The following is a 111006-nucleotide window of genomic DNA, read 5'->3' on the forward strand; positions in this document are numbered from 1 at the left end:
TTTAAATGTAAATGCGGTCATAGCTTCAGATTGATTTCCCTAATGCTTGTAATTGTTTAAATAGCAGGAGGAACAAAGAAAGCATTTTCTATTTGAGCAAAGATGTCATGTAGTATAACCTGGACTCTCATGTCTCTTCTTGCAGTGTCCTCTGTCCTATTGAAGAGCCAGCTGGTTTGCACAAATGCATTTGCACGTGCTGCCGATGCCCACTGCCCTTCAGGTGAGACACTTTGCTGGGAGAGGGGAACAGATTGGGAGGAAATTAGAACTGGGCACATGGTGGCCAGAAGGGCAAGAACAGAACTCCCTCTGTGGGTAGACGCAAAACACATTTCCACAAATCTCTGCTTGCTTTGTGTAGACATCAGTATAAAATATAAGCTCAGAGCTGGAGGCAGCTGGTTGGGTTGCTTAGCTGGATCATTAGCACGGCATGCACTTGCATCTTTACTTGCTGGTGGAAGGATAACAGTCTCACTTCTCTAGGGAGGGATTTCCAAAGTCTGGGAGCAGCCACTGAGAAGGCTCTCTCCTGTGAATTGGACCCAGAAACAGATCTGTAGCCAGTGTAGCTATTGTAACAAGGGAGTTGTATGCTCCCTCCATCCCATGGTGATTCAAACGCTCTGCTGCCTGTCTCTCTAACTTTTCTTTTCCACTCTCAGGTCACAAGGCCACCGGATGTGCCTGTGGAATGGCTTGTGGTTCCTGGGATATCCGCGGTGATACTGCCTGCCACTGCCAGTGTGTCAACATTGACTGGACTTCTGCCCGCTGCTGCAAAGTGGCCATTGTCGGCTGATGGCTCCTTGGCTGCCTGTTGGCTGCAGCTTCTATGCTCAATAAATCTGCATCTATAATTTTCTGAACAGTCTTTTCTTTGTAAGTATCTGGAGTGGCAGCTGTCTGGAGATGAGAAACTGAGTTAGACCAAGCAATCCACTGAGCTCAGAACTGTCTACACTACTTGGAAGTGGCTGCCAAAGGATTCAGGCAGAGGTCAATGCTGTTACTCCAAACTGCTTCACTCTCTACTGAGAGAAAAATGTAGGAGGTACTTGGCAGATTGGTGTTGGGCTGCAGTGCTTCCTGAGTTCCCCAGTGCTTGGGTTGCTGCCGGTTACTGGGAGGGAGGGGGTGGGGCAGTGTGCCACAGCCATGATGGAACCAATCAGGTTGCCCCCGCTGCTGCATGTGCACCATGCCTACTTCTCCAGCACCTCACCACCCCACCCCCACCCCGTTGGTAACCAACAGCGACTTGAGGGCAGGGCCCTGCCTACTGCCACTGGCAAGAGATTTGTTCCCTATCCAAAGGTCTCCGACTGCAGCACAACTTGGGACACACATGTGAAGCCTCACAGTAGTAATGAGGCAGATCTTTATACACACACATTGTATGTTGAGATGGGATGGACAAATCTGGGGTGTACTGCCTATGGAGGGTTTAAAGGGTGGCCTGGGGTTGATTCTCATATCTCAACGGCTCTTTCTAAGTGCTAAAGGAAAAGGAAAAGGAAAATGCATCCATAGCCTGTCCAGAATTATAATGAACTGCTGCTCATCTTGAGACTGGGAACACAAGAGCTGATTTATGCTTCTATCAGCCCGGATATGTGGAAGCGAGTTCTTCAGATTAGCAGACTGATCACTTCAAAAATATTTTGAGAACATGTTCTGTCCTGACAAAGACAGTATGCCGTCACCCATTTCTACACAATACTTAGAGCTTTCTTCAGACATTATGATGAATGTGCGTAAGGGGGGAGGGGAGAGGGTGGTGCCCACTTTCCTTGCTCTTCCTATCATGCCCCTTTGACATAACTTGTGAAAAAGCCTATATAGGTACAGACTACATGTGCAGTAGGAGACCCTGCCTTTCCTTTTGACCCCGATGGCATAGAGAGAGTCCATGGTGTAATCAGGACACGTATTTAAAAAAAACACCACGTTGTGAAAATGCTTTTTTAAAAAAAAGTTTTGAAAAATATATCAAATTTGCCATAGCTCACCATCACCATCTAGTATCACATTTGCACAATGCACTTTACAGCACACTTAAAACGTTTCATTTCCAGCTGTATAGCTGAGTCCCATATGTAGGAAAGTTTTATTGCGTATGTCAGATGTAGCCAACATGGTGCCTCCAGATGGACTATAACTCCCAAGACTCCCAAGTATTGACAATGGCTCACAACATCTGAAGGGCACCATGTTGGTTACCCCATGGTGGTGGGTTTTTCCTAGAAATTATGCTGAACATGCATAGGAAGACAAATGCATGCCCTTGCTTCACATTCCAGGCTGTAGCGGCTACTGGGGGGCCTCAGCACCTGAGAGTAATTGTGCTCTGAATTGAGTAACTTTTCCCCTGCAGTTGTAAAACAACTGGGTCAACAAGTTTTACAACAATACAGTTCTTATGTACTCTAAGCGCTGATGACTCCATATCCTTTTAATTTCTGAAACATCTTTTTTATGCCAGTCAAGTTTTACATTTGCATGCAAACATGTACAAAGCACTCTGCTTTGAATTATTCATCGTCACACTTGCCATGCCTTTTACATTCTCTCATTACAACACAGAATCTTAATAAGCAACAAATAACAACTCAATTAGCTTTCAAACAGCAACACAAACTGAAAGATGAAGCCTAAACCAAATGAATATTAGTGGAATTCAAGAAGGAAGACCAAATGTGTATATGTTTTGAAAAACTGCATGCTCGTTTTTCTGTTTCTACTTCTTGCAGCAGCTGATTTTGATATGCCAAATGTAGTGAGTCTTCCATAACCTTGATAGCAGATTTTGCTAGCTCAAAAATATTTTTTCCCATGTTTTTCTTCATCTTCAAGATTTGGATTATTAGTATCAAGTATCTGTTGCCGTGTGCATCTACTCAAAAGAGATAAAAGGGGGAAAGCCATAGCTCAGTGGTAGGACATCTCCTTTGCATGCAAAGCTCCCAGAGTCGGTTCCTGCCATCTCCAGGAAGGACTGGGAATGTCCCTGTCTGAAACCCTGGAGATTTCCTGTTAGTCAGTGTATATGCACCAGTGTTTTGACTCAATATAAAGCAGCCATCCTAAGTTCCTAAAAGTAAGCCCTATTGAGTTCAGTTGTGCTTACACCTAGGAACCAGGGCATAGAACTGTTAAGTGTAATTGTTTAATTGTACATTGAAATGGACAAAAATATATTTATATGCTCTGTATGTGTATTGCTAAAGTGGCATGGAAAATTCCATTGAGCTTAAACTAAAGAGCTCTCTGAGCACCCAGTGGATTGAAAATTAGGATGTATCTCTTCTAGCTCTCATGTGGTGTTTAATCTTAGATCACATGAGTAAGGTATGCAGTTGCAAATCACTATTATGAGGGAGCTTTTGTTCTCAAGCCACCAAAGACAAAGGGGGCCAAATGTGTCTCTCCTGAAAAAAGCTCAAGGCTATGGAGAGAGACAGACCTTTGATTTCAGGTCTGTTTGGAGTTATTTCATATTTGTAAGAAGCTGAACCTGTGCTTGGATAAGCACATGATTTTATGCAACTATTTGGATACCTCATTCTTTGTTTGTTTTGGAACAAGTTCTGTTGTTAAAGCTTTGAAACCGTATTTTGGGTCTGGACAGGTTTTATGCTGAGGAGTCAGTTTTTATTCAATCAATTGCTTCAAGCTGTGCAATATTAATATCTGCAATAAAGACCACAGTCTCAGTTTCACTTTAGATTTGATTTTTTTTTTACAGCAAAGATAAATATTCATTTATTTAAAATTAATGTCTAAGGCTTAAGGACTGCCAGAAAGGAGAAAACCACAACTCCTTGGAAGAAGTTAATTTCCCTATTCTGCTTTTAAGACCAATGCTCTAAATCCAGAGGTGGACATTCACACACATTGCATCAACATTCCTTGACCAACTTTGGTCATTAGCTTCCTTGGTCATTGTGGTTACAATGACAAAAGGTATGTCTGTTGTGGGCAAATAGATTCACAACTCTTACACAAAGCTCAGAAGCACAACCTATGAGCATGGACCATGTTCCTGTATATCAAAATTCTAAAGTTGAAGACTGAACTGGCAGCTAAGAGATGGCCAAAGTACCATGGCACCCACTCTGCCCTTTAACTAATGTGCAGGTGTAAGTCAATAGAGCTTCCACGAGTCAGCTTAAGTCATCAGCCATGCACATCCACCTGGGAGATCTTGGTACAAGACAGTTTTCCTTTAGATCATCTTAATTCTCTGACACTAAAAACCAGCTGTGCCCAAACAACAGAATAGCTCAGCTTAAGATGGGTGTGGTGGGAAGATATGGATGCAGCAGTCTCAACATCTAGATGGTGACTAGACATGCCTGCAATGACATTGTTTCACAATAATTATTTGGGAATGCATCAAGGTGCTGACTGCAAACAGTGCTCATGTCATTAGATTTTAACCCTGGAATTTAGGGTTCTGCCCATTTAAGGAGCCGGTCTATTCATCCACCTAGCACCACTTTTTAGTCCTAGGCCAATAATGACCTTCTCTCTTTGTTGTCCTATTCCTTTGTCCCTAGGATGCCACAGGAGATCAGCAAGAGCTGCTCTTTGCCTGTGAATAAGGCCCTGCTTTTGTCCAGTAGGGCCCGAGGGAGCCTGGGATGTGAGATCAGGCCTCACTGTGAACAAAATGGTCCCAGGAGATTCATTATCTCCCAAGCACTCAACCTTCTCTTTCCATTCACTAGCTGACATGTGCAGCAACGTAAGCCGAGAGCAGGGACATCAGTCTATCTTATTACACAATAAGACTTGGTAATTGTGTCTCTCGGCTTCCTTGAATTAGGATGAGTTATCTCTTCTCAACTCTTACCTCTTATTAGGTTGAAATTAAACAGCCTCATTTATAAGAGCCGCCTCACAGGCCTAGAGAATGTCAAAAGGATTCCACTGTCTCCACGCCTAGGCAGAAAACCCAGGAATTATTTCTAAGGCGCTGATGTTCTGTCTTGCTATGGGGCTGAAGCCAGGAAAGTGCCGAGATGCCTCAGGGAACAGTGTCTAGGGCATAGCTGTCAAGTTTCGGTTTTGAAAATAAGGGATCAGCAGTCTCACCTATCCCGGGGACAGTCACATGTCAGTGGTGGGCGGAGCCAGAAGCAAAAGTGGGCGGAGCAGCAATGTAAACTCCAAGCGGGCTCGGGCTCGGAGTGGAGCAAAGAGGAGGGCAGCCATGTGCTCCGAGCAATGGAGCCCCATTGTCTTCTTGTCTGATCCCATCAAAACAGGACAGGAAGCAGCAGCTGCTCAAAGGCAGCCAGGCTCCGCCCGCCAGCTAACCCTATTGGCCGGCTGAGGGGCTCGGTGGCAACGGATAGGGGCTGATGCAGGGGGAGGAATACACCCCCCTGTAAGCACGGGAAATGGCTGAGGCTTTTCTCTCCAAGTAGGCGAGGTCTTCCCACCCAGTCCCTGGCCAGCAGGGGAGGAGCTGCTTCCATTAAAAACGGGAAATTTAAGGGAAATAAAAAATAAGGGAGAGCAGCGGGAAACTGCTTGAAATAAGGGAGAATCCCAGGGAAAACGGGATACTTGACAGCACTGGTCTAGGGTGATTAAGGCAAGGAAGATAGCAGTATCTCCTGTGATGTTGTAGGATTGTGCCATTTTACGGGATCACCCATAAGCTATGCCATATATTGAAAAGTTGGAGGAAAACAGCAAACCTATGACAAATGAAGGATTTTGTTAAAACAATTCAAAGAGGTGTAAAGGGGGTGTTAAATAAAAGGCTTTAGTAAGTGTGACATATTTTATGGATGGTCCATTTTACATGAAGCAGAAGCAGTTAGAGTCAAGATGTGACAAGAACTAGACATAGGAGTAATCTATGGCGCCTCCAGCCGCCCTTTTATGTGTGCATTCACGATTATTTGTGCTCATGGCAGTATCAGGGCAGTTATACACAATCCCGCTTTCAATACTGTTTGTACCTGCAAAAGTTTCAGGGTGGACATACTGCTTCATTTCCAACAAATGCGTGTTTTGTAACTTCCTACTGAAATTCTGTACCTTTTAATACTACCACTGTTTTGGTTTAATTTTGCCTCACTTTTGCTGTGCAAGAGTGCCTATTTATTATTGCATTTACAGTGGTGCCCCGCTAGACGAATGCCTCGCTAGACAAAAAACTCGCTAGATGAACAGCATTTGCTAGCGGAAGGCTGCCCCGCAAGACGAAAAAGTCAATGGGGCTGCCTCGCAAGACGGAAAAAAAAGTTTCGGCGCGAAAACCTCCGCGCTGCATTGCCGCTTCGCTAGACGAAAAATTCGCTCTACGAAGACACTCGTAGAACGAATTATTTTTGTCTAGCGGGGCACCACTGTATATACATTATGCACATTCCACCAGGGAGATCAAGGTGGCTCTCCTCCCTCTCCATTTGATCCTCAGAACAATCCAGTGAGGTCGGTTAGGCTGAGAGATTGTGAGTAGCCAAAGGTCACCCAGCAAGCTTCATGGCTTAGTGGGGATTTGAACCCTGGTCTTCCAGGTCCAACACGCTAACCACTACACCACACTGGCTCTAATTTCAGAATTGGAAATCCAGAACAGCTAATAAAGTGGACTGATGATGTATGTATGGTCCAATAGAAGTCTACCAGTAATGCATTATTACTGTGTCAATGACATGTTGCAGAATACACCCACAAAAAAGAAAAAAAGAAACCCAGCCAATGACATCACTATGAAGTACCTTTATTCTCCTACATAACAATGTGAGTTTTCAGAATGGGTATGACAGATTGAACCACCACACTATGCCTCATTGTTAGAAAGCAACTTACTATCTTTTTAAAGCTGCTTTTTTGACTTAAACTTATGCCAAGAATGTCGGGATAACCCCATGAAAAGGAAATAGCTCTTTTTCAAAAACAAGTTCTACGCTTGTTTGTTGTTCTTTACAATCTCTGGAAGCCCTTCCTCCCTTTAAATAATTTTTTTTTAAAAAAAATAAGCTGTGGTGAAGTTAGGCAATCTTGGACTTCACAGTCTTATATAAGGGCCCATCTTTAGACGGCAATGTGTGTTACTTCATGTACTTCAAAATGTGTAAGTCGGTCTTGCCTAACTTGGGGGCTTCCCTTCCCAATCTGCTGAGTGAGGCCCTGCACTTCTGTCCTGATGGCACCACTGACTGTGCAGGCCAAACAGCATGTGATTCTGAGGGTTGCCTCAGCCAACCTCTGTGGAAATGCCCTCTCTTCAGTACCAGAGTCTGAAGAACTGCCCTCCAGAGAATATATTTTTATGGCAGGAATTCATGGTTCCAGCTCTTGTAGAAAAATATAGCATAGTCAGAGATAGATATCTAAGCTGGCAAGAGATTTATAACAAACAAACAAAAATATTTATCTGGCAGAGTGGTTTTCAGCCACTCCAATGATGCAGAGAGGACACAATATTTTATCTTTTGTGGGTTGCAAAGGCTCCTTGTGAGTTTATCTTCAGATGAATTTAGTCAAGCCTCTGCAGAGAGACGGTCCATGCCTGCTGGTTTTCTAATCATCCAATTTGCCAGCTTGGTAATGTGTTTATTGCTGATTAGTTCTGACTCAGATGTCTGCTGTTCTCTTTGGGGGAGAGTCTACGTTCTTGAGAATTATCCTGCTGGCTTTACATCATGATGCAAACCACTTTACAAAAAGGTCTGTGAGGGAGCTCTGCACTACACCTCTGCATCAGAGATAGGGCCAAGTCATATTGGTGTGTTCTGAATATGAGTTGAATGCATAGCATTCAGCACTCATAGCATTCAGCTGGTTGAAGCGACTGTGATCACTCATGCCTATCTTGTAACTCAACTCACATTTATCGATTGTAGCCTAAGCACATCTGGAGGACCACAGGCTTCCCAGCTTAGCCCAGGAAGACTATACTATTTCATTCTGTTCTATGCATAGACCAGATCAGAGGTTCCAGTTACAGGTAGGTGTATGCCATAGTAAAATAATAATAATAATAATAATAATAATAATAATAATAATAATAATAATAATAATAAAAAATTCCTTCCAGTAGCACCTTAAAGACCAACTAAGTTTGTTCTTGGTATGAGCTTTCGTGAAGAAGTGTGCATGCACACGAAAGCTCATACCAAGAAAAAAACTTAGTTGGTCTTTACGGTGCTACGGGAAGGTTTTTTGTTGTTGTTGTTGTTGTTGTTGTTGTTGTTGTTGTTGTTCAGATCAGAGGTGTTAATGTTCAAGCCAGCCTGGAAGACACATGCTCTCTAATTTCAGGTGCAGGAGGGCTCAAGAATATCCAGGAATGTGATCTCGCAGCAGGTACATTGGCATGCAGGTCTGGGGACTGAGCCATCATTTACAATGATCTAGATTGAGAAAAGGTGGTATCAGACAGACCCAGAGATTGAGCAATGCAATGAGGCATTGGCAGTCCAGTGTGGTGCAGTCTCTAGAGCAGGCACCCCCAAACTCAGCCCTCCAGATGTTTTGGGACTACAACTCCTATCATCCCTAGCTAACAGGACCAGTGGCCATGGATGATGGGCACTGTAGTCCCAAAACACCTGGAGGGCCGAGTTTGGGGGTGCCTGCTCTAGAGGGGTCAGACTAGGACTGGGGAGATCCAGGTTCAAGTCCTCATGACACTCAGCCACAAACCTTTTGAGGGAGCTGCTGTTTTTCAGTACAATCCAGCTCACAGGGTTGCTTTGAGATTAAAAATAATAATGGATCATGTATGCAACTTTGAGCTTCTTGGAAGGGTAACTGTGGTAGACATAGTAGTCCTTGCCAGGGATTTGCTTTGACACCTTGGTTCTAAATTAATCTGAGGGGAACTGAGGAAGAGAAGTTCCATCAAAAGCAAGCCACTAAGAAAAGGAGTAGCTGTGGTAGTCTCATCAGGTATTTGCTTAGACACCTTGGTTCTAAATTAACTTGAGGAAGGCAGAGAGAAGCTCCATCATAAGCAAGCTTTGGGGAGAGACAGAGACCAAGTGTGTGTTCACATTGCCGCCTTACAGTGCAGCACAGTTGGTTTTCCCCTGGGGTGCTTTACGGCTCTTCCCCTCCCCACCAGCTGTTCACATCAGTACAGCTTAATTAGTAAGAAGTTCATTTTTGTTTGTTTACACAAAATGAATTAGTAACAGCTTAAGGAATCCAATAGGCGTGAAGCTGGTTTGAGAAATGACAAACCAACATCAAACCTGAGGTTACGTGAAATACATTCACAAACACACACGACGTAACCGGCTGCACATAAACAATGCTCTTCATATTTATAATGGAATAACGGCCTTGTTACACCCTCCTGGGTTTTGTCATTTGTACATGTTTCTAAATAATATAAATAAATACAACATAAATACAACATTTTTATGAGAAATTATGATTTAGAACATATTATTCACAACAATCCATACAGTGAATACATTTTGTTTTATGGCTGATACACAGATGATTTTATATTTATATTTTCTGATGATATTTTTGAATCGTTTAACCAGTGGATAAATAGTTAAAGTCCATATCTGACCTTTGAAGGGACATCAAGCTCTCATTCCTTACCTTTTCTGGACCTAGAAATTTATGTGGACCAATCTAGAATTAAAGTTCATCCCTATAAGAAAAGTACAGATAGAAATTATTTGTTGCATTATAGTTCAAATCATTCCAAACATCTCTGAGATAATCTTCCTCTAGGCCAATTTCTAAGATTGAAACATAATTCATCGGACACACAGGACTTTAAAGCCCACTCAAAAATACTTTCTGCATCTTTATTAAAACGAGGCTATCCAAACTCTGTAATAACATCTGCCATCCAAAAAACACAATCAAGAGAGAGATTGACCCTCCTTACATCCGGTTCACATGCCAATACAAGATCTACGTGCATTTACGCCTCCCTAGAATACAACCAGTGGGACACAGGTGGCGCTGTGGGTTAAACCACAGAGCCTAGGGTTTGTCAATCAGAAGGTTGGCGGTTCGAATCCCCACAATGGGGTGAAGTCCCGTTGCTCGGTCCCAGCTCCTGCCCACCTAGCACTTCGAAAGCACGTCAAAGTGCAAGTAGATAAATAGGTACCGCTCCGGCAGGAAGGTAAACAGCGTTTCCGTGCGCTGCTCTGGTTTGCCAGAAGCAGCTTAGTCATGCTGGCCACATGACCTGGAAGCTGTACGCTGGCTCCCTCGGCAAATAAAGCGAGATGAGCTCCACAACCCCAGAGTCGTCCGCGACTGGACCTAATGGTCAGGGGTCCCTTTACCTTAACCTTAGAATACAACCATATGACTTTTGAAATTGAGAAGATTATTAGACAGCATTGCCTTATTCTTAAGGACATCCCTGGTTGTAACATGACCCCCCTTTTCGCCAAACATCGCACAAAGTCATTTAAAGACATACTGGTGCATACAGATTTAAAACCTACTCATACACAATGTACTTTATCTAATCCCCCGCGGGGGGGGGGAGTTAGGTGTGGTCATTGCACCTTCTGTAAATATGCACTGCAGGTAAAAGAGGTTACTAACAAAGAAGGTTTTAAGTTTGTTTTGCAGGCATTTGCTACACCATGTGTAATTTACGTGATTAGATGTCCTTGTGGATTGTTATATGTAGGTCATACTCATTAAAGTAAGAATATCAGAGCACCGACTGAGCATTAGGAACAATGTAATAGATGCTCCTCTAGTACAACATTTAATTCAAGCATCTCATTCAGATGAGGACATGACATTTTTTTGTAATTTGGGTATATCTAGGTCGTGCAGAACAGGCTAAAAAAATCCTTACGCAGAAAGAAGCTAGATTTATTTCCTACTTAATTCCTTACATCCCTCAGGTCTGAATACTGAAATTGATTATAGTTGTTTTTATGAGTTATTAATGTTTATATGTATAACACCTGTGCATGGATCGAGTTTGTTTTACATCAGTTGTACTGTATGGGCCACTTTAAGAAGGCAACTCTGGAACTGTAGATTGCCATCACCTGTAGTAAAATCAATACTGTGCCTGTCTATATAACCTGACATTGCAACAATTGTTATTTTATACAGCAACCACTATGTCATGAGATCTATAATCTTGATATACATCATATGGTATGTACACGTTTGGTGCAATTGTCCATATTGTTTGTATTTTTTGTTAAAAAGATGTTGAAATACCATATTGTATTTATTTATATTATTTAGAAACATGTACAACTGACGAAGCCCAGGAGGGAGTAACAAGGTCATTATTCCGGAAATCCTTGTCATGGAACTGTAGCAAGCTCCCATTTGGATTCTTTGGACCTTATGAATACACATAGGCATATGTGGATTAGAAACTAGCTTATATTTGGACTTTATGAACGAACTGGTTCGTTGGGACTTCTATTTACTTTGTTGATATTTACACCTTGTCGATCTTTACATGCTGATTATGTATGAGACAAATATTTGATATTGTGAGAAAAAGATTGAAGAGCATTATTTATGTGCAGCCGGTTACGCCATGTGTGTTTGTGAGTGGGTTTGAGAAATGAGGCATCAACCAGCAGTACTTGGATACATATGCCTTTTGGATCATGCTGTGTGAACACGGATTAAAAACCCAGCACTGGAGATGCAGTAAGTGTACAGCAAACAGGAGTTGAATGCGGTCGAAGAGTAGAACAGGACTGTCCACTTGGCTTCCTCCCGTTTTGTTATTTCCCCACTCTCTCCCCTTCCTCATTCAAGAACCCTTTCATCTGCCCTTATACTTCATTACCAATATGGCTCTGCCTCATTGTGTGCTTTCCCATCCTTAGTGCCTCTTTGCTTATTGAGGTCTTTATGCCAGCATGTGTCACCATGACACTGGAACTAAGAGGCCTATGAAAAGATCTTCCAAAGAAATCATAGAAGGAAATGGATGAAGAGATGAGACATTCATCTCTCGGTAAAATTGGCTTAGGATGAAAAGCAAATAAAGAAACACTTGGACATTTTTATATCAGGAAGCCAAGCCACTCATACCTTTCAGAAGCATTCAAGAGAGAAGATAAGCTTCTTCCTGAGAACGATTGCTATTCTAGGTGGTTATTCATTCATTCATTCATTCTTCATTTAGAGACACTCGAGATATTGGGGATGGAGGGACGGGGTGGGGAAAAGAAAAAAATAATGCTCTTATATTAGTTAAGAGACTGGAAAGCAGATGCCTCAGGGGTGAAGGACAAATACTCATTTGGAGGGGATGAGACTATCAAAATAAGTGGAGTGGCAAAAGTAAGAGCCAATGCATGTAAAAGGGTATGATCTTTGAAGGACCTGGCTGAGGTTGGTTGCTTAGGTCTGCCTTGTTCCCCAAACAGAGGTGGTCACTATAACAAATTCATTCCTTAATTATAAAACAGAAGATGACCCTCTCCCTGTGTACCATGGGAAGGGCTCTTCTCCAAACCTTGCTTCAAGTATCAGAAGCTTGAGAATCCCTTCGGATCAAGTGTTGGATACAAACAGTGGAGGCCTGGGTTCAATTTGTGCCAGGCCATGAAGGTGTCAACCTTTTCCAAGCTTGATTTACCCTCAGAGGCTTGTTGTGATTGGGGCAGGAGGGGCACCTAGAATCCCCCTTGTTATATAATCCCATTGACTATGTGGGGGTGGAGCAGCACAACAGGTGTTGAAGGCTGTTTAAGCCAGGGGTCAGCAATCCTTTTCAGCAGGGGGCCGGTCCACTGTCCCTCAGACCTTGTGGGAGGCCGGACTATATTTTTTGGGGGGAAATGAACAAATTCCTATGCCCCACAAATAACCCAGAGATGCATTTTAAATAAAAGCACACATTCTACTCATGTAAAAACACCAGGCAGGCCCCACAAATAACCCAGAGATGCTTTTTAAATAAAAGGACACATTCTACTCATGTAAAAACACGCTGATTCCTGGACTATCTGTGGGCCGGATTTAGAAGGTGATTGGGCCGGATCCAGCCCCAGTGCCTTAGTTTGCCTACCCATGGTTTAAGCAAATGAGAGATTCCAACTCACAGACTACCATTTCAAACAATTACTAGGGAAGGAGCCAACATTTGTCCATGTAGCTCAGTACTGTCTATCTACACCTACCTTCCCCAACCTGGTGTCCTCTAGACATTTTGGACTGCAGCTCCCATAATCCCTGTCTGCTGGCCATGCTGTCTGGAATTGATGGAACTTTGAGTTCCACAACATTGGAAGGGCCACAGGCTAGGGAAGGCTGGTCAGCAGAAATCTAGGATCTGCAGAAGTTTCCCCCCCATCATCTACTGCTGAAGTGCTTTCACTTGGAGATGCTCAGATTTGAACCTGAGTCCTTCTGAAATGCAAGCCATTTATTTAAAAAGGAGCAGGGAACTCAGCAAGGATTTATTTTTTATTTAAATGGGTTTTCTTGAGCTTTAGGTACGTGTGTGTGTGTGTGTTTTTGTTTTTGTTTTTTTGCAAATAAAATAAAGATTTTGTTCATTTTTTAATTGTGCAGGATAGTGTGCTTAACCCTAACGGAAAGTTTTCAGAAATGCTGAAAAGGAAAATCAGCCCCCCACTCACCCAATAACTCACAGTCCTATTCAAATTGTCAAAGAATTCAAATATGCAGGGAAACGGGGCAAAGCTTTTTGTATCATGGATTCATAGAATTGTAGAGTTGGAAGGGATCCCCAGAGTCAACCCGTTGCACGTCGTTAGTTCAGTTCAGTTCAGTACCTCTGCAGAAAGAAGTAAGGTTTGTGATTCCTTCCTCGATTTAAATCAGAGAGGACCACGGAAAACACCCAAGGTCATCTCAGGAAAATAGTGGCCTCTCTATGTTCTCACGGAAGAACTTTCAGGGAGACCTCTGGAGTCCTCCCCGTCCGCCAGACTCACATTTCGAACTGTCCACGTTTGATCTCCTCGCTCTCTTTTCGCCTCTGGGAGGGGTTGCAGCCGAGCCGGCGTGTGAGACAGAGGATGGTCTTCATCATTTCTGCCAGACACTTGCACGCATCGCGAGGATCCTTTCTGCTGTGCACTTGCCTGCCGCTCCCTTCGTCCCGGACTGGGCATCTTCAAGCCTCCCCCGCGCACTTGTGGACTGCATCCCTGGGAGCCAATCAGAGCCGCCTCTTCCTCCCCTCATCGGCAAGTTCAGCTTGCCTGCTGTGCCTCTCCTTGGGTGCAGAGCCCAGCGTCGGTCAGGGTAAGTCCCGGAAAGGATGCTGCGCCAAAGGAGGCGGGTGGAAAAGAAGGAGTTGGCACAGGAAGGAGCTCTGGAACCCCCAGCGTAGTGGAAAGGGCAGAGAGAAGGAGAGAGAATTGCCAGCACGCTGTGGTGCAGATGAGGGTGAAGGGGTGTGCGGGGTCTCTGTTCTGGCACAGGAGAAGGATTGCAGGAATAATGGGATCAACTCAGAGAGAACCCACCAGTGCAAAAGATGCTCTTTTGCCAACTCCACCTCTAATAATTGCTGCAACACCTCGCTACTGCCCCTGAGCCTGAAAGATTGGAGAAACCTTAGGAAGCTTCTTAATTGTTTTTTCCTTCCACCCAAAGACCTGCCTAAGCTTTGAAGTTTAACAGGTGTGTGTGTGTGTGTGTGTGTGTGTGTGTGTCCTTTCCCTACATTTGGCAGCCAACCCTATTTCTGCCAGGACTTTGCAAGCAAGTCACACACCCCTCTCTCCTGTGGGTAAGAAGAAATTTATCACCATTGGGACATCAGTAGTTGCTCCAGTCCCTGCTACATCATTATCATCATTCTCTCTCTCTCTCTCTCTCTCTCTCTCTCTCTCTCTCTCTCTCTCTCTCTCCTTTCAGAGAAATTAGTAAGACTTCCCACTCACGTTGCTTAGGAAGGAAGGTTGCCCAGGTAGGGTTGTTGTGGGTCCTCCCCTTTGCTCCAGGAATGGAGGCTGAGCTTTCGCTTTCCGAGGCCTGGTCCAGCGGGACAGCAGAACCCACCACACCCTGGTTGATGGAGCTTAGCAGTGTTGGGACCAGCACAGATGGTGCCCTTCCAGTTGGGATGCAGCTGTGGATCTTCAACAGCAGTGGAGAGGAGGACACCTCACCCCCGTTTCTGACGGACGCCTGGCTTGTGCCTGTCTTCTACGCGCTCATCATGCTGCTTGGTCTGGTGGGGAACTCACTGGTCATCTATGTCATCAGCAAGCACCGCCAGATGCGTACTGCCACCAACTTCTACATTGGTGAGTGAACCCTGCCTGCTTACTTTCCTGTGCTCTAGGCTTGCCCCATGACCACCTTGACTGCTGACAGGTGTCGGGGGGGGGGAGTGTAAAACTTCTTCTTCAACCTGCCACATATCACAGTGCCCAGACATGACTTTAGGCTCCTGTTATACCAGAGAGTGCCCATCAGTTCTAACCAGGATTGCTAATGGAATATTTTGTATCCCAAGTATGCACAGCCCTTTCCCATTGTTACCGCCAGTTCTTCCATAACATACCAGTAAACAGGACAGGAAAGGCTGTTGAAAACTAACCTCATAGTGAATTTGCCAGTCATGCCTTCTCCACTCGGTGTGGTAAATAAAGTATTACCACCGCTAATGAATTGTCTTGATTGCATTTTACTGATTTCACAGACAGTTGGTTAAAATACCCATCCATCCCAATTTTTATTTTCATTTTAAACTGATTCTCGTCCAGCTGGATGTCTCAGTTGGTTAGAACATGGTGCTAACAATGCCAATGTTGTAGGTTCAATTTCAATCCCCATATGAGGCAACTGCATATTCCTGCATTGCAGAGGGTTGGACTGGATCCCTTCCAACCGTATAATTTTAAGAGCTTCTAAGAGTACATTTATGGTCCATAGCCTCCTGCTCGCACAGTTCCTGGGATCTAACTTCTTCTGGTGTCTTCCAGTGGTGATCTACTACCAGGGGGAGATTATCTTACTCTTCTCTATGCTCTTCAGGTCTCTTCGGTACACTTGCTCTAACTTTAAAATAATTGTGGATGTAATTTATCTTCATGATGTACGTTGATTTACCAATAGAAAATACTGCAAATTGGTATATTACTTAATCTGTTTCTTCCATTATTTATCATACAAATTTGGCACCCTTGTATAACAACTCTCACAATTTCATAGCTCTCCATGTACTATCAACATATTTACCGGTAGATTGCGTGCCACAGCTATAGTGTCTACTTAGAAGTAAGTCCCACTGAGTTCAGCGTTGAATATAGTGGGACTCTGTTGTGAGAAAACATGCAAAGGAACCCTCCAGAGCTCACTTTAAGCTCCTGAATGTTTCTTTTGAACCGTGTCCTTACCTTCCTCCACATACAATTCAAGGTTGGAGCAGGCAGGCATAGTCTGAGGGAAACAGCTTCATGGGCCAAAGTGGGACCAGTAACAGGCTTAATTAGGCTTGAGGGCTGGAGGTTCAACATCTGGATATATAAGCATGTTCTTTTAAAAAGCAAGCATTTTACCCATTAAACAGATACCAGGGGAGGGGGCAGAACACACAGGTATCTCCGTGCTAGATACAAATTCTGTACATAACAGCAACAGGTACACAGTTCAAAATGCACATTATGCTTTTGGGAGCCAAGAGGATTCCCTCCCTTTTGTGCTCAGTTTCCTTAAATGTTTAAACTGCCCGAGAAATATCCACAACTCACTGGTTGGAGATTTAATTTAATTTAATTTAAATAGTTTGTTTATACATTTATATCCTACCCTTCCTCCCTAAGACAGCAAATGAGAAGTGATAAAACATCTTCAAAATATTTTGAAAAGCTAAACAGAGATGCAAATTTGCTGCCTGATGAGCCATACTACAGCTGTTCGACAAGGACAGTATGAAGGGAAGCTCCCCATGGTTTCACATTTTCAATTTCCTTGAGCTAGCCAAGGGATTCAGCCAATATAATGTGAGAAGCTGGTCAGCGTCTGCATCTAAATCAAAGCTTGGTGAGTCTAGATGAGAAATTCCCACTCGCAGTCCTTGGCACAGAAAGTGTTTTTTTGTCTGATTACCACGATCCACCACCCTGCCCTCTGCTTTTCCTTAGTGTGTGAAGACTGCCAATATTTTGTTTGTTTTCCATCTCACAATCATTGTTAGGCTTTCCATTATTTGTGTGAAGGCTTGTATCTCATCAAAAATGGTTTTGTGACTGGTCTAAGTTGTATACTATTCCTCCTCTGAGCTATTTTCCAGTCCCATTCTCCTTCATTACTGGGGTCTGTTATTCCTTCTCCTTCTCCTCCTCCTCCTCCTCCTCCTCCTCCTCCTCCTCCTCCCAAAAGCTGCAACCTGCTCTCGGTGCACTTTCACACTATCACTTTTTCAGGTGGGATTCAGACACATACAGTACTAGCAATTTCAAGTTGCACAGTTCTAGTTGATTGAGTGGTCTTTTGCGACAAATCTGCTTCCCCAAAAGACTGGACTTTTTTGCAATAAGGAAAGTGATGGGATAACACTTGCTTTGATGCAAGGTCATCTAACTGCCAAGGAGCCAGCATTGTCTAATCCCTCTGCAAACAAATCAGAGTGAATGCTCAATAAACAGGTCACCTGGAAGTGCTCAGCCCTATTTTTTGTGCATTAAATATCCCAGTATCTTTTTGAATTAGATAATTTTATTAAAACATTTATTTTAAAATTACAGTACAGCTCTGTCCACTGCCAAAATACCACAGAATGATCATTCCAATCCTCGATCCCACATCACTGTCATGTTGGCTCACCAAATATCCTCAAATATCCTGGTATATGTAGGGATACATCGGTGGAATTGCTCAATTTAAAAGTGCTATTTATAAGAAATAAAACACCACCACCACTTGCACTTGCGGCTCTGGAAGCAGATTTATACAGGAACTGTGCAAAGATACCAAAGGAGTAACTAGCAACAACAGCCCTGGTCTCAATGCTCCTTTATTCTGGAGTGTTCAAGGGGCTCCATCAGAAATGTCACTATTCCAAAATTCTGGATGCAGTGAGCATCCAGTGAGGAACATGAAGCAGAATATTATTTATTTATTTATTTCATTTTAAGTTCCACAGTTCTTACTTAAAGAGCCTGGTGCAGTAAACCACAAAGCAAAGGAATTGTGAATAACATAAGTAAAAACATTTCAAAAACAACCACATGTCTCCAGAGCAAATGATAGAAACTTTCATAGAGCTGGAAGGGACCCAAGGGTAATCTAGTCCAACCCTCTGCAATGCAGGAATCTCGGCTAAAGCATCCATGGCAGATGGCCACCCAACCTCTGCTTAAAAACCTCCAAGGAAGGAGAGTTCACCACCTCTCATGCGAGTCTGTTCCACTGCCAAACAGCTCTTACTGCCAGAAAGTTTTTCCGAATGTTTAGTTGGAATCTCCTTTCTTGTAACTTGAAGCCATTGCCTCAAGTCCTACCCTCAAGAGCTGTAGAAAACAAGCTTGCTCCATCTTCCATACCATTTTAAGGTTTCTAGGAGCAGTATCTTTCAGCCATTACATGCCTCAGTAAACAGAAATCTTTTATAAATTGCTCCTGTATGTGATGGTGATGATAAGAAACTTTTAATTATATATATGTCGCCCATTTGACTGGATTGTTATTAATAAGAGAGGCAGTAAGGGAAGACGGGAGTGCCTGGCGTGCTCTGGTCCATGGGGTCACGAAGAGTCGGACACGACTAAACGACAACAAAGATGGAGGGAGGCAGTAAGAGGGACTTCCCACTACAACCAATACTGATTGAAGCACACACTTGTGTGATCTTTATTGCGCCTATTATGCCTAGGTCCCATGCTGATGTTGACTCTGTATCCTTTGCAGCAAACCTGGCTACCACTGACATAATTTTCTTAGTGTGCTGCGTTCCCTTCACCGCCACACTCTATCCCCTCCCCAGCTGGGTGTTTGGGGACTTCATGTGCAAATTCGTCAACTATTTGCAGCAGGTGAGCTTGAATGGTGGAAAAATCTATGTGTGATATTTTAGTGGATTTATGATACTACGTGTGTTGCAGTGAGGGCGAGTGTCTGTGCACTGTATATCATACACATGTGCGCAGCTGTATGGGAACAGTGCCTGTCCCATGAAGAGGGTGGAGGTGAGTGCTGGAGTCTACAGGAACAGCTCATTTGGTCTCCCTTTGCCAGTTGTTTCTCTTCTCACCAGGTGACTGTGCAGGCTACGTGCATCACTCTAATGGCGATGAGCATGGATCGCTGCTATGCTACACTGTACCCACTGCAATCACTCCGTTATCGGACCCCCCAGGTAGCCATGGCAGTCAGCTTTGCGATCTGGATTGGTGAGTGAGGGCAGCAAAGTCTATGGACACAAATTTATGGGGAAGAAAGGGGCTGGCGCTTGCTTGATATGGAGGAGCCAGGTAAACTTAAATCCTAACCCATCCAGTTTGGTATTCCTGGCATCAGGCTTGTCACTCAGCATCTAAGCAAGTACCAGCTTCTTTATTGACTCTTTGGTGTATGTGTTTTTGCTTTGGTCAATAAAGAAGAAGTTGATACTTGCTTAGATGCTAATACCAACTTCTTTATTGACCAAAATAGCTAATTTCATGGGTTACAGTCCACTTCATCAGATGCATGACATGCAACCCTCTGTTAGCAGGTATTTTTACATGTGGGTATACTTAACCATGTGTGTAAGATAAGATAAGATAAGATAATCTTTATTGTCATTGTCCCCTTGCAGGAACAACAAAATTACTCGGTTGCTCTATCCACTCAGATAAGGCACTCCACATAAATTTAAAATAACTACAAAACACTAATTAAAACAGTACAATATGATACAATATAACAAGTAAAATAAGATGACTTCAAAGTCCAGACTTTCCATTTAAGGCCGAAATTGCTCTAGAGAAGAAACTGTTCTTGAGACGGCTCGTTCTCGCCTTCATTGTTCTGTATGGCAGGGCAGGAGCTCAAAGAAACGGTGACCAGGATGCGATGCATCTCTTGATATGTCTAGTGCTTTTCTGTGGCACCTGGTGATATAGATTTGTTCTAAGGTGGAGAGTGAGCAGCCAATAATGCTCTCTTCTGTGCAGTAACCATTAATAAATCAGTATTGATAAGAGAAACACAATGACATTGGTAAGCTAATTAACACCCTGCAGTACATTAAGAAACAAGCAGGCTATAAGCAGAATTGGTGGAGCCAGTGTCTTCACTGGCACTCATGTTCACTTCAGTTGCTGTCAAAATCTTGGTCTCACCTTTTCTCCACTCCTATTTACTAAAAAACAGGATCTGCCTTAATCACATGGTATCCGGATAAGGCCTGGTTTGTTTACTGTTGCTCATTGACGTTATTTTGATCTCTGCAGGTTTTGCTTTGATCTCTGCAGGTTACAAGATGGAGCATCGCTGCATAGGAGCCTGACATCTGTGTCTTTGACCCCCTAGGTTCCTTCATTCTCTCATTGCCCATGGCTGTGTACCATCGCACTGAGGTCGGCTACTGGTACGGCTTGCGCACCTACTGTATTGAGGCATTCACCAGCAAGAGCCAGGAGCGCATCTTCATTCTATACACTTTCCTGGCTGTCTATCTGTTGCCCCTCCTCACTATCTGCCTTTGCTACTCTATCATGCTCAAGCGCCTTGGACGCCCTGTGGTGGAACCCATGGACCATGATTACCAGGTAAGTCGGTGGACAGAAATCGAATGGTCACCCTGCTTTTTGTTGGGCTTTCACAACTCTGTCAACCTTCCTGTACATGTTACAGGCAAATTTTCAGTTTCGCTAATCTAAAGGAGGCCTATGAAATCTATACCAAACTGCTAAAAGACAGGCAAAGTACTAAACACCTAGGGTGTCAACTAACAAGCCCTGTCAACGGAGCTGGATTAACCATTACGCAAAATACACATGTGCTTAGGGCACCAAGGGAAGGGGGGAACGACAGAAATTTTCCATTGCTGGATTTACCATGGGCCATATGGTGCAGCTGAAAAAAATGGCCTCCACAATAAATGGGAAAAAATACATACCAGTATATATCTATGCAATAATAAAAAGAAAACTATATAATAATAAAGATTAATGATATATAAAAAATTAAAATCTGGTAATTGGTAAACTTCCACTTGGTCCACCAAGGCTCACGTGTTTATATTTTGAATTAGATATATATGGGGGCACCAAAATCTTTCAAGTGCTTAGGGTCTCTAAAGGTCTTAATCTGGCCCTGCATGTCAACATAAGTCCTGCACAAGGACTGATTTTTATTATATTTAATTTTTATTGTATTTTAAATATTTTGTTTGAAGCCGCACAGAGTGGCTGGGGAAACCCAGCCAGATAGGTGAGGTATGTATGTTATGTATGTATGTATGTATGTATAAATCCACTTGCATAATGGGGCCTCCCCGCCTCCCCTCCAGGCCTCCTGTTTGGTGGGTGGTGGTTAGGGGGTTGGGAGAACCCTTTGAACAAGGTGTGTGGGGAGGCGAGAGGGGGATCATTCCACCTGCTAAACTGAAATGCTTTCACTGATGGAACAAGTAGAAGAGCAGGATGTCAAATTCCTCCCCTATTCTCTTATCATGTAGCAAGTTTCCAAAAAGGGCAACTAAAATGATCAAGGGGTTGGAGCCACTCCCCTATGAGGAAAGGTTACAACATTGGGGGCTTTTTAGTTTTAAAATATGATCGGGGTGGGGGCATGATAGAAATTTATAAAATTATGCATGGCATGGAGAAAATGGATCTCCCTCTCTCATAATGCTGTGTGGGCAGAGTGCTGTTACACTCATGTCCTGCTTTCAGGCTTCCAATAGGCATCTGAGAACAGGACGCTGGGTTTAGATGGGCCTTTGGTGTGATCCACCAGGGCTCTTCCTATTCTCTTACACTGGGTGGACCACCTGTGCCTTTTCTGTTCAGTCCCAGCAGGTGCAACATATGTCTGAGCGCTCAGCTGCCATGAGGGCCAAGATTTCCAAGATGGTGGTGGTGATTGTGCTGCTGTTCACCATTTGCTGGGGTCCTATCCAGCTTTACTTGCTCTTCCAGGGCTTCTACCGCCACTTCCAGGCCAACTATGAGACCTACAAGATCAAGACGTGGGCCAATTGCATGTCATATGCCAACTCGTCTCTCAACCCCATTGTCTATGCTTTCATGGGAGACAGCTTCCGCAAATCCTTCAGGAAGGCTTTCCCCTTCCTGTTCCGGCAGCGGGTTGGGGACAACGGCGGTGTGCCCTCAGGCTGCCGCAATGCAGAAGTGAAATTTGTCATGGAGGGAACTTAACCCTTTTGCCTCACCTGGCTTCCGTCATGAACGATTCTGCCTGGTCTGCACTGCCAAAGGATGCTGGGAAGGACAAAGACGATATAGAGCAAGATGACCGGTAAGCCTTCAAGGGTCTTACAGAGAGAAAATCGTGGTTATTTCAATTCAATAACCAGAACACTAAGGATTTTAGTTCATCTATACGCAGTAATAATGACTTGGGGGAAGGTCTGATTGTGGATTGTAGTTTTAACTTAAATGATGCAGGAATCTCAACCGAAATGCTATGCCACAAGATTGGCAGAAGCAAGCCTCTCTTTTTGTGTTTGTGGAGTGGATAACATGAGTGTACTCTGCCTTCTTCAGCACACGGTTTTGTGTTTGGCGCTCCATCTTGGATTTATCCACTCCCTGGACCCTCAAATGCAAGAATAAAGCTTTTTCAAACTGCATTTCCTCTGAGGCTCAAATACATTTAAAACCTGTGTTTCCCAAGTTCTACTCATCCAGCTCTGTAGCCACTACACCACACTGCCACAGGGCCAGCAGCATAGGTTACATTGTCCATACCACTGCAGACAGACATTAGATAGTAGCAACCTCCTTTCAAGATGTTTCAGCTTTCTCCTACCGTAAAAATGGGAGAATCCAGAGGTCAAAAAGCACAAAATGTTCCTTATTGTCATTCTCATTAGAAGGTGTCGTGTAGGCAGGTTGAAGTGAGCAGTAGCTACAATAATTTCATCCGGAGTTCTGGAAAATTACATTATCAACAGCTATTGCTTCTCTTGGTGGGTTCATTCTGCATGTAGTTCTGTGTTCTCAAGGGCCACCTACTGGTCGATGTTTCAGGTTGCAGTCCTATTGCTTATATGGGAATGCAGTGCGGTTTCTGAGTAAAGATGCCTGGGATTGTGCTGTTAATACCCGATTAATCTGGAATGTACATTTTAAAAAGGTCCAATCTAAGCACATTGGTGCCAAAAGAAAAACTGCTTTTATGTAGCCATTGTCAACACTGTGTTAAGATGTAAGTAGTCGACCTTAGGTCTGCCCTGTAGGTTTTCCTTTAAAGAAGCTCAACAGTTTTGGGTGGTCCTGGTTTTTACTATTTGAAATATGGCAGCCCTAGTCGACCTTCTTACTGTGCTGCAGGTTCTATGCAGAAGGAAATGGTTTTTGCAGACTAGCAAGAATCCATGTGGGGTTTCGTGAGTGCATATATGTGCATCTGTTTCTGCCCATCAACTTCCTGTTGCCCCTTGTATAACTCAGCAGGAAGGAGGAGGAAGAGGGCAGAACTAGAATTGGTTTGCTACAGTGGTCATTGGCTCTGGCTCCACCTACTATTACTCTCTCTGCCTTCTGTCCTGCTGCCACTTCTAATGGGCACTAGCCATTACTGTTAGTTATCACAGTGGGTAAGTCAGAGATCCTATGCACACTTACTTAGATTAAGACCCATTGGATTCAGTAGGAATGACTTATAAGAAAACATGCATAGAAGTGTGGTTATGTCAGTAGTAGCACAGAAACCAGAAACCATAGGGATTACATGAACAGGAGATTGGAAACCTGTGCCTGTGGTTGTCCTGGAGCATATTCTCTGTAGCTCGCAAAGCTCCTCACTTTGCTTGGCTAATGTGCCTAACATCTTTGCAACCCACAGAGAAGGTATTCCAGAACAACTAAAGGTGCAGGCACCTGATTTCCTATTGCCAGTAAGTGGTTTATTTGCATGTTTATAAAATATTTATAGCCTATGTCTGAACTTTCATTTTCAAGGCAGTTTACACAACTCTTCTTCTTCTTCTTTAAACACATTAAAAGAAGAATCACAGAACCCAAACATAAAAGCAGAATAGCACAGTAAAAAGAATAGAATTATACAAGCAATAACTATGGAGGCCACTTTCATATCAACAAGGAAGAGGAAGTGCATCAGCTGGAAAAGAAGAAGAATGAGAGCCCAGTTTTGTAGACTTCCCAACTATGGCGAGTTATGTTGTATTTCTGTTTAAATTATAGTCATTATTTCTAAAATTGCGTGTAAAAGAGGATTTGTATAGGTGCAAATTTGGAAATAATGACTACAATTTAAACAGAAATACAGTGCATATTATCCAGATTTTATCTCCATTTGAAATGCATTTGAACACATTTTAACACTGCCAGCCACTCAAATAAAGGGGACAGTCCCTGAAAGTCATGCAAAGCCTTAAACTTTTTATATCCTTCATTGTGTGGTTTGAACTCCATTGGGGGACAGGACCTGGGAGAGGAAATTCATATGGTTAAGGTGGAATAAGATCTGGCCCACAAAACCATTTTCTTCCGTTTCAACCACCATTACAGAAAATTCAATGAAAATAATTCACAGTTGTTTTCTCATGCCTGCATGGATGGGGATCACTTTTAGAAACCAGGCAACAAGTTCCGTTGGTGTAATTTTGGAGCCACAGGGACATATTGGCACCTTTGGTGCCCCTTCCCATCAGTTCGCACTTTCTGGTCCACTGTAATAGCAGAAATTGGCACTATTATTGGTAATGCGGTACAGGCAGACCTGGCTTTGTGCCTCCTACCTACAGTAACTTCTCTGTCATGCTGAAACTCTTTATTATCTATCTGTTAATGGCTGCTCAGCTCATAGTGGCCCAGGGGTATAAGGATTGCTCAAACATCACAGCGAATAATTGGCTTAAGGAAGCTCTGCACATTGCAGTCTTGGAAAAACTCAGGCACCATCTAAGAGTCGGGGGGGGGGAGGGACCAGAGGATTTTGCAGCTATTTGGTCGATTTTTATGACTTTTACTTGCCTGTAAATGGAAACATTAATGACTCTTGTCATCATTTGATTGGGCATTATAATAACAATTTTGTCTACGTGGCTTCCACCATAACCAGCAACCTTTCCATTGACACTAAGCTGGACATGTGTGTTGGCAATGCAGCTATGGGATGGCTTGCCTCTCCAAAAGGGTATGGGAGAATGTGATGCTAAGGCCCAGTACCAAGATGAAAGTCTTCCCTGACTCTCTCTCTCTCTCTCTCTATTATAGCGATAGAACCTATTGCTCACCTGCTGGTTCTTCTGGGTATTTGTCTTTCAAGCCTACCGGTAAATTAAATGTTTCTAAATGACTACAATCCCTACATTGTGAATTGTAGATTTGGAAGGCACCCCGAGGGTCATCTTATCCAACCCCCTGTAATGCAGGAATTCTACCCACCAACCCTCTGGTTAACAGCCAGGTGCACTGACCCATTGCTTTGCACAGTCTCTGTACATGACTGAAAGGTTTGTGCTTACTCACCTTTTGTTGTATACTGTTTTCTTTATCTTGTTTCTCTTCTTTTTGTGTTGGAATAATCCAATTAAAAAGAAGAAAGAAAGACAATGCCTCTCACCCATAGTGGGGCAAACCAGGTTACCTATGTGCCTGCTCAGTCTGCTTGCAAGGTAAAAACCAGTGCATTTTTTCAGCCAGAGCATGCTGGAACAGTTCCGGCACCTCTCAGTTGGATGCCCTTGAGGGAGAGCGCTCCCCCTGCCTGCTTCTTGCCTTTACGTACCGGTACTTCTGAGAAATCAAAAACAAACATTTCCAGTCAAAACAGAAGCTGGCCAGCGTGTGCATGTCTACACTTTTTTTTGATCCACGATTCTACCCAGCTCCTAGCCATGACTGGTCAGACTACAGGGCAGGGCCAATTCATATATCCTTTTCTTAAATCTGTCTCCTGTGTAGCAGCGGGGGGATTTAAATTTTCCAGCCAAGCCTCTACTATTGCACATGTGCGCAATTACCCAAGAAGGGCTGTCTTAGCCACCCACCTGAATCTAAGGGAACAAGGGAAGAAGAAGAAGAAGAAGAAGAAGAAGAAGAAGAAGAAGAAGAAGAGGAGGAGGAGGAGGAGTTTGGATTTGATATCATGCTTTATCACTACCCAAAGGAGTCTCAAAGCATCTAACAATTTCCTTTCCCTTCCTCCCCCACAACAAACACTCTGTGAGGTGAGTGAGGCTGAGAGACTTCAGAGAAGTGTGACTAGCCCAAGGTCACCCAGCAGCTGCATGTGGAGGAGCAAGGAAGCGAACCCGGTTCACCAGATTACGAGTCCACCACTCTTAACCACTACACCACACTGGCTCTGGCACTGGCAGGGGCACATTTATTTGACCTGCACCAGAACCAGGGGTGACCCAAAAATCAGCTAGGGAGACAGCTTGCCGGTTTTTCACACTTCTGCCTGCCGTGAACGCAGCTGTTGTCAAACCAGCATCTGTTCAGGGTTGCCATGTGTCGAGCAGAGACTTACTGTAACAATTTCATGGTGAGTTCTGGCACCTGTTTTCTTGGGAAAAAGCACTGGTAATAACCATTGATGGACGACGTCTTGGCCCCTTCTGCTCTCCCTTCATAGGCCCTTTAAATAGAGACTGTCTCACAGCAGCCTCATAAACTAAAAAGATATAGAATAAAATTGGTATTAAGGAACATTTAAGCTTAGAACTGCTCCAGAGCCAGACTCAATAACATCTTTTTAAACGCCATGGGTCTATTAAAAGTAGGCATGAATAGTTGCATCTTCAGCTAATGTGTCATGTTCAATGAGGTCTCCCCACCCTAATTTAATATTGAATACAGGGTAGGATGAGACTAGACGTTGGTGTTAATCTTGGCCCTTCTCCTGAAGTCTCTTCTCCCACCCCATATAGAACCTTGAAATGGTGGACTTTCACAGTATGCCTTTAGTAAAACTGTCTACCAGTCCAACTCAGAAGGCAGATGAGCTTCCATTAGCAAATGTGACTGCTGCCTCTCATGGTTTCCAAGGCAACAAAAGGTGGTTGAGGTTCAGGAACAATGCCTATCCCTTCTAATGACAGGGAAATTAGGTCAAGGACTCCAGGGTACCAAATGGTGTTTGAGTGTAAGAGCGTGAGTGACTAAAATGGGCTGGAAATAGAAAGCACCTTTGCTGAACTCAGCCCCTACCTTTATTCCTATTATTTTAGAACAAGTGAAGGCAAGGGACATTTTGTTAAGACAGCAATTCAACTGGTGGTGTTCCTGTTCATGAAACTACTGATAATAATCCATCCTTCAGGGACCTCAGCGGTCCAGAGAAATGCCACCTGAGACATGCAGAGGGGAGGTTGTGGGCTTTGGCAAACAGATTTGGGATAGTTAGCTAGCTGGAAGAACAGGAGAAACTCTACTGAAGGAGAACAAAAAAGGACAATGGATCCAACTAGGGCATCTGTTGTAACTTTTAACCACCTCTCCTCTCACTTCCTTAAAACTTGGTAGGCAATTATGCAATATGAACTTATTTCCTTGGAAACATTTACCACCCACACTGAACGGTTTTTTCCAAGTACCTTTAAAAAATTGTCATGAGTGCATGGCACCACTTCCCTAAGTGACAAGACATCAAGGACAGTCCTACAGGGTTTAATTCCCTCTGAATGAGGCAGCAAGGAAGACTTACCATTCCTTGAACATTTGCAAAAAAAATTCTGCTGTGCAAAATGCTCCTGTTCGGTGATCCACAGAGCCATGCCCCTTCCCATCATACTCCATTCTCTTCTTCATATGGCGAGTGAGCATGCCCAGTCCTCGCTGGTCTTTTTATGAAGGGTGGTGGTGTTTCCCTTTCTTAGTCCCCCCCCTACTTTGCAAACTTAGGGTTTCCATAAGTATGCTGATACCTCCAGCTTGCTCCCCAGTGGCCCTGTTCTGGCTACAGTTTTGTTGGTATGCAACACCTGTCTGCAGCTAGAAGTGATATAAGCAGAGCCTTTTAGAAGCAAATAGACACTCCATCAGCAGGCAGATCCCCAAAGAAACTTTGGCAGCTTCCATCCCCACAGCTGAACTCCATCTACAACTCAGGTGTCTGACCTTCTCTCTTTTGGGGCACATAAATGTGCTCACTCACAGAGACTGCTGCATGTTTGCGTGTGGTTTACCCACAGATCTACAAAATTTGATATTCAGTGAATTGTGAAATACAGCTGATTCTCGAACAGCTTGGCTCCTGAACAAATCAGGTCCTGAATGCCACAAACCCGGAAGTGTTCCGGTTTGTGAACGTTTTTTGGAAGCCAAACATCCATTTCGGCTGTCGGCATTGTTTCCAGGGCCAATCAGAAGCCATGCCTTGGTTTGCAAACGTTTTGGAATCAAAAGGACTTCCAGAACGGATTGAGTTCGAGAACCAAGGTAACCACTGTACTCAGAATCCAATCATTATAGCAACTATCTTATTCATTTGAAATACTTCTCAGTTTAAGCCAGTCAAGAAGTGTTTGCATTTGTAATTTGACCTATTTTGAAGGGCGAAGGTCAAACTTTGCACAGTGAAGTGAATCTACCCAATCCAGACTTCCAGACCCAGTACACTAGCACAAGACACAACTACCCATTGAAATTTGCGCTTTTGTGATGCAGCTCTCTAACAACAGTATGTAAAATGATGCATACATTAAAAACATGTGTATTAGTGAAAATAGCATATTAGGAAATGTGCTGGCAAAAATGCATATGCTGGGTACAACTACATCCAAAATACATCAGGAGAAAAGCACACAAAAATGCAAATAAATTTTCATGAACTTTAAAAATATTTATAAACTGATGCAGAAATAAGGGTGAATTAAGATTGGAAAAATTTGAAATAGGGAGAAACCAAAACTGAGATTTGTCTATCTTTAACTCAACATTTCTCAAGCAAGTTCCATACACAACTGTGTATTACTTTAGGCTCAGCTCAGTTCCTTGAAATCAGGTAAGTATTATTTGAGCTGCTGCTTCTGCATTTTCATTTTCATTCTTTGCCTTCCCTTATTTTTACATGTTTGCACAATCATCCAGTCACATCCTGAGCTTTAGGAAAGGCCGAATCAAAGCCAGCACTGAACATTTTGCCTCTTTTTCCTTCTCCTCTTTTCATATTTTCAATATTAGTTCACATTGCCAGTTGAGCAGCGAGGCAATTTTCTCTCATTTACCTCATATTACTGAGGCACATTTCTAACATCCTTTTTTTCTGGCTGAAATCCACTTTTGGAACTGTTTTTCAGTTTGCTGTTCCCTTGTTCTCGTGACATGCTTGTGCTATTTAAAGCCATATTTAATGCTCTCTCTCGCCCTTCCCATTTCCTGTTTATTTCATTTTCTTTCTTTTTTCAGTTTTCAGAGCATGATCCATTTCTGCTCCCAGCAGTGATGAGGTAGAAGACAAGATGCAAAGTCTCTGCACAAACACACACAAGAAGGCCAACAGCTGGTCGCCGGAAGCAGACACACCTGCTCTTTAGTGTTATACCAAATTTTAAAAAGACCATTCTCAGCTGTTTGCCCACCTCAAAATTGGCCTCAAAACATGGCTGTTATAATGCTCTGGAGCATTATAACAGCCATGTGAGGCATATTCCTGTGCAACCAGCCATAGAAGTGCAAAGTCCGCCGTACATTGAAACTATGAACAGAGCACATACATAGACGAGCACATTACAGCTACATACCATTATTTTTCACAAATGACAATGTAAAGCTTACAAAGTAACATGAAAATATATTGTTTCTTATGCTTGATATTTTTCACAAATGTAATGCAAAGGATGGGTGCAAGAAATTTGTGAATGGGCAATCATATTGTTTTTCCAGAAGACAAATGTACAGTTTTCATTTTCTGTCTTCCGAGATCTATAAAGAAAGAATGACATGCTTCATTTTTACTGGGAAAGAATAACCCGATTCTACAAATGTCAGTAAAGGAACACACAAGGACACTTAGATTGCTTTCAACTGATTGGTACCCTTTAGCATTGGTGAAGCATTCATTGCCTTTCTGCAATCAGTTGGAAGCAGAATCAAAATGGTGGTCCTACATGACACTACATGACATGATAATGCTGTTTTCATTGGGCAAAGTTCCACTATATATGACTAATTCATTTTATTGGAGCATTTCCATCTGAGTTCTCCAATTCCAAAATGAAACACTCAAAGTGTCTAACATAAATACAACCAATTAACGACAATAAACTCCTCCACTCCTGTAATTTTCAGGGAACAGGAACTGAATTATGAAGGACAATTCAGGAAAGTCGTGGTCATAGTGACTGAAAAGGAATCAACTAATTAGAAGGATGTTACTAATTAAAAAGGTGCTACAGTAACTCAAAAGTCTCCATAGTACTTTGCCAGTCCACACTAGACAGACTGGTGCTGCAATTGTATTTTACAACAAAAAGAGGCCCTTATCAGGTCTGAAGAAATTGGGAAGACAGCAGAGGAGCTCACATGGGCTGCCATTACGAATGAAATTTACACATAAAAAATTAGTGAACAAAGGAGGTCAATTCCAGTGAAAATAGGGTGGAAGTGACCTTAAAGGCAGGTCCAGATGAAGGATTTCTTAGGTGTTAAACATGCTGATTCACTGCACAGGTAACAAAAAAAAACCAGTCTCTCCCCCTTTCAATCACTTTAGGAGAATCTACATCTACATCTAGAAACCCTGTACTCCATTGCCTAGGAGAGAACAACTCATGTTGAAAGCATCACATGCACAGAGGATGGACCACCACTGCTCCCCATCTGACATGAAACATCAGAAGGAGGTTGGCCCTATTCACTTACCTTGTCACATCTCACTGGATTGTTGGCAAATGCTAATGATAAAATTTCCCTTGGTAGATATGATAAACCTTAAGTGATGTGATATCAAGGAGAACTGGCCAATCCCCTTCCTAACTGATCAGCACTTCCCACCAACTGTAAAATCTCTCATTCTAATTGGGTAACAGGGTTCTCATTCTGCTATTTTAGAAATCTTCAATAAATATATATATGCTATACTTTTATGTGGTTATTTGGAAACTTGCCTTGATCTCTTTGGTCACACTGGGCTAACATGTAAGTGTTTTGTTCTGCTGGAAGCTACACACAGCAGAGAGTAGCGTTTTAGTTCTTATTTCCTGGAATCTTGCAGGAGTCTGGCATCTCCTGGGTCAGAGTTGGGGGTGGACTCTTAACAGGAGTGGTGACAGCCTATTGGTTTGGGGGTTTCAATTGACACTGAACCCCTTAACCTTTACAGGTCTGTGCTGTAAGTTCCTACAGAAACATTAGAAGGTAGAAACAATTACCTGCTGTGACAATTTACTTAGGGAAGCACGGGTAGGTTTGTCATCTCTCGAATAACATTTGGTGCCCACATAAAGGCTTGGTTCTCAGTATTTTTAATGTGCTAACTTCTCCATATATAGACTCCTCTGGAGAATTCTGATATGACAGACCATCTTTCTGAGTGCTTCGGTTAGTCAAAATTACAACTTGCGCACATCAGTAGGGTTTCTCAAGAAAACTGAGATATACCGAATGCTCATCCATACTTCTGCTTGCTCCAAATTAGAGCTAAAGAGCAGGTTTTCTGGGGGAAAGTTGCGGGGCAAAGGCAAAACCACTAGATTTATGCCTAGAATGCATGGGACAAGCGGAAAATCACTCAGAGCCATGTTTTCTAGGCACAGGACAAGAAGCAGGATGGGCTCTGAGATGGAATATTGTGTTGTACATGATGCAGCATTCCCAGGATCTCTGGGGAAAATAAACTTATGGGGAATTCATCACACAAACTAAAGGTTGTATACGCTGGCATTCATATAATTGCTCTAGCTAGCCCACACTGGTCTTTGTTCTGTCTCTCTCTCTCTTCTGGAGCTTAGTGGATACCTACAGCCCATGGTGTACCGCTGATTTCATAATGTTCTCTTTTGAAAAGTGCAGTACACATTTGCAGCTTCATGTGGTCATAAAATTCTTGTGAGCAGATAGGAATTTGGAGAAGAGGCCAACAGCAGTACAGTAAATGAAGCTTACTTACCTGCCAGTCACTTTATTCTGTTCGCCTTCAGGGTTGTCAACCCAGTATTTAGAAATATTTCCAAGGTTCAGATTGACCTCCTTGATCTAAGGAGAGATGATGGTGGTGGTGGTGATTTTATTGAATTTATATACCGCCCTATACCCAGAGGTTCCAGGGTGGTTCACAGAAAAGATAAACATAAAACCCACAATATATATATAACCAAAATAAAAACAACAACCCAATAACACATCCCCCCCAAAAAGAGCCACATTTTAAAAGGGCATAGGATCAACCAAAGGCATGGTTAAAAAGAAACATTTTTGCCTGGCGCCTAAAGGTGTATAATGAAGGTGCCAGGCAAACTTCCCTGGAGAGAGCATTCCACAGACGGCGAGCCACTGCAGAGAAGGCCGGTTCTCGTGTTGCCACCCTCCTGACCTCTCAAGGAGGAGGCACATGAAGAAGGGCCTCAGAAGATTATCTCAGGGTCCGGGTAGTTTCATATGGGAAGAGACGGTCCTTGAGGTATTGTGGTCCTGAGTTGTTTAAGGCTTTATAGATCAAAACCAGCACTTTGAATTGGGCCCGGAAACAAATTGGTAGCCAGTGTAGTCGGACCAGGATTGGTGTAATATGCTCAAACCGTCTTGCAACCTGGCTGCTGAATTCTGCACTAGCTGAAGTTTCTGAACCGTCTTTGGAAAGCAGGAAAGGTCAGATCAGTGACTGCTCTTTGCCCTCCCCCTCAATTCAGAAGAGTGTAAGCAACACTAAAAAGGAACCGCAAGTTACCCTCCAATTTAGGACCTCTGAGATAGCTCTGGACTATAGCAACTGAACCTCTAATTTAACGAACTAAATGAGATTGACTGACTGAGTGATCACTAATGGTTCCTCGTCATCCTGGAAAAAAGGGACAAGTGGGTTGCTATAGGGTTCTGTGCTGGGCCCATGGTTGTTCAACGTCTTTATAAACAACTTAGATGAAGGAATTAAAGGGATGCTCATCCAATTTGCAGATGACACCAAACTGGGAGGGGGAGCCAATGTCACAGAAGGCAGAATCAGGATTCAAGATGGGCCCAAACTAACAGATTGAAATTCAATAGGTTCAAATGTAAAGTTCTACACTTAGGCAGGAAGAATCAGCTGCACAAATATAAGATGGGGGACACCTGGCTTGCCAGTACAGTAGTACCTTGGGTTACGAACTTAATTCATTCCAGAGGTCTGTTCTTAACCCGAAACTGTTCTTTACCTGAGGTGTGCTTTCGCTAATGTGGCCTCCTGCTGCTGCCGTGCCACCAGTGCGCAATTTCTGTTCTCATCCTGGGGCAAAGTTCTCAACCTGAGGTACTACTTCCGGGTTAGCAGAATTTGTAACCCGAAGTGTTTGTAACCCGAAGCGTTTGTAACCCGGGGTACCACTGTAGTACATATGAAAAGTATCTAGGGGCCTTAGTAGACAACAGCTTAACAGTAGCAGCAGCAAAAAACCCAGCTAATGCTATTCTAGGCTGCATCAACAGAACTATATTGTCCAGATCAAGGGAAGTCATCGTCCAAGCAGAAGTGTGGATTAGCACTCAGCTTGAATTTGTTCTTATTTGTGATATAAAGTTGCTTTATATAACTAGTTCATGTTATTCTATTTTGTATAATTTTGATATTTAGATCCCATTTTTTGTGGGTGGGTTGGGACATATTTATTCTTTGTTGGGTTCAGCATCCCACAGTGGCCAATGAGTTGCCTTCAGCAAATTTGGCAGTGTTCAGGAAACAAATGGCAGGAGAAAATTGTGAAGCGAGAATCTGAATAAAATTCTGGGAAGGGGAAAGGTCGCACATGGTACATAAGAGGCTGCAATTGTATGCCACTACTGTACCTGGGAATAGAGTTAAGTAAAGAAACTGAGTAGCAGATGGATCATCACAGAAAACTATGAGGACCAAGACTGGGAAGAACAGTTTGTGTGTGCGTGTCCTGCATCACAGAAATCAAATTAATTAATCTTGTTGGAATAGGGTTGGAATATAGGTATGGTTCTCTATGCAAGGTACCCAACAATTAGTTCCAGGAAAGTCACCAATGCTCACCGCTTCAGCTGTTGCCAGGGGCGCACTTCGCCTACTGCAGTTCCTCCATGCCTCTGCCCAGGTATGTTTATGAATGGAAATGTAAAAGCACTTTGTCTGGTACTTCTGAAAGCCACCTGGACACTGAGGAATAACTGAAATACACAGAGCCTTGGGATAAGAAACCATGGTACTGAAAATATTCTATGCACTTATCATGAAAGCTCCAGATCTTAGCATAGCTTGCTAGTCATACTCATCTATCCAAAACTGGGCTCCCCATTCTATACTGTTCAGTGCTTAATGCTGTGGATATTTGCACATTTATATACCATATTACAAATGTATTCTACCCCCATGCTCTGGTCCATGGGGTCACGAAGAGTTGGACACGACTGAACCTCTGAACAACAACAATTCTACCCAGCCCAGCAGAGAGTACATGAGGTTTTGATCCATTGCCCATGGATTGTCACAACAGGCTGTGGGTTTAACCTATAATTCAGCCCTGTCCTTCCTCTATTCCTTTGGGCTGTAGAGCTCCTAACACCATCTAACAACTTGGCTACTGTTTTTCCAGTGTACATGCCGGTGCTACAGCAACTATAACTGAACTATCCTCAGAAACCCAAGGCAGCTAGCTATCCTCTCAAAGAGCCAAATCTGTATTTGGATATTTAATCAACTGGTCCTGGACAACTTCACACATACACAATAGTCCCATGAAAATCACACCAGGAAGTGACCGCATCAGCTGTCCACAGCAAAAGGCTTTGATTCTATGTATCAGAGATGGTGAACCTGTGACCCTCTAGATGCTAGTAGAGTACAACTCCTATCACCCTGACCACTTGCCATGCTGGCTGGGGCTGACAAAGGTTGGAGGCCAACAACATCAAGAGGGCCACAGACAGAGGCGAATTTAGGGGTACTCAACCGGTTTGTCCACACTGGGCGCTGAACCAAGAGGGTGCCACATTTCCTCAACTCCTCTTCGCAACACACCTCTTGCACTAACATCAATTAGTACAATGCTTCCTGAACTTCTGATAAGTGCACTTTTTTCTGGAGAGAAGCTGAAGGTACATTTCATTCTTACATCCAAAAAGGGTTCATTACATGAGCATGCTAAAAGTGAGAACTTCCTTTACCCACGCGAGAAGCCCAACTGCTGCATTTCCATCTGAGTGGCTCTGGGCCTGCTGCATTAGCAGTGACTGATCAGACCGGAGCCAATGCAGAAAGATGTGGTAACATGACTCGCCCCATTCTGGTGGGGTTGAATGGAAGAAGGCAAGAACTGTACATAATGTAGAAGCACAGTAGGCTTCCTCCTCTGGGAGTGGTACTTTAGGCTAGCAGGAATCTTATTTTTTTGGTCTGTTTCTTGTGGCACATTAACAGGTCCTCTCACAGTATAAAGTTTGAGAATGTTTGGACTAAAATGACCAGCGGCATAGGATGATGTGCCCTTCCGGGTCCTCTGTTGAACTTACATTTCAGAAAGGCCAGCACAAAGGCAGCTGATGCTATTAACAGGGAAACAAACACCAAGATGTAGAGGGTGACAATAGCTCTCCGAAAGCAGCAGTACGTATGATCAGTAAATCTGGTGGGCGTGGACACACCTGCAGATAACCAATAAGAGTGACTATTATAGCGCACACACAAAAGTAGCTGGTATCATGGAGTAAGGGGCCAGATGTGACCTGTACACATGTAAAAGGCTTGTGTAGCCTATATGAGATGACTGTTGGAGATTCATTTCCTGTGTCTAGTCATGGGATTGTTGTCTGTCACATGACGGTGTATGCATTTTCATTCCACAGTGGGAAGTGACGAAGACAGGATGTTTGTGTTACTATGTTTCCTGAAGTGGGACTATTGTCCTTTGTTCTTTCTCTTTGCTGTCTGATGCTAGAGAGAGAGGGAGCCATGTTGCAGTGCTCCATGTGTGTTTAGTGGTTAAGAGCGGTAGACTCGTAATCTGGGGAACCAGGTTCGCATCTCCGCTTCTCCACATGCTGCTGCTGGGTGACCTCGGGCTAGTCACACTTCTTTGAAGTCTCTCAGCCCTACTCACCTCACAGAGTGTTTGTTGTGGGGGAGGAAGGGAAAGGAGAATGTTAGCTGCTTTGAGACTCCTTCAGGTAGTGATAAAGCGGGATATAAAATCCAAACTCTTCTTCTCTTCTTTATGTAAATAAAGGTAGATTAGCCAAAATGCTGAGTTGCTGAGTTCTGTTACACAACTGCACAAACTCTGCAGATCCGTAAGTGTGCTAATGCTTTTTGGCATTAGTCACTGTGATGTTTGGGCTGAAGAAAGCTTTTGAAGCTCCCAAACGATCATCCAGGAAAGAGGGAACATGCCAGTTGGGCATGTGTCTCTGCCATAGTCCTACTCGTATGTAGGAAATCCTAACAATGACATGCTTAAGTGCAGCCCACTTCCTCCCCCCACTACACCTGGTGTGGATGGGAGATGGTGAGATCTGTAGTTTAAAGATGAGGTGGGGTGGTGGAGAGTGATACTTGGGGTGAATCCCCCCTAATGTATATTGACAGGCCTGTGCAGAGGGAGGGACACAGGTGGGTATACTTGCCCTGGGCCTCGGAAGCCTAAGCCAGCTGAAGGTGGGGTGGGCAGGGACTGGCTGCTTTTTGTTTATAGCTTTATTCTATCAAGACTCGTGCACCGTGCCTCAGACAAGCCCTCCATGGGCCTGTTAAGTGGTGCCTCAGACCACCAAATTCCATGTCTTCTAGGCTCAATCCTTCTGAAAGGACAGATGGGCCTAGTGTGTACAAGCAGGCAGATAAGCACCAGGCATCCTGATATATGATCTGTAATAGATGATGTTTGATCAAAGCAAGAGAATGAGGGCTTCTGGGCTGGGTCATCTGAGGGAGGTATGTTCCAGCACCATTCTGTCTAGGAAAAAAAAGCACTGCTTATATGAAAATGATATGTTTTGAATGTGCTATAAAGGTACAGTGTGCACACAGCCTTAATTTAAGGGAGGTGTATCGATCAAGGACACATCCATTCTACCTTTCTCCACGAAGCTGACCTATCAGCATCAGTGAGTCATTTAACAAAACATGCTATTGGTTAAAAATAATGAAGGCCTTGGAAAGAAGTCAACATGGTGTGGTCACTCACCTCATGATCTGCTTCAACCTACTCCCCCAGTAGGATAGTTTATTTATTTATTTATCTGGAAATTATCTAGGCGAGCAATTACTTAAACAGGTTCTAGTGGGCCCTTTGGATGGGGTGATAGGGTGAGACCTCACAGGCATTTCCACAGCGCATGCAATGGCTTCTTCCCAATCCCCAAACCAGATTGAGGCCCTAGACGTTATTGTGCTGTTAAGAATCACTTACCTGTATCCGCTTTCTGTGTTTGCTGTGCGGTTGGTTGTTGCCATCTCAGCAAATGGGGAGGTATAACATTCTCATAATCCCTTTCAGATGAGGCCAAACTTTCTATGGAATCTAGAGAAAGAAACAGTAGCTAAGGGGTGGTATTAAAATCCACACACCCTTTGAAAATCATTATTTACTGTAATCTGTTTATGCCAGGCATGTCCAGAGTTCATGTCGGGGGCCTAATCCAGCCCCTGTGGCTGTTTATTTCCTGGGGTAAAATCCTAAAAAAAACCCTCAACAACTTCAATCCTAAAAGAAACTCAACAACTCCAACCCTAAAAGAAGCTCAACAACTTCAATCCTAAAAAAAGGTCAACAAGGGAGAGCAAGGAACAAATTGGGGAGATGGTGCTCCATACATCCTATTGATTCTAGGGTAACAAACTAATCATGTAATCTAAATGGCCACTGCCTTATGTGTTACAGTGGTTTTTGTTTTGGAAGGCTGGGTAAAATGCACAGGTTTGATACAAGCACACATTTACCTTAAATATATAAAAATTCCATTTTTAAGCTGCTCTCACAGCAGTGCTACCACTTCCTTATTACATCTCTTCCTGTCTGGCATGCCTTATCAAATAATGCCACAGTTGCAGCCAGCTAAATCACTGTGCATGCAGAACAACTTCCGTAAGTGCAATGGCACTTCTCCTCCTTCTCCTCTTCTCACCGTGCCTCCTGCACTGCCCCAAATTTGTTTTCCGAGGTTGAGTGTGGGAACTATGGGCCAAGCAAGGGGAAGTGAAACTGAAGCCCTCATGTGGAATGAGAAGCTGGATACAACCCACAGTTTAAATAAAATCCAGGTAGAGATATAGGTAACCTTTGATACTGGTTATTGCTTTAGACTAAGTATGTTTTAGAAATATGTATTGGTGAGTTTTAATACACTGTACACCACCCTGAGACAATACAGTGAAAGACTGATAGAAACATCTAAATAAACTAACTGCAGGTACCCATTTCACATTATGCAGAGGTAAACTTTATTTTTTATGTATAATATTCATATCCCAATCTTCATGTAATGTACAGGGCAGTTTCTAGATATCCTATGTTATTTCACAGTCACACTTGGTAGGTTGGGAGGGGGGAGGCAGGGAGAGACACAGACAGACAGACATTATCCGGAAGAGGTTTAAACCAAAGCCTCCATTTTTCATACAGAGCCAGAGATAAAGAGAGCAGAATGCAACTCAAGAGAATGCCCAAATCATAATCTCAAAGAGGCAGCCAGGAATGGGTGGGTGGGTCATGGAAGATAATGCATGCCAGGTTGCAGTGGTCTGTTCAAAAGCAGTGTGGTCCTTTGTATCATCATCACATTTATATCCTACCTTCCCTCCAAGGATCTTAAGGAGGCAGTCACACTTCTCCCCACCCCCATTTTATTCTCACAAACATCCTATGCCAGAAGGTCAGGCTAAGAAATGGTGACTGGCCCAAGGTCACTCAGTAACCTGATTTTGGATCTGAACCCTAGTCCTCCAGGTCCTAGTTCAACACTTTAACCGCTGTCACACAGGCTCTTTGTTTAGTAAAGACAGTGGGCTAGAAGTCAAGAAACACTAGGGGCAAATATTAGGTCAATAAGCCAGGATGAGTCACTGCTTCTCTACCAGAAACACATAATGTTGGGAGCAGGTCAACAAGGAATGGTGGTGAGACCATTATCCTCACGGATAGTCAGGCTGCCTCTTTACCTGATTTCGCAGGGCAAGCACACATTGCTCCATCCCATTCACACTGTGTTTTTGCTGAGCCTGACGTAGCCTCTGTTCTGGGGTAGAGAAGACAGGCCTACATGCACACACACAAACACTTCAAGGTTCTTTTTTGCTGTCCAGTTCCTACCTGGCCTCTGACGTGCCATTTGTTCTTTTCTTGTGGTGTAGTACAGCTCCAGTGCTCCAGAACTGTTTGGGCACTTAGCACTGCTTGCTGTTCCCTCAGAAGTGAGATGTGGCTACTTCCCCAAAGGCAGCCGTCAGTGACTTGTACAAGTGGACCTAAATGTTTATGTCTTGCAAAATTCTCAGAAGCTTCCTTTAGCTCAGAGACCACAAGCCATAAAAGGTCTACACATCATGACTCTTCTACCAGCCCCCTCAGTTCCTTTACCCTGCTTAGTGTGTATTGCTTAGAGGGGAGGGCGAGCAGCCTTTACTGCTTTTAACTTGTTTTTCACTACCTTATATGTAAATCACCTTGAGGCAGTGGTTTACAATGTGACTATTAATAAATCAAATATAATAATGGGGAGCCATCTTGGGCTAGTCACAGCACAAAGCAGATCAGTTTTAAAGCAAGCTGAGTCATTAATTATCACCAGCCATTAATTTATATACCACTTACAAGTTTCCAAGCAATTCAGACAAAATAGCCTCCCTGACCTTGTACAGTACAGACAATTCTGCTTCCTCGCTAAGTAACATGGAACTCTGTGACAAACTTTATTACGAAGTTCTGGCCCTGCTGGAACAAGAGACACCAGGATGCAAACTCAAAGACACCAAATGTTATATTCTGTGGTTTTGATGTTTTAGTTGTTGTTAAATTTTATGAGCCATCTTGGGTCGATCTTTGATGGACTGGAATACAAGTTATTAAAATAAAAGTAGTAGTAGTAATAGAGTGAGAGAAATAAACATTATTTATTTAATATACCGTTGCTCACCACCAAAATCTCCAAGCAATGTGAGATTCCAAGAGTTCCAGGCAGCAGATCCATGCTTCGTTTTGGAAATGAGGCACAATGGAGACTGTGGTGTCTTTATCATATAGGGTTTATTTACACATATATACAACCTGAGTCTATGATGGAAGGGGTGACAGCATCAACACCCCAAGAAGGTTTTGTTTCTCCCATAGCCACAGTCCTGCATTCAAACTGAAATCAACCATTGTGCTCTGATCCTCTAGCTTGCTGCCTTTTGCAAACTGCAACATCCCCCCCCCCCAGGTCACATCATAGTCCATTCTCAATTCAGACTTTTGTTCTTCTAATTATCTCAGCAATAGAGGAGGGTCCCATCCATTTACCATCTGGCACAGAGCTCCCTCTCCATTGCTTTCTTAATGCCTCATCATCTTCCCTTTGTTTTCTTAATGGGCTGTCTGGCTTCAACCCTTGCTGGATCCAGGGGTTTGGGAGGCTTGATTAAAGTTGAATCTAAGAGCATCCAAAAATGGCAAAGCTGGTCCTGTAGGGAGAGTACTGTCCCATCCAGAACAGGCTAAGCACCTTCTCTCTGAGAAAATTAAACACGGATCCTCAAACCCTTCATCTTGTCAGAATTGCGCTTCAGATTATTGGTCCTCATCCAAAGCAGGCTATTACTGATTTCAGGCACCCATTCAGCACTTCAGCTGCCAAACAGAATATGCTGCTATGAAAGCCCTACACTGTAACCCTCTTGTGAGGAGTGGGTAACTTGGCTTCACAGCAGCACCATCTGATGACCCTTAACTACTGGGCAGGAATAATCATATGACGAAGCCTCAAGAAGTATGTAAGACCCAGGCCATTTAGAGCTTTATATATTAGAGCTAACACCTTGAATAGTGTATAAATACTGGACACCAGAGAAAGATGAGGATCATGAAGCACAGAAAATTTTAAAAATAAAGAAAAAGCTTAATTTGATCCATTCTTCTTGATGCCCCAGTCTAATATTCTGCTAATAATTAGTGAAAATTTTCTCTTTCTTGAGGAGCAGAGGAGGGACTACCTTCACAAATGAAACAATGCTCTATCCTTCTCCAGGTACATGAAGTGTTTCCCAATATACTTTAGTGCACTGATGAATCTGAATTAGAAATAAATCTTGGAATGTTGCAGCTAGGCTGCGCTTCCAACCAAAAACAGCTTTTGGGAGTTAGATGGACAGAAAAGCTGCCTACAATTGGGGGGGGGGGATTGGCTCAGACGCCAACAAACTGAACACCTACCTCATACTTTGTAAGTTCCAGACATGGCCAACACTAATAGAAAGTATGGGTGCTCCATCCAGTTACTGAATGCAAAGTAACTGTGCGTTTCAATCACTTAAAAACCACTGCAACAATTTCCAGAGGGGTCAGCTGTGTGTTTGATGCAGCAAAACCTAAGAGCTTTGAGTCACCTTAAAGACTGTAACCACTGTGCTACGGCATAGTAAGAACGAATGCCATATTGTTCCTCTTTAAAATGCCACAAGACTCTACTCTCTCTATATTTTTGTTATTCCCCCACCCCCGCACTGAAATCACTGCAATGCCAGCTGGCCACTAGAGGGGCACAAAGCACACACCATGCCTCTCTACATTTTTTCTAACCAGCGAGAAAAGCTGCCTTAACCATAACCTCACCAGTACTCTTCCCTTTACACGGGGAAATGAGGGGCGCATGCGTATAACTGCCTTTTGCCATAGAGGTGAGACCGGAAATCCAGCCGGGCGTTCATTGTGTGATAACCATAGAGCACAAGACAGGTTGTCACGGTGATTGCTCAACCTTCCAAGCCACAACCTCTTTTCCTCCCTCTGCCGTTTAAGCTGAACTTCTACCAAGCCCTGTTTTCTTCCGCAGTTTGGTAAAGACACGCAGGTTATTATTACCAGCCTTATAATATTCCCTTAGGTTCAACTCGAGCTCCGAGGAAACGCTCCGTTTTAGCTCATTCTCACGGAACGATAGTCGCAAGACCACCTAGGCCACCGTTTCGTTGCCATAGTGACGCTTCTGCGTCTTCGTCACTTCCGTTAGAAGCACTCGATTCTCCCCGCCCCTTTTGCAGCGGCCGTAAAGATTGCCGTACAGGCGGAAGGTGAACATCGCTGCAAAAGAGTGATAATTTCACACAGTAGGTAAGAGATATGAAGAGCAATTGGGCTCAATAAAAGTTGACGGGGAGGGAGAGGCAGCGTTATTGTTATTGTTATTGTTGCCTTCCCCTCTTAATCTCCGTGATTCCTCCCTGGTTTGCAGAACCAGTGGGAGGGGGAAGGTCCCCTCTAAAGACCTAGTGGCGTCCCAGGTGCAGCTCTTTCGTGGTGCAAGGTGGTGTTGTCTCGTATCTGGCTTATAAATGTAAACAGGTTTGATATATGGCGTATCGGACATGCCTTTTCGCACAGGAAGCCCCGGGAACTGCAATTTTGCAGGAGTGCTGGGAATCCCTTGGGAATCCCTGGCCCTTTTCACAGAACTTCAATTCACATAGAATAAAAAGAGGCTTGCAATAGTAAGTTTCCATTTGTAGCATAGACTAAAGGTACCTGGAGTTTCAAGTTTGTTATTGTTGTAAGTCACTGACACCACTTCAGGGGCTGCTAGGCTAACTACGAACTACTAGCTATGAACTGCTAGGCCCTTTTTTTGTAGAGGTGATGAAGCATAATTATTTTGGTTGTCTTTTTTCACAGATATGCATACCTTGTTATATTGTGGTTTTACTGAATGCTTTTTCCAAGCATCTGAATGGTAACATTTGTAGGAATTCTCACATTTTACCTTCACAAAAATCTATGAGTTATTTTAGGCTGGGAGGTGATGTCTAGCCCAAAGTCACCTAGTGGGGATTTGAACTTACCGTAGGCTGGCAGTACCCAGATTCAGTTTCCTATCCACTTCCTTGTACTAGCTTATATGACTGTCCTCCCATGCAAAATAAATATTATTTAGAAGTTGCTATATAAATTAGTGCCCCATTTGAAATGCAGTTGTGTAAATTCCAGACAGGTGCTTATTACCTTTTTAATTTTCTTTCTTAATAGCATCATGGACGCACGTTTTACCCGTGGAAAGTCTGCTATCCTTGAACGGTCACTCACCCGACCCAAGACTGATGTTAGCCTCAGTGCCTTTTCATTATTGTTTTCTGAGATTGTGCAGTACTGTCAGAACAGGGTCTACTCTGTTTCTGAGCTTCAGAACAAACTTTCTGAGCTAGGTCAGCAGGTGGGTGCCCGTATCCTGGACGTGTTGGTGATGCGGGAGAAAAATGGTAAGAGAGAAACCAAGGTCATCAACATTCTCCTGTTCATCAAGGTTACCGTATGGAAGGCTCTCTTTGGGAAGGAGGCTGACAAGCTGGAGCAAGCCAATGACGATGACAAGACTTACTACATCATTGAGAAGGAGCCTCTTATCAATACTTACATTTCTGTTCCTAAGGAGAACAGCACACTCAACTGTGCTTCCTTCACAGCTGGCATTGTGGAGGCTATGCTCACTTGCAGCGGCTTCCCTGCCAAGGTGACAGCCCACTGGCACAAGGGAACCACCCTCATGATCAAATTTGATGAGTCAGTAATAGCACGTGACAAAGCCCTGGATGGCCGCTGACTGCTTCATTTGATTTAATCTGGATTGTGTGTGTGTGTGTGTGTGTGTGTATGTATGTATATGTATATGCATATATACACACAGTTTGACAGTATCCTAAAATAACTACCCTGACCATACTTGGTGCGTGGTAAGGGAGAACCAGGTGGCACCGGAACAAGTGACTCTGTCCCATATACTGATGGTAAATGTTTCTACAGCATTTGTACTGATTACACAGGACCACTTCTGCTTCCAGAAATCTACCCATAATTCTGTTGCTTGACTCCTGGCGAAGGCTTGAAGAGGGAATGTAGTTCACTTTCCTAGCCAAGAGATAACACATATGCATTTGAGCTATGTAATTTGATGTAAAAATTCCTCTTGTGCTGTTCTATTGGTTTTGTGTTACCCCACTGACATTGCCACTAGAAAAGCACAGATGAAAGGTTATTGCTAGGCTGCCAGCTTTGGAATGAGCTAAATTGTCTTTGCTCATTCTGTTGCTGCTTCTTACCTAGTGCCTATCAGTTATTATTTAACTTTGCAGTCTGCTTGCTGTCTTGCCTCTAGGAATGAGCTGCAGCTGCCTTAGCAAATAAAGTGAAACCCACAAATTACATTACCAGTTTGCTTAAGAGTGGCTCAGACTTGCAAATAAAGCACTTTAAAAGCTCAGGGGCAGGGGTAAAACACACCAGAACCAGTGAGAGCTTTGCCTGATTCTGTAAAATACACTGTTCACTGCCCATGTATCTTGTTTGAATACTTGTCTCCACACCTGAGGAAAATTTCTAAGAGTTGTAAAGACTCCTTTGATAGTTATTCCAAGAGCTGTTCTTACAGGGCTTTCCCTCAGCATAACTGGTCCTTCACAGTGTTTCCTGTTTGCTCTGAGAAGAGAGGAAAGTGATGTCACCCCCAAACTAAGATTTCTCTCTCTTTTCCTTTTTTTTTAAAAAATTGTAAAATAAATTAACTAAAATACCAAGAATATACTGTTGAAAGATATTTTATTGCAGAAATCTCATCTAGACCAGTAAGTTTCAAATCATTCCATAAAATGAAGATGCTAATGGTTTTGAAGAATTGTTTACCTGGTTAATAAATTCCAGAAAGTAATCGATTAAGGATGTTTCTCTCTCTCTCTCTCTCTCTCAACTTCATTTAGTGTGTTGTTCCTGTCCTGTGCACAGTCCATTTTGTGTGACTGTAATAGTGTACACATTCTTTCCAAATAGCATTGAATTGTTGGGCTTATATCTTTGTTTTTATTATAAAGATGTAAGTGAATTTTTTGGTTGTTTTTTGTCATAAAATTTATTTTTGGATAGTGGAAAAAAACTTCAAAGTGGTTTACAAAAAGAATGAAACAATAGAATTTATTGGTAATAACAATTAAAACAACAATTTAAAACATTCAAAAAACTAAAACCAGCAATAAACAAAAAAGCCCAACAGCATTCTAGATATCTGGGCAGACTTTACAAAACAATGTTGTAGCACGTGCTGAAAAGAGTACAGTGAAGCTGCCTGCCTGGTATCACTAGGAAGAGAGTTCCAAAGCATAGGTGCTACCACACTAAAATAACATTTTTACAAATGCAGAATGGGTATTATGTGGCACCTGTAATGGTGCCAGTTCCTCAGTTCTAAGTGGTGAAGTGGACATATATGGGGTACGGTGATCTTGCAGGTAAACTAGGCCCAAGTTGTTAAAGACTTTATATACTAATAGTAACACATTGAACCTGGCCTGGTAGCAATTCAGCAACCAGGGCAGATCCTTGAGTACAGGTGTTGCATGCTGACACACACCTGGCAGCAACTGGGCTGCAGCATTTTTGCACTAACTGCAGCTTCTGGATCAGGTGACTAGGGAAGCCCCACATAGTCCATTACCTTGAGGAAATGTGGCCACACTTTCCCAGTCTAGGAATGGTTGCAGCTGTTGAACCAGCCACAGTTGGTAAAAGGCACTTCTAGCCACTGAGCCTCCAGTGATAGAGCTGCCTCCAGAAACACCCCAGAAATGGTGTCTTGCATCATAACTCATTTTGGATAAAAATCGTCAAATTGATGCTTCTTAAAAGTGGGAGAAGTTACATTTGATTCAATGATTCTATTACTCTATACTTACAATTCCAAGAGAGGACTCTTGTATATGCTACTTGATCACTCTCAGATGTAGTACTAGTTCCTTCCCCTCCCCATGCAGTTCATTAGAAAATTACTAAATAAGATAAAAGTCATGGAACATAACAATAACCAGTTTTATGCATTCTTACTAAAGCCTACATAGGATTGCAGACTTCTACCAGTGTTAACAAAGTTTTTGCTCATTGTCTTTTGATCTACTGATAAGGGTGCATATGATGGCTTTTATTCACCACCAAAAGCTGGAAACTTATCTTGGAACAAATTGAGCTTTTCCTGTACAGTAATCAGATGCTTGTAGATGCTGAGATGCAACTCATGATACAAATGACTTGATAGTTATCATAACAACTAAATTGTAAATGGCTTCCATCGAATAAGAGCCACTTCTGAGGAGGTGTTTGGCTTGTGGAAACAGGAACTTAAGTGCAAAGTACCTCCATATAGCTTTAGGAGACCACACAACTTTTCTCCCAGCAGAGAAGTGACTGTGACAGCAGGGACACATTCTGAACCAAAGTGAGGCATGTTAACATTTTGTTAAGTGCTCAGTAGTTGCAGAACTGCAGTGCTTAAAAGTGTCCACAGCATCTTTGCAAGGGAGATGCACGAGGAGGAAAAACAGAACAACAAATGGTGGTTTCCCTTGGCTTTTACCAAGTAAACAAGAAGACTTTCCCCTACCCCAAGCAGTGAGGTGGTGCTAGGGGTGGGCATTTAGGGGCCGCCTGACTCATTTGTGGCTTGCTAGATAGAAGAGAAGCTGATAGTGACAGAAAGGAAGCACAGGTGGCTGTGTTGCATCTGCCCCAAGAACTCTGACTTGGAGCAGCCTTAACCTACCATGGATGACAGCTATCAGAATGAAGAATACTACAATGACAATGTGTCAGAGAAAATATCCCACACTGAGGAAGTGCACTCAGAGTTAGAACCTACAAAAGCAGGTAATGGGGAGAATGAGAAGAAATTCTCAAAGGGTTGCTCTGGTCCTGTAATAAAGTAAGGTGTTTCTTAAAATGTATATCTGCTAAAAAGTGTCAGCTCATATATTGAAACATTTTTCTCAATTTTTAGAGATGTGTTCGAGAGGGCTCAATTTTCAAGAGTGAGGGCTGGATGGTGGGGCCCCTGTCCCACAGTGGGCAAAAGTTAGAAGCAACGTCTATAGGGAGACTACTAGTCAGCAGCTGTCAAATTGACTGGAAAATGAGCAGTCTGGTATATCTGGAATCTCCAAAAAGTAAATCAATACATTAAACTGAATTTTGGGAGAAATATTTGCCAAAGTGAAGAGGCTGACCTGAAACATTGATCAGGGCTAGTGATGGGGGTGGGGATAGAAACTTAAAGCAATCGTATTACTAGTTGATTCACGTTCTCCAAGGCTTATATCTCGCTACCCCCCAAAGACATTTCACTCAAACCAGGAGGGTCCAGAAGGTAGCCCTAGTATTGCCTATACTAATACGCTCTTAATAAAATGCAATATATAAATGCTATAAATGTAGGAAAGAAGCCACCAAAAGGGCCACATTCTCATTGGTTTGCATTACAGTTTCTTACCTGTGCACTGTAGAAAGAGAGGGCAGGGTGTGCACCCATCCAGGGTGCAGCAAGACCCTTTCACCCAGAAAGTCACAAAGCAGTCTCTTAAAAGTGCTTTTTCCTCTCTGTAGACTCATTGATTTTGGACCAGGGATATGAGAATGCTGAGCCAGAATATGAGTACATCGGGTTTTCTGGCATACGGATGAGAAGGCTACCAGACAACAGAGGGAAAGCAGAGCCAGGTGAAAGGTTCAATGCACTTGACAAATGATATTATGAACTTTTCTAATGTGCTTGGCAAACTCTGGGAATATGCTTGTGCAATATATGAAACTGTCAGGGACTGGGCAGAGGAGTAATGGTGGAGACTGCCTCCTTAGCCTGACTTTTCGAGAGAAGAGGAGGACTGTTTAGAATTACAACAGGGATTTGAGGGAGGCTACAGCTCAGAGGCAGATGAGGGGAAAAGTTGAGAAATAATGGGAGGGGGGGGAGGAAGAGGAAACACCAGGGGGGTGACAGCAGATGGACTCAGTGTTTTTAAAAAGCATTCCAGACCCCCTCCGCTGAACCCATCGAGCCTTAAAAGTAGGAGAGCCAGAGCTCAAAGGCAGAGGGCACTTGTCAGCACCTATAGAGGTGATGAGGATGACAAATGAGGAAGTGGGATAGGTGGTGTGTGTGTGTGGAGATTCACTTGGGACAACGCCATTATCCAAGAGGCTGGATTCTAAAGCCTCTCTCTGTAGATACTGAATAAAAAGCAGACAGCAAGAACATTCCTTATCTTTATATGTTATTGGGTAACTGGCCATGGGAGTTGCTGGCAGCAGCCTGACAGAATCAGACTTTTTCCATTCAAACTAGAATCCCTTAAAATGGGTGGGAAACCTAAAGCCTGGGGGCCAAATGTGGCCCGGCCCTCAGGACACTCCTGGAGTCATGCTTCCTCCCTAGGCCACAGTCCCTGCTTTTTAGCATCCTTGATTGCTTTTCCTGGCTGGAATTTGTCCTTGAACTGTGTTAATGCCTCTTGCTTGCCTGCAAGATTTCTAGTTCCTAAAATTTTCTGACACTCCTACAGCTTCTAGGTGGCTTACTTTTCTTTATTTGCAGCACTGTATACATTTGAGGATGACAAGTGGGGACCTTTTGTCAGGAAACCTGTCTGCATCTTCTCACTTCTGCTGCTCTGCTCCCTTATCATGGTGAAAGTTGCTTTCGTGATGACATCTGTTAGATGTAAGTCCATATCTGGAGAAGGCTAAACTTTTTTTGATTACTTCTGTGAAGCTTAAAGCATGATGCACGTTGAAAGCATGGCACGCATGCAGCCATCTTTTAAATATCTAACACCTCTCAATTCATTTTATTTAAGAAATGCCAATTGCATACAGCCATGTTACATTTTAAATGTCTAAAAACTCCAACACACTCACACACACTCACACAAGTGATTCCTTTCTTAAAAGTATACATTGACAATCTGCATTCAGCTACAGAAATCTGAGGACAAAATAGACATAAAATCATAGAGTGATTGAAGGCCTCAGGCCACCTCCTTCTACTCAACTCAGGACATCCAGCTACAATGGGGGAAAGCCCACCACCATCCTTGGAAGCTGGATCCACTGCCAAACCACTCTTATCATCCAGAATGTTTTCTTGTTGTTCAGTCAAAATCTTTCCTCCTGTAACTTAAGCTCACTAGATCTGTTCCCACTTGCTGAGGCAGCAGAAAATGAGCTTCTATGTGACAGCCCTTCAGGTATTGGAAGAGTGCCACATTTTCCCCACCAACCCCCCAGATTAACCAAATCAAACCAGGATGAATATATCCTGTTCTTAGTTTACACCTTTATTTATTTATTTATTTATTTCCCACATCCCTAAATATCTTCATTAGCCAGTGGTCCTCCACTGAACCCATTTTATTGTCTCTATATCCTTCTTGGACATGGTTATCCAGATGAGGTCTGACTAGTGCAGAATAAAGTGGGATTATGAATTCCCATGACTTGGAAACTATAGGCCTGTTAATGAGGCCGTAGATTGCCTTAGCCTTTTTTTTTTTTTTTTTTAGCTGCATCACACTGTTGAAATGCATCAGTTTAAAAACATTGCTGATTAGCTGATACTGCAACTCACTTCACAATATATGACAAAATCACAAATCCTATCTGGAGGGTTATAAGAACCCCAGAACAGTGTGCAGGGGGAGGAGAGGGGAGATTTTTCTACCTGGTAAGCTGAAATACTTGCACTGACGGAACAATATAAATGCTTAATTCCACCCCATGTCTGTAACTCTATGGGATGTTCCTTTAAAGCACACTGTGTGCTAAGTGAGACCAGGCATTGGAATGAAATGAATACAAATATTACAATATTTTTCTTGACTTTTCCTTCATTATGGTGAAAGTTGTGAGGAAAGTGGCACACCATCTTAAGGTCAGTGGGGTATGTGGGTTGAATGGGAAACCTAAATACCCCTTTTGGATTTCCAAAAGGGGGCAGGTCCCCATGTCTCTGTTGTCACACTGTTGTGTGATTAACTATCATATGATTAAAAACTCCTAGATATTGTATCATTTGCTGAATGTTCATGTAGTGTCTGACACCAGTCATAGAAATATTGGATGAATTACCAGTGGAACATTTTGGATGCACTTGCTGTGGGGTATATTGTTTAAGGCTCCATATCTTGCAGGCTTTTCAGTGTGTCCAGATGAATGGGCAGCATTTCAGGAGAAATGCTATTACTTTCCCATAAAAACAGGAAGTTGGGGTAAGGTCAGAAGCTTCTGCCGACGCCTGGGTGCAGATCTGATGATAATTGACAACAATACGGAACAGGTGAGTCTCTCCTGTCCTGACTCTCTCATCTAAGATGTGGGGATTCAGAGACTGTTACATAGGACATCTTCTCCTTGCTAGGTAGAAATTATTGCAAGCAGGCAAACAACAGATGGCAAAGAACTGCCTTCCCATAAAAGCCAGTCCTATGCCCTGATCTGAAGTTGAGACTTAAGTATAGACAGGAGAGAAATTTGATTGAGTTCACATTTAAAGGTGAACCTACCCTAATTCACACTTTCCAAAGCAATATGTGAACCTAAGTGCTATCATCCTTTAAGATGTGCATTTCTCTGAATTTTGCAATGCAATCCTTGTAATGTGTACAGAACTATATACTAGGGTAAACAGTGTATATAAATGAATATATTACTGAAAAGAACATGCAAAAGTGCTTGGCAAAAATATTGGACAGCAGGTAATGAGTCATTTGATTCTGTTTTCATTTTGTCTAGGACTTTCTGATTTATAAAATGGATTCCACGAAGAAACTGTGGATTGGCTTGCGTTATGCAGAGGATGTACCAGGGTGGCAATGGGTGGATGGTACAGAGTTGACCTTTGAGTGAGTAGAATTCCTCAAAGCATCATCCTTTAACTTTACACATTGAGACTGAGGCTCAGAGAGCTTTAAGAATTTCAGCAGTAAAAAATTGGAAGTGTGTTTCCCATAATACGGACAGGAAACAACATATTCACACCAAACCTTTAAAGCACACTTATACTTTATCAGACATGGCTTCACCCAGAGAATCCTGGGAGTTGAGGTGTATTAAGTGTCTCCTAACAGCTCTCAGCACCCATGGCAAAGAATTAAATGGAGGTGGATGTTACATAGAGTGCCAGCTTGGCCAAAAGCCTCCCATGTTAATTCTCCTTCTTCCATCAGGTGTGGAGGGATAAAAACGGGACTGGGCCAGTATCCCCGTGCTGTATGTGGTGCTTCGATCAGCTGATTGTCAGCGTTTCAGAGTGTCCCACAATGGGTCATATGATGTCATTGTGATGCCAGGTGATTGACAGGCATCCAGCCCTACCCACCTGTCACACTTGGCCTGTGGGTGGAGGAGATAAGGATTCAACCCACTAGTTATATCCTATTCCTCACCCCTGGTCTTTAATCCAAACAGCAGCTACTTGTATTTATTAGATTTTATAGGTGGTAGATAAAAGCACGAAGGGCATAGCAGGAAACTTGGATGGAGAAGCAAGAATACCGTATTTTTCGCTCCGTAAGACGCACCTGAACATAAGACACACCTAGTTTTTAGAGGAGGAAAGGGGGAAAGCCCTGTTTTTTTGAGGATCAGCTGAAAGTGGTGCAGCTTTTTTTGCAAAGGGAAAAGCCCTGCTTTTTGAGGATCAGCTGAAAGTGGTGCAGCTTTTTTGCAAAGGGAAAAGCCCTGCTTTTTGAGGATCAGCTGAAAGTGGTGCAGCTTCTTTTTCAAAGAGGAAAAGCCCCGCTTTTATGGGTTTCAACTCACAGTTCTGCAGCTTCTAGTCCTACAGCCATTTCTACAGTTTCCAGACAGATAATCTAATCAGCCAGTCACATGTTGCTGGGGAAACAAACAGCCTCCCTCTGCATTCAACAATGGAGGCCTGGGCAAGGGGGCGGGGCTGGAAAGGGAGCCTTATCTCTCTCCAGATCACTTGTTGAACAGTTGTTCAGTGGCTTCCTTTCAACACCCCCTTCTCTCTTTGTAAAAAAAAGAGCACGATCTGCTTTTGGCCCCTAGGCAATTCGGCTCCAGGGACCATGCATTCGCTCCATAAGACGCACAGACATTTCCCCTTACTTTTTAGAAGGGAAAAATTGTGTCTTATGGAGCGAAAAATACGGTATATATCCTGTTGCCACCAGAGCCATTGAAGTACACAGTACTTCAATATAAATGATAAGTAAGACTATGTTTGATCTGGGATTGGCTGTGTGAAAGCAGCACCACCCTCTTTGGTCAATGTGATGTTCTCTTCTTCACATGCACCACAATCTTAGGCATCTTTATTTAGAAGTCAGTACCACTGTGTTTAAGGGAGATTTCCTCCCAGGCAAAGTTTTCCTAGAATTGCAGCCACCTGCAGTTGATCCTGCTGCTCAGGATCTGCAGAAAATTCGAGGCCAGCAACTGTTTCTTCCCCAACTTCAAGCTCTGCCCCCTCTCAGCCCTCTGCCAGTATGTGACTCATGCCGTTTTATCTTTTTCAGAAACTGGGAGACGCCAGATAACATTCAACTTACCGACAAATATAATTATAAAACCCATTGTGTTGTTACTTCAGTTGAAGCCTCAAAGGGCAAGTGGAACAACATTCCCTGTGATAAGCTCCATCAATCTGTCTGTGAAAGGGACAAGGAGGTGACCTGCGTTCTGCAGTCTCCACTTTCACCCCACTGAAATGATTTGCTTTATTTTTATTCCATAGAAACAATTTTTTTTTTAAAAAAAGATAATTGTACAAAGCAAATACAAAGGGAAAGCAAAAGCAACTTGGAGCAAGGACATACACTATTCAAACAGATGTGTCACTGCTATGAAAACATGTGCTCTATTCCTAACAGTATTTCATGAATTGTTTCCATTGTATTAAAAACCAACAACTGCAAGGTGAGACAACCAACCAAGTGTTCCCTAAAGCTTGGGTTAAAAGGTGTGTCTTGTTGTAATCCTAGAAACCAATTCAAACATGAATTAGACTCAGGCATGTTGTTTATATGAGGCTGGTTATCCCACAAACCGCCTCTCAAGCAAATGTAATAATTGCATGCACAATTAACGACCCACTCAGAGTCCCATCTTGACTTTAAGGTTTTCAGAACTGTCTCTTGGTAGTGGCTTGGTCAGAATATCAGCTGTCATTTCTTTGGTTTGACAATACACCAATTCAACATGTCTGTCTTGTATTACCTAATGCACATGGTAGTATTTTACCCTAATGTGTTTAGTTCTTGCATGAAGCTTTTCTTTGTGATAATTTCAAACAGCTTTAATTGTGCTCCATCAACTGAACAGGTTTCTGCATACACAACCCAAAGCCCATAGTTAGTTGGTCAATTAAGACCAGCTCTCTACATACCTCAGTTGTATCTATATATTCTCTTTCCTGGAATAAGCTGGTAGCTATGCATGACTCCCAGCTCAACAAAATATACATGCAAGTTAATTTTCCTAGCTAGGAGATTTACACAGCCTGCATGTCTTTGTTAACACAAAGACTGCACAACCCTTTTGTAATGAAACCATATTCTTTTCCTTTTAAATTGTTTGGAACCATTTTTCTTCTTCATTTTTACTTCCAATGGATGGAGAATTGTTTACTGTAACTATTGAAACTTTGTAAGTAAAATCTTTATTTATTTACAAAACAAGGTGTCTGTGATTTATTCCAAGAAAAAAGTGCACCAAGAACTCTGGCCAGTAAATTTCAATGGTGGGAATACATCCTACTCACAAGTCAAAAATCAAACAAAAGTATGAAAAGAATTACAAACTTAAACAAAGAATACAAACTTAAACAAAGATTACAGCTTCAAACTCACAATAATATGTGTGGCACAATAATTCGTTACAGTATAAGAATACAAAAGTTTTTAAGTAACAACAAATTCATTTAAGTCCATACTCAAAATGGCCGTTTCATGTATTGAGCCGAAGTTAAGAGTCGATTCTGGGTCAAAAACCAGGACAGGGCCCTGTTTCGATGTGGACACCTTCGTCAGCTGGTAATATCAAACAATACATAAAATTACATTTGAATTCTAAATTGTCATAAATTATAAGTTTTATAAATTTTATATATAGCATTATGCAACATTTGGTTCCTTACCTAGTTTTTTAAGGGTCGTGTTAATTTGTAGTACTCGTATGAATATATTTTGTAATTTCTATGATGTAGCAACTGAAAATAATGAATACAGTGGTACCTCGCAAGAGGAATGCCTCGCAAGACGAAAAACCCGCTAGACGAAAGGGTTTTTCGATTTTTTAGGTGATTCACAAAACGAATTTTTAAATGGCCGTGACTCGCAAAACGAATCGTCTTGCGCGGTACCACTTTAAGAAAAAGCCGGAACCTGCTGCTGGAAGGAGAGCGGCAGCAGTGGCGGGAACCGGAAGCGGCAGCTCGCCTCCTCCCACCGCCGAGGCTCACAAGTTCCAAGGTGGAGCAGCTGAGCCTGCCCTCGGCTCCTGAGCCTGCCCTCGGCTCCCGAGCCTGCCCTTTGCTCCCCGCAAACCCCAGAACACTCACCGCTCCGGGAGGGAGGAGGTAGGTCCGGCGCCATTTTAGCCTCGGCTTCTCCCTTACTGCGGCCCCTGCTCCCCACACCCAGCTTTCTCCTGCTGCCGCCGCTCACTCGCCGCTCTCGCCGCCCTTCTTGGCTGTGGCTTGGGGAGAGCAAGCGGCGAGTGAGGGAAGACCCAACTGCCTCTCCTCCGTCGCCGCTGCCTACTTCGTTTCCCGCCATGGCCGAGGCTCCTCAGCCCGTGGAGACTCCGGCCAGGGCCGCTTCTCTGCCCCGCTGCAGGCGGGTGGCTGTGGCCCTTTGCGCCTCGTCGCCCGGAGGAGACCTGCTCAGCCTGCAGGAGGCTGGCGGCGGCGGCGGCGGAGAGGGCTTCGAGGCCCTCCCCGCTCCTCTCCCTGCTGCCGATCGCGCTCCCCGCTTGCTTTCCTGGCTTCCCCTGCTTCGGATCGTGCTCCCCGCTTGCTTTCCTTGCTCCCCCCACTGCGATCGCGATCCCCGCTTGCTTTCCTGGCTTCCCCCTATGCTCCCTGCTTGCTCCCCTTGCTTCTCCCGCCGTGGATCCTGCTCCCCGCTTGCTCCCCTGGCTTCTCCCGCCGTGGATCCTGCTCCCCGCTTGCTTTCCTGGCTTCTCCCGCCGTGGATCCTGCTCCCCGTTTGCTTTCCTGGCTTCCCCCGCTGTGGATCGTGTCCCCCGCTTGCTTTTCTGGCTTCCCCCTGCGTTCCCTGCTTGCTCCCCTGGCTTCTCCCGCCGTGGATCCTGCTCCCCGCTTGTTTTCCTGGCTTCCCCCGCCGTGGATCCTGCTCCCCGCTTGCTTTCCTGGCATCTCCCGCCGTGGATCCTGCTCCCCGTTTGCTTTCCTGGCTTCCCCCGCTGTGGATCGTGTCCCCCGCTTGCTTTTCTGGCTTCCCCCTGCGTTCCCTGCTTGCTCCGCTGGCTTCTCCCGCCGTGGATCCTGCTCCCCGCTTGCTTTCCTGGCTTCCCCCGCTGTGGATCGTGTCCCCCGCTTGCTTTTCTGGCTTCCCCCTGCGTTCCCTGCTTGCTCCCCTGGCTTCTCCCGCCGTGGATCCTGCTCCCCGCTTGCTTTCCTGGCTTCCCCCGCTGTGGATCGTGTCCCCCGCTTGCTTTTCTGGCTTCCCCCTGCGTTCCCTGCTTGCTCCGCTGGCTTCTCCCGCCGTGGATCCTGCTCCCCACTTGCTTTCCTGGCTTCTCCCGCCGTGGATCCTGCTCCCCACTTGCTTTCCTGGCTTCCCCCGCTGTGGATCGTGTCCCCCGCTTGCTTTCCTGGCTTCCCCCTGTGCTCCCTGCTTGCTCCCCTTGCTTCTCCCGCCGTGGATCGTGTCCCCCGCTTGCTTTTCTGGCTTCCCCCGCTGCCGATCGTGCTCCCTGCTTGCTCTCCCCGCTCACCGGTTGCTCTGCCGCTTGCTCTGCCGCTCGCTTTCCCCGCTCGCCGGCAGGAGGCTTGGACTTTTTTCCCATAGGAACGCATTGTTTAAATTTCAATGCATTCCTATGGGAAACCGTGCTTCGCAAGACGAAATTTCCGCAAGACGAAAAGACTTGCGGAACGAATTAATTTCGTCTTGCGAGGCACCACTGTATTAGCAATAATTACATGTTTTGAATTGAATTGAAAATTATAAAGCACCTTATAATTATATATTTCCTTACCTAGGTGTGGATTGATCAATGTGTATCTTAAGCTTTTTTGTGTGTTTTCAATTTGGAAGTAGCCTATTGCCTGTTATATGCACTTAATGTGATTTATTCTAGCCTAAGTATTTTTGTGAGGAACATTTGTTTAAAGGTGGATGAATGCAGATGCAGAATCTAATTAAGTTTTAATGTGCTTGGTAGCAATCGGCCTATCTCTGCGATGAGAGAGGAAGAATCTCTTCCCCAAACTTCTCTTTCCAACATCACATCTTAGTATGCCTTTTAAATATAAGCAGATGGTGCCATGCACACATCTAAAAGGTAGGGATTCCAATAGCCCAGAGGTCACCACAGAGAAGGCTCTGTTGCATGTCACTGTCCCACAGATTTCTGAGGGTGTCAGAATTGCTAACAAGTTTCCTCTGTCCATCACAACCCTCAAGTTATTTTGCATCAAGGAAAGAGGCCATTCAGATATTTAGGATTTCATATATCCAGGGTCAGTACCTTCAGTTGGGCCCAGAAACAAACAGGCAACCAGAACAGTTCTCTCAAGACTAGTGTAATAAGAATTCTGTCAGCTGTGCCTGTCAGTATTCTGGCTGCTGTGCTCTGCACCTTCTGAGTAGTATTTGGGGGAAGCCCCATGTATTAGCCTGAAGGCTACCACAGATCACATTGTCAAGTCATTTCTCTCCAGGAAGGGAAAACAGGCTCTCCCAGTCATCGAGGCCACCTGGGCTTCAAATAACAATGCTGGATGCAAGAGCACCCCAAAATTATAAACTTGCCCTTTCTAGAGGAGTGCTCATCCCAATACACAAGGAGGCTCACTTCCTAGACTCAACAACTTGGCACACACATTTATTTTCCTCCTCCAACAAGCTTTATCCAAGTCTTCATCTGTGTTAAAACTATTTAAACTACTTGTATGTACACAATTTTTAAAATTGTTTTATATATGAAGCTGTTTTTTCCTGTTTCCTGTTTTGTGGTTGCAATAGGACCCCCCCCCCCACACACACACCCCAGCCCATTGTCAAATAAATGGGTGATAAAATGGGAGCCACTGTGGATAATTTCTCAATGTAAATCAATAAGATAAAAAACCAAATACTTAAAAATAACAACAAGGAAAATAATACAGATGAAATTACTTTTCCAGAAAAATGCTGTGCTCAGATGGAGTGTGCGTCTTGCTAGTGTTAGGGCAAGTGAACATTTGGGCAGATACCTGTGTGGTCAACCTTCTTTCAGACTCCTCCAGACATTTCTTATGATAATTTGAACCTTTGTGGTCCCTTTCTTTTCTCAAATAACATGAAGCCTGATCACTTGCTCTTTCATTAAGAGCCCACTCATAGTTGTCTGAACCTTTTGTAATGAATCAGCTTCAGTCTCTTTCACAGTTCAGCCATACTTAGCTAGGACCATCCCATCCTGCTTTGCTACATTCAGCCATGACAGTTACACTCCCCTTCCTGAGCAGCGAGGCATTAGGAGTGGGGCAAGCGCTTGACATTTCTGTGGTTTGTTAGATAGAAAGGAAGCTGATAGTGATAGACAGCAAGCACAAGCATCCGGTTACTGAGCTTAGCTGCTCTGAGAGGCATTTGAGGAGAAGAATCAAACCCATCATGGATGACGGCTATCAGAATGAAGACTATTGGAATGAAGATTACCAGAATGATATTGTTTCAGACAAATTGTCTCATAATGCTGAAGTTTCCTCAGAGTCAGAACATGGAAGCGCAGGTAAATCAGGGTGGCGGTGGAAGGAAGCAGGAAGGGAGGAGAATGGGAAATTCTCAAAAGGCTGTTCTAGTTCTGCTGCTGTTGTGTCCACATCATATATAAAACACACAATTCCCTATGTGAGTGATCTAACAAGGTAAATCTTTTCATTCCTAACTGCAGTTCTCCTCTATACTCATTAGGACTAGATCATGCTGCCACAGTTCTCCAAGGATGGCAGTCTTGGGAGGCTGTTTAGTAATATTGCAATAAACCAGGGGTCCCCAGACTTATTGGACCTCGGGCCGCTTCCTCCAGCGCCGATCATGTGGCAGGCCGCAGGGTGGGCGGGCGCGCGCACCCACATGCTATTTCTGGCACACTTTTGTGTCGACGGAGCACCGGAAATAGCTTGTGTGCATACGCAAGCGTCATTTCCAGCGCACTTTCGGGTCAGCAGAACACTGGAAATAGCTTGTGCGCTTGCGCACAGGCCTCCGCAGACCCGGAAGTGCACCGGAAATGACATGCATGTGCACAAGCTATTTCCGGTGCTCTGCTGACCCCAAAGTGGGCAGCCGCGCTGCGCCGGTAAGAGTGGGTGGCAAGCGGCGGGGGTCTCTGGGGGCCAGATAAATGAGCCCCTCGGGCCACACCCGGCCCACGGGCCTTAGTCTGGGGACTCCTACAATAAACAGTCACATTTGCTGCAGCAGTTGCAGCATGGTCACATTAACATGTTAGCCTCTTACTTGCTATCAGCACAAGTATTCTTAATATTTACATTTGCTAATAAGCCTCTTTTGCCCCAGTTTTGGCTCTTTGAATGATATACTATTCCACAATGAGTGACAAAGCTGGACGTGCCCACTTCCAGTGGGTAGCAAGACCATGAAATCTGAAAAGTCACAATGGAGAACCAAGTAAGCAATCTCTTTTTCTTTAAAAAACAACAACAACCCCACCCTTTTTTTCTCTAGAATCAGTGGTTTTGAACCAGCAGGGATATGAGAATGCTGTGCAGGAATATGAGTATATCGGGTTTTCTGGCATCCGGCTGAGAACGCTACCAGAGAAGGGAGAGGAAAGAGAACCAGGTGAAAAGAGTTAACATACCTCCACAAATGGCAATAATAAATGTTTTTAGTCTCTGTATTGTACTGCAGTCTGAAGAGGAGCACAAATAATATCCCCCTTCCTCATTAGACTTTAATAATTGCTGCCCAATTACCAGTTACACTTTTCATCCACAGTACTTCCCTGTCCCACTTTGGGCTCTGATGTATTGGGAGGACCACATGAACATCGTTGTTGTTCTCATTCCTTCTGTTTCCAAAATTCAGAGGAGCCTCATGTAGCCAAAATGGCACCGTCCACACACAAGAGGGAGGTATCAGAAGGCTTGGTGAAACCTCAAGGTTTTCCAGAAGGACAAAAAATACTTTGAAACCCAGAATGAGTATGCTCAGTAGGCATGGAATGCTTACCGTATTTTGGCAGGGGGGGGTGGGGAGGGAATTGTAGCTCTCTGATGGGAACCCTTAACAAATCTAAGTGCCCATGATTCTCTGAAGGAAGCCTTCTTTATTCTCAACTAGTGGTTTAAACCCGTTAAAAAAAACGGGCGCTAGAACATTTCTGACACAAAACCCAAGGTCCTGAAGTGCAGGGAGCAGGGCAAACCATGCACGCCCTACACGGCGTTAAGATTCCTGAGGGAGAAATGACGGCGTGTTTCCTTTTATTGTTCCTGTCCTAAACATACTTACTGCACGAAGCATGGCTTGCTGCCTCCTCCTCCCCCCTCACTTTCCACGTGCACGATGCTCTCCACATACCTGTCACTCGCCCAGAAATAACACGCTGCCGCAGACACCCACGGCCGACACCGAGCTCGAGCTCAGCAGAACCCCGCCTTAATCCCGCCCCTCCGGTCTGGGCTGCCTGGCGGGCTAGGCCTGCACTTGCTGCTGAGGGAACGGAGTTAAGGGCTGGGAGCAGCCATGATGGTAGGTTCCTGCGGAGCTCCCACCGCCGTTGTGGTGAGGTCTTCTGGCCGGGGGAAGGGGCGGCCGAGGGAGAGCGGCGACAGGAGGGGGCTTCTTTCCCTGGAGTGGTGTGGGGCTGGGGGATGGTAGAACAGGTTTCCTTCCGGATGTGTGGGGCTCCCAGCCCCTTTCGGAGTGTGGGGCAGTGGGTGGGGAAGCGAGGGGGCGGAGGCGGCGGCATCATCTCCCGGGAGGCTTCGCCCCCCGGTTCTCCCCCTCCTTCTGCCCAGCGGTGAGAGTGGCAGCGTGGCCTCCCTTCTCGGCCTTCCTTCAGCATCTGGAGCGCCAGCGTTCCATTTCAACCGCCGCTTCAACTGCCGCCGCTGCTCCCGGCCCGATCTCTCTGCTCCAATCCCTGTGTCCGTGGGGCACATGCTCAGTAGCGCAAACCCAGAGACACAGGGACTGGATGCAGAGACACTTGCGTTTTATATATATAGATAGTCCTGCTCCTGAAATCCTGTGGTCCTTCTGGAGCTTCCAGGTTTATTCTTCTTTATTTGCAGCACTGTTTACATTTGAGGATGGCAAGTGGGGACCCTTTGGCAGGAAACCCTTCATGATCTTCTCAGTTCTGTTGCTCTGCTCCTTGATCATAATAACAGCTACTCTCATAATGGCATGTCTTAGATGTAAGTGCAGATCTGAAGAAGGTAAACTCTTCTGGATATTACTTCTGTGTAGTTCCCCCTGTCCCCACCCCACCCCACCCCCAAAAGTATATACAGTAGTGCTGAAGGAGGAAGTAGAGAGAGTGACACTCTGTCCCACTTCCTCTTTCAGCTCTATGTATTCAGCTGTATGTATTCCTCTTTCAGCTTATATGTATTGTTGCACACCACCCCAATCTCCAAGAAGTGCCAGGATTCCAGGGGTTCCAGATGTTTCCTTCTGGAAATGAGGCACAGCAGAGACTGTGGTGTCTTTATGATATATTTACACATATATGCAACCTGAGCCTATGATGGAGGGGTTCACAGCATCAGCACCCCAAAAAGTTCTTGCTTCTCCCATAGTTGCAGCCTTGGGTGCAAGCAGAAATCAACTATGGCCCACTCTCTGCCTTTCCAGCCTGTAGCTTTTTCTCCAGCTTCTAGCTCACATCACAGCAAACTCTGCCGTCAAACTCAGGCTTTGTCTTTCTATATGAGAGCTGAAGGAGGAGCCCCTTCCATTTGCCATCGGGCATAGAGCCCTCTTTCCTTTGTTCTCTTAATGCCCATCACCTTTCCTTTGTTCTCTGAATGGCCCCTCACCCAGGCAGTTAGCCTGACTTGATTAAATTCTAACATTTGCGGGATCCAGTGATTAAAGAGGTCTGGCAACCACAAACTATAAAGCAAACTGACGAGAGAATATGAGGGAAAGGAGGAGCAGTCTGAGAGACTAGGGGGAGCAAAATGGGGTCCCTGTGAGGAGGCAGGGTGAGAACAAAGACAGAGTTCAAGAGGGACACACAGACAGAGAGGAGGGATGGAATGCTAGAGCAAGAGAGGTGAAAAGTTTCTCTCTCTCTCTCTCTCTCTCTCACACACACACACACACACACACACAAACTGGTAAAAGAGATCCTATTGGAGTTACATGTTTTTTCACATATCTCCCCAGCACACACAGCCAAAGTCAAATCACAGATCACATCTTTCTTCATTAACTGAACCCAGATTTTTATGGTTCGCCCTTAGGTGATGATATTGCACACACACACACCATCTGCATAAGGCAAAGGGACTGGCTTTGAAATGTGTGTTTATAGGCAATTATAGTAGTGTTTGACTCCAGGCACAATGACATCCTTTGACCAGCAAAACATTTAAAATATATTCATGCTGGGTAGCATTAATCAACATTTCCATATATTGCAGGCTTTCCAAAGTGTGCAGATGACTGGCATAAGTTTCAGGAGAAATGCTACCACTATTCCACAGAAAAAATGGGACAGAATACAGCTAGAAGTTGCTGCCAAGCCCTAGGTGCAGATCTAATAGTGATTGAGAGTGAAAATGAACAGGTAATTCTATCTAAGGAATGGGAAAGGGCAGCAATTTCTGTTCTGACCTGTATTTGTCACAATCAGCACTGTTTCCATTCCACTGCAATTCGGCTTCTACCAAATACTATGTTATTCATTCAATTGCCTGCTTTTTAACATAATTTTTGTAATTAATATTCATTTCAAGGTAAAGGAAACATCAAAACAATGTAAAGAAATGTCATTAATAATACATCATTTGTGGACTTAATACTTTTCATTTTCTTTGGTGATCACTCGTAGCTGAGTAAGATTGTCTTCCATGAAAATGGTCTTAACGGTGTGTGCTAATGAATACCAATCATATTCACTTGGCACATATTCCATTTGTAAGTACAGATGAACATGCAAACTGTTGCACTTTCCACTTCAGTGAAGTGCTAAGCCTACCTACTTTCCTACCTTCCTACTTCGGTTCTCTTGGTATATAATTTTTCCCAATTCTCCCCAATTTCTGCAGCAATTAGCTTTTTTAAAACAACAACAATCACCCTCGCTGAAATTCAACAGCATTTTAGCACAATATTCTCCTAATAAACACCCTTGCATATGCAGTTTTAACGTTGCACATTTTTTGCAAGTAATTGTCCAGATAAAATTTAATTGAGTGTTACTTTCACTAATATATTCATTTCTATGAACACTTGCCTAATACATGCACCTTTGCATGTGTTATTTGGCTAGAGAACTGCAAATCCATGTTCTTTTCATTTTCTATGAGGACTTTCTGAAAGATGAACTGCAGATAAGTAAGGGAACCTGGATTGGACTGACTTACATAGAGGCTGAAAGAAAGTGGATGTGGCAAGACTTCAAAAATCATTCCTACACGTGAGTAGCATTATTGAGTTGAAAATTCTCTACCATATCATAGCACTGATTTGCAATGACTTCTTTGCAAACACCCCTGTTTACTACGTACATTAGCTACAGTTAGATCTGCTCCCTAGTCTTTATAGTGCACTAGCAACGTCTCCCCCCCTCCAAAAAAAATCTTGACAGCTAAAGCTGAACCATTTCCCTCTTCCGAGTACCTCCCCTCTTAGAATATGGCAGCAGATCTTCCCAAACTCTCCAAAGGTCAGGTTCATGTGCAATTCCATACATCAGTCAGAAAACACAGGTTGTAAACCTGGGCTTTGTTTCAGTGGTGAAAGTTCCTAAACTATTGCTATAGGAACACAAGAACGGCTTGCAAGAACAACCAGCTCAGACCTCTTTACACACTGAGCTTCTCAGATAAACTGGAGGGGAACAGCAATGGGCTTGATTCCCTCCTTACCAAAGTGAGGGAGAATGACCCAGCTAAGCCTGACAGGGCAGCTTTCTCTCTCTGTGTGTCTGTGGCATTAACTCCTTCATGCATTAATTAGACTTAAGCATGTTGGTTATATGGGACTAGTTATCCCACACACAAAAGTTGAGGCCAGCATCTGCTTTCCATCCCTGCTCCCAAGTTCATGATCCTGCCCCATATACTGGATTCCCCTGATAGCATGCAATTCAGACAAATTTGTGTTTCTCATTTTCAGAAACTGGAATGGAAGGAGAGAGCCAAGCAGTTCCCAACAACGCTGTGTGATTTTGGACCCCACGTATGAATTAAATTGGAAGAACACCGAGTGCAAAAGACGCTTTGGCTCCATTTGTGAAAAGAGCAGGCACATTGCCTGTGCCCTGCAGTCCCCATTCTTGCCTCATTGAAACTTGGCTTTTTTGTGTGTGTGCGTGTACAAGCAGAAGCAATTCACTGGATTTTTTTAGGGTTGCAAGAACTTGCAGGGTTAGAACAATGTCTACCTGGTTCTCTAGACTGTGATGCCAGTCAAATGCCTCTGAAAGGCAGTGGGGGGGGGGAGGAAATAAGCCTGGCTGAATGTACATGGTGTCATGGGGAGGAACGGAGCACATGGGTTTCCCTCAGCATCTCCCTCTCCATGCCTCTGCCCTGATTTTCAGAGCCAGCAGTGACCAGTTTGATGCCATCAGCAAGGCTCCCCCTGCTATCTGTCTCCAAGATCTGTATTCTGAAGTATACCTCCCCTAAACACGGTGGTTCAATTTAATGGTTATGCCTGGTCATACCCAGGAAGGGTGCGAGAGCCAAATTCTACCAGCATATTCCACAATAGGCAAAACAGACATCCTTCTGTGATGAATGCAGATTCCTGCAAAAGAACCCCGTTGGATCTGTCACTGGTAAACAAGAGCCAGTCTAAGAAATCTTCTTGCCTGCTTTCCTCCCTCCCTCCTATCCTATGCTCACCACTTTCAGCAGAGGATGGCTTTCTGAATAAACCATGATGTCACCTAAGCATTTTGCAAATATTAAAAACCTCCTTGAGCCTTGAAATGGAAAAGATTCTGTCCAGTTTCAGGTAGCTTAAATAATGCTGTCAGCTCCTGTGGAGGCAGCTAGGGGAGGGAAGAATCAGCTCCATTTCCCTTCACTCTGAATTTAAGTTTACACATTGTAGCTTTCAGTTCCTGTCCATATTCATTCAATACAAATTTGCTGTTGTGTAAAACATCTGTATTAAAAACATTTTAAGCACGCAATTAAAAGACTGATTTAAGACTTGCAAATGTGCTTTCATTCCCATGTATCCTAAGTCCCAATTCCAGTATTATTATTAGTATTATTAGTATTAGTATTAGTACTAATACTAATAATTACCCCTAAACATTTTGTGAATCTAAGTTTGGCCTCATTGAGAGCAGTATTTCAATATGAGCAGGAAAATGATAGTACCCATAAACATTTTTTAACAGAAAAAAAGCACTGGTAAAATGTTGTCATTTAAAACACATGGCTTGTCCTTCTACAGTTAATGTGTATGTATTTTCCAGAAGTTTGGGAGTGCCTGACAGTATCAGGCCATCTAGTCTAGCATCCTGTTTTGAACTGAAGCCTATTTTATCCGTCTCCAGCATCTGTAATAGATAAACTATCTCTCAACATTTAGTTTCCATTTAGCTGTCATGGCTTGCAACTGTTGGTAGAATTGTCCTCCATTAAATTGCCAAAATCCACTTAAATTACATGTTTGAGGTTTGAGCAGATGACTGTGTTTGCAATCAGGCCATGGTACTTCATTCTGTGTTCACAACACTTCTTAACCTATTATTTTTTGTGTTTTACGTGACACAACATAAAAGCCACTTCAGGAAGTTTAGTGGAAATTAATGGAAGTTTAGTGTTCATTTCCATGTTGTCTCTAGAAAAAACTCATTGCAACCCCATTTCCACAGCTGCCAACCTTCCCTTTTTTTGCAGTGGGAAACAGCGCTGGAATGAGGGAATTTCCCGCAAAAAAAAGGGAAAGTTGACAGCTATGCCATTTACTCAGAAAATTGCAAGAGTTTTGCACTGCAATTTCATGTGATGACATTTGGGGCAGTACCCTGGCATATATTCCTTCCCCGCTACGTATCACGGCTGTGGAGTTCCTGTGAATGATCTGTGGCTACATTCACAACTGTGCTGATGTTCTGAAAGCCAATCCTTGCCTTGTTAACCATGTAACCATTGTACAGAGCAATCATCCACATGGTTCTCTCCCAAACCATGGGGAAAAGTTTGTAAATTCAGTTAGGGAAGTTTGAGTGCATAATAATGCTATTAACTGAGTACCAAATCAACATCTGCTGATGACCTAGGAAGTTAAGTTTCTGGAGACATTTCTAATGGATCGTCTTCTCCTTTGGCGATCACTCATAGCTGAGTAAGATGTCTTACATGAACATGGTCTTAACAGTGAGTACATAAGTGACTGTGGAGGCCAATTCTGGGTCCACATGTCCTTCCACAGTGGGGACATAGGTTTCTGGGCAGGAGTTGATCAAGGTGAGGGTTTCCCAAATGTGCCTTCCTCTTAGCTTGTTTCTCCCTTTAGTCCAGAGATCGTGCTTCTTCAAAGTCCATGACAAAAAATGGTGTATAAGCAATGATAACTGGGAAACACTGGCCTGTGAGCACGCCAACTGAAGAACAAGGCAGTTCATGGAAGTTATAGGTGTGAAACCTAGAATAATTCTTCATTATCCCTACAAAAGTAACCTATTTCTAGGCCTGAAAGTGGCCACCAGTACTTCCTATGGCACTCACAAAAGGTTTCATTAAATATCCACTCAAATCCATTCAAATCTACAATGCCTTAGAGACTATTTGGTCTTCTTGCTCAGTTACTGTTTTCAGCCTCTCATACGATGTGCATGCCCTCTTAAATATTTCCATGTTTCATTGGATGCCATGATGCGCACTTACCGTCTTAACTATTGTGAACAGAAAAGAAGTTCAGGGGCTTTCTATGGGAGCCATTTTGTGTGTGGCACCCACTGCATTTCTATTTGCCCCAAAAGATTGCTGACATCTGGTTTATCATTGTGCTGGCCTCCTAATTCACAGGACCATCAAATGCATGGAGTGTGCAGGAAAGGGCTTGGAAAGGCCACACACATTGATTAGAAATGTATTGTGGGTGTTTTTTTTTTAACTCAACAACATTGGCCCTTTGAGTTTCTGAAACTTGAATTTAATTTGTTTTTCTGGAGTAAATAACAAATGATGAAATATCTGATAAGCTTTCCTTTCGTAAACAGCTCCTGAGCCAAATTAGTGTAATTTCCCCACAGGCCTCACTCCCCGAGTGTCTCAGGGATCTTGACACTGAATCCCCACAACCTACGAACAAGGTTAAACTCCCTCTCTTTCTTTCTCTCTCTCTTTTTGGAATGGCATGTTAAACTCATTGCATGGTTAGGGGATGACATACTCTCCCCCCATTCTGTTGCAACAGGACCACAGATTTCAGTGGAAATCGTGGCAAGACGTTTTGGTCCTTACTTGAGTTTACTCATTTTTTTTCTGTGGCCAGTTGTAGTTTCCTCCTTCTCTTTTTCTTTTTGCAGCTCCAGATCAGAAACTGAAGGTAAGCCGCCTGTTATTGGGATCATTCTGACAATCAGAAAGTGTGCTTTTTTTGAGAACTCTTTTAAGCCCATTGGCTTAGTTTTCAAACAATGTTTCAGGGAACTCCAACATTCTTTAGGGGTATATCATGGGTACTTCAATGAGAAGATAAGAGACAGTAGCCAAACATCCTTGAAATTTTCACTTGTTTCCATCCCTACTGATCTTCTCTCACATTCTGGAGTGCCAAAAAATTATTTGCAGGGGTGGCCAACTCCGAAGAGACTGTGATCTACTCACAGAGTTAAAAACTGGCAGTGATCTACACCCTTTTGTGGGGTTCAGGTCAGAGTTGTTGAGATTATTTTTAGGAAGGAGGAATGCCCATTTTTTAGGGGTTCAGGTCAGAGTTGTTGAGCTTTTCTGAGGTGGGAGGAAAGCCCTGTTTTGGGAGTGAAGTGCTAAAATGTTGAGCATTTTTTAGGGCAGCCAAAGTTGTTGAGCTTCTTTGGGGGGAGCCAGTGATCTACCAGTGATCTACCAGAGACGTCCGTTGATCTACCGGTAGATCACGATGTACCTGTTGGACATGCCTCAATTATTGCATAACCTCTATCGATGCTGAATTACCTGGGAAACTAGCTGTTGACCATCTCAGGCTTAGTTTTCAAACAATGTTTCAGGGAACTCCAACATTCATTAGGGTTCTTCAATGAGAACAACAGAGATGGTAACCAAGCATCCCTGAAAGTTCCACTTGCTTCTATCACTACTGATCTTCTCTAACATTGTGGAGTGCCAAAGCATTATTGCATGACTTCTAATGATGCTGAATTACCTGGGAAACTAGCTGTTGACCATCTCAGGTATATGGCAATGTCCTTAAAAAAAGAAATCATTTTTTGCCTTCTTGTTGATCCACACAGGGGTGTGCAGTTGGAAAGTGTATAAATTTCAACCACTGCAATTAGTGGAAGTGATCTGGGAATGGAGAAGAATGCCTCAGGCAATGAATTTAATAGAGGTATGGTGCAGGAGAGGAAAGGGGCAGTGTCACTCTCCCCAACACACCTTATACTACTGAAGTAAGATCTCACCAACCCTCTGTCCAGGTAGGGTGGTGTTCAACTAAGTCAGCTTCTGCCCACTTTCAGTGATATTCAAGTAAGTATTACTCAGAGTAGATGGTTGAAATTAATATACATAACCTAAGTTAGGTGCTCTGAATAAAACTTAGTTAAATACAATCCCTTATATAGTAAAAGTGTGGACCTGTAAATGATAGCACCTCCATGAATCAAAAATGTAGTTGAACACTTAGCCAATACACTAATTGCTTCAGAATAAAATCCAAAGTGCAATTGCAGCTAGTTTTCCCATGTATTTTTTTATGGAGAGCCAGTTTTGTGCAAATAGGCAGAGAAAACTAAAAATGCTGTGATGCAGCATTTAAGAAATTAAGCCTGCAGAAAGAAGCATCATTTAAATCCCTGGAGTCAGACAAGATGCTAGGTAGAGCTTGTTGAGTCTTTTTCTTTGAGCCAGTCAGGGTATTATTATTATTATTATTATTATTATTATTATTATTATTATTATTATTATAACTTATATACCGCCCTATACCTGGAGGTCTCAGGGCAGTTGACAGGTGTAGACAATCAGAAGACAGATGGACCAGTTGTAAAATGGATGGAGTCAGAACTTTTGAAGGTTGAGTCCTGTTATGCATAGTTTGCTGGTAAAAAAGTTATAATTGATTTATTAAGTTTTGTAATTATTAAACTATAATACATCAGATAGTTAAGAAGGGATTATGATGCAATCTAGGTGTGCTCATAGTGATTTTTTAATAACTAGTAACAATATAAAAGATCCATACTGCTCATTGTCCGTTAAGAATGAGCCCTGTGTTTGCTAATTGTGATCTTCTTCTTTCCAAGGTGCTGGTACAACACAATGAAGAAGAATCACACACAAGTGACAGAATTTATCCTGCTTGGCTTCTCTGTACCTCCAGAGCTACAGATTGCGTTTTTCATCCTGTTCCTGCTCATGTACATCCTAACCCTGATGGGAAATCTGCTGATAATGTCCGTTGTTTATTCTGATCGGAGCCTCCATGTTCCCATGTACATCTTCCTCTTTGCTTTGTCTTGCTCTGAAACCTGTTACAGTTTAGTCATTGTCCCCAAAATGCTGGTTGATCTGCTAGCAAAAGTCAGAACAATCTCTTTTACAGGGTGTGCTGCACAAATGTTTCTTTTCCTTGGACTGGGTGCAACAAATTGTCTCTTTCTTACATTTATGGGCTATGATCGGTACCTGGCAATATGCCACCCCTTGCGCTATCCTCTTCTTATGAACATGCGGGTAATTGTCTGGCTCATAGTCATTTCCTGGATTGCAGGATTCCTCATATCTCTAAGTGAGGCTGCTCAGATCCTTAGGTTGCCATTTTGTGGCCCCAATGCCATCCGACACTTCTTTTGTCACATGAGGGCAGTGGTTAGGTTAGCCTGCACTGCCGATAATACGACTGAAGTGGCAATCTCTACTATCACAATGCTGGGTTTGGCTGGCAGCCTTCTGTTCATTATGTTGACCTACATCTTAATTCTCTCCACCATCCTGCGCATTCCCTCCACTGAGGGCCGCCAGAAAGCTTTCTCCACCTGTGCTGCCCACCTCATTGTGGTAAGTGTGCACTATACATTTGCCTCCATCATTTATTTCAAATCGAGCACAGCTGACACATTAGAGGATGACACACTGATGTCCATACCCTACACCATAATTACTCCACTTCTCAGTCCCATTATCTTTACTTTGAGAAACAAAGAAATCAAGGTTGCGGTAAGAAAGGTAATCACTAAAAAGGTACTTTCACAAAAGATATGAATACAATAAATGCAAACAGTTCCATTGAAACCAAATTGCATTTGTGGTTGTTTCAGTGAATCCCTAGGTTGTGTAGCAAATGACCCTGGGTGTCGTGCCTAATCCTCTTCTTTGCTTATAAGGTGGCTGGTGGTCTTGCAAAGTGGAGTGATGGTGAGATCCCACTCACACACCATCTTAAATTTCCCAGAGGAATCTATCCATATAAATCATCATATGCAGATTTTATAAAAGTTTGTATGATGGGCCTGTGGCCTGAGTCTGTCCATTGTTCTCTATCGCAGACACTTTGTTCTTAAGTTATAAATTTTCATATAAGGAAAAACAAAAGCAATGTGTTGTCAAAAGAGCAGCAATTATTGGAAAATATTTACGATAATATGTCACGAAGAAGTGCTGAGGACAACATCCTGCTATATATTGGCTAATGAACATCTGTAGAGGGTTCAAACCCCATGATCTTAATGCAGACCAGATGAAATACACTTGAATTTCCTGATAAGAAGAAGAGTTTGGATTTGATATCCCACTTTATCACTACCCGAAGGAGTCTCAAAGTGGCTAACATTCTCCTTTCCCTTCCTCCCCCACAACAAAAACTCTGTGAGGTGAGTGGGGCTGAGAGACTTCAAAGATGTTTGGCTAGCCCAAGGTCACCCAGCAGCTGCATGTGGAGGAGTGGAGACACGAACCCGGTTCACCAGATTACGAGTCTACCGCTCTTAACCACTACACCACAATGGCTCTGATAAGTGTTCATCAAGCAATTTCATGATGAAGTTTTCCTAGGTTGTTCTTTTTCGCAATTTAAATTGTAGATGGTTTGGACTGGGTGTGTGTATACATTGACACGTGGTGCTTCATAAGAAACAACAGGATAGATATTCATTGTTTCTAACATCATGTGCTCACTGCTTCCCAAACCAGAAGCAGGAGCACACTGGATGCAGAGTAAACAGTGTGCTCCTACTCTTTTGGATGTGACAGCCATTTTGTGTGATTCCACTACACACGGGAGTCGTTTTGTGTGTGGCACCCACTGCATTTCCATTTGTCCCAAAAGGTAACTGACATCGGGTTTACCATTGTGCTGGCCTCCTAATTCACAGGACCATCAAACGCATGGAGCGTGTGGGAAAGGGTTTGGAAAGGCCACACACATTGATCAGAGAAACAATGCCTCAAAAGAGAAGAATGCAACGTGATTTATCCTGATTACTTGTGCTAGCTGCCATCAACGTAACTTTCTACTACAGTGTACTGAACTCTGTTCTTTTGCTAGTAGAGGAAGGCTTTTTTCCCTGAACAGTGAAAGATACATTATTGAGGGCTAGACAAGGGTGGTAATATGACTCAGCAGAAGTCAATGCTTCATAACATCGATCAATAATTTGTTAATCTCTACATCAGGGGTGCCAACATGAACAAAATATTGGGAGGCTCAGGAAAACCCCGCCCCCCATAATCATTCACAACACAAACACCATTTGAATGGCAAAGCCCATCCACTTTGGGGGACACTTGCCACCTCAAATATGGGACGTCACCCTACTGGAAAAACTAACCTATAAATAACAGTTGTTGAGGGAATGGGAACAAAAGGATAGCTTCACAATGGTTTGGCTTTGTTTTATTATGTATGCAAGTCTTCCAGATAATAATAAATCTCTCAAAAAGCATTGTATAGCTCTATATGGCTAGAGTGATCCTACAAAAGGAAAAGGCCTTGGGATTCCATTCCCTCCCCCCTTTCCCTCCACATTCACATTTACACACGCACATCCTGTTCTCCATTACCTAATAAAAGAAACACTTAGTTAATTAATAATCATCCCTGCTCCAGACTCACTTGAATCTCTTAAGTTTTTTACTAGTTTTGCCACTCAAATAAAGCTGACCTCTTATCATTAATAGATATTGTTTTATTTTCTATTTATAGGTTTTCTGTTTTTCCCCCCTTTTGTTGACACTTGATGCTTAATAGTTATAATATTATGCTTTGGAATTAGAAAAGTTTTCTTTTTTTGTATTTTGTATTTTTTTGTATTTTCCAGATTGAGGGTATATAAATGTTCTACATCAGGGGTAGGCAACCTAAGGCCTGTGGGCCGGATGTGGCCCAATCACCTTCTCAATCCAGCCCACGGATGGTCTGGGAATCAGCGTGGTTTTTACATGAGTAGAGTGTGTCCTTTTATTTAAAATGCATCTCTGGGTTATTTGTGGGGCATAGGAATTCGTTCATTCCCCCCACCCAAAAAAAATATAGTCCAGCCCACCACATGGTCTGAGGAACGGTGGACCAGCCTATGGCTGAAAAAGGTTGCTGACCCCTGTTCTACATTGTTAAAGGGGCTGAATTGTTAAAATTAAATAAAAATTATTATTATTATTATTATTATTATTATTATTATTATTATTAGTTTAAAAAGAGCTGTCATATAGAAGATGGAGCAAGCTTGTTTTCTCCTGCTCCGGAGGGTAGGACCCAAACCAAGGGATTCAAGTTACAAGAAAGGAAATTCTGACTAAACACCAGGAAGGACTTTCTGACCATAAGAGCTGTTCAACAATGGAATGGACTCCTTTAGAAGTGGAATGAAAATCTTCCTTGGAGATTTTAAAGCAGAAGTTGGATGGCAATCTGTCATGAATGCTCTAGTTGAGACTTTTGTACTGCAGGAATTTGGATGACCCTCAAGGTCCCATCCAATTGTACAATTATATGATTCTATAAAAACAACATCTCAAGCAACTGTTGATATGGTCTACAAAAGAATCTCAACTAAAAGTTATAGATTTTTAAAGAATGTAGCCATATTAGTCTCTTGCAGCAAAGACAACCAAGTCTCTTTTGGTGCATTTGACAAAGTGGGCTCGAGTCAGCAGCAATTCTGGAGCATCTTTATGTCATGTGACAAAGACACATGAGAGCAAAAGCAACAAAGCAGGCTGGGAAGTGCTAGGACTACACGGTCATTCAGCCTACTGGAATTATACAGGCCTAACTGCTAACTGTTGAGTAACTCTGGGTCATGTGACTCACTCTCCCTTAAATGTAGCAACCATTTTCTCTCAGTCTCAGTGTGTGTGTGTGTGTGTGTGTGTGTGTGTGTGATAGCTGTCAAGTTTCGGATCTGACAATAAGGGATCAGCACCCTCACCTGTCCTGGGTACAGTCTACGGTTCTCAGGGACAGTCCACGCAGCGCCGCAGTAATCCCCCCAGGCTACAAATTAATTTACACCAGGCTACACACCATCATCTTTCCCCACATTCATATGTGGGATTTAACTGGAGTAACACATGACTGGAAAGGTTTGCAGTTCCACAAACATAGGTGTGCACTGCCTCAAAATAAAAAGAAGTGAACAAAAGAAGTCTCACTAGGGGGGCATTGGTGAAAAATGTAAACTTTGTAACCAGAGGTTCAACTGAATAGAATCTGAATCACATGCACCACAAGGCCTATGCAGCCTCAACTTAAGGTGGCTCACGGCTTGGAATAAGGGAGTTTCCTGAAGAAAAGGGAGACTTGACAGCTATGGTGTGTATCTGCCTCAGTATGCAATCAGTATAGATCTCAGTCTGTGTTCAGTCAGTACAGTGGTGCCTCGCAAGATGAAATTAATTCGTTCTGCGAGTGCTGTCGTCTAGCGAAAATTTCGTCTTGCGAAGCACCAACGGGGGAAGAGCGGTTTGGGAAAAAAATTGCGAAAAAATTTCGTCTTCCGAGGCAAGCCCATAGGGAAATTCATCTTGCGAGTCAGCCTTCCGCTAGCGAATGCCTTTCGTCTAGCGAGTTTTTCATCTAGCGAGGCATTCGTCTAGCGGGGTACCACTGTATGTAGTTCAGTATGTAATCTCATTCAAACTATTTGGAACCATGTTATGAAGAAGTTTATTTTAACTTAGTAAAGATTTTATTACCGGTATTTCAAAGAAGAACTCTGCATCATTAATTTCCACTGCGCGACACTTTATTCTTGAAAGGTTAGTCTTGAAGAAGGATTCAAGAAGCGAACTAAGCACAGCTCAATGGACAGACAGGATCCAAAAAATTAAGAGTGCCATTTCATATATCAGCTTGGAATGAGCTCAACTGGCTATGCATGTAAGAAATAGCAGTGCATGTAGATGAAGAAATATGACTAATTAGAAAATGCTAAGTATTTTTTTTAACTCAAAAACATTGGCCCTTTGAGTTTCTCAAACTTGAACTTAATTTTGTTTTTCTGGAGTAAATAACAAATGATGAAATATCTGATAAACTTTCCTTTCTTAAACATCTCCTGAGCCAAATTAGTGTAATTTCCCCACAGGCCTCGCTCCCTGAAGGTCTCTGGGATCTTGACACTGAATCCCCACAACCTATGAACAGGGTTAAACTTCCTTTCTCTTTTACTTTTTGGAATGGCATTTTAAACTTACTGCATGGTTAGGGGATGACATACTCTCCCCCGATTCTGTTGCAACAGGACCACAGATTTCAGTGGAAATTGTGGCAAGACGTTTTGGTCCTTACTCGGATTTTCTCCCATTTTTACTGTGGCCAGTTGTAGTTTCCTCCTCCTCTTTTTCTTTTTGCAGCTCCAGATCAGAAACTGAAGGTAAGCCACCTGTTATTGGGATCGTTCTGACAATCAGAAAGTGTGCTTTGTTTGAGAACTCATTTAAGCCATTGGCTTAGTTTTCAAACAATGTTTCAGGGAACTCCAGTTTGGTGTAGTGGTTAAGAGCGGTGGACTCGTAATCCGGGGAACCGGGTTCGCGTTTCCACTCCTCCACATGCAGCTGCTGGGTGACCTTGGGCTAGTCACACTTCTCTGAAGTCTCTCAGCCCCACTCACCTCACAGAGTGTTTGTTGTGGGGGAGGAAGGGAAAGGAGAATGTTAGCCGCTTTGAGACTCCTTCGGGTAGTGAAAAGCGGGATATCAAATCCAAACTCTTCTTCTTCTTCTTTAGGGTTCTTCAATGAGAACAACAGAGTTGGTAACCAAGCATCCTTGAAAGTTCCACTTCTTTCCATCACTACTGATCTTCTCTCACATTGTGGAGTGCCAAAGCATTATTGCATGACTTCTAATGATGCTGAATTACCTGGGAAACTAGCTGTTGACCATCTCAGGTATATGGCAATGTCCTTAAAAAAAGAAATCATTTGTTGCCTTCTTGTTGATCCACACAGGGGTGTGCAGTTGGAAAGTGTATAAATTTCAACCACTGCAATTAGTGGAAGTGATCTGGGAATGGAGAAGAATGCCTCAGGCAGTGAACTTAATAGAGGTGTGGTGCAGGAGAGGAAAGGGGCAGTGTCACTCTCCCCAACACACCTTAGACTACTGAAGTAAGATCTCACCAACCCTCTGTCCAGGTTGGGTGGTGTTCAACTAAGTCAGCTTCTGCCCACTTTCAGTGATATTCAAGTAAGTATTACTCAGAGTAGACTGCTGAAATTAATATACATAATCTAAGTTAGGTGCTCTGAATAAAACCTAGTTAAATAGCATCCTTTGCGTGGTCAGGCGGAGTCCCCCAAACCCCAGGCAGCCCCTGAGCGGAATAACGACACAAGACAATGTGCTATGGGATTAAAATTAGGCCACAACTTTATTAAGATTCAGATGTAGGGAGACCTTGACTCAGGCATTGGGCGTTTATCCTTCCCACCTCCCCAGCCGGGGACCTGGGTAACTTCAGGGTTATGCAGCATGTGAGGGGATTCGGCTAGCTCTGGAGAACATATGTTCAAGCAGATAGCCTGCCCCCTTGTTCGCCGCCGCTGGAGGGGGAGGGCCATGACAACCTCTGGGCGTATGGCAAATGCCTCCCCCCAAGACCCCTTTAACAGGAACCCTGGTATCAATGCTGCAATGGGGGCGTGGGGTCACTGCCCCATGCCCTCCTTTAAGAAGATGACTAAAGGATTCCGCCCAAGGCCTGCATCCACCAAAGTTGTGACGTATTGCAACGGGAAAGGCAAAACCTGAAAATGCAGGGAAATTCCTTTCCGGCCCTTCAACAGCGGCCTTGACATAGAAGCTCCTATGTACCTGTGGTGATGAGATTAACCTGCAAAATGAAAAGATTAATTGAGGGAGTGGAGGGTGGGAGAAGCTCTGGAGCCCGACTGGTGCTTCCCAGGTATGTAACACCTATTGTGTGGGTCTGTGTTCCCTCCCGCTACCTGGCCAATCCCCCTGGCAACACCTCCCCCAGGCGGGATTGGGCGGCTGACTGGGTAGGCGGAGACCACAGGTATCCAGCCCGGGAAGGTGAAGCCAGCCCGAACTACCAGGAGCTGCTCTGAGATCCAGGTGGCTGCGCACAACCAAGCAAAATGCGCACCCCGTTTGATGTGGGGAACCGTCATTATAAAGTAAAAGTGTGGACCCGTAAATCATAGGCGCTCCATGAATCAAAAATGCAGTTGAACACTTTGCCACTAAACTAATTGCTTCAGAATAAAATCCAAAGTGCAATTGCAGCTAGTTTTTATATGTATTTTTACAGAGAGCCAGTTTTGTGCAAATAGCAAAGAAAACTAAAAAATGCTACGATCCTGGCAAAGAAATTAATCCTGCAGAAAGAAGCATCATTTAAATCCTTGCAGTCAGACAAGATGCTAGGTAGAGCTCGTCTTCGAGTCCTTTTCTTTGAGCTAGTCAGTGTGTTGTTGTTGTTGTTGTTGTTTATTGAACTTATATACCACCCTATACCTGGAAGTCTCAGGGCAGTTGACAGGTGTAGACAATCAGAAGACAGATGGACCAGTTGTAAAATGGATGGAGTCAGAACTTTTGAAGGTTGAGCCCTGTTATGCATAGTTTGCTGGTAAAAAAGTTATAATTGATTTATTAAATTTTGTAATTATTAAACTATAATATATCAGATGCTTAAGAAGGGATTATGATGTGCTCATAGTGATCTTTTAATAACTAGTAACAATACAAAAGATCCATACTGCTCATTGTCTGTAAGACTGAGCCTTCTGTTTGCTAATTGTGATCTTCTTCTTTCCAAGGTGCTGGTACAACACAATGAAGAAGAATCACACACAAGTGACAGAATTTATCCTGCTTGGGTTTTCTGTACCCCCAGAGCTACAGATTGCGTTTTTCATCCTGTTCCTGCTCATGTACATCCTAACACTGATAGGAAATCTGCTGATAATGTCCGTTGTTTATTCTGATCGGAGCCTCCATGTTCCCATGTACATCTTCCTCTTTGCTTTGTCTTGCTCTGAAACCTGTTACAGTTTAGTCATTGTCCCTAAAATGCTGGTTGATCTGCTAGCAAAAGTCAGAACAATCTCTTTTACAGGGTGTGCTGCACAAATGTTTCTTTTCCTTGGACTGGGTGCAACAAACTGTCTCATTCTTACGTTTATGGGCTATGATCGGTACCTGGCAATATGCCACCCCTTGCGCTATCCTCTTCTTATGAACATGCGGGTAATTGTCTGGCTCATAGTCATTTCCTGGATTGCAGGATTCCTCATATCTCTAAGTGAGGCTGCTCAGATCCTTAGGTTGCCATTTTGTGGCCCCAATGCCATCCGACACTTCTTTTGTCACATGAGGGCAGTGGTTAGGTTAGCCTGCACTGCCGATAATACGACTGAAGTGTCAATATCTACTATTGGCATGCTGGGTTTGGCTGGCAGCCTTCTGTTCATTATGTTGACCTACATCTTAATTCTCTCCACCATCCTGCGCATTCCCTCCACTGAGGGCCGCCAGAAAGCTTTCTCCACCTGTGCTGCCCACCTCATTGTGGTAAGTGTGCACTATACATTTGCCTCCATCATTTATTTCAAATGGAGCACAGCTGACACATTAGAGGATGACACACTGATTTCCATACCCTACACCATAATTACTCCATTTCTCAGTCCCATTATCTTTACTTTGAGAAACAAGGAAATCAAGGTTGCGGTAAGAAAGGTAATCACTAAAAAGGTACTTTCACAAAAGATATGAATACAATAAATGCAAACAGTTCAATTTAAACCAAATTGCATTTGTCATTGTTTCAGTGAATCCCTAGGTTGTGTAGCAAATGTCTTCATGTTAGAGGATAGCCCAAAGAGTGTGAGTCCTGGGTCTTTCATATCTGACCCTGGGTGTCGTGCCTAATTCTTTTCTTTGCTTACAAGGTGGCTGGTGGCCTTGGAAAGTGGAGTGATGGTGAGATCCCACTCACACACCATCTTAAATTTCCCAGAGGAATCTATCCATATAAATCATCATATGCAAATTTTATAAAAGTTTGTATGATGTGCCTGTGGTCTGAATCTGTCCATTGTTCTCTATCACAGACACTTTGTTCTTAAGTTATAAATTGTCATATAAGAAGAAAACAAAAGCAATGTGTTGTCAAAAGAGCTGAAATTATTGGAAAATATTTACGATAATATATCACAAAGAAGTGCTGAGGACAACATCCTGCTATTTATTGGCTAATGAACATTTGTAGAGGGTTCAAACCCCACGATCTTAATGCAGACCAGATGAAATACACTTGAATTTCCGGATAAGTGTTCATTTAGCAATTTCATGAAGAAGTTTTCCTCCTTTGGTTCATGGGTAGCTACCCTGAGGTCAATGTTGGGGTGCCCTGGAAGTCTGCTGGTTTCAGAGTATGGCCCTTTCTGATGTGACTCATATTTCCTTTGGGGCAAAGTCATACCTATGTAGAATGCAGGAGGGCACGGCTGTGTGGGCTCCATGTTTGTGTCTCTGTTGCGTGGCCTGTTGTTGCTGCAATAATAGATGGTTGTGTGTTTTGGAGTGTACTTCTGGTAGGATTCTCATGAGTGGTCACACACACACACACACACACACACACAAACACACACACACACACACCAGATCCAGAGCAATAAACTGATCTATAGATTTTGTGCATAGCATTCTGTAAATGATTGAGGATGTACACCAATACCAAACACAACATTGTTCAATGAGAACTATGAATAGCCTGCCAGACACAGGCAAGCTGCATGCTCTTTTCACAAATAAACAGATTGGTGGAGTCGCACGAGACATTCCTCCATTCTAGGTTCTTTCCTTGCTCCATGACAACACAGTCTTTTGAATCACGGCCAGCTTTGCTAGAAGGTCCCCAACGTCTGAAAAAGCAAAAAAAGCAAACATTTGCCTGGTGATGAACTTGCCAAACTGTCACTTCTCACTCGCCTCCCTTGCGGTTACGGTACTTTTCACATGCTCACCTCCTTCCCCACCCACCGAGAAATGCCCTTTGCCCCTTCAGTGCCATTTCTGATGCTTTTCTTTCAGGTGCTGATTTTGATTTGGTACTGTATTTGCATGCTGCTCTCCCAACAACAAAGCTGAACAACAAAGTAGACGAGACCACATTTCCATCCATAGAACCAGAGCTAAAGAACATAGTGGCATATCAGTCAAGGAAAAAACAAACCGTTCAATGAACAGTTAATGCAGTTCAATACAAACTCATTAATAATAATAATAATAATTTACCAGATATGTCTGCCGAGATAGGAAGGGGGCTGTTTCCTTACCCAGTGCAACAGCACAACCCTAGGCAGCAGCTTCTTTTATAATTTCTGCCGCAAACTAAGGCAAGCCAGCTGGTCTCACTCGGCTCTGGACAGAACACAAGCACTCCCTTGCAAACTTTGCTGCCTCTACTATAACCAGTGACATTACCAAAGTTGGAGTCCAAGCCCACCTCCCCACCCCAACAATGTTGTAGCATGTGGCTGGGAGACCAGGGGCGCCGAGCATTTTTGGCTCAAGGAGGATGAGTCCTCTCTTTCTGAAGTCTTGTGATGAGATGCTGAATTCCATAACAAGGCATCATGCACCATGGTGCCAGGGGTTGGAGGGGGGAGGTGAGAAACAGGGAGTGGTGTGAATTCTGACAGAATGCTTTCTTTTGGCCACCTACTAAAAACCCAGATGTGCTGCTACCCCAACACAGATGGAAACACTAACACACATTGCAGTTTTCAGCTCAAAACTGCCCATTTAACATGGTTAGCCATCTGTGCTTTTGAAACATCATGAGAGATCTGAGATAAATCAACTGAAAAGCAGCACTCACGTGTAAGAGGCATTTGTGCCATCCACCCACTTCCACGCCATTTCTGTTGTTGTGTATCTTAAGCCAATCCATTGTGAGGTTTTCTCTTCCATGTTATAAACAAGGAAATCCTAGAAAAAAAGATTGAGAATTGATGGATTTTCTCCTCACTCGCTCCTCAGTGTTCCCAGCAGTGGGCCTGGGGACTGCACCCCACATGTCTCTGTATGATGTGAGTAAATCATATGCATGTGTTCACATCGCTCAGGACTAGAGCACACACACAGCATGTTGGAGAGTGAAAGCATTTAGGAGGTATGTAAGGAGCAGCTTACTTGTACTGCATAATCTCCAGAAGCACATCTGGGAGAGACCTCAGCTTGAGAGACCTCAGAGAGCCTCTGCCAGTCAGAAGAGTCACTGACAGACCAGGAGGACCAAAGACACCTCAGTAGCAGGCATTTTTGTTTAGTTTGTTTACATTTGATCCAAAATAACCAAAGTACAAGTTTGGCCCATGTGAAGAGTGTCTTAGGGATGTGACACTGCTTTCTTATTGAACTTTCTTTACTGGAATAAACATCTACTTTTGCTTGATCATAATGAAAAACAAATTGTTATAGATTTGTGGAAGGGGACCTCCTTTAAACCCTAGAAATTAATAAATGGTAGGAATTCAATTATTTAGAGCACTGAAGGGAAGATTCCAAGCCAGTAGGGGAAAGCAGGTTAAGCTTCCTTTCCAAGACAGCTCTTCACCTGGGCATTAAACATGACAAAAGTTGTTGATGGCTCAAAAGGGATTCTTGGGCTTGGGCGGACAGAGGTTGCCATGGTGATGGGGTGTGTGTTTAAGGTGTCAGGAAAGGAGAGGGGAAGAAGAAAGAGTGAGTTCCATCTTGGGCAGAGTGGCTGAAGACTGGCTGGGAGAGAAGTCTTTGACTCCAACAAGTCCTGCATGAGATCACCATGCTGTAAGATCGGGACTCCCAACATGCAGAGTGAAGGTGTAAATAGGTGAATAAACTACATATTTCTTAAAGTCTCTGCCATTTCTCAATTCTCCAAAGGAACACAGACCCTGAGTGGGTGCCTGGAGCTCCCTGGAATCTTGTTACCACTCGGAGGTGGCACCCAACTTTTGTAGCAATATAAAAGACAGAATTTCATTTGAGAAGGAAGTAGAATTAATTGGAATAGCTGTCATTCGGGGCTCCCCAAGCTGGTCTTTAACTACACCTTTCCATGAGGTTACACCTAGCAGGTGTTTTTGTGTGCTGTCGTCCTTGTTGTTCTGATAGGGAAGATTCAAGGTAGGTTGCAAACATAACATTCCTGGTAGCAGAAGAGGAGCTTCTTGTGCAAGATGTTCATCACAGGGAAAACTCACCTGTTCCTTTTCACTATCTATAATCACCAGATCTGCACTCAGGTCTTGGCAGGTGCTCCTGGCCTTTTCCCAAAGGACTTGTTTTCTGGAGTAGTAGTAGCATTTGTCCTGGAATTCATGCCAATTGAATGCACATATTGGAAAGCCTGCAATACACAGATTCGTGGAATAATGCAGCACAGAACGAATGCCTCATTGTTTACAGGATGTTTTTGTGACTGGCACTGTATACCGCTACAGACGGACTTATAGGTCTTTTCTGTTCATCCATATTGTAGTACACAATGCCACCATCAGCGCCTTCCCCATTGCTAGTCTGGCCTCTAGACTATTACTGGACTGGCAACAAAACTCTTCAGCATCCTGACTGATGCTAATTGATTCATACAGTAGCTTGAGCACATTAGAACAAAAGAAGAGCCTGCTGGACCAATGGCCCATCCAGTCCAGTACTCTATTCTCACAGTGGCCAACCAGATGCCTTTGGAAAACCCACAAACAGGATTTGAGTGGAATTTATGAATTTAGCTAAGATGACGGCAGCAATTAAAAACGTACCAAAACAAAAATCTAAAGCCGAGTGGAAATATGTTGAAGATTTTTTTTTTTTTTTAAAGAAGGTATAAAAACAGAGTTGGTGATCTGCTTAGACTGAGATACACACGGGGATAGTTATATTAAAGAGTGAATTATTTGTATACTAAAGAGTGAATTATATATCAATTTATTTTCTTTGTCCCCTTTTCTTTTCTTAATTGTTGTATGAGGTATAGCAAGTTAGGAGCATTAAGGGAAGCGATACATAAACACTTGGAAGTCAATTTTAAACTGTTATCTATAATCCTTTGTCTCTCTTTTATATTTTTGCATCTTTTGTATTTTCTTTTTATTTTTGTGTAAAAAAACAATTTTCTCTCTTTTTCCTTTTCGTTTGTAATAACTTGCTGACAATTTGTGTGGATTTCATGATTTTGTTTATTTTTCTGTTTTCCTGTACTTTTAAAATAAATAAAATTTAAATAAAGTTATTTTTAATAAATAAATTTTAAAAAACCAGGATTTGAGCACAAGAGTACCCTCCCTGCTGTCCTGCGGTTTTGAGCAACTGTAGAGGCAGATAAGAGCCATCATGTTAAGCAGCCATTGATAGTTTTATCCTCCATGAATCTGTCCAATCCTCTTTTAAACGCTTCCAATTTGGTGGCCAACATTTCCCCCACTGGGAGCGAATGCCATAGTTAAACTATGTGCTGCATGAAGTACTTTTTTCTTCTATCTGTCCTGAAACCTCCAAGATTCCACTTCATTGGATATCCAGGAGTTCTAGGGTTATAAGAAAGGGAGAACAACTTTTCTCTACACACTTCATCCATGCCATGCAATAATACTATGAATTTCTATCATGTGACCACTTGCTTGCCTTTTCTCTAAGCTAACAAGTCCCAAGCACTGCAGCCTTTCCTCAGAGGGGAGTCACTCCACCCTCTTGATCGTTTTGGTTGCCCTTTTCTGAACTTTTTCCAACTCTAAAGCATCGGAATCCAGGCTCAACATATGCATGTGTGCTTGCCGGTCCTTGCCAGTTTTTGACATAGCAGGATGGAAGCTAGTTTCCTCCATGGCTCTTCTTCAAGAACAGAACTGGTGAGAAGAGCTCAGTCCTCTAGGAAAGGCACCATCAAATTTAAGAGATCACTGTAACCAACCACAGGCTTTCAGTATTAGGGCTCCTATACAGTACAGTGAATGCCTGGGTACAATTTCAGCAGCTAAGTCATGCCTTGCCACAAGTCTGAAGAGGTCTGAAAATCTATGAAACCCTATGGGACAGGAGTTTTAATATTGAAAGGCTGGCCAGACCAGGTCACATTCTTTTCTGCAACTGCTGTAAGACTTGGTCAGTGAACCCACAAACATAAACCCAGCTGATCCAGCCCTGGAACTGTCATTGCCTGCTATGGAGGATGCAGACTCAAGCTAGCAATTAGCTTCAAACCTGGACTTACATCTGAGAAACGCAATCACAAAGGCAGCATTTGCCATTATCAGGGAAAAGATTGTCAGAAGGTAGATTACGAAAAAGGTTATCCTGTGGCGGTCCCATTTGCCAAAACTGGATGCAAACAGAGCTAGAAAGAAATGAGAAGACATTCACAAAAGTTACTGTAGGAACAGCTTGTTTCAGTTGCCAGGCTACTAGGCAATGGAAAGGTATCTGTACAGTATCTGGGAGATTACCAATAGGATTATCAATAGGAACACATGCAGCTCCTTTCCAATGATTCCCATATGATCTGTTTCTAAAATAATGTTGGTTGGCTTATTGTGCAAATGTATTTAACAGAGGTGTGTTGTTGTTGTTGTTGTTGTTGTTGTTGTTGTTGTTGTTGTTGTTGTTGTTTAAAGAAAGGCTTGAAAGCTGGAGCTAACCCACAACCCAGCATCTATCTCAATCACATATCACCAGCATTGCTTTAAAAGTTAAAATAAAATATGTGCACAGGAGTCCCCTTGGTAAAGAACAAAAGGTTCTGTACTTACAGTTATTCATTGTCAGAAGGATGGCTTTGGATTCTAAGTTTACATTGTGAGAGGAGGTTTCACAGCTGCCTTGTGCAGGAGGAAGGAAAGAGAGCAGGAGGAAGGAGTGGAGCCTAGGTGGTTAGTGGGAAACTACAAAGTGGATTTTCCCTGTCTGTCTGTTAGTGTCATCCCTGCCCTCTACGGACTGGGGGCATGCAAGCTTACTGATACCCACTACCATATTCTATATAGACCAGAGTTTGCCAGCTTCTGGGGGCCAGTGGACACATTTGGAATTTTGAGAATGTGCCGTGGGTAAGGTAGGTGGAACAACACAAAATGGCCACCATAGGGTGGGGCAGTATACAAAATGGTTCCTTGTCTTAAAAAAGGAGCAGAAAAAGAGGCAGAAACACAAAAAATGGTGCAGGCCCATCAATGAAAGAAAGGCACCTACACCAGCCACCACCATCCTTGCTCACAGAGAAAAGTTATTTGCACTTCTGCTCAGAATAGAAGGGAGAGAGGGTGTCCAATGAAATGTGGGCATGTTTTAAGGGAGTGTGTTCAGTGTAGGAGAGGCCAAGCCAGTGCAAAGAGGAAGAGCAAACAGTATCTTATGAATCATGGATTTCTGAGGGGATATTTTTTTACAAGCTCTGTAGAAGACACTTTGCGCACCATGCCGGCAATCCCTGAGACAGACAATAGGGCAGATCCCACAAGTTCCATTTCTGCACTGTGCACATTTGAATATGAACAGTGGTCATGCAACTCTAATGCTCCTGGGTCATAATTTCCAAGGGCAACATATGCGATGCTCCTTGAAAGTGCAGCCCATATTCTATGTTTTTCTGTCATTAACATTTTGATCTTGAGGGATGGGTAGAAGGTAGACAGGGGTCTACTGTTGGCTCTGTTTGTGATTTGCATTAGATTGGCAAAGGGCTTCTGATTCCCAATTGTTTAACAAAAGCAAACACACACACACACACACACACACCAAGAAGACAACCTTCAAATTAGGCAGGTAACTGAGAAAGACAAAGAATGGATTTTTGTGGGATAGGAATATGCGCTCAGTTATACCACCTTGAAAACAAATGCCTGGGCTGAGCATGTACTCATCCTGTCTAAGGTTGTTTCCAGATAATCTGGAATTCAATTGAATTCCCTCCTGCAAAATAGTCTGGAAGTGGTCTAAGTGTATGTCTGTCCCCAACATATGTTTTACTCCTGTCTTCAATTGGTATATCTCAGGGCTGAAATCTGCCCTCTCCTCTTTAGGAACACAAGAACAAGGAGGGGGGAAATTGCCTTTATCAATGATTTAATACTAGCCACATTTCTGAGGAGCATAAGTCAACTTAAAAACTGTTGTTTTCAGTATTGCACACTCCATTAGACATTTTTACATTTTTTAACATGTAAGAGGCACATCATCTTAATATAATCTATATAATTATAACCCATATTTCTCACCTTGCTCTATTTCCAGTTCTTTCTCTGGTAGTTTTCTCACCAGCATATCCTCGTTTATGATGTAGTCATAGCCCTGGTTGTTATTCTCACCACCAATAGTCACTGTTTCTAGAGAGAGAAAGGGCAAGTCTCAGGCATTCTGCACTTCAGGTTGAGTGTTCTTGCTCTATATTCTCAAATATGTACTTCCATCCCTCTTGCTCTCATAGAAGGCTACTGTCTTAGTGATCATAGATGGCCTGTGGACCATTGTTAGGCACTTTGGTTCAATTTGTATATTTTGTATATCTATAGTAATGCTACTTTGTGGTTTATTTGTGGTGACTTGTATGCTTCTTCCTGTTTTGTGAGATTGTTTTTTGGTTGGGGGGGGGTGTTTAAGGTTTCCTTTTTTACTTTTGTATTAAGCAGTAAAATATTTTCATACAATCAAAAATGAGTTGTCGTAACTTGGGGAAATGCTGTTCAGAGAAAAGTCTCCCCTGTGCAAAATGTATATATATTGAAAGCTGGATATATATTGACATATACAATGGTCTCTTTCTCTCCATCGCACCTCACATATTTTATAGAGTTTTTATTTTTAGCTAGTGCACCTATAGAGGCATTCTTCCAAACACAGACACATTTTTCTTGAGAGATGTTACTAGATCTCCCTCCCTTTAATTTTGTAGAGGCTGTTCTTGAGCTGGCTAGCACCTTGGTATCAAGATCTGTTCCTCCATGCAGCCTTGGACAGAGCTACCTGGCAAGGCCACCTAAAGGTGAGGCAGAGCCCAGAAGGAAGGAAGCAGTAGCCACCCTTACATTACTCTACTTGACAATGGTACATGCTGGGAACTGTCAGAGCACCTACACAAATATTTTGAGGCTATGATGTTGCTAAAGCTTATGCTTTGGGAATGTAGAGTTTGTTCCTTTGAGCACATGATCAGCTCAGGAGAAAAGAGGAAGCCACGGGACTGAAATTAGGGGAAAGGAAGCCAGTGCCAATGTTTACCTGTTCCTCCATGTTTCGAGGACATTTCCGAAGCATGGGACAGTTTCTCTGAAACAATGTCATTCTGATACTCTTCATTCTCATAGCCGTCATCCATGGTGGCCTCAAATATTCTTCTGTAATGGTTTCCAAAGCAGCTAAAGCTCAGCAACTGGATGTTTCCGTCTTCTTTGTATCACTATCAGCTTCCTCTATGTAACAAACCACAGGAAAGTCAGGCACCCCAATGCCTGACTAATGCCTCACTGCTCAAGGGAGGGGGGAATATATATCATTGTTAACTAGATAAAAGCCATTCTCACAGTCAAATCACCACTGCAGTAAAGGGGCAAGGGATAGCCTTTCCCTAGCTAAGGATGGATGAACTGCTTAGTTGTGTACAATCTAACTGTGTATGCATAGAATTGTGAATGGGGTTGTTGCAGAGACAAAGAGCTAAAGCCTTCTTTCGCCATTAACAGTCCTGATCCAGCTGCCCCCTCAAAAGATGGGTGTACATATTCCTTTAATAAGAAAAAAAAGACAGGTATGCAGTGGCAAAGTACTTTACATGACAAGCATCAACACTGTAGGAGGCAGTAGGTGCTATGAGGGGACATATTGTTTAGTTATTATCCTTCCTTGCTAACGTTAGTGAGATCAGCAGAGTACCATCCTTTGCAGCTTAAACTTGAAAACTAAGACAAGGTTGATTAAACCTTCTATAAACAATAATCCAGGATGCTTTAAGCAGGTTGGGTTTTCCTGTTGTTACACACTTTCTCCTCCTTAACACAAACTCACATGAGAGTTTAAAGCCCCAAAATATCTGAAAGGCCACCTCCTTCTTTACACCCTTTCTCAGGTCTTAAGATCAGTAGAAGAGGCCTTCTTGGTAGTTCCACTGCCCTCAGGGGTAGTGGCAGCCTGGGAGATGGCATTGTCCATTACCCCCTTCTAAGCTGTGGAATTCACTCCCCACAGTGGTGTGTCTGTCACTTTCACTATACAGTTTATGTTGTATGCCCAGGACACATCCATTTCCCCTGGCCTTTGACGGTTGTGGGGTATATTCTTAGGACACACCCTAGTCTTGTGATTGTGATTTGTTTTAAACTGTTTTTAACATTTTGTTTTAAGTGCTGTGACCCACCCTGGGACCTTAGGGTGAGGGAAGATAAGAAATAAATTATTAGTATTACTGAAGAAGAAGAAAGCTGTGCATTGAGTTTAGTGAATGGGGACTAATTGTGGCATGTAGGGATTTCTCATTGGCTTGAGGCTTCTCTTAGGCCCTTCTGTGTATACAGCATACTGTCCCACTGCCCTGTCTCTGCTTCACACTTTGCTCACTGCTAAGGGAGCTCATTGTGTCATCAACACAGGGAACTGTGGGATTTTGCCTGCTGGGAATGTGTGTTTGGATCTAGTTTTTTTTAATGACACCCCAGGGATTCACACCCAAAGGGGTTCTGTAACAAGCAAATGATCCTCAAAGAGGCAAAATACCCTTGTGGGGACTTGTTTGCAACTTTCCTAACTGCACATTGTTATTTCTGCCCAACATTTTTGAATAGCTTCCAGAACAGCTTGTTAAACCACAAGTCAAGAACCGCCAAACTGCAGCACCTTGTCAATTTCATTTGCTAGTTTGCTTTAGCAAATGCGAAACCTGATTTCTTCACAATCCTGACTCAAGGCTTCCCATTTCCCTTTTGGACAAACATCCAATGTATCTGGATGTACACGGGGACCAAACTAGATGCGATGTGGGGCAAGATGTGAAGATGTGAAGAAGGGGTAGTTAACTTTTGCCCCAGCCCCAGTTAGGGATGTAAGCAGGCACTGTTTTCCATCCTGCCCTGCATTCATCACATGCACCACTGTTTCTGCTCCACTGCAGTTCACCTTCCCCCAAAAAACTATGTTGTTCATTCCACTGTCCATTGTGGTGAAATTACATTATTCCACCTCATTCATTTCAATGCAGAGGAAACACAATGGAAATGGAGGAAAAAGCATACTCCATATCATTTGTAGACTGAAAACAATAACAGCAAATACCAATTGTATTCACTGGATTGACTTCCATTCCAGAATGGGATCCATAAGTGAACATCAGCAATTTCTGTTCCTGTTTCCATTTTTGTTAGAATTCTCCAACGTCCCTAGTCCCGATTCCATGAACCACATGATCCCAAATCTACTGTAAGTTACCTACAGTGCACCTACAGTTTTCCAATGAATGGGCAATCAGTAGAGGGCCAGAGAGATAACAAACTTTCTTCCCCCACAAACACACACAAAAGGAAAAGTGGTCAGGAGTTCCAGTTTGCCTCTCAGGTGAGAGTAAAGCCAGGTGAAGCAGAAATGGAGGCAATCATAAGATGTGGGCATATTGTGGAACAGCACAAATGGGGGCTCTTGTAGATTTTAAAAACCACAATTTAGGATAACAGTCATAGCCAATTGCCCAAACTATATCCAAACAGAACTGCCCCTTGCTGAGCATGGCTTTGTCACTTCCTATGTCCATCTGCCAACAGCCGTCAACTTGACCCTCCATGCTGCAGTTTCGGTTCAGCAAAACACTCATTGGACATCATTGAAATTAAAGCCCAATAAGGGCCTCAAATGTGCATTTGAATTGAGGATATACAGGCACACGCACCTTCCCGATTTGCACGAGGGTTGTGTCCCTGGGCCCCGCACATAGGCCTGCCCTGCCCTGACCCATTCCCCCCCCCTGTTCCCCCCTCTTCTAGGTCTAAAATGACCTGCCATGCGCCAATTGAATGCATAAAATGGCCGCTGCCTGTCCCACCTGTGCAACACTATCCATGACAGTTCTTCATTTTGATTTTTTATTTGAATTTATAGCAACCTCTGTCCTAGAGATTCAAAGCACGAATACACATTAGTCACTTTTTATTTTATTTTATACAGGACCATTTGTACAAACAGTTGGAGCAATGTTAGACCTCTTTGTGGTCCAACCACAGAAACCAAATGCCAGCTGAAAAAGAAGGAACTTAGTTTCCTCTAAGAAAGCCTCAGATTTGAGTTTGGTGAAGTATCAAAAGATGTTCCATAACTGCCGAAGAACATTTGCACACCTGAGTCCTATCATGCTCCTGAACCTTGCTTTCCCACAATCCACAGCAAATGAAATAATAGAGTGCTATATTATCCATTGCAAAGATCCCTATCTACTATCATACATAAGTTAAAACCCATTTTGCAAAGGCTAGTGGCAACATCAACTGGAAGATTATTGATTACAAATCCATTGCATTTTATTATTTCCTAGCAATTCTGGTGGGAGAATTACAAATAGCCTTCTATTTACTCCTATAGGCTCTCCTATTTACTGTAATGTCAGTTTCTGTTCCCATGGAATGAGGAGCTTTAAATACTAAGTTTTGCACACATATAGATGATGGATGGATGGATGGATGGATGGATGGATGGATGAGGAGCCCTTTTGCACTGCTTGTCACCCCCCACCAATCTGACAACCTCACCTCCCTTTACACCTCGCTGTGAAGGAAAACTGCAGCTTATTTTTTGTTTTGTTTTTTGTTTTTAACATGTAGGCTTCCTTCTCTTCATGGCAACAGCAGCCATGGAGAACATTGCCTAGAGAAGGTAGCCTAAATTTTAAAACACTGGCTTCTCTTCTCTTGGTGGCAGCCATGGGTTAAAGTAAAAAAACAACCATGAAAATAGTTTATTGTAGTACCATTTCACTATTTTAAAAAGAAAAGCAAACAAATGAAAAACAAAACAAGAGAAATATCCAATAGTGAAAGGGATCTTTCCTCTTGCAGGAACAGAAACTGACATGAAGAGAGAGATTACTCAAGGGGCAGTTAACAAGCTATTCATCATTAACCTAGTAGTTGGGATCAACAGAAGGCAATAAAAAGGGACTAGTGTGCAAATGGAAAGTGTTTAGTTAAAGACGCAGAAGCCTTGTAATACCTTAAAGAACTTTTCATGTCCACACCTTGTATTTTATTGTAAAAATTAAAATTAAAATTAAGGGCTAGTGTGGCAACAACCTAGAAGATAGAGTTTTAAAAAAGCAAAAGTATCTGAAATCTTAGAAGAGCATCATAAGAGCCTCATAAGGGAATTCAGATTTTAAAACCTAGGGAAATAGAGAAAAAAGATCTGCTAGCAATGAAATAATAACAATGTAGGGATCAAATAGACCTCTCTGGAGGCATGGGTGTAGCCTGGATTTTTGTTAGGGGGTCAGGACTTTTGTTAGTGTGGGGAAGAACCAATGTGATTGGTCCGATAGTTAAGTATTTCTATTGTTTTACTTGATCTAGAGGGGGCAGCTGTCCACTCTAGGCTACCCTCATGCCTGGAAATGCCACTCCCAAGAAGGCCCAGTCTCAGATACCATCCTCTCCTTTTCATATGCTGGGGAGTGGGGGGAGAAGAACTTACTAAATTATTGGGCTTTTCAATGAATGATTCATTAGGTTTTGAATTTGTGGATGTGAGAACTAGGTTGATCTAGCATGTTAATATAGAAGGAAGAGGGACTAGGACGGAAGACAAGAACTCTGGCTTTTATCCCCAGCTATTCTCCCAGCTTTTATTCCCAGGGTAGACAGTGAGTTCTAGTGGGTTATGGACAAGAGCTAAAAATTGTACAGAGAGTCCTAGCTTTCTGCTGACTCACTGTTGTAATACTGGCTGGATTTCATCACCTCAGTTTTAATGAACTGGTACTGGTGATTGCTACGCCCACCCACTAGCCAGAAGTGACTGTTGGAAGGTCTGTGAGAATGAAGAGCAGAGTGAGGGAGTCATGATTGGCTCATGTCGAGTTCTCTTCCTGCTGGCCACACAGCTAGCAGCTCCATGCCTTTTCACAGATCCAGCCTTCTATGCTGTTGCCACATGAAATATCATTCCACCAGCCTCTAGGTGTCATCTGGACACAGTCCTCCCCATGGCCATAATTGTTCGGCTCCCCTGCACTCCACTTGCTGCATATGGAAATATAACAAATAAACAAATGGCAAAGTCAATCAGTTCTGGTGAGATAGATTCTTAGACCTTAGTGAACTGTCCCTGATGCCCAACAGTGAATGACCAAGTCTCCTGGGATTAAAGAAGAGGAGAAATGTGTCGTCTTGTATTTGGAGACTTCATGCTAGCTTCTTACTGATCCCAGTTAGCCTTTGATTAGTTTTTAATGAAAACCAGTGTAGCCTCCAGGGCCGTCTTAAAGGGATCGGCATCTGTGGCGCAACGATCCCCCGGCGTGCTGCCTCTCTGCCCGCCTCCCTCCCGCGCTGGCCGCCCCTCGGGAGGGAGGGTGGGCGAGCGGGGGATGAGGGGCGTGGCGCTGGAGCGGCACGGGGCTTTGCATGCCCTTCCCAGCGCTCCAGCTAGGGCTCCAGGGGGCGGCCGGCTTGCAGCCCGCCCGCCGGCGCGCGAGCGCCCGCCCGCCCGTGGGGGCGGGGGCGGGTTGGGGAGGGGGCGCCCAGTATGCCGGCGGGCTTGCGGGGGCGCCCCTGGGGGGCCCGGCGCCCTGGTGCGCCGCGCCACCCAAGCCCTATGACGAGACGGCCCTGGTAGCCTCGCTAGCTGAGTTTTGGACCCTGACTCCCAGCTGGGAGACCCACACTGAGAATAGTTTTTTTCAATGGGGTGTCAATGTGTCCACCTTCCAAAAGCAACCTGCCAGCAAGCTCCTTCACCCACAGGCACAGAAGTAGCCATAGCTGTCAACTTTTCCCTTTTTTTAAGGGAAATTCCCTTATTCCGAATAGGATTCCTCACAAGAAAAGGGAAAAGTTGACAGATATGGAAGTAGCTAGGACTCAGCTATACAGCTGCAAATAAAATGTTTTAAGTGTGTTTTAAGTGCAATATACAATGTGACACTAGATGGTGATGGTGAGCCTTATGGAAAATTCCATGTATTTTTAAAAACGCTTTTTAAAAAAGCATTTTCAGAACTATTTTTATATGTGCATAGATTCCACCCAGGTTGGGTTCAAAAATGGAATAAAGTTGATGCTAGACTTACGTATAAGTTGCAGTACTTCCATCCACCCAGGTAAATTTGTTTTCTGTTTCAATGTCATGGAGACCAATCCAGTAGTTTTTTTGTTTTAGGTTTGATCCGAGAAATCTCTGAAACACAAACCACATTTAATTCTTGGAGTTGAAATGTACAATATGGAATATACATCATACCACAACTAGTAACACAGTGTTCTCTCACACTGCCAGAAACGTGAGTGACTACACGCCTCTCTATCAAACACAAACTTTACAGGTCCATGTTCAATACCCCATTAAAAAAGATTAAAGATATTGTGTAACTAACAGTGCTGGGAACTACCTCTCCTTGAAATCTTAAAGAATCACTGCCAGTCAGTGCAACATATATATTTTAAGAAACACCAAAAGAGGGCAACTCCTCCCACAGAAGAAGAAGAAGAAGAAGAAGAAGAAGAAGAAGAAGAAGAAGAAGAAGAAGAAGAAGAAGAAGAAGCCCACTGGTGTTCAAGCACCAGAATCACAGTAAATTGGGTGCCAGCTGGGAAAGAAAACTTCAAAGTTGATGAGCAGGATAGTGAGTTGGCCTGCCTGAGCCTTTAAAAGCTTACAGTATCTCAGCGAAACGCATGGCTGGATGGCTGTCTGAAGAGCAGCACCCCTGTGAAGAGGCAAGGATATACTGCAACATTTTGTTGTAAGTCCTACTTGTGTGTATGTATAAACCAGTTCTGAGTGTTCCATCCTACTCTATACATTTATTCAATGACATCTGGGATATAGCTAAGATTGGCAAAATCTATCCCTCACCCTAAGCACTGGGCTCACCAGAAGCAGGTGGGTAGGTTTACCCTCCCTCAGTATCCCTGAGTTGCCATTTTCATGTATGGGGGAAATAAAAGCACAGCATTTGGAGATTGTTATGGTATAAGAAAAACCCACCCTCTTCCCCAGACACTGGCCAGCAGATAGACTTCTTGCAGAGGGCGCAGTATGCTTTTGTGTGCAGAGATGCACTGCAGCTCCAGGGGGCCTTAAATATATGGCTCACATCCCTTGACATCCTCCCTAGTTGCCATAATGATGGACCATTTGTTCATATGCAATAAGAGGTAACACTCAAGTAACACTCAAGTAAGCCCTAAGGAAGAATAGTGTTGACATCGCAAACAGTATCCAAGAGGTCCCCCGACACTTAATTTATCACATTCCATACAGCAATCACAACACTCTCAGTGGCAATGAACGTTCCCCACATCAAAATGGGGTGTCCGTTTTGCATGGTCGTGAGTAGCCCCTTTGGATCACGGTGCAGCTCCTGGCAGTTGGGTCTGGCACAGCCTTCCCAGGTTGGATACCTGTGGACTCCACCTACTCCAGCAGCCACCTAATCCCGGCTGGGGAGGTGTTGCCAGGGGGATTGGCCAGGTAGAAGGAGGGATTATTCAGTACATACAATAGAACTTGAGTCATACCTGGGAAGCGGCCGTTGGATTCAGAGCTTCCCCACCCTCCACTCCCTCAATTGACGTTTACGTTGCAGGTTAACCACCTTCTTTTTCCACAGCCACATAGGCACGCAGGCGCTATTATGTCAAGGTCGCTGCTGAAGGGCCGGAAAGGACTTTCCCTCTAGATAAAGAGGCTTCAGAGAGACCCCAGGGAACTTTTGGAGGCTATTTGGTAAGGGGCAGCCTTGCAAACAGATACTCAAGTACCTCAAACATGGGAAGGATGGGTGAAAGCAAATGAGTACACACTGTTGTGGCCTGGTCTCCTCTTCCTCAGATGCCAAGGGACCCAGAGGGTGGCTAGGATGGGGCTGTCACAATTTCACAAAAACCTTGAATTACCTGCTCTTCTTCATCCTTGATAATAACCAAATGGGCACCTTCGTCCTCACACGACTTCTTGGCATGAGACCAAGGTGCAGCCTTTACTTGAAAACTGTAGCATGATCCTTTGTTGAACAACCAGCCCTTTGGACAAACTTGGCAGGTTGAAGCTATAAGGTAACAGCAGAGACATTAAAACAACCAGATCATGAACAGAACACCCTTCTATGGATGTTTATATTCATTATTAGTGGTGCTGCCAAAAATTATAATCACTCAGTCCATACTACATCCTTCCCAACTCTGATCCATGAAAATTGTAGAACTGTTTGTAATTAAAATTGGGATTTATTATCAGTCCTTTTCTCTTTTGTGCACCTGTGTAGCTTATGTGGTTAAAACATGCTCAGATGATGCTTCCTTCAGTTACCGGTACTCAGAGAAATGAAAAATTAAGTTGTCTGCATATGCTCAGAATATTTTTACTTTAACTCTGTAATGCTTTGCCAAACGAACTTATCCATTTAAGTTTGGATACAAAACTATGGAACAACCAATCACTTTGAAAGAATCTGACATCCTAATTTGTATCCACCACATTAATTTGTGTTACGGCCAATCAGATGATGGGTCATGCCCAATTCTGAATCACAACAGGGTCAGTTTGTCCCTCACTAATTATCATCACATCATATCGGTCCCAAGGCCAATACAGTACAATCTTTCTGTCCCTGGTTTTCCACAGCATAGGAGTGAGCACTGTATCTGAAGGAATAAGACATTGGAAGACCTCCCAGTCCTTCCACCAGCTCCCAGGGATCTATTATCTCCCTGAGCCACCAGTTTTTCCTTTGTGGCCATCTTGCACATTCCCTTCTGTTGCGCTGCTTTTCTCTGTCTCAGTGCCCTCCTTGTTCTTGCTTTCTTTCTCAGTCTCTATGCCCACTTTCTTACCTACGGCTGTGTACACATCATACATTCAAAGCACATTTTGTTGTTGTTCAGTCGTTCAGTCGTGTCCGACTCTTCGTGACCCCATGGACCAGAGCACGCCAGGCACGCCTATCCTTCACTGCCTCCCGCAGTTTGGCCAAACTCATGTTAGTAGCTTCGAGAACACTGTCCAACCATCTCATCCTCTGTCGTCCCCTTCTCCTTGTGCCCTCCATCTTTCCCAACATCAGGGTCTTTTCTAGGGAGTCTTCTCTTCTCATGAGGTGGCCAAAGTACTGGAGCCTCAACTTCAGGATCTGTCCTTCTAGTGAGCACTCAGGGCTGATTTCTTTGAGAATGGATAGGTTTGATCTTCTTGCAGTCCATGGGACTCTCAAGAGTCTCCTCCAGCACCATAATTCAAAAATTCAAAGCACATAATGTCCCTCAAATAATCCTGAGAACTGTAGCTTACACCTTGCAGAGCTACTATTCCCAGCACCCTTATCATATGATAGTTCCCAGAATTCTTTGGGAGATTTTAGGTGGTTTACATGTGTGGTGTGTACACAGCCTCTCCCTCTATCCTCCTGCTGCCTGTAGTTACGTTCACATCTTTGCCTTGATTCTTCCCCTCTATCCCTTCTATCAGTGCTTCTTTCTGGCTCTACCCTGCTTTAGACTCCCTTCTGCCTGTGTTTCAGTTATTCTCACATCTCTCCTCACTTGCCCACCGTGGAACCACCTGTTGCTCCTTCAACTGCACTGCCTTTATTAGACTGCAGATTGGACATCTCTGCATCTTCTGAAGCATTGCTCTGTCCAGCCCACAGTAGTCTGCCCAGCTTGCCTCCCTGACTTACATTAGCTCAGGGGTAGAGGAAGTTTCGTGTCTTACCATTAATCTTCAATAGTGCATCCTCTATCTTATCGATTTCAGCCAAGGAACGGGTGCTGTCTATAGATAGTTCACGCAGCTTTTCCATCCCTAGGGAGGAAAGATTAGAAAGGGGAGTTGAGAAAAACAGGTTTTTACTGGACCAACAGCAACCTTGGTGGCCAAATTCATTTTTTTTGGCCCTTAAGCGCCGTAAGGTTAAAATTGACAGCATTGACATGGGTCTAAATGTATAATCTAATTTTATTGCTGGCTTAAGTGTCATGTTCCTTTAGATGCTTAGTCGTTTTAATTTTGGTATGGATAAATCCTTGTTTTCTGACTGACGGTCGAATAAAATTTTGAAGATGAAAGGGGAGTTAAATGAGAGGTGAATTTGGTCTGATGCAAACAGCCTGCAACGCAGATGTGAATCCGAAGCAAACTTTTAACAAATCTACCTAAAAACTCCCCAGTTTAATTGGTGGATTCATCAACTAAAGTTTTGTTCTTTCACTATGATCATAAGCCTGTGCATGTGTCTGGATAGAAGAGGGCTCCATACCAAAATAATATTTTCACCTCACAAACCTTCATGCTGAGGAAAATGCTAAGGCTTAATTGTCCATGAAAATTCAGGCGTATGGCAATCCGTGTTGGAAGTGTAGATTTTGCCCAATTTCCTTAAAAATAGCTCAAAACACCTTTGGGCAAAACTGAAAAAAAGCTCAACAACTTTTGTGTGCATATTCTCACTTTTTAAAATATGGCAACCCTAATCTAATCCAATGCAAACATTTAATCAGTTGATTTATTAGTAAAAGGCAGACAAACTGATAAATGAAAATCAGTTGAGAGGCTTTTCCTATTCTCTCAGGCGCGTGGATATAATCATTTTTTTCTTTTACTTTTTTGCCTGTAAGATGTATAATGCCTAAGACATCAATGTCTTTCCCAGAAGTTCAGCCCCTTACATTTGACAAAAGCATTAATCCACAAAGGGGATCTGGGTAAAAGCATGTTCCAGAAACCCTTGCTAAGCCAAATAAGGAGAGTCAGGAGAGCTTTGAGAAAGGAAAAGTTGCAGAAACAGTCATTCAGAAAGAATGATAATTGAGAAGTATGGCAAGTAGAGCTCAGGCTGCTGACTTGACACAGGGAACACAACATAAATTTAAGTAGGAGACATTCAAGCTCTGTAAGAACTCCTGCTTTTGAGATTCCCTAAGGGTAGGGATGTCAGAGAATTCTGATGATAAAAGAAATAAGAGCAGAAATTGCCAATATTTACTTATTCATCCCATGTCCAGAATGGAAATCAATCCAGCAAATAGAACTGGCACTCTTGTTGTTTCTTTCAGTCTGCAGACAATATGTAAATGATTACACCCGTCCCCTTGCATTTGCATTGTGTTTACTTTACACTAAAAATAATAGTGTGGAACAATGCAATGGTAATGTCACTTACATAATTTACATGATTGCTTAAAATTATGAAAAGTACATAATGTCGCCTAGTGGACATCGAGACAAGTAATATAGCTTTTGGCAGAAAATGAACTGCAGTGGAACAGAAGCAGTGCTGTGTGCGAGGAATACAGCATGGAATCGAAAATGTTGCCTTCTTATATCCCTGCCGGAAGACAGTTCCTCCCATTTCCTTCTTTTGCCAGCAGAAACAAAGAATACTTACCATTCTTCTGTGACTCCTCATATTTAGTATCCAGTGCCTTCAGGGCCTTACTTAGCTCAGATTCTAAAAGAAAGCCACAGATAACAGCCACTTTCCAATCTCTGCATTTGGCAAAAAGGTACTGTTAAGTTCTCTACACTTCCCGGAGAAAGAAGTCCTATGGTAGTGCAATAGAATTGAGTTCAATCACATAAGAAAATATTCGGAACTTACTGTATCTTTGTAAGCAAAACTGATATTACAAATATATGAAAAGAGGCTAGTGGAAGCAAATCAACTGCTGCAGCAGGCAGCACAACCATTGACCCTTCTTCAGGTCACCCAAAGCAACAGCATCAATGCCTCCGTCTGTCCCAAACTCAACAATGTCAGCAACTCTCTCCAACATACATCCCTGCAGAACCCTGATTTCAGATCCCACCATACAGGTAAATTTCCCAGGCAGCAAAACTATCTAACTTAAGAAACACATATTACTTCTGCTGAGAAAATATTTTTATGAGTTATGTTAGGGATTTATACCATGCCCTTCAGGAAATTTCTCCAATCATCTCTAACCATCAAGCAATCAGTCTAATGAAGGATGGTCACCTGACATCCATAACAGTACTTAGTGAGGATTGGAGGAAGGAAAGTCAGTAGCAGCTAGGGATTGTCGAGAAGAGAGGGAGAAAATAGGAACACCAGCAGGGGTGACAGGATCATAGCCAAGTCAATGCATACCAGCTGAAGAGTGACTAGAATGAATCTTCTCTAGCTCTCTCTCCATTTTGGAGCCTAGAAAAGACAGAATTCAGTTAGTCAGGAGGCACTCAGATTCTATGTGTTGAGCAATATGGCCATGCTTCTGAGTTGAACAGTTCTTCTGAGGTATGGTACCAGGAGGTACATAGGAGGAAGGTGCAGTTTTTGTGAAGAGGTGAGAAGTAGGCTCACCTGTTTTGATTTGTCAAAAGGATCAGAGAGTAAAAGAGACCTGCTTCTCTAGTAATACTTTCTTAGGAGATCCAGACTACCTCAGTTCAAGATGGGCAGAGTAGCACAGAAGGCCTAACTAACTTGCCTCCTCTGTGCATTATGAGTTCCTAGTACCTTGCATGACCATGGTACAGTACACTGCTCTTATGCTAATGCACTCTTTTGTCAATGAAGTCAACTAGCAAAGACCATAAGGTATGAAGCACTCTGCAGGCTCTGGATGGAGTGCAGGGACTGGAAGCACTAAAACTGCTCCCATTCCAGCTGATTCACACACGTGCATGTGTGTCAATCAGTGACTGGTTGCAGATGAACATACTAACTGCCTCCATTGACAGAGGCATTATGTTTGAAGTGAAGGGCAATTGTAGTAAAACTCCACCCTTGATGTTTCCTAGAGTATTTGTTTCACACAAACAAACTGCCACTTGACATTGCAGTTTGGTTGTGATGAGCCTGCATGCATGAATGTGCCCACTGAGATGTCTGGAAGGGCTCAGCTGAGAAAAAGTTTTGTTGCTCCACTTAGAAATTCCCTTTTAAGACAGCAGCACCCCACACACACAAATGAGCATTAATATAGTCCTCCCCTCACAGAAAGGGTCATAACTTTTTATTATTGATAACATTTTTACTGCTTTCTCTCCCTACCCCCACCCAATACAATTTTGTATTGGGAATTTGTCAAGTTATACTTCATTATTGACAGGCTGAATTGATTAAAGAATGAAGTGGGGCATGGGGGTGTTCTGAAAAACCATAACTGCAGAAAGTAAAACCTTAGGTTTCAAATACAGAGGAACTGAAGTAATAATTGTGGGTTGTATCCAATGTGAATTCTACTCAAAGTAGACCCTCTGAAATTAATGGGCATGACTCACTTATATCCTCTGGGTCTGAATAGGACTGAATGCTGTGCAACCCTGAATTTTAGAACTCCCTTACCTATTTCCTCTCCTTCAGCCATTCCATCCTGAACGTGTTTTATTAGGATGGCTAGAGAGCCAACTTTACGTACAAGTTATTATAGGTCCCCCTTTAAAAGCTGACTCCTAGGTATAGGACTTCTGTTTCAGTGTATCTGAAGAAGTGTGCATGCACACGAAAGCTCATACCAAGAACAAACTTAGTTGGTCTCTAAGGTGCTACTGGAAGGAATTTTTTATTATTTTTTATTTTGTTTTGACTATGGCAGACCAACACGACTACCTACCTGTTTCTAGATATAGGGGTAGGAATGAGACAGAAGCAATTAACCATTTGAAAAAGCGAAACCGAATGGTTACCGTTTGTTATCAGCATGGACTGACTGGCACGCAGCTGTTCTAGTTGCGTGGACATCTCCAAATCTGAAACAATACGAAGGTCTGGTCACTGTCATTGAACCTAAGGAGTTTATAGAAAGAGCAGTCTTTATCTTCACTTAGGCACAGCCAGCATTACCATTTGGCAACAGTAGGTGGCTGTTTCCTGGAGAAAATAGGAAAGACCACACTGTTTGGGGACTTTTTCTTTTCTTTTCTTTTTTAAAAGAGATTGCTCCCAACTAGTGCTAGTAAACAGATATTTATTGTAGAGTGGAGTATACTGAGCACATTCCAACTGATTGTCTTCTTCAGGAACAAGCCAGTTATCTGGCGAGATCTTACAAGAAGTTGCCACCACACTACCCTGGTGGCAGCAGGTGTGGGCAGGGCACCTCCACGGCAGTGCCCTGCAAGTTTCCGCTGCCTGAGGTGGTTGCTTCAGTCTGCCTTATGGGTGGACCAGCCCTGACGATACGAATATTGGGCATATTTGATAGCATAATAAACGTCTGGTTATTAGCGCCAGTTTACAGTCATCTCTGTTTCTGGTGTGTGTGTGTCTTTTCATGGTGCTGGGGAGAGGTCAGTGGGCTTGGTGGGTAAGCTGAGGCAACTGGAAACTCCTCATCCTTGTCATAAACAGATGCAAAAGAGAGAGTTCCTTCACCATACCTCAGTTACATTAGGAGGTTATCAGGTTCATCAATGAAGCAACACTTTGCCTTACGAGAGTCCTGCTTCCTGGACCTCTGAAGAGCAATAACTCTTATGCATGCTTCAGGATGTTTTGGGCATATCAGTGCATAAGCAGATTTCCCTTACATCAAACTGATCAACAGTTTTCAGTCAAGGATTTAAAAAGTATCGGTAAGCATTTTTTAATATGGCAATGTTTCTACGATGACACCTTTTAACAAACATTACTGAAACACTATAATTTAGGGGTTTGGTTTCCATGAGTTGGGAATATTTTGAAAGTAAAATTCAAGGGAGAGTCTGGTTCTAAATAGTAACCCAAACATATTTTGACAATCAGGGGACAATCCAGGAGATAAATTCAATGATTTTAGAAGTGCTCCAGGGCAAGGGCTTTCTAACTGTGGTCCGCAGGCCAACTGAGGTCCATGTGCTTAATTCAGGTGGTCTGTGGCATGTCTGTGAAGAATGCAATTTGAATTCTCTGGAATTCAATCTGTAATACAGTAAAATACAATTAAAAATCATACAGCTCCTAGTACTGTGTATTACAATGGCCACAAAAGGCAGAACAATCATCTAGTGGTCCACCAAGAACCCCGACAATCTTCAAGTGGCCTGTGAGCAGGGGGAGAGTTTGGGAACCACTGCTGTGAACTCTAGTTTATCCCACTAATACTCTCCTCTCCTCTCCCTGCCTCCTCCCTCCCCACCCCCGGCCCGGCATGTCTTTCAGACTTCACATAAATAAAGCAGCCATTGACTGCAGAATTCATACTTTTTGAAATCAAAACAGCAGAGATTATGGTCCACAGCAGAAATGAGGCAGCAGTCACAATGAAAAGGACGGATATGGATGTTTCGTTTGAACCACACCTGCAATGTTGCAGCAGGAAACCACCTGTGGACAGCAAAAACACATCATGTGAATTATTTGCGGTGGTAGGAAGTGAAAATTCACAAGGGTGGAGCTAGGCAGGGCTGGCCCTAGGCAGTTTGCTGCCTGAGGCAAAGGACAAAATGGCACCATCACCTGAATGAGAAAGCAGTGATAAAATATGCAGGCAAGGACAAAAGGTATTGGAAACACAATGTGATAGCAAATGCTCCTAAATTGTCACACAGTTACAGGCTGTTTATGTGAATCCAGAGTTTACTGCATTTTAGGTGGCCCAACATTCTGAATGATGAACAAGAGTCCCTTATATTTTCCTGGAAGTCCTGTGAGAAATTCAATGGTGTCCCTGTCCATCCCTCACAAGTCCTAATACTTTCCTTGGGGATGCTTTGTGCATCTTTTCAAACAGCAAATTCTCTGCAGGAGTAACTTCTCTGGTAAAGTACCGTACCGGTACTTCACTTCTGGAAGACGGGCATTCTGACTTTTCTAAAAAGACACTGCTCAGTCCGACAGATTTAGCTATGCTATGTTCCATTTCACACGAATTATCTCTTCCAAACTTCTGAGGTGGGGAAACATTGGCAATGGCCGCTAATAGTTTGAGCAATACATTTACAGCCCACAGTGCTGCTGGTCAAATATGAAACAAGAGCAACAGAAATGTACTCTTGTTACATTTCACTGTCGGATTACAGTTATTTCATTTGTACTTCTGCAGCTCTTCAGCCTAGCTCCTTCTAACTTCCTTATAAACAGTATTTCTGAGCCACAGAAGATGCAGGTGCACACAAGGCCTAATTCTACATGCCTAACTGGCGGGGGGGGGGTGCATGAGTCCTTAGTTTTTGAATAACACAAGTTAGTACTAAACCAGTTATACACATCTGGTTTCACTGAGCCACAAGGAGCCATCTGGCCTCAAGCACAAGATGCTGTGAATATAAGGTCAAAGGAAGCTGCCTCACGCTGGGGTCAGGCTCTTTGGGATACTGTAGACTACTCAGAGAACCTACATTATTGGGCAGCATATAAATATATCTTAAATGAATAGACTGTCAGGCTGTGTGCACATTATACCTGTAATGAAGCTGTGTACAGACTATACCTTCAAAGCATATCTGTAGCACATTCTTTCCCTCAAAGAACTCTGGGTACTGTAGTTTACCCCCAAACAGAGTTACAATTCCCAGTAACCCTTATGACATGGCAGTGCCCAGAATTCTTTGAGGGAAAGGATGTGCTTTAAATATACACTACGTACACAGTCAAAGTCCCTCTCCCCAGAAAATAAGTCTGGAGATCTTCAGCTTGAAGGTGAGGTGAGTAGGATGGGGGCAAGGACAGGATATAGATGCCAAATAGACCATTCTCAGCACCTTCGTCAAACTTCAATTCCAATTGTGCACCACATTCAGCACCCTCCTAAATCTTGTTGATTCCAATCAAAGAGCTTCCTTCTGCCTGTCCTCTGGCCCTTTCCCCCCAAGCTGTTGAAATCAGGAAGCAGATGTTTCCCCCCACAACATGAAACTCTCTCTCTAGGAGCAAAACTGCAAAGGGAAGGGAAGAGCAGGAAGCCAGCTGTGCACCCAGCAACTGGCTCATGCAATAGCCAGGCCTCTGCCTCTGTGAGCCATTGCGCAAGGAAGTGCCATCCGACTGCAATCACAAGATACTGCTGTGGGTGGAGGAAAACAGGAAGCAGCCTTAAGGCATAGCTGTCAAGTTTCGGATTTGAAAATAAGGGATCAGCAGTCTCACCTATCCCGGGGACAGTCACATGTCAGTGGTGGGCGGAGCCAGAAGCAAACGTGGGCGGAGCAGCAATGTAAACTCCAAGCGACCTTGGGCTCAGAGCGGAGCATAGAGGAGGGCAGCCAGCAAAGAGGAGGGCAGCCATGTATTCTGCGCAATGGAGCCCCATTGTCTTCTTGTCTGATCCCATCAAAACAGGACAGGAAGCAGCAGCTGCTCAAAGGCAGCCAGGCTCCGCCCACCAGCTAACCCTATTGGCCGGCTGAGGGGCTCGGTGGCAACGGATAGGGGCTGATGCAGGGGGAGGAATACACCCCCCTGTAAGCATGGGAAATGGCTCCCACTTGCTTTGAGGGCTGAGGCTTTTCTCTCCAAGTAGGCGAGGTCTTCCCACCCAGTCCCTGGCCAGCAGGGGAGGAGCTGCTTCCATTAAAAACGGGAAATTTAAGGGAAATAAAAAATAAGGGAGAGCAGCGGGAAACTGCTTAAAATATTGGAGAATCCCGGGGAAAATGGGATACTTGACAGCACTGCCTTAAGGTCTAGCCTAGCATCATCTAGTACCCAGGAGCATTCCTGGGTCCTGGCAGAGGTCATTTTCCCCATCACCTGCAAACAGATCCTTTAAAAGAAGGGATACTAGAAATGGTCCACTGAGCCATGGTGCCTCCCTCATACTACCATCTTCTAGATGCTCAGCCACTCTCTGGTACACCCTTTGCTGGTCATAGACAGCTATGTTGGTAGAGCATGAGACTCCTAATCTCATGGTTGTGGGTTAGAGCCGCACGTTGAGCAAAAGATTCCTGCAATGCAAGGGTTGGGCTAGATGAACCTTGTGGTCCCTTCCAACTCTACAATTCTATGCTTATATGCTTCCAGTGCTTTTTTTCTAAATAAATAAATAAATAAATGTGTTTAGGGATACTCTCATTTTGAGTCAAGAAAATCACCATTTTATAGTTCAAATTGGGAAAAATAAATACAGTAAATGGACAGAAGTACAAAGATTCACAAAATGTTTAGGGGCATGTGTACCCCCCCCCCCCGAAAAAGCACCCTATGCTTCTATGTTTTATTTATATTCCACCTTTCCTCCAAGGAAATCAAGGTGGCAAATATGGTTTTCCCCTCCCCATTTTATCCTCACAACAACCCTGTGTGTAGGTTAGGATAAGAGATACGGACAGGCCCAAGGTCACCCGATGAGCATCATGGTTGAGTGGACATTTGAACCCTGGCCTCCCAAGTCCTAGTCCAACATGACTAAAACAGGTTCCATCATGTCAAACTTCCCTCCTGAGGAAGCTACTTCACACTATAGAGCAGTGGTGGCGAATCTTTTAGAGATCGAGTGCCCAAACCATAGCTGTCAACTTTCCCCTTTTTTTGCAGGAAATTCCCTTATTCCAACGCCGTTTCCCACTGCAAAAAAGGGAAGGTTGACAGCTATGGCCCAAATTGCAACCCAAAACCCACACAAAGTGCCAGCACAGCAATTTAATATGGGATAATGATGATTGTCTGCATGCAAATAAACAAATATAAATAAATAAATACAGCCAGGTGGGCAGGGTATAAATTATTGTTGTTGTTGTTGTTGTTTGTTGTTGTCATTTGATGAGAGTTTGCCTAAGAACCCCATGATTGCTAACCTCGAGTTTCATGATGAAGGAAAGGCAAGCTATTGGTGTACGCAAGGGCAGCCATTATGGTGCCCTTCAGATGTTGCTGGACTCCCAACCCCACCAGCATGGCCACCAGGCAGAGATTAGTAGTGTTACAATTCAGTAGCATCTGCAGAGTACCATATTGGCTATGACTATATTACAGGATAATATCAGCTGAAAGAAGGTACATGTCAGACCACATTGGTCACCTAGAGAAGGAAAAGCACAGGTTCAGGAGGTTTTGCCTTTGCAACCCGTTATTCAGCTCTAAATCAGGATAAACATCATTCCACAGAAAATCCACTTGACTTGGCTCCGTTCCAGAGGTAAACAGAGGGTTCCCCCCTGGGGAAAGTGGTGGGTCAAGCAGATGAGCCCTAAGTCAACCCTAAGTCATAGAGATGGAATCATTGCTCACTCAACCATTTTAGCCAAAACTGTTGGATTTGAAACTGGTCTGTAATTCCCAAAATCACCAAGTTGAGAGGAGGCTTCTTCAGTAAAGGTGGAACTACTGCCCCTCTCAGAACAGATTTCTTTCTATGTCCTTCTTGCAGAGAAGCACTGACCACAACCAAGATAAAATCTGAATAATTTGTCCAGCAAGAGAATACTATAATTCTAAATTTTTGGAGCTGGTTGGCTAGAGGTGCTGATACTGATTTTGGAGGCTGAACTTGCTTGGGAACTAGTAGTACCTGGCAGGCTTTATTTCGTGTGTGCACCCACCTTCTGGTTATTATCTTCATAACAGCTAACAGCATAAATAACTATCTTCCTCTTACCTGCTCAGCCCGTCTGTTTTAAATTGCAGCATGGGGGGGGGAAGCTGGTTGGCGGGCACACAACTCCCCCCAACGCCACTGCAGGTGGCGGGCACTCTAGGGAGCATTTCTCACCCACAGTTATGGGGGGGAGCAGCTGCCCACTTTGCCAACCCCCAGCAACGGCCCTGCTAGGGCGATGGCATGTATGTCCACAGAGAGGGCTCTGAGTGCCCACTCTGGCACGCGTGCCATAGGTTCGCCACCACTGCTATAGAGGCTGGCAGTCGCTTCCTCTCTATCTCCAACAAATCAATCCCTTTCCCCCAAAAGTCATGTTTTTAATTAGAATGGTGATGATTCCTGAGCCCATTCTGCAGCTGGTAATCACCTGCTCTTCTTGATGAGAAGCTTTCCATTTTCTCGTTGACTTCCAGGTTCTCGGGTTCTTCGCACCTCCTGTAGATTCCCCCTTGTGCCATCCCCCGTTGGTCTCTGTCTCAATCTCTGCTGTCAGCTACTTTAATACCATCTAAGATTTCGTGGACTTTTCTCAGGAAAGGAAATGCATGCATGCAACCACCCTTCCTCTTTTCTCTTCTCATGGCTGTCACTTCTGCATTGAAATTCTTGGAAATCTTCATGTAAGGATCTGCACTGGAAGGCACTGATTCACAGGGCATCCTCAGAAATGATGGTTAAGCTCATTCATTGTAAGTGATGCCAACCCAATTCTGTCCTGAACAACTCCTGCAGCTAAAGAGGCCTGTCCATAAAGACCCTCCAGCCATTAGCATTCCATAGGGATGGTGATCCTATAGTTGGGGACTGGCATGCTGATTCAGACACCTACAAACCACAGGCAGACAACGACTGTAGGCATCTCCATTCTGATTATTGCTAGTCTGAAACAATCCAGCAGTATCAACAACAGGAGAGGGGAACCTTTGGCTCCCTGACCTTGCTTGTCTTTAACTCCCACCATTCCCAGCCAACATGACCAATGGTCAGGGTTGGTGGGAGTTACAACCCTCACAAAAACCTGAAGGCCATAAGGAAGTCACCTGGTGTCATGGTTTTCTTGCCTTTGGGAATGCGGGTGAGGACTCTGAAGCAGAAGGGGAATGGACCTCAAGGCCAGCCCCAGAAATACATTGTCAGGAGCTGGAGTCATTGGTCCAGCAATAAAACAAAGAAACCCAAATAGCCTAGTGATCACAGCAACTCTTCCCAGTAAGTCTTGTCCCAATGAAGCAGTTGTGAGGACTGAGGGTCCTCCCCTTCCCACAGCTCTCTAAGGCTCCTCTCCCAAGTCCTTCCCTATCAGCCTAAGACTCTGTTGTCTTATCTCTTGTTGCTCCTCCCTCTCTGCATGGTCTGGGAGACCAGGGGGAGGGGAGTTGGTCGCAGCAGGAGGGAGAGTTCCCCTAGCTTCTTCAGCAGCCTGCCCCCACTCTGCCTCTTGATCCTGCTCAGCTTCTGCCTCTGCTTCTGGGCTGCTCTCTGCTACAGCCTCTTCCTGCTCACTAACCCTGCTAACTCCTCAGTTTCTGACACATTCTTCTCTCAGTCTGCCTCCTCCTCTTCCTCTGACCTCTCATCATCATCCCACCACCAATCCCCTGGCTCTGAGCTTCCTTCCCATGGGGGTTCCTTTGGGAGTTCACCAGCTGGTGGCACATCCCACAGTCCTCTGCATCCAGACAGTCCATGACACACATGCAGTCTTGGATTTCATCTGACCTTAAACATCATCACACCAAGTCTCTTTGATCCATTGTTCTCTTAATAGCCCATCACCCAGGCTACCGTCTCACATAGGAAACTAGCCTGGTTTAAGTAGCTTTGAACCATGCTAATTCCAGGGATTACGTGTCTAGCACACAATTTAGCACCCCAAGCCTTAATTAAATGCTAACACATGTTAGGTCCAGAGATTATAGTGGTCTAGCACCCACAAACTCATAACACTATTTTATCTAATTTTGTATTAATTCCCACAAATTCAATTTTCTATATAACTTTTTTATCATGCCTAATTCTATTTCATATCATTTAATTCTATTCTATTAAGATGTGCATATTGACCGCTCCCCACCTCAGCTCCTTGATCCTACACGATCCCCGGCAATGCAGGCTGTCTTCGCCTCCCCAAGCTGGATACCTGGAGGTTCCCACCCAACCTCAGACACCCCCAGTTAACTAACCTCAGACAGTTAGTTGATCCCATAACATCAGTCATTATTCCTCACGGGGGTTGCCTGGGGTCGGGGGGTCTCCGCCTGGCCACGCAATAATAAGTCAAGCGATTACTTTCAGTTACCCAATAATAATACTAATAAATCACAGACTACTGACTATAAGGTTTACTCCCTGTGCCACTGAATTGCTACTGAGAAAAACTGAACCTTGATTAGAATCCAATGAATATAATAATAATAATAATAATAATAATAATAATAATAATAATAATATACTGCCCTATACCCAGAGGTCTCAGGGCAGTTCACAGAACAAAATCAAAATATAAAACCACAAAATATATAATCAAAATAAAGACAACAACCAAATAACCCACCCACCCCCCAAATCAAATTTTAAAAGGGTATAGGATGTCCACATTTCCACTTGTCCCATGTCTAGAAAGCATGAGTCTGCGCGGTTTCCCACTTATCCCCTGCTTTCTAGGCATGGGTCCAAGGAGTTTTGCCTTTACCCCACTGTTTCCCCTAGAAAACTCGCTCTTTAGATTTAGAGCTAAAATGAAGCAAACATCAATCCAGAGAAAACCCAACTGATGTTTGCTTCAATTCAGCAGTAAACAGCGGGTTTTTCCAGAGGGAAGTGGCTGGGCAAGCGGAAATGTGGGTTTGGCAGGGTGTGCACAGAGCCGTCTCATCCATAGAGGCCGGTGGTGCGGCGCACCAGGGTGCCGGGCACCCCAGGGGCGAGCCCGCGAGCCCGCCGGCATACTGGTCTCCCCCTCCCCAACCCGCCCCCGCTCCCACGGGCAGGCGGGCACTCGCGCGCGGGCGGGCTGTAAGCCGCCCGCCCTCGCCTCCCGGAGCCCCAGCTAGAGCGCTGAAGCGGCGCGGGGCTTTGCGCGACCTTCCAGCACTCCAGCTGGGGCTCTGGGAGGCGAGGGCGGCCGGCCCGCCCGCCGGCTTGCAGCCCGCCCGCCCGCCCGCCGGCTTGCAGCCCGCCCGCCCGCCCGCCGGCTTGTAGCCCGCCCGCGCGCCGGTGCGCGAGCGCCCGTCCGCCCGCCCCTCATCCTCCGCCCGCCGGCGCGCGAGCTCCCGCTCCAATGCCACGCCCCTCATCCCCCGCTCGCCCACCCCCCCCTCCCGAGGGGCAGCCAGCGCGGGAGGGAGGCGGGCGGAGAGGCGGCAGGCTGGGGGCGCCGAGGGATCGCTGCGCCAGGGCGGCTGATCCCTCTAAGACGGGCCTGGGTATGCATTGATGTTGATTGAATCACCAGATTAACATGCCCCAGCCTGAGGATGTAGCATCCAGGGGCGTAGCAAGGGGGGCGTAGGGGGGGCGGTCTGCCCCATGTTCCATAATGGAGGGGTGACAAATTATCTAGGAACAATTACTGCCTTACTAGGGCGGTTCATAAAAAACCTTTTTTTTTAAAAAAAAAATGCCTGCTCCAAAGGTCTTATCTTACTATAGTAGGGATTATATAGCAATATATGAAATTTCATGCATATCGGTTAATATCTTGACCCTCCTCCACCAAAATAGCTGTTTACTTGGCTGTTTTCCTGTGTCGTGAAGGCTGAAATTTCAATTCAGTGGGAAAGCTGTTGACGACTCTTAACGGCTGCAATTGGTCTTACAGGGAAAGGCAAGGGGTGAGATGGCAGTACAGAACGCCGATCAGATGTTTGAGCAGCTTCTTGGAGAGAGTGTGGCATAGTTTCCTTGCATATTCAGTAGGATAAGAGGATTGTAGAGGGCTCTTAATTCTAAGACCTTAGGTATAATGTCCAGGTTCTTGCATTTAGTCAGAAAGAAGATGTTGGTCTGAACATGTGCAAGTTTCTTGGTGAGCCGTTAAGAGTCCTCAACAGCTTTTCCACACCTATCAGCTGATCACCCATTCCCACCACCCTTCTGAGTAATACCCCTCCCCACTCCCTCACTATATTTAAGGGTCTGGTGACTTCCATCTCAGTGTATCTGAAGAAGTGTGCATGCACACGAAAGCTCATACCAAGAACAAACTTAGTTGGTCTCTAAGGTGCTACTGGAAGGAATTTTTTTGTTTTTTTTGTTTTGAAAATAGCAAAAAGATGGAGTATTTTTTGTGATGGTGTTCTGTTTATGGAATTCCCACTCCAGACTGGATTCAACTGGTACCTTCATTGTTAAGCTTGATATACATAGCTTTAGGTTTTATCTGCCACCAAATTTGGGTTGTTGTTGTTGTTCAGTCGTTCAGTCGTGTCCGACTCTTCGTGACCCCATGGACCAGAGCACACCAGGCACGCCTATCCCTCACTGCCTCCTGCAGTTTGGCCAAACTCATGTTAGTAGCTTCGAGAACACTGTCCAACCATCTCATCCTCTGTCGTCCCCTCCATCTTTCCCAACATCAGGGTCTTTTCCAGGGAGTCTTCTCTTCTCATGAGGTGGCCAAAGTACTGGAGCCTCAACTTCAGGATCTGTCCTTCTAGTGAGCACTCAGGGCCGATTTCCTTGAGAATAGATAGGTTTGATCTTCTTGCAGTCCATGGGACTCTCAAGAGTCTCCTCCAGCACCATAATTCAAAAGCATCAATTCTTCAGCGATCGGCCTTCTTGGGTTATGTTTTAGTTAAGGACAGCACTATGCAGCAGAACACAATGATTGTGAAAGTGTACAATGTAAATGGATGCTTTTATTATCATACTGTATGTGCTGAAAAGCTGTTTGGTTGTGGGGGTGGGGGGAAGAAGACTATATATTCTGAAAATATTTTTTTCTTTATGCTTTCAAACCTTGTCCTGCTATCCTTCACATTCTTTCCAATTTGGTGAAGGTGAAGCTCCCGGGA

At 43.7% G+C, this 111006-nt stretch overlaps 10 protein-coding genes across 15 annotated transcripts in view; 7 read left to right on the plus strand and 3 right to left on the minus strand.

Annotated features, from left to right (window-relative positions):
• Positions 1-868, plus strand: part of LOC117041184 (resistin-like) — a 3705-nt gene extending 2837 nt beyond the window's left edge. Inside the window, exons 2-3 of the mRNA XM_033139657.1 lie at positions 146-223; positions 669-868. Coding sequence (XP_032995548.1) covers positions 146-223; positions 669-805 — 215 coding nt within the window. The 3' untranslated portion in view covers positions 806-868. The remainder of the gene's footprint in view (positions 1-145; positions 224-668) is intronic.
• Positions 869-11092: 10224 nt separating this feature from the next.
• On the plus strand, positions 11093-22711 carry LOC117041186 (G-protein coupled receptor 54-like). 2 transcript variants are annotated; one of them, XM_033139659.1, is made up of 7 exons: positions 11093-11133; positions 13962-14223; positions 14842-15233; positions 18841-18965; positions 19187-19322; positions 20446-20684; positions 21930-22711. In XM_033139659.1, the coding sequence occupies exons 3-7, from the start codon at positions 14930-14932 to the stop codon at positions 22296-22298; spliced, it is 1173 nt and encodes a 390-aa protein (XP_032995550.1). In that variant the 5' UTR covers positions 11093-11133; positions 13962-14223; positions 14842-14929; the 3' UTR covers positions 22299-22711. The 2 variants fall into 2 exon arrangements, with proteins under 2 accessions (XP_032995550.1, XP_032995551.1); XM_033139660.1 differs by lacking the exon at positions 13962-14223 and having other exon boundaries at positions 11104-11133.
• Positions 22712-28789: 6078 nt separating this feature from the next.
• LOC117041188 (C-type lectin domain family 4 member D-like) lies at positions 28790-42225 on the minus strand. 2 transcript variants are annotated; one of them, XM_033139661.1, is made up of 6 exons: positions 42032-42225; positions 37637-37747; positions 35742-35873; positions 34267-34400; positions 32185-32270; positions 28790-29999 (listed from the first exon to the last, which is right to left on the minus strand). In XM_033139661.1, exons 1-6 carry the CDS (start codon positions 42090-42092, stop codon positions 29879-29881), a joined length of 645 nt encoding a protein of 214 aa, XP_032995552.1. In that variant the 5' UTR covers positions 42093-42225; the 3' UTR covers positions 28790-29878. The 2 variants fall into 2 exon arrangements, with proteins under 2 accessions (XP_032995552.1, XP_032995553.1); XM_033139662.1 differs by lacking the exon at positions 42032-42225 and adding an exon at positions 39536-39840.
• A 20-nt stretch (positions 42226-42245) lies between these two features.
• Positions 42246-45118, plus strand: TRAPPC5 (trafficking protein particle complex 5). Of its 4 annotated transcripts, none has more exons than XM_033139667.1 (2): positions 42246-42269; positions 43439-45118. In XM_033139667.1, the coding sequence occupies exon 2, from the start codon at positions 43443-43445 to the stop codon at positions 44007-44009; it is 567 nt and encodes a 188-aa protein (XP_032995558.1). In that variant the 5' UTR covers positions 42246-42269; positions 43439-43442; the 3' UTR covers positions 44010-45118. The 4 variants fall into 4 exon arrangements, with proteins under 4 accessions (XP_032995558.1, XP_032995555.1, XP_032995557.1 ...); XM_033139664.1 differs by lacking the exon at positions 42246-42269 and adding an exon at positions 42416-42529; XM_033139666.1 differs by lacking the exon at positions 42246-42269 and adding an exon at positions 42428-42525.
• Positions 45119-46505: 1387 nt separating this feature from the next.
• On the plus strand, positions 46506-52989 carry LOC117039238 (C-type lectin domain family 4 member E-like). The gene is made up of 6 exons (XM_033136333.1): positions 46506-47125; positions 47825-47938; positions 48813-48938; positions 50407-50552; positions 51008-51117; positions 52762-52989. The coding sequence occupies exons 1-6, from the start codon at positions 46990-46992 to the stop codon at positions 52949-52951; spliced, it is 822 nt and encodes a 273-aa protein (XP_032992224.1). The 5' UTR covers positions 46506-46989; the 3' UTR covers positions 52952-52989.
• A 2029-nt stretch (positions 52990-55018) lies between these two features.
• On the plus strand, positions 55019-64237 carry LOC117039249. Its single transcript, XM_033136342.1, has 6 exons — positions 55019-55174; positions 57991-58207; positions 59158-59283; positions 60741-60952; positions 62081-62245; positions 64226-64237. Exons 1-6 carry the CDS (start codon positions 55019-55021, stop codon positions 64235-64237), a joined length of 888 nt encoding a protein of 295 aa, XP_032992233.1.
• A 4870-nt stretch (positions 64238-69107) lies between these two features.
• Positions 69108-70087, plus strand: LOC117041190 (olfactory receptor 10X1-like). The gene has a single exon (XM_033139668.1). The coding sequence runs from the start codon at positions 69135-69137 to the stop codon at positions 70074-70076; it is 942 nt and encodes a 313-aa protein (XP_032995559.1). The 5' UTR covers positions 69108-69134; the 3' UTR covers positions 70077-70087.
• Positions 70088-77076: 6989 nt separating this feature from the next.
• Positions 77077-78059, plus strand: LOC117039258 (olfactory receptor 10X1-like). The gene has a single exon (XM_033136350.1). It carries the CDS (start codon positions 77118-77120, stop codon positions 78057-78059), a length of 942 nt encoding a protein of 313 aa, XP_032992241.1. The 5' UTR covers positions 77077-77117.
• Positions 78060-80479: 2420 nt separating this feature from the next.
• Positions 80480-86683, minus strand: LOC117039267. The gene is made up of 5 exons (XM_033136361.1): positions 86544-86683; positions 85544-85651; positions 83545-83667; positions 81480-81684; positions 80480-80549 (listed from the first exon to the last, which is right to left on the minus strand). The coding sequence occupies exons 1-5, from the start codon at positions 86638-86640 to the stop codon at positions 80480-80482; spliced, it is 603 nt and encodes a 200-aa protein (XP_032992252.1). The 5' UTR covers positions 86641-86683.
• Positions 86684-90886: 4203 nt separating this feature from the next.
• LOC117041191 (low affinity immunoglobulin epsilon Fc receptor-like) lies at positions 90887-106685 on the minus strand. The gene is made up of 9 exons (XM_033139669.1): positions 106356-106685; positions 101653-101775; positions 100158-100220; positions 98617-98670; positions 97894-97956; positions 96222-96311; positions 94409-94560; positions 92581-92687; positions 90887-91531 (listed from the first exon to the last, which is right to left on the minus strand). The coding sequence occupies exons 1-9, from the start codon at positions 106444-106446 to the stop codon at positions 91393-91395; spliced, it is 882 nt and encodes a 293-aa protein (XP_032995560.1). The 5' UTR covers positions 106447-106685; the 3' UTR covers positions 90887-91392.
• Positions 106686-111006: the final 4321 nt, after the last annotated feature.

This window comes from Lacerta agilis, chromosome 2 (assembly GCF_009819535.1).
Source record: "Lacerta agilis isolate rLacAgi1 chromosome 2, rLacAgi1.pri, whole genome shotgun sequence".
In the NCBI taxonomy this organism is placed as follows: Eukaryota; Metazoa; Chordata; class Lepidosauria; order Squamata; family Lacertidae; genus Lacerta; species Lacerta agilis.

What these genes read in the sequence shown, in the direction of transcription:
- LOC117041186 (XM_033139659.1), top strand. Translation starts at nt 14,930, where the DNA reads ATGGAGGCTGAGCTTTCGCTTTCCGAGGCCTGGTCCAGCGGGACAGCA. An exon ending in TCGTCAACTATTTGCAGCAG is followed by an intron (nt 18,966 to 19,186) that starts GTGAGCTTGAAT and finishes TCTTCTCACCAG; the next exon opens with GTGACTGTGCAGGCTACGTG. An exon ending in CCATGGACCATGATTACCAG is followed by an intron (nt 20,685 to 21,929) that starts GTAAGTCGGTGG and finishes TTTTCTGTTCAG; the next exon opens with TCCCAGCAGGTGCAACATAT.
- LOC117041188 (XM_033139661.1), bottom strand. Translation starts at nt 42,092, where the DNA reads ATGGCAAAAGGCAGTTATACGCATGCGCCCCTCATTTCCCCGTGTAAA. An exon ending in TGTGCTGGCCTTTCTGAAAT is followed by an intron (nt 34,401 to 35,741) that starts GTAAGTTCAACA and finishes TGTGTATTTCAG; the next exon opens with TTATTCCTCAGTGTCCAGGT. An exon ending in CAGAATAAAGTGACTGGCAG is followed by an intron (nt 30,000 to 32,184) that starts GTAAGTAAGCTT and finishes CTTTCTTTATAG; the next exon opens with ATCTCGGAAGACAGAAAATG.
- TRAPPC5 (XM_033139667.1), top strand. Translation starts at nt 43,443, where the DNA reads ATGGACGCACGTTTTACCCGTGGAAAGTCTGCTATCCTTGAACGGTCA.
- LOC117039238 (XM_033136333.1), top strand. Translation starts at nt 46,990, where the DNA reads ATGGATGACAGCTATCAGAATGAAGAATACTACAATGACAATGTGTCA. An exon ending in TGAGAAGAAATTCTCAAAGG is followed by an intron (nt 47,126 to 47,824) that starts GTTGCTCTGGTC and finishes TCCTCTCTGTAG; the next exon opens with ACTCATTGATTTTGGACCAG. An exon ending in GGTACAGAGTTGACCTTTGA is followed by an intron (nt 51,118 to 52,761) that starts GTGAGTAGAATT and finishes TATCTTTTTCAG; the next exon opens with AAACTGGGAGACGCCAGATA.
- LOC117039249 (XM_033136342.1), top strand. Translation starts at nt 55,019, where the DNA reads ATGGCCGAGGCTCCTCAGCCCGTGGAGACTCCGGCCAGGGCCGCTTCT. An exon ending in GGGAGAGGAAAGAGAACCAG is followed by an intron (nt 59,284 to 60,740) that starts GTGAAAAGAGTT and finishes CTTTATTTGCAG; the next exon opens with CACTGTTTACATTTGAGGAT. An exon ending in ACCCCACCCCACCCCCAAAA is followed by an intron (nt 60,953 to 62,080) that starts GTATATACAGTA and finishes TAGCATTAATCA; the next exon opens with ACATTTCCATATATTGCAGG.
- LOC117041190 (XM_033139668.1), top strand. Translation starts at nt 69,135, where the DNA reads ATGAAGAAGAATCACACACAAGTGACAGAATTTATCCTGCTTGGCTTC.
- LOC117039258 (XM_033136350.1), top strand. Translation starts at nt 77,118, where the DNA reads ATGAAGAAGAATCACACACAAGTGACAGAATTTATCCTGCTTGGGTTT.
- LOC117039267 (XM_033136361.1), bottom strand. Translation starts at nt 86,640, where the DNA reads ATGGATGACGGCTATGAGAATGAAGAGTATCAGAATGACATTGTTTCA. An exon ending in AGAACTGGAAATAGAGCAAG is followed by an intron (nt 83,668 to 85,543) that starts GTGAGAAATATG and finishes ATTTCTTTCTAG; the next exon opens with CTCTGTTTGCATCCAGTTTT. An exon ending in CCTCTTCTGCTACCAGGAAT is followed by an intron (nt 80,550 to 81,479) that starts GTTATGTTTGCA and finishes TCTGACTGGCAG; the next exon opens with AGGCTCTCTGAGGTCTCTCA.
- LOC117041191 (XM_033139669.1), bottom strand. Translation starts at nt 106,446, where the DNA reads ATGGCACAAGGGGGAATCTACAGGAGGTGCGAAGAACCCGAGAACCTG. An exon ending in TTCTAGTCACTCTTCAGCTG is followed by an intron (nt 97,957 to 98,616) that starts GTATGCATTGAC and finishes GCTTTCTTTTAG; the next exon opens with AATCTGAGCTAAGTAAGGCC. An exon ending in TGCACTATTGAAGATTAATG is followed by an intron (nt 94,561 to 96,221) that starts GTAAGACACGAA and finishes GTTACCTTATAG; the next exon opens with CTTCAACCTGCCAAGTTTGT.